At 36.4% G+C, this 144179-nt stretch overlaps 3 protein-coding genes across 7 annotated transcripts in view; 2 read left to right on the forward strand and 1 right to left on the reverse strand.

The window, feature by feature from the left end:
- Window positions 1–15486: 15486 nt before the first annotated feature.
- pde3a (phosphodiesterase 3A, cGMP-inhibited) lies at window positions 15487–107552 on the forward strand. 4 transcript variants are annotated; one of them, XM_052583945.1, is made up of 17 exons: window positions 15487–16830; window positions 64234–64284; window positions 80015–80032; window positions 80466–80729; window positions 88851–89008; window positions 90652–90773; window positions 90917–91079; window positions 93605–93678; window positions 93897–94060; window positions 95146–95283; window positions 95466–95577; window positions 95778–95879; window positions 95992–96191; window positions 97282–97485; window positions 97569–97730; window positions 102662–102923; window positions 103313–107552. In XM_052583945.1, exons 1-17 carry the CDS (start codon window positions 16045–16047, stop codon window positions 103699–103701), a joined length of 3369 nt encoding a protein of 1122 aa, XP_052439905.1. In that variant the 5' UTR covers window positions 15487–16044; the 3' UTR covers window positions 103702–107552. The 4 variants fall into 4 exon arrangements, with proteins under 4 accessions (XP_052439905.1, XP_052439887.1, XP_052439897.1 ...); XM_052583927.1 differs by having other exon boundaries at window positions 15488–16830; window positions 90863–91079; XM_052583937.1 differs by lacking the exon at window positions 80015–80032 and having other exon boundaries at window positions 15488–16830; window positions 90863–91079.
- On the reverse strand, window positions 32650–37978 carry LOC127978941 (uncharacterized). Its single transcript, XM_052583963.1, has 3 exons — window positions 34520–37978; window positions 34098–34301; window positions 32650–33982 (listed from the first exon to the last, which is right to left on the reverse strand). Exons 1-3 carry the CDS (start codon window positions 36254–36256, stop codon window positions 33773–33775), a joined length of 2151 nt encoding a protein of 716 aa, XP_052439923.1. The 5' UTR covers window positions 36257–37978; the 3' UTR covers window positions 32650–33772.
- A 4770-nt stretch (window positions 107553–112322) lies between the features above and the next one.
- Window positions 112323–144179, forward strand: part of LOC127978948 (solute carrier organic anion transporter family member 1C1-like) — a 33693-nt gene continuing 1836 nt past the window's right edge. The window contains exons 1-15 of one of the 2 annotated variants that reach the window (XM_052583982.1): window positions 112323–112631; window positions 120481–120618; window positions 127277–127418; window positions 130451–130583; window positions 131871–131989; window positions 132659–132805; window positions 133010–133108; window positions 134893–135138; window positions 136233–136397; window positions 136797–136992; window positions 138363–138528; window positions 139918–140087; window positions 141602–141666; window positions 141788–141905; window positions 143717–144179. The exon at window positions 143717–144179 is cut by the window's right edge and continues 1836 nt beyond it. In XM_052583982.1, the coding sequence (XP_052439942.1) occupies window positions 120541–120618; window positions 127277–127418; window positions 130451–130583; window positions 131871–131989; window positions 132659–132805; window positions 133010–133108; window positions 134893–135138; window positions 136233–136397; window positions 136797–136992; window positions 138363–138528; window positions 139918–140087; window positions 141602–141666; window positions 141788–141905; window positions 143717–143957 (2085 nt within the window). In that variant the 5' untranslated portion in view covers window positions 112323–112631; window positions 120481–120540 and the 3' untranslated portion in view covers window positions 143958–144179. Of the gene's footprint in view, window positions 112632–116087; window positions 116670–120480; window positions 120619–127276; window positions 127419–130450; window positions 130584–131870; window positions 131990–132658; window positions 132806–133009; window positions 133109–134892; window positions 135139–136232; window positions 136398–136796; window positions 136993–138362; window positions 138529–139917; window positions 140088–141601; window positions 141667–141787; window positions 141906–143716 lie in introns of those variants that run through there. The other variant, XM_052583973.1, reaches the window with a different exon arrangement.

Consider the following 144179-nt stretch of genomic DNA (forward strand, 5'->3'; position numbering starts at 1 on the left):
AAGGCCGATATGTAAAAAAAAAAAAAAAATGATGCATTTAGCAGACGCTTTTATCCAAAGTGACTTACAGTGCATTCAGGCTATCAATTTTTCCTATCATGAGTTCCCGGGGAACACATACATCAGCCGATATTTGGAATTTTTTTAAATATCGTTAAATATCATTGGCCGATAAGTTTTTCTGCTTGGCTGATATGTTTGATGCAGGACTTTTATTTTGACGGCGCTGAGAGTGGCACTTAGTGGTGGGCGATACTGCAAAATTTGGTATCGATCCGATACCGTGTTGATACAGTATTGCCGATACCGATACCAATACAATACTTTTTACTAAAAAAAAAAAAAACTTTTGTGTAGGGGAGAGCAGTAGGTCTGTCATTATTTCTGAGGTGAATGAATGATCAATTATTTAGGCAATATTTTGTTGTTAATGTATTGAAGTTCACAAAATTATTAGTTATTAGGCACTGTTGAGTTCTTTTGCTCAGGATTGTAGACACGAGCAAAGTATAATGAATGTAGATGAGAGATTTTTATTTATATTTACATTTTAAATGATTTTTTTTATATTATATTAAATATTTTTCTTTTTCAAATCATTATGGTTTATCATTGACCTTGCACAGTGAAGGCAGGTCATGATCTGTTACCCTTTTATTGAGTTTTTCAAAAAAAAAATAAGCTTCGTTTGAAGTCTTTAATAAATTGACAGAGGTGGAGTTTATCCATCCTAAAGGGCTTTTCCATGAAGCTTTATAGTCATTTCATTTTGCGAAAAGCCCATCTGACCTCATTGTGTGTTGTCAGTAAGAGCCTGCATGTTTAAACTCTCAGATTTATGTTCTGTTTCATTTGTTTCCACTGCAGTGAACAACCTGAGCCCACGGCTAGATTCAAGTAAAAAGCAAATACTTATCTGAGAGAGTGAGCAGATATTTCACCAGAAAAGGAACGGAAATACATCAACAGTCCTGACCCCATGCGGCTAATCCATTGAGACACACAGGAGATTAGCATGGACGCTAATCAGAGTCTCAGATTCACAATAGCATCTATGTAACTGAATGTACTTATCGCTAAACGACAGCAGTCACTTTTCTAGCCCCGGAGGGAGGATTGTGTTTCATATGCAGAGCCTACTGTTTTTTTAAATGGCGCATCTGTAATGAGCCAACGAGACCCATTTAGCATCTCTGTTATGTTATTTACCTGTAATGGAGCACAGGTTACACGAGCAATGACATCATTTGCCTTGAGCACATGCTTATTGAACCAAATCGGCAAATTTTCTCCCGCGGTTGATGACAAGCACCAAAGGCAGCGAACGGGAGGATATTAGCTCGAATACACCACTGCGTTCAAAAAAGAGCATCCTGCCAAATCCAGCTTCCCGCGTCCACGCTCAACTCTCTTCAATGTGGTAAGCAAAAAAAACTGCTTGACCTCTGGTGACCTTTTGTGCGATCAGCTGATTTTTAGATTTATGACTGCAAATCTATAATTTGTTCTAGTTAATCTAGTCTTATAGGTGCATTTTATTAATATATATCTTAATAGTATATATATATATATATATATATATATATATATATATATATATATCTTAATAGTATATATATATATATATATATATATATATATATTTATATATGTAAAGCATTGTAACAGTGTTATTTTAGTATTATTTTTAGTATATATTCAGTTAACATTAATTTTTATAAAAGTTTCTTTTTTATATTTTAAGTTTCAAGTTCTAGTTATTTTATGTGTTTATCATATTGATTACTTTTTTTTATAAATATTTATATTTAGCTTTTTTATTTACACATTCTGTCATTTTCACTGTCATTTTCATTAAAGTCTTCTTGTTTGTCTAATTTATTAGCTTTTTTATACTTTAAGTTTCATTTTTTATATATATATATATATATATATATATGTTTTCTTTTTTACATTTCTGGACAATAATTTTAAGTGTGTGTCATTTTTCTTAATTTTACATGCTTTCATGTTTATTATGGACGGAATAATAATTGATTTATTTCAGACTGGTAGAAAATGTTTTGCATAATTTATAGATTTACATTTTTTTTTACTTTTTTTATAATTTATAGTAGCGATCTTAAACAGATTTTATTTCAGTTAGTTGCCAAGGCAACATTTGTCATTTTCATTTATATTTATATTTTTATTTCACGCTATTTCAATTAACTAGACCTATTTGTAATAGCTTTAGGGTTTTTTTTTTTATTTATTCATCAAGTTTTATCTTTTATCACTGTAAAAAATGACTGTGATTTTAACGGTAAAAAACTGTAAAAATACTACAGTACTAACCTGTTAAATGGTTAGCGGTAATTTCCTGTAAACTTTCCTGTAAACTTACGTTCCCAGAATTCTCTGCGTTGCGTTTCAAATTTTGTTTGAATTAGATTTTGTTTTCTTTGAAATAACTTATGTTTCTTATTTTTTTTCTTACCTGTTATGTTTACTAGAGTTGTATGTTACATATAATGTTGTTAAATTAATTATAATGTTTATTGCATTTTTAAGTTTAACTAGTCTCACCATGATGGTGTTTAGTGCTTGTGTGAATGACACTCTGCACCTTCTATGTATATTATTATTTAAAAGCTGTTTGTGATGGGCTTTGTTTTATCACGTTACTTTCTCATCACCACCTGCTTTTGGTGGTTACCAGTCTATTACAAAGGTACAAAACAGATTTCAGTACTTCAATAAGTTGGTATATTAATATTATATCAGTTAAATTACGGTATAAAACTGTAAATTTAATGTAAAACTGTTAACTGTTCCTGTATTTTTAACAGTATAAAACTGTTAAACTAAAAACAGTGTTACCGTATTTTTTACGGTATAATTCTGGCAACCACAGCTGCCGTTTTTTTTACCGTATATTTTACGGAATATTTTTTACAGTGTATATAAAAGGAACATTGCCATCTTACTCTAACAAAAGTAGTCTGATTGCACCCGACATTGTAATCATGACTTCCCAACTCGTAAATACAAACTTTGCAGTAGGACTTAAACATGCCTTTAAAGGGATAGTTCACCCCAAAATTAAAAACATATCCTTTGTTCACCCTCAAAGCCAGTTTGGTTACCCCCAAGTTTGGTTACCTACATTCTTCAAAATATCTTCTTTTGTGTCCAGTGGAAAAAAGAAGCTAGAATAATATGAGAGTGAGTAAATGATGACCAATTGTAATTTTTGGGTGTACTGTCACTTTAAGATGACTTTGAAGTCGATTGCAGATGCCATTAATATTAACTGTACTTATTGAAAATGGCGGATTGATTAAAATTTTCACAAGTTCTTGCCAAATTTAATGGTCAGTTAACAGGTGAAGTTGAGACAAGTACTAGTTTGGACTTGCTAGTATGCAGATTGACCCGCTTAGTATTTTCCTGACTGTATTTGCAGCTCATGTCTCAATTGTTTGTTGGGTCGGTTGTGTAGAAACGAAGCAAACACATCCAGAGTTTGAGTTTCAGCCCCCCAAAAAAAACATTCAGGATGGAGTTCGTGCCCAGATACACAGTGTTTGCTCTTCTACGTCCCAGTTCTGCGTAAAACGTCCAGTTCCACCAGCATAAGCATCCCAAGAGTAGAGAACACAACCATCTCTGTTTCCCACAATCCATCACACCTGGGATTTTTTTCTTCTACGCTTATTTTAAAAAGCCTTTTATCATTGGATTCCTGAAGGGTTAGTAGCCGTGCACTTATCACGGCTCTGACGCAAGCATCAGGACTCCTGGAGGAAGGATTGAGGTGCTGTTTGGGTGGAGAAAGAGTAATGACACATTTCGCTTGGATTTCCTGGTGCTGCGGATTAGATTGGGGGAAGAGATTGGGACGTCTGGGTTCGAGCGAGCGAGAGAGCTTGGCCTGTGCTCAAGGGACGCCGCGAAAAGAAAATAGGACCAAATGGGCAAATCGCTGCAAGAAAGATTTGCGACAGGAAATGAGTGAGATCTTAGGAAGTCATTTAGTGGTTCCAGAGCTTCAGTGCGAGCAATTACGCCAGCTTTGTCTAGCACTGGCACTCAGATCGCTTTACTGAAAGGTTTGCGGAGGATTCGCTGGATTTTTATGCTTTCTGTGGAAAATGAGTGGCGCGTGTCTATAAAAACATGATGAATACCCAGTAGGGTAATAGAAAGAGGATTATAAGAGCCTTGCGATACAATTGTTTGTATGTCAGCTTGGCAAAGTCAAAATTGCCCTCCTCTTAGCATAATTGTGATGTTTTAATTACATTTTTACTTCTAGTTTATTTTGAGTCTTTCCAAAATCAATGCACTTAACGATTTCATTTAATGTGTTTAATTTATATTAGTACTAATACAGATGGGTTGTAAAGGTAGAAATTTTCTTAATATACCAGGCATCACAAACTTTTGTAGCAATTTTTTATTTTATTGTAGTGTGTTTTGTAAAAATATACAACAGCTTTAGTGCCACATAAAATAATTGTTATATCAATAAACAAATATCAGATTCATGAGAATAAAGTAATCGAATTTTTAGGGAAAAAAGCCAAAATTATGAGGATAAAGTAATTGCAATACAAGATTAAATAAAAAATTTAAATAAAATCAGAGAATAAATTCAAAACAAAAATCTAAATATTTTGATTTTATTTATTTAATCATTATCTTTGGTGTATTCATTCTTTTATTTGGTGGCACAAACATTTTTATTTCAGTTTTCTGTTTAGTTTTTTTAATATAAGTTATTTAATAAAATTTCATTGTTTTAATTTATTTTTTTGTTTTATTATAGTTTTTGTTTTAGTCTTTTAGTACTTTCACATTTAATAATAATAATGTTACTGATATAATTTTCTAAATATAAAATTTCTAAATATTGCTAATCTAGTGGCATTTCATGAGTAATACAGACAGGTTGTAAACTTTTAAAATAAATCTATAATTAAACCTATTTTGTAGTAAAAACAAACCATTTTTTATTTAAAAAAATGTATTATTTATTTAGTTTGTAAACTAAATTTTAGTTTAATTTCTGAAATTGAAACCTTTTCTGTCATATAGTTATGTTTTAGTTTTCGTTAAATAGTCAAAGTCTTTGATTTGTTTTGCTCTATAGATATTGCTAGTTATGTGACTGATTAATACTAAGTGTCAGGGGTTTGTACAAATCACATCATAAGTTTGAGCAACAGTAATAGAGATGCACATATCACCAGTGTTTTTATTGTGTTTGGGCACTAGCACAGCAAATTCATGGACGGTTTGTCAGAGTTAACCGCTCGGAAAGATTATCAGGAGCCAAGAGGACATAATTTAAGATAATTCAGCATTCATAATAAAAATGTATGACTCTCAGAAGTATTTCTGTACGGTTCTCTAATGGGATTGTTTTTTTTTATCTGTTGATTTATGTACATGTAATCTAGCAATAGAATGGGAGTATGTGAATACAAACAAAGTTTTAGATGTATGAATTTCCTGGAATTCAACCACTATCCACAGGATGTGATGCAAATGTCCAAGTAATGTTTCGTAACACGGGTGCCAGGTTGTGGTCAGAATATTTGAGGTGATGGAACCTGCCGAGTTCGGGTTACTGACGTCCAAAACTGTGTAAAACTTTGGATTTGCTCTAATGTAGAACACATTGAGCCTTAAAGACGACATGAATATAAATACACACACACACACTGTCACCGTGACAGAGAGAGTGCGAGTAAAAGAAGGAAAATCGGCAGAGATTTTCACCTTTTATTCTCCAGCGCTCCTCTGTGGATTCTGGCTTAGAACAGGTGGCCAAATCCACTTCCTTATTAAAGCAAGAGAAAAGAACAGGAAACGGGGCATTTTCCACTCCAGCAAGACACAAACAAGCCCTGTGTCTTCTGGAAACAATTAGGAGGAGCACAGTTGTGCAGCCAGGCGTTTGATAAAAGAGAAGTCGGGACTTTAGAAGTCGGTCCACCTCTCTCTCTCTTTCTCCTAAGAGCAGCATCTGAGCAGCTTCGTCTCCTGAGAAGTCTTTAGTAGATGCATCAGCACTTCTTTTACTATTGTTATTTAGGAGCAGGGATTTAAAAACACTGAGTGTAACTCGTCCTGCAACCTTTGTGCTAAATGAGCTGATTTTGTCTGGTGGATAGTAAAACTATTGAAGCTCGTTTCCTAAAAAAAGGGTAATTGCAAATTAAAAAAATATTTTCTTGCCATTCGAAGTTTATATCTCTTTTTTTTTATCAGATTTGCAAAATGTAAAGGGGAGAAAAGTAGGAGTTGGGTGATATAAATTTGCAATTGCAAGAACAAAAATCTAAATTGTGAGATAAAGTTGCAATTGCTTTTTTTCATGGCAGTAAAAAGTAAACAATTGCAAAATGTAAACTCAGAATTCTGAGGGGAAAAAAAGTGTAAGATATAAACTCTAAATTGTAAGATTTAAACTCAGAATTGTGAGATATTAAGTTGGAATTTCAAGATATCATCTCGGAGTTGCAAGACAAACTCAAATTTGTGAGATATAACTTTAAAATGGTGAGATATACACCCGGAATTGCAAGATATAAACCCGGAATTGCAATATATAAATTTGGAATTTCAAAGATATAATTTGGAATTTCAAGATATAAACAGAATTGCAAGACATAAACTCACAAATGTGAGATATTAACTTGAAATTGTGAGATTTGTGTATAAACATATAAACCTGAAATTCGGAGATAAAAAGTCAGTTACCTTTTTTGTCCCATGGTGAAAACCGAAAATTGCAAAATGTAACTCAGAATTGCAGTTGTATTGTAATGTATTGTTTTGATCGTTAAACTAAGCATTCAGATAATGTCTTACTAAGACATATTTTAATGAGAAATAATTGTATCAGTATAGAAGTATCAGTATAGAAGTATCTGCTATACTGCCATAAAGATCTCATTTATTTACATTACAAAGCATTAGAATTGCATCCTACTTTGTGCAATATAAATATCAGCGTCAGTGTCTCTCCCAAATTGCATAATTTTGCTCAGTTTGGGCCTCTGAATAAAACTGATGTTTTTACTTCATATTATAAGCCTTTAAAGCCTGATGTATCAAATATGATACTCAGAAATAACAAATATGCAAACTTGAGTCAGACTTTACAGGGTTAACCTCACTGTTTCTCGAGGGAGCACCTGGATGTTTTTTCTGCATATTGTGTTTTACTCATTATTGTCCATGTGAAGAATCCTACCTCCGTGGATATTTCTAAAACTTGCACATAATTTGTTTAGGATGCTTTTTTAGGTCGGTATCTTTGTTAGTATGCATTAACTGAGAAATTATACCTGCACGAGCGAGGACAGGCGAGACAGTTACTTGGAAGCGGGGTCTCTATGTGGGAGTTATTTTAGGAGCCAGGCAAATTTTCTCCTACAGTAATTGCGTTACGGGTATTGTCTTCTGAAGAAAGACTGAGAACAGTAAGTGGGTTTGAAAATCCGGGGTATTAAAATGTGCTCTCGGCATAGCGTTTCCATCCATCAGCCGGTGGGACACGCACAATCAGTTTTAGCAAGAAACTCCGTAACCTAATTACAGTGAGTCAGCTCGTTGTGTCCCTGTGAAAACCCAGCGCTCATCAGCTGATGAAAGTCATATTTCAGTATTATGCCGTCGCACAACCTCACAACTATTCAAATGCATTTCTCTCAAGGCTTGTCTCGTGTTTCTGAGTGCTGCACCTATGATACAACATGTGCTTTCATAACTCTGTATGATCATCAAAGACGGTCGCTGACGCTTGTTTTGTGTCCTCAGAGGACGCTGGGAGCTCTTCGCCGACGCTAATCAAAGCCCGGCCTCGGTTTTTAGCATACCATCCAGCTTTTGCACAAATAAAATATGTAAAAAGAAAGAAGATGATTTATTATTCACATCTGTTCTCTTCGGTCATGACTAAATCTTCAAAAGTGATGTCAATTGTGATGTTCCTTCTACTTTGCTGCATGCACGAAGAGAGATGAGCATGCAGCGATGACCGAATGTGTCAAGCTTCTGTGGACGTGAAGGTCTCAGGGTTATGACTTCATCATGACTGAGTCCCAGTTCAAACAGTTCAGCTCCTAATGTGAGATTTCTGCTTCTCATCCCTGTAACTCGTCCTGACAGAACTGAGGCTGCGTTTCTCCTCCAAGTTTCACTGCAATTGAAGCCTATATATTCGATTATTATGATGCTTACTTTTATTGATTTGTTCTTATTATTATTATTGTTATTATATTTTGAGGATGTAGATTTTTTTATATTATATATATGATAGTTTAGCAATTGTTACTACTATAACACATTAAGTTACATTTTATAACAATATTGTATACATGCTAATTGGATTTTTTGGTTAAGAATAACCATGATATTTAATATCATTTTTTTTCCCCCTATTTCATTTAAATGAAAAAAAAAGTACATTTTATACAGTAAAAATATTTTTTTGTAGTAAGGTGAAAATTTTACATTTCATAGTATATATTGTATTATAATAATGATAATTTAAGGAGAATGACCGTATATAAATAAAAAAACATTTCAGATTTATATAAATATATCTTTAAAAGATTTACTATACTTTAAATGCAGCTAAAATGTAAAGTAAAATTTAGAGTAAAATACAGTTTCATGGTAAGGAGAAAATATTGAAATAGTGCATATTGTATTATAATAAGATGAATTTAATGAGATCCACCATATGTAAATTACAAAACAATTTAAATATTCTACTGCATTACAGTAATGAAGGGAAATGTCATGATTATTATTTTTTCTTATTTATTTTCTATTGTGATTTTCAGGTTAAATGTGTCTTGGACGTGTCTTTCATGAGGTTCGCTCTCTCGGCTCGAGTGACAAAATGTTGACTCAGTTTTAGGAGTTGGCGACGCTCAGCGTCATTCCAGACAAACAGGGAGGCTGAATGCACTGAAAGTATAAATCTCCCCAGATGCGTCATGGGTTGAGTTTGAGGCCGTGCAGTTATTCAGCCCAGCTTCATCACTGAGAGAAACTGATGGAAAGATTAACAATGTTTGGAATCCGTCTCATGATTTCACGTCCTCTATTACATTTTTGGTAAATGTAGATGCTTCCCACAATTCCCTCATGCTGCAGTGGTGGATACACTAGCTAACGCTGCAGATTGTGTTTCCATGCCACACTCAGAAGGAGGCGGGGCCTCACTGTGCGCCACATCTGATTGGTGGATGACGGATTGACGCTCGTAAAACAAAAAAAAAAAGAGGAAGGTACTTGGACTGTGCCTTTTTGACGCATTCCTGGTGTTTATAAAAACATGTCTGCAAGGCGGAGGGAAAACCTGAAAGTCCACAGTCATCTCTCGGGCCCCGGGCCCCTCACTTTCCCCAGAGCTCAGCTGTGTGAAAGCACACTTTTGTGCTCCGGTCCCCATTCCCTCTGCTGAGGTGCACTTCCAGTGTTTTTCCTGGCAGCTTTTGGACAAACACACACCAAATTACGTCGCAAGCGAGCACCCTGTGTCAAACACATGACAAATAGTTTCATTTGGCATCATTGGGGAAAGTCAAGGAAGTTAACGAGCATACATAAGTGTTTTAAGAACGTGGGTCAGTCGAGTTATAAGGTGTGGATGATGTGATGGAAGAGCAAACAAGCTGTGAACGACTTTAGTTGTTTAGTTAGACTGCGTGTTTATCCTCCTTTTGTTAAACTGGGTTAGACTGATATGAATTTTACAACAGTAGATATTCCAGATTTTTAATTTTTTTAAGAAAATACGAATAGTGCTACGATGCAATGGTGTTGTGGGTGGTTACTAAATTGTCTGAAAGTGTAATATAGTTGTAAAATCTTAAATTAGGTAGATAGATAGACAACAGACAGACCAGGTTGGACGAACACTTCATTTCCCAGAATGCAAAGTTGGGTGGTGCATCCAAGGCATTCATTTCTGAGTGGTTGGCATGATGTTTTGGATTAAGTTTTTCATTATTAGGAGCACTAATAATGAAATCAAGGGCTGTTTTATTTGAACATGACAGACTGTAACCGTGTTATTTAACCCACATGTATGATTTAGTTTTCCTTCTGTTTGGGGTCTCACATAAGACATGTTTAAGGAATGAATTCTGCCAGACAGATTCCATAGAGACACACAGGCTGTGCTGTTTGAAACACATTTAAAGCGATTCAGCGTGTGTGTGTGTGTGTGTGGAGGGGGAGTGTGTTTGTGAGTTGCCAGGCTGATTAAGGAACGGTCCAGAATGCTGTTTTAATTGAAGCGTTTTTTCTCGCCTGCCTCTAAAAAACAGCGCAGCTACGCATTCCTGTCGCAAGTGCCGTCCTCGACATCAAAGCCCAACCACCATTCACACGGCTATTAGCATACGCTCTGAAATCAACCGCTCACCTGCTTCAGAGCCCAAAACGAGCATGCATTCATCCAGCACTCCAGTCGAGTGTGTACGTATATACTGAGCCTGAGTGTTTGCCATTAGCTCCGATTCTCTTTCAGCTTCATAAATAATTAATTGGAGCACAATGATGAAGAGCTTCATGCTCATATTTGTCCTCAGTTACACTCGTGACGTTCAAGTGGGTTCACATGGAAGCTTGTTTCTGAAACTGAATAAAAAAATAAACAAGCTAGTTGTGACTTTTTATATCGTAATTCTGATGTTTTTTTCTTGCAATTGAGAGTTTACATCTTGCAATTCTGACTTTTGATGCATGGTGTGATTAAAAACTCGCACTTGCATATTTAGATCATGCAAATAGCAAGTTTATATCTCGCAATTCACACTTTTTTCTCTCAAACTCATAAACTCACAGTCAAATGCACGTTTATATATCTTGAAATTCTGACATTATAACTCATGATTATGAGTTTATATCTTTCAGTTCTGAGAAAAGGTCAGAATTTTGAGATATGAAGAAAATAAGGCCCAATCCCAATTCTACCCCTTAGCATTTCCCCTTTCCCCTACCCCTCCATTTCGCACGTTCACGTGAAGGGGTAGGGGTGTCTCAATTCTCTTTTGGTTGGAGGGGTAAGGGGAAGGGGAAAGGCCAGATAGCCCTTCAAACAAAGATTTTTCGGGACCACACTTCAAACGAAGGGGTATGAATTATCTAGGAAACATGGCTGCTACAGCGAACAAAAAGACTCATAAATGTAAGCTTTTTTGGCATAAATAAAGATTTTAACGAAAAAAGGGGAAGGGGTATAAAATAGAATTGGGATTTGGCCTAAATCAGAATTGGGAGATAAAAAGTCCCATACCTTTTTTATTTAGATTTTTTAATCCACATTAATTTTTCTCCACATGTTTCGAGCAGCTGTTGTGTGCCGGGGTCAAAGGTCACCATTACCCTGAGCAGGGGAATATAGTGTTACTTTATTTCTCTTTCTCCTAGAGCTCAGTGATGAGGGCCTGAAAAAAAAATGCTCTATTTACTGACCCACTATTAAACATTGTCTTGATTATGAATCACTGTAACTGGGGAATTGAAAAGCATGCTCTCGTACTGTATTTACAGGAGGCTTTTTTGCTTTTACACTTCAGCAGTTCTCCGGCTGTTCTTCCGAGAAAAAGATTTTTGGCCCAGTGCAAAGTCTCCGAGCACGTGTTTGGGTCAGATAGGATTCTTTTCAGCAAAACATGAGAAGCTCTGGTCTCTATGCAACAGCTGAACTAAACAGATACAGTTTAGCCGAAAGATGTGATGCTAATGAGGTTCCGGAAATATTGGTGAGGTTTGTTTCACCGCAGGCTCATGCTGACAGACTTTTCGTCCACTTTGCATTTAGATTACATAAAACTTAGCCGTTCATCTGGATCTCTTTAGGGTACAAATAATTGCAAAGCAATGTCAGTCTGTGAACCGTTTTGCAGTAAACAAAATGCAGAAATGTATATAGACTTTGTCTAGATTTCTATCTATCCAAAAGTAAAATGTATTTAATTTCTCAGACAGTTTTAGAAAATACAGTTGTGTTTTGGGTTATTTTAATATAATCCATTTACTATCATACTTTTACTTATATTTTAAATTAGTTTTTATTTTTATACTTTGTTTTCATTTTAATTCTATTTACATTGTTAGTAATTTTACATGCTTTTGTCATTTTTATTTATTTTAAATATTACCTTTTAAGTTTTTTATTATTATTATTTTGTTTTGTATTGATATATATTATTTCTAATTCGTAATTTTAATACTTCAGCGTTAGAAATGAAAAATGGTGCCTTAGCCACTAGTTGAAATAAGTTTGTAATACGTTTTTCTTGTTATTTTATTTTATTTTATTTCAATTAATAAAAATTTTTAACAGTTTGACTTTTAGATAACCATGCACTTTGCAGTTTATTTCCCATTTCCTTCCATAATGAGTAAGACACATTATTGAGTAAAAAAGAATATTTAATAAGAAAAAGGAGGGCGGAGCTTGAGTTATCAATTGGGATTTGATTGGACTGTGAGAAGTGACGGGTAATTGGAGGGGAGGGGCTTAATGACATGAAGCCTTGGTGATGTCAGCAAAAATGACAGTCTTTTCAAAGGCGGAGAAAGTTGACTTTTGGCTTTTGGCATGTTTTGCAGTCTCTTTGCAACATCGATACTTATTGAACTGAGTTGAATCAACGCTGAACTGAGCTGAATAATGGCACCATTGTCTTCTGTAGAGCTGCTTCTAGCTTAAATCGATTTCTGAAGCATTTTGCAACATTAACACTAACTGTGAAACTGCTTTGAAACAATCTGTATTGTATAAAGCACTATATATATATGTGCCTTTATGAAAGGCCAGGACTGTGAATTGCTTGTTTTAGCTGAGGTTCATGGCGTCCATGCATTCGATGCTCTTGCTTTTTCAACTAAACATTAAACAAGCACAACTCTTAGAAATAGCAACGTGCTTGACAAACACAATCCATGTTTCAAATGACATTATGTAAATGTTCAGGCAGATCGCTGAAAACCCAGCCCGTGCAGTGACAGTATCCCACAATTCCATCCCAGCGTTCCCGGAGGACGGCTCTCTGCATACAGAACATTCTCCATTCAGATCCTAACCACAGGAGTGTGTCTAGAGAGCAGCGAGGAGCGCGCGGGGTGGAGGTGAAATTATGCTTTTATACTTGGCATCTTGTGCCAAGCCGGGGTTTATGCTAGAGCTGATGTACTAGGAGGGAAAATTGAATCTTCTCCCAGACTTAATCCCCAATCGCTCCACCTGTAATGCATTTTGGACTCACATGTTTAAGTTCCCCCACACAGTTTCATGCTTATATTTCAGCTTTTTCTGCAGCAAGCCCTGAACCCAGAGTGTCTGATTATTTATCACAGGCTGGGCGAGATGTTTCAGACTGGCACTTTGAGACTTGCAAATAGATTTAAGTGTAAACACCTCCAAGCCTGCGTACAATTTTTCTTTTCTCATGTATAACTTTGGCTTGAGCGCATCTTTCCGATGGAAATGACTGTTTGAGCGCGTCGTGAGACACAATCATAACTAAACAGGCTGGAAATAGCCTCACATTAATGCATTTTAGAAATCAATCTGGATTCGTTATTAAGGTGAGCAGAAAACATTTAGACATTTAGAGAGGACAAAAAGTTAAATATTTGGTCATTGCATCTTATCGCGTGGAAAAAGTAGTGCCCCTTAGTGGCAAACCTGGGAATGGCGTCGGCATTTCAAGTAATTATTTTTTAACTAGGAATATGTTGTGATATATTGAAGAAACATAAATATATATATATAGTAAACTAAAAAATAAAAATGACAAAAGCACAATAAAATACTAAAATATTAACTAAAACAGAAAATATAGAAATATTAGCAAAAACTATAATAATACCTCAATGATAATCTTGGCTTTCTGCATTTTAAGACCACTTAAGCTCCTTTATACCATTTATATTATTCCATAGAGCTTTTCCTTTACCATATTTTTAATTTATTGCATTAACCTATAATGACCTAACAGGATTTAGGCATTTGTTTTTACAGGGGCATTTCCTTATCCTTAGAACTGGCTCTGCTGTGTTCCCGCTTAGGATTTTTCCCTGCAATTTATATCCTTATCTTTATTTTGCTGTTTGGAGGACATGACGCAAGGACTTAATATTAGATGGCCCTCGACTGACCCAGGAGCCGAGACCGGAAGACACTGTTGCTTCTGCAGCTTTCCAAACAAGCGCTCCCACATTCCCTCAGCTGCTCCTCATCGGCGGGAGGCCGGGAAACTCAGAGCGTCACCGTGGGATGTGGACATCCATCAGACTCTTAAAATGTCTCAGCTGCAAGTTTCTGTCCAGCCAGCAGAGAGATGGTCCTTAGTTAAGGAACTGTTTTTTTTCCTCCTGGGAATTCTGCGCACACTGCGAGCTCCTGTGTGAATGGCAACCAGATTGGGAATGCCATCATTAATTGTTTTTTTTTGTTTGATCTCACTCATGCAACAATAGGGAGTCGTGTTTACCAGTAAATGTTAAGTAGTCACTAATATATTACAGGAAAATTGCTCCGCTAGAACTAATAGCCAGGAAAACCAAATGATTGATGGTCATATGATTTTTGTTTGATCTTGATGGTGCATTGATATGCAAATGTTAACAACTGTACATTTTTACTGTAAAGTCACCGAGAACTGATACTGAAGAAGGATTGAAGAAAATAAACACATAAAAATATGAAATAATACTACATATCTGGGGCTAATAACATAAGTTTGCGGAAAAGCACACAAAGTCTTAATTAAAACAGCAGAAAAACTAGTGACTTTCATTTGAATTTTGTTTGACGCTGGTAATGAACATGAAATTTAGACTCTGCAGGAACCAATACAGAAGAAAAAACTTTGATCAAATTAATGAAAAATTTATCTTAGAGTCTGGGGCTGATAGATTATTAATTTTATACATTTTTGTTTGATATTGAAAGGAATTGTGGTTATAACTTAATGCAAAAAATATAAAATTAACTGTAAATGAAAAACCAGTCAGCAAAAACTAAACCAAAGTGAGATAAAATCAGATACACACATTTATTTATTTTTTTTATTTTTTTTAAACATTCTTCATAAATGGGGCTAATAAATTATTGTTTGTATATAAATCCTTAATTGAATCTGCTAAAATATTATCATTAAAAAAATTCAGTCATAAAACAAATAATTAACAATTATAGTCAAGAAAGCTGTGATTTTTGGTTAAATGTACTTTAATAGTTTACTGCAGTTGGGAAAAATATATTCAAGCTGTTTTAAGGGTTCACAGTGCCATTTCACCTTTTGCACAGCATGCACATAAAAAATAGTTGTCTATTATTTAGGTTTTAAAAAGTATGTTGTTTCCTTTATTTCAAGTGTGAATCATTTATTTCCCGCCATTTAAACGTACCCCACGTACGGAAAGGATGATGACGTCAATGTAGGTGAGTTATAAAAAAAAAAAAAAAAAAAACGGGAGAAAGCACATGGACGCGAGCAGCTGAAATCAATAAACCAACTGACTGATAATCTGAATCGGGTCTGATCGGCACACGGAGCAGCGCGCGCTCTCTCTGTTTAGGGACCGCCTCGCGAGCCACGGGACACTGGCCAGTACGATCCAAAAGTCACGGAAATCTTTGTGCAGCGAGAGTTTCCACGCGTGAAAATGATCCAAGAGGGGAAATAATCCGAGAGCACGCGAGAGAAACAAACAGAGGGAGCGCGAGGGAGAGAGAGAGAGATCACTGATGAGGTGGAGGAGCAGGATGGTGGTGGCCTAGAAACATCAGGAATTCCTCGTTCCGCTTGACTGGATTGTAAGACGATGGGGGATTTTACGCATTGCAAAGAAAAGGGGCTTGCTTTTCTCCTCCACGCACCCCGACTTCACTTTACTCCGAGGATGCTTTGAAGTCTCCCAGTCCGAGAGTCACTGGCCCACGTGTGAAGGAACAGCGGCTCTGCGCATTAATGCGTGTGTGCGCGAGCGCGTACGCGTGCTCTCCCGTGACCGATGGCACTGGAATCCGTGCGCAACGGCTATGTGCGCACTTGTGTCACTCCCGTGGAGCAGGACTGCTGGCACTCGTGCTTTGCTCTCGTGTGGAGCCGTAGGAGCCTCTCCTCGGCCGTGTGCGTCGCTTCACTGTCCGTGCTGCTCGCGCTGCTCGCTCAGTCCGCGGACTGGGACGCGGAGCGCGCACACGCGCACTCTGGCTCTCACTTGGTGACGCTCGTGGAGCTCGTGTGGCAGCTGCTCTCACCCGTCTTCACGCTCGTGTGTGCCTTCTTCTGGGTGGGTGTGTATCTGCTCCGCTGCGGGGTGCTCATCCGCACGGCCGTGTTCCTGCTCACCGTGTGCCATCTGGGCGAAGCGGCGGCGCAGTCGCTGTTGGATGCGCAGCAGCTGTACTCATTCACGGCCACCGCGCTGGTGCTGCTCGCCTGCCTGGCCAGCGGGGCGCTCATGGTGGTGCGTCTGGGTCAGGGCATCTCCGTGCTCCTCTTCATCAGCATCATCAGGACCGTATCGTTGCTGTCTCTGCAGAAGGTGCGCGCCAGCTGGAGACCCTACCTGGCGTACCTGCTCGGGGTGCTGGGGGTCCTGCTGGCGAGGTATGCGGACAGGCTGCTGCCGGAGCAGGGCGCATCACACCGGGAGGGATCGAGGGGAGATATTCCGGTATTTAAGAGGCGCAGGAGGTCCAGCTCCGTAGTCTCGTCAGACATGGCACAGCACGGCCAGCCCAGGAGCAAATCTCACAGGCGGACATCGCTGCCCTGTTTGCAGAGAGACCAGGTACGTCCTCTTTAATGATAGAGCTGCCATCGATCGCAAACGACACATCGGAACGGTAGCGCGCGTCTGTAGAAGTCCGAACATGATCGTTTACTGTAACTGCTCGTGTATTAGCGGATTTAAACAAGACATTGTTATTATTCCTGGCGCTTTCGATCGCAAGGAGAACAATAATGACGCGCTTTAAACACTGTTTGGCTGTATTGCTCCTGAACTAGAAAATTAAGCAGCTGTTTAAAAACAAGACTGTCTTAATATTGCTTTTGCTGCTATTGATCATATTAATAAAAAATCGGTCACACGTTAGTTTGCATAAATTATAGTAGTGCTACTTATGAACTGCATGCACTTACTGCTGCTGTAAGGAATTGCAAAACCATAAAGCAGGTTAAAGTGTTACCTCTTATTACATGATCATAAATCTATGAAAATGTATTTCTGTTGGTTGTGTTTTTTCAGAGGTTTTCGTTTTTCCTGCCACTTACTTGGATACTTGGAACACTTTCACTTAAGCATGCATTCTTAAATTTCTTGTATGACAATATTGGAAGGAAAAGCTCATGGCTAAAGCAATGAACTTTGACCTCTTGTACTCTGTTTGGTGTGTTTTTGATTTTTCATGCATTGCATTATAGCACAAATATGAAAATCTCACAGAACTAGCATGCATATGGACTACAGTGGAGATTTCTGCACAACTGGGTTGCAGAAGCATGTACAAGTTTATTTGATTTTGAAGTTAATGTGTTGATGTGTCTTAGAGATATTTTACATACACACAGAGGACTGTGTGTAGCACGATTTGGCTTGTCAACAGGATGTCATGGTATTTTGCTACAGTAAAGCTGTACGTTTCTTAAGCTATGTACCTTAAAAGAACGTAACATGATTAGTCACCTTATTTCTATACATTTTTGTTCATCAAAGTATTTTTTTATTTTTTTGCAATTTGAATAAAAAAAATAAGTGTGTGTGTAGAGAAAGAGAGAGATTAAAATTATTACATATAAAATAATATTTTTTTTTTTTCATTTTTTAATTTATAGTGCATTGTTAGGATACAGCCTGCACTATCCACTACTAATGTTTAGATTAGCTGAGTACACAAAATATTAAGCTGAAATTATCTAGTTATTGAAAAATAATGTCCAAATCATTGGCTATCGTTAAGCATGGTGCTGAATAATTGTTAAACAAATTGCAAATATTGTAGTCACATTTGCTCGTCTTTTTGTCCTGTTTACAGGATTTGATTTATGTGACAATAAGATGAACTGGCATTTCAAGTTTTGCATTAAATCATATAGTGATTATAAATGAAGTGTCATATCTTGCACTGTAACTCACTTTAGTCAATGGATGAATTTTGTATGAATTAAATATTTCTTCCTTTGCTATCCTCACTGGACATTTAGTGTTTTCACAGAGTAGTTGGCCTTTTTGCTGGTTTGGTCTCTTGAGTATTTAGTCTGCACCCCCTAGTGGCCACATAATTAATGCATTAGGGACCTTTTTCCTACGGGAACCTTAAAAGGAACAACATTTGTGATGAATCAATGCATTGTTGGTGCAACACTTGTGAAATGGACAAGAACACAGACTCGTGAGTGTGTTTTTTCATGTTCTGTAACACACACACACACCTGGTGCACATGTGTGATGTCTGGAGTGATATTAGCTCCTATAGCGGTTTATGTGCAGTTGTTTTATCTGTGTGGTCTGGGTGTGTAAACATACCAGTGTGTGACCCCTGCGCTGTTCCCGGCGTCCCGGCGTCCCGGCTGTCTGCTCTGACAATAACCTGTGTGTCTTAATGGTCCACACAGAACAGTGTGCACCTCGTGTACAAAGACAAGCTTTCGGTGTCTGTTTGACGTCAGAGTTTAGGTGGTGCGAAAGCTGTTTCTGCGACAGGAACTCTGTTAACTTTGGTTCAGTTTGCAATTGTTATGAAAACATGGAAGTGATCACATATTGGGGAAGTCGATTTGATGTTAATTTGCATGTTTGCATGCTCCTGACATCACGGCACGCTCTTATTTTTAACATAAAAGCGGTGCATTTGTTACTTGACTTTGCAAAGACTTCCGGTGTCATTCACTTCTGTTATGCTGACTGTTATTGCAGACAGGTATTTGTTATCATATTATTTTTTATATATTATCACATTGACTATTGTATGTTAGCATCACACTCTACTGTCAGAGCTACAGAAAAGATGTAATTGTAAAATGTTACTGATGTAAATGTACAACAAATAAGTGAATTCTTATTTGAACCGAGCATCAAACTCGCATTAGTAAATCTTCTCATTTGGGGGGTTGGTTCATAAACAGGAAGTGAGCTCAGAGCGACTGTGGCCATTATCTGTCATCCACTCAGTAGAGCACATGCCCTGGGCGCTTTCAGTGATGGACAGAAAATCATTCCCATTATGAGCATCGCTTTGCGAAGTGAGTTACATAACGTTCTTCAAATGGACTGAGAACGAGGCTGAAACGTCTTCGCCCTCTTGTCTTTGTATAGACTTGAATAACCTTATGTGGAGTTGGGATTTTAATAAACGTGTCCCAGTGTCGAGTTTATGAACAGTGTGGCCTGAGCTTCTCAATCTGATACAGTACAAAGCAGACAGTACTTGCACTTTGGACCTTTAGTTCTCAAGCTAACTAGAGCTCCAGATGATTGAAGGTTATTAAAGAGTGTTTCTGGGTGGTAAACTGAAGCGTTGCTCTCTGCATGTGCCTGCATTTAAGCACAGGTCTCCAGAGGACGGTGTTCATGGAAAACCCCCGTTTAATGGCACGAGGAGCTGTTTCAGCTAAACACCTCACCGCATGGAGTCTTTAGTAGCCTGTAGCGGGTCAGTGAATTGCGATTAGCCCAGGGCTGCCTGGAAGAGCTGTTCGGCATGAGCCAGAGCCTCTGGGCAGAGCCGAGAGTATTTAAATCTGCTCTTAAAGGGGAAGTGAGTCATTTTGTCCTGTCCCAGTTTAATCAGTGATTCTGTGGGTCGTAAAAAAGACTTAATTCCAGAAATGAATGCTTTAGAATTGGAGCAGAAAGTCTGAAATTCATAAAGTCATGGCAAAAAACGAATACCTTTCTGAGGATTTTTGTCTTGTTTTTTGCCATACAAATACCTTAACGTCATTAAATAAAGAAACATTTGCTTGAGATGCGAAATGAAGAAGATATGGAGATATTTTGAGAAATGTAACAAAATGAAGTAAGTTTGTGCTAAAAACAAGAACAAATATGTCAATGGGGTATACAAATTAGGTTTCTATTTGAATTAAGTTGATTGGCCGATATTTGTTCTTTTTAAATCATTAATTCACTTCATAAATTTTGACATTTGCAATGGAAAACGACACAAATAGTGAGGAAAAACATCAGTTTGGTGCCGAAGCTACAGTAAAAGTTATTTACATACTCTAGTTAAGTTTCTTTTTTGTAAAATGAATAAGAAATGACTGGAAATCTGTTCAAAGTTGTATTTTCAAACTTTGAAGTGTTGCTAATCCAGCTGGTTGTGGCATTTGCATTTAGAGAACATACATGAACATGATGGATTGTCTTCCCTCCCATTTATTACTTGAATGTTCTTTACTTGGTCTTAAACAGATTCTTTACTTGACTTGTGCAAAGACAAGTCAAGCACACACTAAGACAAGTTATGTTCATTGAAATATTTAGAATTCTTGTTCATTCAATTTCTCGCGAATTCAAATTTAAAAAAATGTGCCAGTTATTCATTGCTTGTCTCACCAGTGCGCTTGCAAGTCAACTACAATCTAGGATGCTTTCTGGCAGACTTTGAATATGAAAAAGTCTTAAAGTGTGCATAGGGCTCAAGACATTCATACTGTAGATTGACATGCATGAGTGTAAACACTGGCTCTCTAGTGCTTCAGAAACATTGCTCTGTTTGGTTGAGTGACCCAATACATCGCTTTCCGGCATGTCATGTGCAGAAATAATAACATTCAACCCATTTTGCTTCAGTAATGTGACGTATTTTGGAGTCAAACAGGATATTTAAAAAGATAAAAATGTAAAGGATAGACCTTTTTCACAGACTGTTCATTGATGTTTCCACAGCTATTAACATTGAAAATCTAGCAAAGTTACCTATATGGCTAATAGACCAGAAGTGTTGCACGTTCAGTGAAAATAGTTGACTTTGGGCTGCAAAATAAGGTGGATGGAAGTTTGCATCTGCTTCTGAGAACCAAGGAAATGCAATGAATGTATTAACCCTCAGGTGCTCCTCATGTGCCAGTCAGAAATGACACAGGTTTAAATTAAAGTGAAATCAATGTACTATATTTTGGTTGGATGTTTTATTTTATTTAATGTATTTAAAATTGTGACTTTTTTTTATAAAGATTTTGCTATAAAGTTATAGGAGCTTTAATTTATTGTTAAGATAAATGCACAAAAGTACTATTTTCTAATTTTGCATGATATAAATATATAGTTTTACTCTAAAATGCAAGAAGATCAAATGCAAAAGGCTAAACAAGCTGTGTTTCAAATTTAAGGTTGATATCGTAAAAAAGTAAGATTTTGTTTGGGAGTCATACCCAATGTTACCACTAGATTAAATTAATTTCCCATTCATTTTCAGTGTACTCATTTTTGACGGCGACAATTTTTTTTTTTTCAAGACCATTTAACTTTTTCAAATCATTCCCATAATTTGTGTGTGTGTGTTTGCAAGTGCAAGTTAGCACATAGCAAGTTTCATGTCATTCTAATGAACGAAACGTTAAAAAAAAATTTGGTCAGAAAGAGCATTAAGAAACAAAAAGGGTCTACTTTGGTGCCACATTGACTTAAAAGAGAAATGCATTTGTCACTTTTGTCACATCTTTTCTCCGATTGATTAAATGCAGGGTCCTCCGCTGTTCCCCCCTCCTCCGCAGAAGTAGAAAAACAGTGGCATTTTTAGTGGCCTGAGAATTTAAGATGTTCCTGTTTCTTTTGTGATGGAGGAAAGGATAACGTATTGGATTTCTGGAGGAGAAGAAAGGGTGTGCATGAAGCTATTTGAGGGATGACGCAAATGGAGATCCATAGAGACCAGGAGTATGTTTCTGTGCCATGGGCTTTTTTTTTTTTTTTTTAGGGGGTCCGTTTCCCATGCAACCCACTAGAGATACGAGGTTAGTAGATGGGACTTTTCTGTCCGCCATTGTTGATAATAAACCTCTTAAAGCAATGAGATCTGGGAAATGCCAAGCGCTTGAGCTCACTTACAGCAGACGATGTGGCCTGAAGGTAATGGTTTCCTGTCTGAAGTGGACCTTGTGCCGTCCCTTGTGGTTCTGGCCTGACCTGCAGTAGCTGGGCTGAGAGATTTTAAATCTACACTAGAGCACTCGACACGCTGAGGGTTGTTTTTCCTTCCTGCAGGCCTTCGTCTACACTTCTTTGCTCCCTCTCGCTCTAATTGGTCTGGTCTGCGCTGCAGTAGCAGACAGAGGGATCTTTGACGTCGACCGTGCAGTATTTTGCTTGTAAGAGGCCTCGCGTCCAGTCGGACCATGCCAGGACTGGAATGTGTAGCCTCAGCTGTCTTGCCTGTGCAGACGGCTGCCAAAAACCTCATCCATTTTAAAAATGCTAGCAGTTTGACTCTTTCCAAACAAGCTAGAACGAAACTGCACGGTTTCTCCCCGCTTCGATCTGAACCAGGTGCGCGGCTGGCGCAAACGGAGCGAGTGAAAAAACAAAACAAATGACATTAACTGTTCTACATATGTCAATCCAAATAAACTGCAGGACGGACACATGCCAGAAACCCTCAGCTGCTGTAAAAGTGTGTCATGAGAATACAAGCTGTTCAAAGGCTTCTGGAAATGTAGTGTTTTTGACTAAGACGCTTATTACGGCGTATGAGATGCCAAGAAGTGAGGACTATGGTCTGTACTTTGTCTGGGTGATGCACATTGAGTATTCACAATATATTTCTAGTGATGTTGTTGGTGATTATAAACTTAAGCAATATTTAGACGCACAAACATACAAAAATGGCAGTACAGTTTGATTCATTTCTGGGAATCAGCTGAATCAAACACCGTTTCATTGAACTGATTAAATTATTTGTTTGCATCGCTCAATTAAAAAAAAAGAATAATAATTGTATAAGGCAAGGCAAGTTTACTTATATAGCACAGGTAATAAAGACATGAACAAGTTTCTCCAAGTCTTGGTTGAAAAAAAAAAATCTAATTCTTGCAATGTTTTTTAAATGATAGTATGCTGATTTAGTTACTGCTTTGACATGGCTACTGAAACTAAGGTCTGTCTCCAGAATCACACCAAGATTCCTGACTTGATTTTTAGTTGTATGACCCCTAGAGTCAAGGCATGCATTCACCTTGAAAACTTCATCTTTGTTCCCAAATGCAAAAACAAGGACAGTTTTTTCCTTGTTTAACTGCAGAAAGTTCTGGCACATCCAACTATTAATTTCATCAATGCTTTGGCAGAGGGAGTCAATAGGGCTGTAGTCATTTGGAGATAAGGCTAGGTAAACCTTTGTATCATCAGCATAGCACTGATATGCATATTTGGTTCCTTCTCATTATTTGACTTAGTGGGAGCATATAGAGGCTAAACAAGAGCGGTGCAAGAATTGACCCTTGTGGGACTCCGACTATCATATAAACATGATCTCAGAAAATCAAATGTCTAATTATTTACTGCTATTATTTACAATGTATTTTCTGATGATGTGCATGAAAGAAAATGTTTTTTGGTTTAATGGTTATTTTTAGCTACTTTTTTTTTTTTTTTTACTAATTGAACATTAATAATCCAATTTAGCCTAATAATTAAAGATATTACCTCTAATTATGTATTGCTGTTACTAGGTATTATTTTATTCTATCATTTTTTTCACTAATTATACATTACTAATCCAGTTTACTAATGAAAGATTTAACATATTATTATTTATTGTTATTATTTACTGTGCATTATTTTACCGATGTGTATGAATGAAAATTATTCAGTGAAATATTTGACAGTAATTTGTAATTTTTTTTTATTTTCTTTATTTTAATTTAAACATTTCTAATCCAGTTGAGTAATTAAAGATTTTACATCTATTTGACAACTAAAAAATTAACCATTTCAAAGAAAGTGCATAAATATTTGGCGAATTACCCCAAAGGCTGAAAAAAAAAAAGAAACATTTTTTTCCTGCATCTCCCAGCCCTAGTGCACACTCACTGGTGTTCTCTCAGTAGGTGTGTGTTTGTCACATGTTTTTGAGTGTTATTTTAACCTGAGCTGGCTGGGCTCCAGCGCACCTCTCTCCAGGAGCTCCCCACTGCTGCCCAGATGAGCGGCCGGTCCCAGACAAGGCCTGTCTTGTTAACTCACTCAGTGGTGTGTTTTAGTTTCCAAAATATGGACGGCAGATGGTGTAGTGATGGGGGAAGTTACATAGCTGAGCCAGTCGATGACAAAAACGGTGTCTGTCTGTGCATCTGTCTGTTTGTCAGTCCGTCTCTCTCTTGCGTTCTTGCATTCGGGTTTATGGATTTGAGAGATGGTTTACCTTTTTCTAAGTATATTTGAATTAGTGGGAAGCAAAGTTACTCTGGAAAGTTTCTAGAACGTTTGCTCAAAAAGTTACACAGTAGTCAACAAACAAAATAGTGCTGAACAGTATTGATAACTGTAATTTTTCCCAAAGCATCTGGATTCATTGTAATTAGGGCTGCCAATTTAATTTCAATTAGTGCAATTAATTTTAATTAAATAGTTTTTTATTTTTCAACATTTTATTTATATTGTATATTTTATATTAATTTTTTTTATATATAAAATTATTCATACACAAGGTATAATTTTTTATATTTTTTTTACTAGTGGGTAAAATTATTCTCACACTATAGTTAATTTAGATAAGTGAGGATAGCTAAATAAATCAAACTGGGACATATCATACCCATAATTATAATAAATAAATTATTCTTAAAAAAGGAAATTGTCACATTGAATTTAATGCAATTTAATCACTATTTTCATTATTGATTCTTCTTATGTTTCATGAATATGGTCTATACAATAAACAATTCTTTACTAAGAAGCGAGACATTGAATTAAACATGACATTTTGAAGTAGAAAGATTGAAATTTTATTTTCTTTGTAAAACATGCTGCAATAATCTGATTTGATTTACAAAATAATTTTTACAGTGCAGTTTTTACCTAGTTTTAAACAATTTTCCATCTCTTCTTTATAAATAAAATTATGTCTGATGAATGTTTTTCTTCTAAATGTTCAGAAGCGTTAAATAACATGAACCAGATGATAACAATCCTCTCCATGTTTGTGAGTCTCTGAGAAAGCATCTTAAAAACCGTGTGAATTTACCTCATTAATAGTGACTAATCTCTTTATCTCAACACTTGAGTTCCTGTTATCATGGCAAACTCTGCATTCGAACCCCCTACGTATCCTGAGGGGACTCCTGACGCAAAAGCATTTTATGAGGCTTTGATAACAGCTGGAGTTTCATTTTACCACCGGCTTCTCAGAGGAAACAATGAAACGGCAGCTGGAAGATTTTAACTGCAGCCAAGAAACACACAAAGTTGCTTCGTTGACATGTTGCTACAGCTCGCACCTTGGCTGCCATCACCAACTTTGATGGTTCTGTCTGCATTTGCGTTTCACATCAGATAATTGCATACGCAATTGTGACCATTACAGCTGGAAGTGTTTTTTGGACGCTCGTTAGCCGAGTTAAGCGTGTAGCTCGCCTAATAATGTGAAACCGCGCAGTCACAGGTCCACCGTCAGAGCTCGCGTGAGAAACCGGCTCCTGCTGTGCGTCAGAAGTTGACAGATACCGTGAGAACTGCTGCTGACTTATGCCCACCGCTGCTAGATCTGACTCTGATCGCAGTAAAAACACAAAAAGTGCATAGATCTGTTGATCACTTAGGGAAGGTACAGTAGTGGAAGGAATTCGGCATGTAGTCTTATCTAAATACAAGTAATGGAGCTAATTTGAACAATTCATCTGTGGGTTTTGGCACATTTCAAAATGTCTTCGATAATCAAATCTGCTTAAGCCACGCCCCTCTACTTTTGAGTTGCAACACCCACATCTCAGCATCTAATCAACTGTTGCTACGTAGAACCAAGTCCCACTCTACTTAAAAAAAAAAAAAATCGATAATCTGTTCTGTTATACTCCAATCACATTACAGAACGAAAGATGTCTCACTATTTCCGTTTCATTGTGGCATTAAAACTTACCAAGCTACAAGCAAATCCTAAAGTAAAGTACAGACAGCATTGAAGCATTACACATAGAAATAGCATGCATTATAGCATGAAGTAGCTTTTAAACCCCGCCCCTCCATTTGAGAGCCCCGCCCACATTTGAACATACAATCAAAAACCATTACGCAGAGCCAAGTCCCACCCTGTATTTTTTTCCATAATCCACTATCAATAGCATGCAGTAGCATTTAAGCCCCGCCCCTTCACTTTTGAGTGCCACGCCCATATCTCAACATCCAATCAATGACCGCTGCATAGAACGAAGTACCGCCCTATGTTTTTTTTATAATACTGTAAGATGTACTTCACAATATAGAAGAAAAAATCTGTCGCTACTTCCATTTCATTACGACGTTAAAACTTCCTAAGCTAAAGACAAGTAGCTAAATTACAAAAAATAACTAATTGCGTATTTAAGGTGTAATTTGTGGTCGATATATAACTATCAAATGATATAATTGATTTCTGCATTCATAATATTTATCTTGCCTTTTTTCATAATGCATTTTCATGGGAAAATTTAGCGTTTGCTTTTTGTGGCTTCTTTAACCCAGTTTTGCTTATATTAAGTGATGTTTTGGTATGCATTGAAAGACCATTGTACAAATTATTCTGTTTGTTTAATGTTTCTCCCAAGGCTTGTTTCTGCATGACATTTAACAGATAGTAAAGATACATCTATTAAACACTGAAGACATTGTAGCAGAAACAAAGACAACATTGTTTTTATTTTCAACAAGTTCCATGCTTTACAATGTTAAGCACACTTAGCCGTTGTTTATGTGTGTGCGTGTGCAGATATGCACCATTGTAATGCGCAGAATTGTTTCGCAGACTAACATGGATAAAGCAATTTATGTGTTTGCTTAGTTCGCTTTCATGTTGCTTTAACAATTTTATTGGAGGCGATTAAAAACATTATAGGGATTTTTATGCAACATCTCTCCCTGTTCTTCTCACTGCAAGGGAGAAAAGGAAAAGAGAGAGAGAGTGAAGATAGAGGGAAAGATGGCATGCAGGGGATCTGTACTTCCTTCACAGATGTGATCCATCTGTACAGGACCTGAAAGAAACACTCATACATCCCCTTTAGCATTGAGAATTTGTTGTTTCTAGCCAAAACCTGTCCAAAAACGTTCATCTGTCACTGTGAAACCATTGAGAAAACTGGCTTAATGGAAATGTAGATGTTTTCATTCACTGATTAGACCAGCCGATGAAGAAAACATCTTCATCAGTTTGACAACAGTGTTGCAAATCCTCTCAACACATGCAAATTAAGAAACAATTAATGAAGCATTGCAAATTTATTTTCATTAACCTTGAAATTATATTTAGTTGCGGATATTAAAGTTAGACATCTTATATAGTAACGTTTCACAGTTAACCGTGAAATTATTCAATTTATTTAGACTAATGACATCCAAAGGATAAAGGAATCATGCAATCAAACTTTTCATACAGCAAACTACACTAATTCGTATTTCACGCTTTAATCATTTTGTTTGATTTGATCACATCATGACTCTCCTAATTCTACCGTACATAACATCCTCAGTTCACCGTTATGTAACTTTATAGAGCGAGTAAACGGCGTCCCATTCGCGATGCCCACTCATATGACAGCTGGCACCTCGACTGGCAGCAGTGGAAAGGACCTCAGCTGCCGTCCTGCTCTTATGTCTCGCCGTTACGTAACGGGACGCTAAGGTTGACCTATTGGATGAGGGTTAGTGCTGTGAGATTGATTGATTAAAAGCTAATGTCATTCATACCAACAGAAACATTGTCCTCATCTGTCCTGCATCAAACCATCCAAAGACCCACCCTGACCCAAGCCCCCGGTTTAATCATGTGTTTTTATATAACGCTGGCCGTTGCAATGGCTTTCATCATCTTTAATGACATTTCAGATTTTTATATCATCTTCAGAGTTTTATGTGATCACTTTATTGTACAAATGAATATATGATCCATTTGAATCCAAAGGAATTTAAAATCATACAATGCATCGCTAGTTAGAGTGATTGTTTAATATAGTCATAGTTTATCTTCAAATGGAAACAAATACAAGCTTTATTTGATCTTTCCTCTTATCAGACCCCATATATATATATATATAGATATAGATATATCTATATATCTATATATATATATCTATATATATAGATATATATAGATATATAGATATCTATCTATCTATCTATATATATATATATATATATATATATATATATATATATATATATATATATATATATATATATATATATATATATATATATGAAATAATAATAGTATTATTGTTATAATCTTATATTATGTCTATGTCTCAAAACCATGGTAAAAATGCAATGATATGGTTTTTGTGGTATTTGCATGGAAAACAGTAGTCTAGTATAAATGCACAGTTGCTATAGCTTAATCAAAAAATACTCTAATTATATTCAGTTTCTCCTTTAACATGTTTAATGCCTGTCTACGTTAATGATATAATACAATTCAATATGAATATCCCATCCCTTAAGGGGATTATTCAGCGTTAATAACCGGCGAGATGTACATTATCCCTCTTATTACATGGCTACTTGGAACATAAGTAAATAAAGACAAAATATTGATTTGAGTTGAAATATATTTTTAACGCAAAGCTTCCGTGAACACCGTTTTGAGCAAGCGGCAAGTTCAAACCAGATTAACATTTAAGGGATACGGTACAGTTAAAAAAAAAATTCCTGGCAAGAGTATTGTGCCGACTTCAGTTACCTGGATAAGCCTGTGTTATCATCTTTTAACAGTTGTTATCAAGGGATAACATACCATGTCAATGACACGACTGACCAATCAGAATCAAGTATTCCACAGAGCCGTGTAATAAATCCCAATAAACCATAGTTTCAGCACAAAGATTGTTACTGTAGCTATTTTTGTAGCCACCACTGCAATAAAAAAAGATAAATTTAACAAAGTGACTGGATGTTTCTGAAAGCTTCTTTACATCTATTAAGTCAAACATCACTATTAATAATGCTCATACTTTTGGTTTGTATGAAACTTAGTCATGTTACTCGTTGAATTAAACCGTTTGTGCTTCAGACATGAATGATTCTTCAAATCGCTTCCATTCATTTCACACTCAATCGCTCTCCATCTAATTCGTTATGCGTCTCGTGTCGTCCTCGGAGGGCTGTCTCTCGACCCCAACTCGAGAAGCCGCACATCTGACATTTCAAACAAACCAGGCAGGCCGTGCAGCAGACGGCTTTGTCAAATAAACAGAGCAGATCCTGCTCGCGCTGGTTTGCGGGCTGAGCTGGAAAGCTTCTCTCAAGGTTTGTGCTGTTGATGAACAGATGTGTCCAGGTGTTCTCGCTCTCCGGTTCGCGCTAATGGCTGTCACCATAATTTGTGCAACGGTTGTCCCTGATCACAAGGGCTAATGGACTTTCCTCTGGTGTGTGTGCCTGTAAACAGTGCGTGTGAGGAGGAAAGTTCAAAATAGCATACTATTCTTTCTATTTCTCAACTATAAAGTATGTATAATAATTTTCTGTATGCGTTTTATGACCTATATTTATTTAAATCTTACAATACAGAGTGTTCAACTTGACCTTTCGTTTCCATGTGGCTATGACGTGCAATTAATATCAATTATATTTACCTTTGATTTAATTTATTATATTATTGTTTTATGGTTAGGTTTATTTCCTGGTTATTTTGCTGAATTAAGCATGCACGGACTTCCATAAAGTGGACCTTTCTGTAGCGAATATGCCATTAATTATATTGTTCTTTACAGTATTTTATTGGCTTGGCGTGTGTGTGTGTGTGTGTGTGTGGAAAAAAAATGTAAACGTATAATAAACTGTATATATAAAACATCATCACAAACTATGGAGCTTAATTTCGAGGCTCTTTCCAAGTAGTTAGTAAATGAGTCTGAATAAAAATTATAATATTATAATATATGAAAATCCTTATCCAGTAACCACAAACATCTGAAAAGGTCATGGAAAAGTCACGGAAATAAATTGTTCAAATGTGGGAACACTGTATATGGCGTAGTTTTTCTCATATTAGTTTAAAATGTATACAGTTATACGTACACAGAATACAGTAAAAAGTAGTGTTTTTTTTTTTTATTAATTGCAGTTTTAGTTTTATCTATGTTTTTTATAACTAAAAACATGATTCACTTTTTTTTTTTTTTTTTTTTTGAGGGCTGTTGATTTAGATTTATGGAGCGATAAAAGAGATCCAAAATGTATTATGTAAAAACTTTTAATTCTAATATTGCAATAAAACCAAACAAGAATTTTGAATCCGGCTTTATCCAATTTCTGTTCTTGAAACGTATGCAAATTAGGTAAAATGTTAGCCTGAATGAATGCACTGTAAGTCGCTTTGGATAAAAGCGTCTGCTTTATTGCATAAATTATATTTAATGAGAAATGTTTACAACATTTCTTGTAATACGAGACTTAATGCAATCAATCAGCAGGGCAAGTATTGTTATATTTTGTAGTTAAATGTTTTACACTATCATCCACCTAAAATAATATATAGTAAACTGAAATTCAGTTAGTGACACAGTAGTCCATTCTGCAGTTAAAAATATCTTTTTTACATTCCTCCTTCTTTATTTTGATGTTTGTTTTACCTCTTTCTCTCTAATAGAGTAACTATGTATAAACACATACATTGGAAAATGGATTTCTCTGGAAGTGTTCATCTGTGTCAGAGATGAGAGGGTGCAGAGAGTGTATGACGCTGGCTGGAGCCATTAAAGCGATGTAAACACACACACACACACACACACACACACACCTCTAAGAGCCCCAGTGGTTCTGTTTGGCAGTGCTGGGATCGCATCATTAGCCGGGCTCTCAGGGTACATAAGGGCCTGTGTTAATGTCAGAATGGGCCGCTGGGCATGATATCCCCATTCACTCTCAGCACTGTCCATTCAGCACTAAGCACTCTCTCTCTCTCGCTCTTGCTCTCATCCACCCCAAAAATCTCTTATTGGATTAGGTTGTTGTGGTAAAGAAGGCAATGCGTGAGTATTTTACTTAGAAACAATTCCCCTTTGTTCTAAGAAATGCACTTTTTTTTTACCTGTTTGTTGTTCCCACTTTGTGATGCATTTCAATGCAAAAAAAAAGACGATAACGTATTGAAAAATCGAAATTGAAAAATGTGCAAAGGTCAGAGTAACCCAAAAATCGCAAAAACACCCCAGTCGGTTGCAACAGCTGTTACAACCTAGACTAGCAATAGATAAAGATGTATGCATTTAAAAAAAAAAAAATTGGTATCATTATACTTAGTTAAAACATAACTCTGCATATAAACTCAATTTTTATGGAAGCTTTGGACAGATCTGGAGAAATGTAGCATGCCATCTCAGCTATGGATCCTCTGCAGTGAATGGGTGCCGTCAGAATGAGAGTTCAAACAGCTGATAAAAACATCACAGTAATCCACTCCACTCCAGTCCATCAGTTAATGTCTTTAGAAGACAAAAGCTGCATATTTGCAAGAAACAAATACATCATTAAGACCTTTTTAAATAAAATCCATAATAACATTTTCTCCAGTGAAAAAGTTGTCTGTTCTGAATCAGGAGACAACAGGAGATGAACCTGAGGAACAATTATTAGGGATTAGGGATTATGGACTCATATTTAGGGCAGAAGCAAAGGTTTTAAGTTAAAAAGGTCCTAATGATGGATTTGTTTCATACAAACACAGCTTTTTGCTTCTCAAGACATTAACTGATGGACTGGAGTGGAGTGGATTACTTGTGGATTATTGTGATGTTTTTATCAGCTGTTTGGACTCTCATTCTGACGGCACCCATTCACTGCAGAGCATCCATTGGTGAACAAGTGATGGAATCCTACATTTCAATAAATATGATTGAAAAAAAACAGTAAATGTGAGATAAAACCACAACTTTACTGAGAAAATGACATTACCAAAACAAATCAAAATCATGGTTTTGTTTCTTTAGTGATTTTCTTTTCTTTATTATTAACCTTTATTGAACATAATAGATGCTTTTAAGAAATAAACGGTGCCGATTTGGATTTTATTTCACAGACAGTGTGCATGCTGCACTTTTAGCATATTTAATATATTTGTTCCTTCATGCTGTTGTTCTGAAATGTGATTTGTAGGATGTAGGTTAAAGTAGGATTTCTTCCTTCAAATCCCCTGGTCTCAGCGTGTGTGAATGATAAGCCCTGACTCATGGCTTTCGCATGGACATGTTTTATTGTGAATGAATCACCAGTGATCTCTATTGCTACTCTGCAAATGCTTTCATTAACTTTTTTACCATTGAATTAAAAAAAAACATATATCCTGTGATCATCTCAATCAGTTTCAGTACATGGTATTCTCCGATTCATATGGATTTAGATGATTGTCTTAGACTGTATACTCATGTTGTGCCTCATTTTTCCTCCTTTCCTGAAAGCACATGCGGAGTACAGATGGGTGATTCTCATGAAATCCAGATATAGCAGGTGTCTAGCATCAGAATTTTTAAAATGCCCTTGAAGCCAATTTTCTTTTTGCACATATAAGATTGAGGTCTGAACTTACTATAACCATTATTTTTAGAAGATTTAAAAAAATATTTCCTATATAATTTTTTAATTTTTTAGATGAAGTCCATAAAAAATTATCATTACCGCAACATGAAATTACATTAAATATATGGTTAAAAATGTGTATTTTTGGCTAATGTTAAAGTAGACCCTTATTACTCATGCTCAAAGCTATGTTAAACTCTGGAGATATTACTTTTTCATATTTATTATTTTTTGTAATTTCCTTATTTTCTCTCATTACCGAAACATGCGCGATGACTTACAATTTCTTTTATTTAATTATTTTACTAAAAGATACCATACACATTTGTCATGTAGCAGACTTTAAATAAGCAGTGTTGTATAATATGTATATGCATTTTAAAACAAATTATGATGATCTAATTATTGCTTAATTTGTAAAAAATATACATGTTGCGGTAATGAAAATGTCATTTCGGTAATGAGGATCAATGTTTCGGAAATGATATTTAGCTCAAACATTGACTGTTGACAAAGGGGTTTGATGCCTAACCCTATATTACATATTTAAAACTCATACAATTTTTAAAAGAACATTTATTTCATAAACAGTGTTTCATTTTCTCATTTATTGTAATCATCACAATACCATGACTTGTGTTAACAAGTTACAATCTTGTGCTCTTCTTAAGAATCATGTCATGTAGCCTACACTGTAGTACTAACAATTATACAACCATTAGTATACATTTTATCATTCTAGTTAAACATACAACCATGTGATGAGAACTATTTCAATGTAACATATCATCATGTGGTCCTGAGAAACATTTAAATTTAACAGCATCATGTGCTCTTGTAAAAAGAATTTAGTTTAGCTAAAACAATTTGGTCCTGACATTGAACCACACAAACTTTTTCTGAGAATAATTTAATGTGAAGAACTTGAATAGCAGCAACTCGATTTGAGTTGGTCAAACAACTAGAACAAACAACTGGAATGACTGCTCTGTACCAATCACGTTTTCCCTAAACTGTAACTCATTCATGAGCATTTCTTGTGTTTTGCCCATATGTCAGGTAAAATGCAGAAATGTCTAGCAGAGGAGGTGACAGGAAGTGGTTCTGGGATTATGTCCCGTATGTCCTGACGATAGTACCAGACCCTTTCTCCTGGAAATCTGATGCTTGGTACATAGAAGCGGTTCTCCCCTGCACAATTCATGGTGTCGACTTCGTACTGCCCTTCAGCAATCTGTTTTAAAAACATTTATATAGCCTCTACAAATTTTGGCAGGACAGCATGTACTATAATGTAATGTAACTGAGAAATATTCACACATTAACAGAAATTTTGAAATTAAATTCACCTGTGTGACTGTACCAGGGAACAAGTCACCATCGTATTCAACCAGGACCCACTGTCCAACCTCTATGGTGGCCTCTGTTCTGTCAGGGTCCTCATCTCTTTCCTCAGAGAACATGTGGCAATTTGTAGAAAAGCACTGGCAATTTTTTCCACAAAAGCATGACACCTCCCGTGTATTTATGACTCCTGGTTTTGTGGATGTCAGCTGTTAGGGTGGAATTCAAAAAGACACATTGACTCAGTTACATACAATATTTTATGAGATTATTTCAGATACTGGTGTGGTCTGCTTTCCATGTTAATTACATGGATAATTTAACTTATTTATTTAACTTCTGTAACTACATACTACTTAACTACATTTACTTATTAAACTACATTTCTTCATATTTAATCATATAATTAACATAAATGTTGACTCACTTGGTGTATTTTCAGTGTCCCAGGAACTGCTTTCAGGTTGGGGGGAACCAATTCGCGGCTGGCCTTTATTTTCTCCTCTGATACTTTGTACAGAGTCACTGATGAATTGTTCTTCAGCTGCTCATACAGAGAGTCTGCATCAGGAATACTGGTCCCATAAGAAACAATTCTGTCCGCAAGATTCTTCAAGGCCCCACCAACTCCATCTGGTGCACCTTTGCCATGTGATGCCTCAGTATAGTTCCAGGTCACCCATTCAAATCCATGCATAAAGGGCACAGTGGAGGCTAGATAGAAAGATGTTTTGTTTCTATACTGGGAAGTTGGGCCATCTGAAATGAAATGTAGGTTGTGGACTTCAGGATACTTTCCTCGTATGTATCTCAGCACTGGGTCAAGATGAGCCCAGGTTGCCACTGCATCGTGCTGTAGAGATGATGAGAGGGATGCAAAGGCTTCCACTCTGCCCCTACTGAGATAGAGTACCCCGGTGTGGAGGGTTACCTGATCATTCCCAGTTCCAAAATGGGTGTCCTTGATTTCTTTGGCATATTTGCAGCTGTAATTTTCGCTGTAATCTACATGCACAGCAACAGCATCATCTGTCAGGGTATCTTTCATTGCTTTCAATGACAAATATTGGTTCTTGACATTAAACATGTGAATGGCAAAACCTGGAAGGTGTTCTGTTGTTAGGGCCAGCAACCGCTCAATGGATGAGGTACGTTTTTCGAGGACCGTTTTCTTTGTCTGCCTTTCTTCTGTAGATCCATCCTTGAGGGTCTTTGTTACAGTGACAGACCTTGTGACCCACTCTTGCCAGATGACCGTGTTCCCCTGAGTGAGAGGATCTAAGGATGTGGGAAAGGTCTTTTCAATGCATTTTTGACATCTGCCGTACATGCAGGACATGTTGCCAGTGTCACACACACTGGACTGCACAAGATCCTCTGGGCTTGATGTTTCAATGATACCCAGTTGTTGCATTCTTTTTAATTTAAAGCCAATGTTCTCGTGCATTTTACATGCACACGTCTCTCTGTCTTTAACTTTAGGCCTAATAATCCAAAATGGCCTCAATCTAAAGAACTGAGCTTTGGACACTGTTTGCTCAGGATGTTCAACAAGGAAGCGTTGATGGAGTTTTGCCATGGTGTCTGTGAGTGCTCTTTTTCTATAAATTTGTCCCTTGCGACGAATCTCTCCAGACTTGCCATTTATGATAGTTGAGACATCATCCCGATGTAGGAACATGCTCACAATCTTGTCAAGTTGTTTGCGCCTGCTATTGATCATCAGTCCCTTTTTAGCCTCTCTGATACTGACCCTCTGTGAAATATTTGCTGGTAGCATTGCACTTTTTGTTCTATTAGCCGCCAGCCTTCTAATTTTTCTGTTTAGTGTCAGCAGTTGTGTTTTCTTTGCCCTAAGTTTCTCTTCAACATACCTTAGTTTTGCTCTTAATTTGGCCACAGTCCTTGATGCCCGCTCTCTTTTTTTAATGACTGGCCGTGTTCTCTGTGGGGTTGATGCCTCAATTGGCCCTTTCAGGTCTAAACTTTCTTTTGCTGGTGTTCTGTTCAGACTTTCATTATTTGTGTCTTGTTCCTGTCTGTTATTTTCTTCATTTCCAAAGGAATTTTCTGTCTCAGAAAATGAAGATGTTGGGGTTAGATCTAGAAGTGCTTGCTCTTGCTTTTTTTTTCTGTAATATTTTGCAGAATTTTTCTTCCACATTTTTTTTTTTCTCTCATGCTGTCTACTTGTGAGGTCTTGAGTAGTCTTAATTTTACCATTTTCTTTACGTTTCCGATACCTTAAAAAGAAAAAAATAATGAAAGGTGAAATGCAGTAAGCACTGACATAAATACAAATGCACACAATTTTTCATTTATGAATGGTAGGCGTGTGTGTGTTTGTGTGTGTGTGTGTGCATGCTTGTGTGAGTGTAAGCACGCACACACATGTCTGTGTGTGATGTGTGTGAAAGAGAGTGTGTATATCTACAATATAGCGTATACTGTACAATTATGTCAGCCTTCACATTTGCATGTCAGCAACTGTGTGTTTGTGTGTGTGTGTGTGTGTGTGTGTGTACTTATGTTTCTGTGTGCATACATGTGTCTGTGTGGGAATGAGTGCAAGTGTTGGTCAAAACAATTAATCCAAGTTATATATGCTCCCTATTATCGCCCTGTTCCCTGACCTTTCTCTCTCCTTTCTTCTGTACTCCTCAAGTAACACTGGATTACTATATATTTTTTCCCTATGCTTTGCAAGCCTTTCTTTCGCTGATGCCCTTTTCTTTTCAACTGATGCTTGCCTGTAACAAAATATACAATATCCATCTTGATTGAATGTAACATTTCATAAAAAAAGACATAGAAATACATTGTTTTACAGTAAAAAATTTAATAATAAAATTTAATAATATTACATTTATAGTAGGTGGCCTATACTGCATTCACAGTCCTTTTTGTGGATGCACTTCATAAAAATGAAAAATTTGTGAGCCCTGCTGGGGGGGTTGTAATAGCTATTTTGTTTGTGCAATCTGTTCAAGAAGTTAAGGCAAATATCAAGTTATATTGAAATTAGCTTATTAGCTTAGAGTTATAGTGCACATTCCTCCTTCATAAGTCTTTTTCTCATTACTGAAACATTGAGTATCTCTACCGCAACAGGCCTTCAATTGTTGCGGTGAATGATAATGGTGTTGCGGAGGATGAGCGACCTTAAACATTTTTGCTTACTGTTGAAGCTTAATGAGGGTTAGCTAAACTTTCCCTCTCTTTTTATACTTAGACCATAATGGGGTATATAGCAATCAAAAAATTAAAACGGCAACATTTTTTAAAACTTCACAAACTCATGTTTCGGTAATGAGAACTAAAAAGTTGTGTAGGTACTTTGACAAGCAACATTTTAACTTTTATCTGGAGAAAAAAAATAAGAACTGCTTACCTGGTAGCCATCTTGAGTGTCACAGTCAATTATGTCCCTTCCAGCAAAACTCCTTGAAAATGTTAGTTCCTTGAGGACTTAAACAATGATTGAAAATTGTTGCGGAGGATGAGAAAATTGGTCTTGGACACATTTATATTCCTTATTATTTTTATTACATTTACCAATGATCACAAAATACCACATGTTTATTTACTGTAAATGTTTATAGTACAACATGCACTGAAGCTTTTTATTTTTTATATTTTTTAATTATAAAATATTCCACCTCAAAGAACCCAAATCCAGTCATGGACACGTTGCGGTAATGAGAAATTTTCCCTTAAATGTGAAAAAAATTAATAAATTGGTATTTATTATGTAATTTGAAATCATGTGCAAAATAGTAGATGAAGAGATGTTTATAACTGTATCCTTCTTATTTTGATAGCATTTACTTTTATTATCAAAATGTTTCATGACACCTCATAAGTCTAATTTCGCGAGAATCACCCAGATGTGTGTACATTGTCAGAGTGATGGCTACAAGAGCGCCAGTCGCTCAGAACAAGCCTCACGTGGATCACGCTGCAGTTACGTGGGTTTGTTTTTCCCCGTGAGAGCCGCACAGAAGCTGAAATCGGGGTTGTGTACAGTAACGGACAGGGAAACATGCTGCTCGTAGCAGCTCCGGCCCAAAAAACAACACACAACCTCCATTGACCTCCATCGGGTCCGTCCCACCCGCGGTCTGTGGTTCTGCCCGCCTCGAGTCTTGGAAAGCCCCCTGCTTTCTAGCATCCGCTGGGTTTAGCTGATTTGTTTGCTGGCTTCGATATGGACGGACCAAACTGTTCTGCTCCATCTGACTCCAAATGCATGCTTAAAACATACCGTAATGTAAGTGTAACTCGGTTAAGGCGATTGTTGGGGCAATTCAACACTGTGGTCAGGAACTGACTGCACTGACCAAAAGAAAACATTGGCGTTAACCTTATAGTCACACTGAAGTGAGATCCGATCATATAGAGTGCGATATGAATGCCAACATATCTAGTCATTGAATGCTGGGGAAACTGTAAGAGCCACAGCTGGCTCTCATCATAAGCGCGTCTCTGCGTTTGCGTCACGAGTCGATGAGATACTCCCTGCAAAGTCATCTGGAGATCAACTTGAAGGGCATCTGTTGTGCCTTTCCTTTTGTGTGTTTGCATGTAAACCATCTGCAGTTACGAAGCAAGTCAAAGGGAGTTCATCTCTCCACCAGAAAACACTGTTTGTTTGTAGTCCTGACATTATTTCTGTGATTTAGCTACAACACAATGTTACATATTTACATAATGCCTGCATTCTGTCTCGCTCTCAAATAATATTAGTTTTACAGTTTTTAGTGTTTTTTTTTTTCATGTATTACATAATATGAAGCTGTTTCTCCTTTCTTTCTTCTGTTTTTCCAGTAATTTGATTTGGTTTGTCTGTGTCCCTCAAGAAAGTAATATACAGTAGATATATTTTTTCGTTTCTTCTGCTCACAGAGGCTGCCTTTATTTGATAAAACAAATATAGTAAAAACAGTAAAATCGTGATATTTATTAGAATTTAAAAGAACTGCTCTCTATTTTAGTGTATTTTAAAATGCAGTTTATTTCTGGGATCAAAGCTGTATTTTTAGCATCATTCCTCCAGTCTTCAGTGTCACATGATCTTCAGAAATCAGAATAATATACTGATCTGCTGCTCAAGAAACATTTCTGATTATTATCAATGTTGAAAACAGTTGTGCTGCTTCATACAGTATGTTTGTATGATACTTCTGTGGTACATTCTTATTTTCAAGATTCTTTGATGAATGAAATGTTCAAAAGAATAGCATTTATTAGAAATTGAAATCATGTGGATTATAGATTGTGAAAACTGGTGTTTTTTTTTTTTCCATGAATTATAAATCATTCATATCTCACAGCAAGCAAGCGTACATTACTTAGACTTGTCACATGCATCTTAAATAATCAATATCATTCCGTGAAATTCAATTTCTGTGTCAAGGTACCGTGTGTGGCGTCTGTTCGCATCCTGCTAATACACGCCGACTACACGAGCTCTGACGCTCACATGTGATTCACTCTGACGTTAATGGAAGCGAGAGCCACGTGTTTAACTTAACAGCAGCATGCCGTTAGTGCAGGGAGAAATGCTCCACTTAGCAAATTGGCTGAGAAGAGAGAGAGAGCGGGAATACAGGAGCTTGATCCCATCTAACAAAAATATGATTTAAGAATGTTTTTCTAACATTCCTGTTAAATTATGAAAACTCTATTTCGGAATGTTTTCTAAGCTTCTACACTTTTTCAACTTTAGAAAGTGTGTGATGTTGCTGTTTGACCATAAAATATAAAACAATCTGGTAATAAAAAAAAAAAAATGCATAAAAAATTCCGATTGTGCAGAAGAATCATCTGTTTCCTGTGGTCTTGTCCCGGTGGTCGTCTGAGACAAGGTCTTTACAGGGGATCTGTATCTGGGCTCTAGTTGTCCTGGTCTCCGCTGTCTTTCAGGGATATAGAGGTCCTTTCTAGGTGCTGATTCACCATCTGGTCTGGATACAAACTGGATCCGGGTGACTGCAGTGACCCTCTGATCTGGACACAGACTGGATATGGTGGCCACGGTGACCTCGGAATAAGAGAGAAACAGACAAATATTAGCGTAGATGCCATTCTTCTAATGATGTAGCAAGTACATAGGGTGTTACAGGAAGTATTCCCGGTTCCGGTTTACCTAATTAATGCAGCCTAAAAATCCTTTAACGGATTTGGATATTAAAAGCATATTAGTATGTTATGTGTATGCCAGGTTAAAGTGATGGGTCTTTAATCTAGATTTAAACTGCAAGAGTGTGTCTGCCTCCCGAACAATGTTAGGTAGGTTATTCCAGAGTTTAGGCGCCAAATAGGAAAAGGATCTGCCACCCGCAGTTGATTTTGATATTCTAGGTATTATCAAATTGCCTGAGTTTTGAGAACGTAGCGGACATAGAGGATTATAATGTAAAAGGAGCTCATTCAAATACTGAGGTGCTAAACCATTCAGGGCTTTATAAGTAATAAGCAATATTTTAAAATCTATACGATGTTTGATAGGGAGCCAGTGCAGTGTGGACAGGACCGGGCTAATATGGTCATACTTCCTGGTTCTAGTAAGAACTCTTGCTGCTGCATTTTGGACTAGCTGTAGTTTGTTTACTAAGCGTGCAGAACAACCACCCAATAAAGCATTACAATAATCTAACCTTGAGGTCATAAATGCATGGATTAACATTTCTGCATTTGACATTGAGAGGATAGGCCGTAATTTAGATATATTTTTGAGATTAAAAAATGCAGTTTTACAAATGCTAGAAACGTGGCTTTCTAAGGAAAGATTGCGATCGAATAGCACACCTAGGTTCTTAACTGATGACGAAGAATTGACAGAGCAGCCATCAAGTCTTAGACAGTGTTTTAGGTTATTACAAGCAGAGTTTTTAGGTCCTATAATTAACACCTCTGTTTTTCAGAATTTAGCAGTAAGAAATTACTCGTCATCCAGTTTTTTATATTGACTATGCATTCCATTACGTTCCAGTAATGTGTGCTACGTGATAAAATACATTCCCTTCATTTTTTTCTGTTTGCATAACTAAGAAAAACTACTTTTAAATATTTGAAAAACGTTTTGAGCATTAAGAGAACATTCAGAAATATTTTTTAATATAACTTAACTGGAATGTTAGCAAAACATTCGTAGAACATGTTTATCTTAATAAGAACATTAGTTGAACTTTATATGCATTAAGTTGAACAATTCTAATACATCGCTCAAGGTTATTTTTCTGAAATGTTTTAGTTGGATTTTTGCCTTTGTTTTTGGATTGTTTTGTTAAAAAAGTTCCATGAACGATGAATCTAACCCAATATTGTTCTAACATTTTCAGAACATTATTAAAGACCAGATCAATTTGAATGAATGTTCTATTAACATTATTAACAATCTCTCAAAAATATGTCTTAAAAGTAACGAATGCTATATTCAAAGTCTTAATGTTACACAAAGTTGTAACAAAGTTACTTGCAAAGCAAAGGTTATTGGAGTACATTTCACAAGTCTTCAGAATTTCCAAGTTTAATTCATTGAGTTTTGTGTTTTCTTTGTAATTGTGAAGTTTACTAGCAATTTCTAAGTTAAAATTGTTTCTACGCCAATTTGTTTTCTTTTTTTCTCAGTTTAGATTTTTTTGCAAATAACAGACTAAAATGTAATTTGTTATTTACTAGAAATTGTCACCCTGCACTTTCAAATATTCACATTTGCTGCATTCCAGTTGGTCACATGAGATGCAATACTTAACTATGAAACCTGACATGTTGCATACAATGGCACCATGTTTGAATGGATGCTGGTGGATGGAAAGTTTTATTCTGTGAATTATAGCTTATATTTCTATCTGTCTGACACACAAGTTTTTCATTTCCATATAGTCACACAAGTTTTATGATGGTAATTTTTTAGGGTTACAATCTGTATCGTTGTTCTTTCAGAATCATATAGAAAAGAGCTTCTTCTTTTCTGTTTCCTAGAATATAGTCTGCAGCTGCCGAAAAAACACAAGGTTTGACAATTTTTTAAGGATGACATGTTTTATGTTTGGCTGAGATTTTAAATTAAATTACTGAGTCGCAACTACGTTCAGGAACAGTCTGCTTCTAATCTCGTTCAAAAGTTTTTGAGATCTAAAAGCATGAGAAAGTGATTGAAAGATCCACCCTGTCCCAGTTTCCCCAATTATCTCTTGTCTCATGGCGGATATGAGCCAAAAAAAAAGTGGTGCATCTTCGTCAGGCACTTAACGCTTCCGTTTTGTTTGAGATCTTTGGTGTGAAAAGGAAAAGCAAGCACTGGCATGCTTGTTTGTTTGGTATCAGGACAGAGAACGGACTCTCACAGAGGGATTCCTGCTCCACGAAAAGGGCAAATATGAGGGGAAAATCTTTTTGGAATTTAGACTGAGGTTTAAGAAGAAATAACAAAGACGTTAAGTCTGGGGATTTGTATTTTTTTTTAAATTAGTAATCCATTTTTATTTCGTTTATGGTATTTGCTTAGCTTTATTGTGTTTTTTTTTACGCATATACAGTCAAAATTTGACTACATTGGTCTATTATAGTTTCTGTTATTATTACTATTTAGATTATATTTTTGTTGATGTAAATGCATTCTAATGTAAATTTTGCTGTGGATCCAATCAAGTTTTAATGTGACTTTCAAATTTAGTTATTAGCAGGGGTGCACATACTGTAATTTCTTCAGCCCTCACTCGGCACATAGTGTGACCCATCAAAAATAATTATAAAAATAAATTAATAAACGTGACAATATTATTACAATTTATTTATTTATTTTTAATATAAAATAATAAACTAAATAATAAAGTCTAATACAAAATAATAGTAAACTTAAATAAAATGCTAATATTTGTATTATTTTTATAGCGTCACAGTTTTGCATCATGCTTTGATAACAGTAGCGAGTAGCCTAGATTTATGCTTTCCGTTTGAATAGAAATCTTATACACTACAGTTTGTCGATCTAAAATGGTAATTGTGCGTTAACAGCTGTCAATGATGTGGTTACGCAAATGCATGCTCTAAACTTATTAATAAAGCGCATTTCAAATTATTGGTCGTGCATGCAGACCTGCGGACCACTTATGTACACCCCTGGTTATTAGTATTATTTATGACATCACTGTCTTCTAAACTTTTGATGTGCTATTTATTTTATTTTATTTGAGAAGAGTCAAAAATGGAGTTACTAATCAGGATAAATATCCATGTGTGTTTAACGATCGTCTCCTGCTAAACGAAATTAGGAATGTAATTCTTCTGAAATGAACTCTAGTCTAACTCTTCTCTGTTGTGTGTCCCCTGATGACTTTGGTAGGAAAGTAAATGCTGGACATCAGCTGTTTTATAATCATACAGGTAAAAGTGTTCCCACTGTATGTGCATTATTAAAATCTTTTAATAAAAAAGTATTTGAAGTGATGCTTACTTTTGCAAAACTCAGTGCTAGAGTGTTTTAGCTGGATGCAATGCAGTTGCTAGGGTGATGATAGGTGGTTGCTAGGTTGATTCTTACCGGCCCGTGGATTGTGCTTGTAGTTTTGATTTGTTTCTGAAGTTGCTTCCTCAGTCCTCCCATCTCAGTTCATGCTGAGTCAGACATCTAAGAGGATGTTGATTTTATTGCTCTCGCTGTGTGTAGAAGAGTCTCTCCCTCGCACACGTCACCTGCCGCTCTCGTCACTATGGTTACAGCAGACTGGCATAAGTGTCTCCACACACAAAGATGCGCTCCTGTACTTTCAAGGTCCCTGTGCACTCTGAATGATGCTGACTCAAGCACTACTCTTATTTCATTAGCTGCTTCTCTGGGATTAGGATCTGGATCTGGTCTAAGGATACAGTTTAAGGTTATGGCATACTACATACAGTATTTGTTTGAAAGACAAGTCTTGTTTGGAGTCGTCTTTTTGCCTATAAAATGGTCCTGTTGTTTTAAAGGACACATAATGGGTCTCATTGATAAAACATGAGCAGAACGAATTTTTGTGTAAATCGTGTGTAAAGTGGTTCTGGCGTATATTTTTGGATTCATTAAAATGTTCGTATTTTCCAAATGTTAGTACGAAATAAATCTACACCTGCTCCCAGCCACGCGTAAATAGTGCGTTTAACATCTGAACGTTTTCCTCATTAATACGGCTGCATTTTAATTCACCTTAATCGGGTAAATATTTACACAGCATTTAGAAATAAATATTATATATAGTAATTGAATACGGTTTTTCTTTTCACTTCTGGGACTGTTTGATTAACAGATGAAACTCCATTAACAGCATCTGTAATATGCTGCCAAACTTCCCTTTTTTTTAGGACCTGATACGCCACTATGTATGCTTGAAAATAAAACGTGGCGTTTTGAATGAACTTCTGATAATAAAACTTCAATTTCTGCAGCTGAGAAATTTTTATTTTTCATTCGCTTTTGAGAAGACATGTTGAAATCCTTTGTTTGGTGTCATAATATGATGCCCATATATAGTTATCAGTCGGATTTAATGCGCGGGATTTATGAAAATTGAGAATGAGCGTGCATGTGCATACTAAATGGGATTCATCAACAACACAGACTCTCACACTACACAGTACACCCTGGACTACATTTCCCATGCTCCATTGCACCAATCACAGTCACATGATAACAATCACACATGCACCTGAGACCAATTACACACACACACACACACACAGCACAATCAATCAGACACGCGTTATAAGCATTAGACTTCCTTTCACACACTACCGAGTATTGTTCTGCACATATCCCTCCCATAGCAATACCTGCGATATGTAAGTCTTTCCGTGTTAGTTTCTAGTCTTCATAGTCTTGTTTCAGTTCCTTGTTTTCATAGTCTTGTCCATGTTTCTAGTTTTTACAGTCTTGTCTCTTGTATATGTTTCTATTTTTCATAGTTTAGCCTTTTTCTTGCCTTGCCGTGTTTTGAGAGCAACACATCTAATTTATCCAAAAAGTTACCTAGTGGTTTATTATTATTAATAGCAGCACTACATATATTAAAATATGTGTTAAATTAAATACAGTATTATATATTAATTATATTATTGTGTGTATTATTATTGTGTAATTGTTTAATATTTATTATTATTATTAGACAGATTGCTATTTATTAGTATAAGTTCACATATTAAACTATGTATTACATTAAATACAGCATTATTATTATTATTACTGTTTGTAAAGCACACTTCGTTGCATACTGTATCCCACAATGCAGTGCTGTTGGCTTCACCTTTGATAGGACCAAAAGTGCTAGTTTTAATATCACTTTCATTTTTTGACACATTGTGACGTGCAAATATTGGGATGCTAAACAGCATACTTCTGTTATATTGTAGCATAAGGCATGCCTGTTCATTTTCCATACTGTGCAGTTAGCTGTATACAAGTGTTTTGTTCCAAAGTGTTAGTCCATAACCAGCAGCAGTTGTATAAACATCGCTGACGTATATGAGGACATTTCCCGTATTCAGCATCACAGAGTCCTGCAGATGGTCATTGGCGTGTGGATGATGTGAATGACGGTGTCTGTTCAATCATGCACGGCTCCATTGAGCTCCATGCCTTCTCTGACTCATTAAACACCAGCTTCAGTAAGATGCTCCTGGAACAGAGAAAACTGCTGACTGTAAACGCAACAACAGCTCTGGACCTTCTGAACAATGAAGCTTACAGTATGTCTTGAACGCTCCGAAATTCTCAGAGAAGAGAGTTTATGTTTTTGTCATGTAGGCTTTTTAAAGGCCTGGAAAACAGGTTGTTCTTACTGTCATTTGTGAGCTTTGTCATCCTTTGAAGTAAATTATTGATTTTCTGAGAAGAATTCAACCTTGTATCTTTATGATTTATTACTGTTTAACTTTCTGGAATACTAGATCTTTTAAAAATGCCTTAGCTGGGAGGTTTTTAATGTTAAACTAAAACAACTAAAACCAAACAATATAACCCATATCTGGAAAGTCAGTTGTGCTTTAACAAACCAGGTGCAGCACGTACAGTTTACACAGCAAAAAAATATAATTTTTTTTCTTGCTCATTATGTACCGCACAATATAGAATAATTCTTAAATCAAGATAAATTTACTTGAGAAGCGTAATTTCAAATATTGCATGAAGTCTCAATAAATATGTGGTCATAAAACATGCTTAATAATAATAATATTAGTAGTAGTGCATATATTAACAATGATCTTCTATTTAATATTTAATATTATTATTTAATACAAATGGATTAATATTTAATATAGTATTTAATATTATTAATAGTAGTAGTACATAAAATATTTACCATATTTTTCATAGTATTTGTCATGTTGTTATTTTATACAAATAAAATTTGATATTTAATATATTTATTATTATTATTAGCAAAACTCTTTTACTATTATTTTTAATAGTAGAAGTATCACATATATTAAATTCTTAGCACTTTTATTGTATTTTTCATAGTATTTAGCATACTATTATTTAGTTTTGGCAATTTGCTGTTTATTTTTATTAGTAGTATTTAATATATTATTTTTATTCAATCTTGTTTTGGAAAAACAGTTTATACACTTTATACATGAAAAAAATGATGGTGACGTTAGAATAATGAACTCATTTCAAATGAAAATTGTCCGATATTTGTTATTGTTTTAGAAATAAAGTCCCTCAATTATGTTGAATTTTTTTAGAAGACAAGACATGAAATTTTGCTTCTCAAGTAAATTTATCATGACTTAAGACATTTTTGCATATCCTACTGAAAAATTAAACAAAACTACTTCATTTTTTGCAGAGATTTTCAGAGATATTGTTCTCATCTGTACCAGCTGGATCGTGTTATGGATAGAGAGTGTGTGTTTTTGCACACATCTCTCTCTCTCTCTCTCTTTCTCGGGTTTCTGTTAGGCTCTGTTACTCTGATTTGGGACACCAGACACGTTCTCATTAGTATTATGAATGTAATCAGTTGTGTGGCTGTGTGTGAGGTTAATGTAGTCCCTCTACAGACTCGGCCATTAGAGTCGACTAACCCAATCACAGGCCGTCCAGAGCCCCTCGCTGCCCTGCGCTGATGTCACCCGTGCTAAAACCAGTGGAAAATGCAACACATCACCTGATTGGCAAGCTCAGAAAGGCTTCAAAAGACAGATGAGATGTCAAATTTCCACCTTGATCACAGTTCCGACTCATCCTAGTTTAATTTGTGCATCATTTCTGGTCTATTTTGGTGCATCCCTCAGTCCCACGAGAGAGATCCGTGACGGCAGTGAGCAATTATTTTGGGTCGAGGCTCATGTAATCTTCTATAAATGTTCCTGATTGTGATTCACTGATACGCTAATGGTTGAATCAAGGTAAATCGAGGCAAAAGCTGTGAAAAATGCAGACTTGGCTGCCCTACAGTGACTTTTCCGAGCAGAAAGACCCTTTCAGATGTGCTTGGCTCTGGGTTGGCATTTCGGGGAGGTGTAGTCTGTGTCTTGTCTGGTTCTTATTAGACTAATGCTCAATTTGTAATAAAAAGTGCAAATTTCCCATATGGAGTAAAATCAGTCTTGACTAGGGGCCCAGATTTGTGTGCTTCGGGGTGGCTTCAGACTTTACAGTGCAAATGTGGCCCAATTTTCTGTTTTCATTTTAGATGGCATGTTTCAACTTGCTTTTACACTAACTAGTGCTGAGCATGCGCTTCTCAATCTGTCCTGACTGCTTTATAGTGAGCACCTCTTTCTGTGGTATGTTGAAAACAAAAAAATATGTATTTTAATGATACTAGTGCTGACCCACATTATAGATTTGCATGCATCCTGGTGTCTTCATGTGTTTTGTACGACTATATAAATTCCGAATTTTGTCCGACCCTTGTGCATACATTCAGAAAGTTCTGCATTAAGCCTCATGAATAATCAGTGGTGGCTGTTCCACAAGGCAAATCCCCGCTAATGAGCTAAGAGACGTCTGTATTAGCTGGCAGTTTAGTAGTGAGCCAATCTTCTAATGAACTTCTATATGATCCTCCTCACCTGTCCCTTTGAATCTCCACTGGTCTGCGGGGGCCGTCGTGACGCAAGAGGCAAATCGAATCAATAAGCAATTGGGGAGCGAGTGCTGCGCAGATCGACAGACCTCCTGCCCGGCCCATTTGGGCCTAATTAGCATTGATGAGCATCTCTGATGGGATTTACGCCATTGATGAGCAGCATGATTCATCGCTCGCATGGGCAGTAAGTCTAACCTGCTTAGTATAGGGGGCTCGTCCGGGATGAGGGGGATTCCTCGGAGGCCAGGCAGGTGTGGAGATTTGCGCTAAGATGAGAGGCAGGAACCCACCAGGAAGAGTTAAGCACATTTCTAAAGGAGGGAAATCAAATCTGAGTGGGATTAACAGACAGTAAAGGTGGATTTATAGTGCTGTGTGATGGTTAGCATCTGCATACTACACTTCACAAAATAAAGCTTTCAGACGGGGGGTTTCACATCAGTGCCATAGAACATCCATTTTAGTTTCACCAAAGAACCTTTCAGTGAACAGTTCTTAAAAGAAACTGTGTTTTTTTGTGTGTGTTTGTGTGTGTGAAGAACATTTTTCCGATATAAAGAACCTTTTGTGCAATGTTAAGGTTCCATTGATTTTTCATGTAACCATCAATGCCAATAAATAATCTTTATTTTAAAAACAAACGTTTTGGCACAACAACAACAACAACAACAGCATCTAATTTAAACAACAGTTAGCATCAATCTTTTTGAGTTATAGCAACTTCTAATGAAATTGTGTTCAAACAACACTGGATTAATATTTTTTATCTGAAACAATCATTTTCAAGTAATTTTCAAAATGTTGTTCTAATTTGAACATGGCCCTGGAACTAATTCAGTTCAAATTAACCACTAGCAGCAGAACAAAATTGACCCACAACATAAATCTCACAATAGAGCAAAAACCCACCGATATTTAAATATACAATTTAAAAAATGAATTTTCCCCAAATTCCAGAAAATTATAAAATCTATATCATTAAGCTATGTCTACTTTTTGTAAAAGTTAAAATTCAGTTAAAATTACACATAATATTAAGTTAATATAATGGTCAACATTAAGTCGGCTTAATAATGTTTGAAACAATAAATAATTTATTTTCTATTTTTTTTTATTGCGACCATGCATATATTTATAAATAGTTGTGGTTCATCCATTCAGTGCATACAAAATAAGAAATACGCTCTTCTTTCACTGTTTGCTGTGCACTAATGCATTTTCCTGGTGCTCTTGAGGGTTCTGCCTTCAATGCCCGAGCAAAGCCCACTGTAATCTTATCTTATATTGACGTAAGTGCCTCTGTATCACACTTGACATTTAGAGCTGCAGTGACTCGCCGTGTGTTTGCTTTTTATTCGAGAGATGCATGAAGGGAAAATCAGCATGCTATCTCCATGCACTCTTAAAAATAAAGGTGCTTTAAACGTTTCTTCACAGCAGTGCCATAGAAGAATCATTTTTGGTTCCACAAAGGTTCTTTAAAGAACCATCTCTTTCTTAACTTTTTATTATCTGAATAACCTTCTTTCGCCACAAAGAACCTTTTGTGAAACAGAAAGATTCTTCAGATGTTTAAGGTTCTTTATGGAATCATTTAGATAAAAAGGTTTTTCTATGGCATCATGAAGCACCTTTATTTTTAAGAGTGTGTGCAGACCGCTGGCAGCGAGTTCAGCTGGTCTTTGTGAGGAGCTGCCAGTGCCTGTCTCTCCCCACAGGAACACGGAGAATTCCCTCAGTGCCACTTACTCAGGCCAGGCCCCGCTGACCCTGCCAAGACAAATATTTACCCTCTAGTCAAAAGAATAGGTACACATGCGCACAAGACCAGATAATGCATCTGAGGAGAAATGTTCACACTCTCTCTCTCCCCAAGAAGAGCACAGAGAACTTCTTTTGGTGCAGTAGACGCTCCAGCCAGAATTTTCAATTCTCACTTAAAACAAAACCAACCATTGGCTAAATCCCTTAATTACTCTCTAACAGTGTGCAAAAGTATCAGGCTCTTAACCTGAGACCTCTGTCTTAATAGAAAAAACCAACCAATATTTAAATCTCTTTATAGAACAAAACTGGCCGATATCGAAATACCTTAATGGAACAAAACCATCCAATATTTAAATATCTTGATAGAACAAAAATACCACTATTTAAATCTATTGTTAGAACCAAACCGGTCTATATTTCAACCCCTTAATAGAACAAAACTGACCGATATTTAAATCTCTAAGTAAAACAAAACCAACCGATATTAAAATCGTTTAATAGAACAAAACAGAGATATTTAAATCTTTTTAGAACAAAACCAGAATTAAACCAACCAACCGAAATGTACATCTCTTAATAGAACAAAATCTACCAATATTGACATTTCTTAATAGAACAATATCGACTGATATTTAAATATCAACTACCGATATTTAAATAACTTATACACAAGAAAACCGGATGATATTTAAATATCTTACTAGAACAAAACCAAACAATATTTAAGTCTCCCAATTAAACAAAATGGGCAAATATTTAAAACTCCGACCGATATTTAAATCAATAGCAATATTGACCGATATTTACATTTCGTAATAGAGCAAAACTGTCTGATCTCTTATGCTGCATTCACACCAAACGCGAATAATTCACATTTAGCATCTAGTTTGCTGCTTGAACATTTTGAATGCATTCGTGCATCTAGATCGAAATAGACGCACGTAGAAAGCAAGAGTTTGAAGCGAAATTGATGCACGTCCGAGGCGAAATTCGCTTCTTGTGGGAGGGGCAAGTGCTAGGTAGTTGTCTGGGTCGATAAACGTGTACGTGACTCAAAAGTTAAATGTGTATTTACAACACATTCTTCCAAGCGGGGTCCTTTTTATTTCTGAAATAAGAACTTGTGTATGATTCTTGTGTCATAAAGCTCCAGTTGACTGCTCACTGACAACATCATTCGTTCCTCCATGTTGAATGAGTGACTCCTGAGCAGGCTCCTGATTGGTTAACGTGGCGCAAATTGACGCCAAAGTAAAAAATTTTCAACTCGGGTGTCAGACGTGAATTTGCGTCATTCGCGCAAGCTAGATGCGCGAATGAGGTGAATTGGAGTCTACTGCGCCACGCTAAACACCTCATTCGCGCCGCGAGACCTCCAGACACGCGTAAACGCGTCTTTACATAGACTTAACATTGAAATCATTCACACCAGACGCTCTATTCGCATTTGGTGTGAACACAGCATTAGTAGTCTCTTGAATGCTTATATGTGTGTTTGATTCACTCCGACACTGATACGTGTCTTACACAACACTAAATACAGCTAGATTAAAAAATCTGAAAGATAACTCCTATTGTTGTTATACATCCCTAAATCCCGCTCTGTTGTAAAGTACTAAGGCATTATAAACGTAACAGAATAAACTAAAAAAGTTATTTGACTTGAGAAAATGTTTGCTGCGAAGCACTTGAGGCCTGTTGACAGTCTAAATGCCGCTTTGTAAATGCAATACGTCTGGGCGAAGGTGCATGGTGGACTCGACAGATGCTTCGATGAGCCTCATTGTGCATCTCTAGTTACTCTAATGAGGTCAAGACCTTCAGCGCTGTGCCTGTGCTGTGCTCTCGTTTTCTGGCTCTTCTTCCTAGGCCATTGTGTGACTGGCAGTCTTCTTTCCAGTGCTTTTATTCCATACAAGGCCCTGCCAGAAGCAACGTGCACACAGCATGTGAACTCAGGCCTACGTCACTCTCACTCACTACCCCAAAGCGACCTGGAAAGCAGCAGTCAGCGGTGATAGAGGAGGCTTTTAATTGGCCAGCAGCACTTTGAGTGACACAATGTTCTCTGGGACTGTCATACGAACAAAGAACAGCTTCGACACTTGCTTTTTGCTGCCCTGTTGTAACATGTGCCCACAGGCGAAACGTGAAGGTTACATGTGATGTTGACGGTTTTACAGAGAGCAGAGTTTGTTTAGATGAAGCAGTCGGAGACAGTGAGAATCAAGGCGCCGACTGTCACCTCTTGAAGAGCGGCCGGCCGGTTTGTCGCTGACGTCGGATGCCATATTTATGTGCTGTAACTCACAGCGGTGAGCATATACAGTGCTGGGTGGTCCAGCTTGAGTTTGTTGGAGCCGACACCATCTTGAACAGGATTCTTTATGAGTGTGTGTGTGTTTATAAGTGAACCAACCTGAACGTGTGTCAATAAATGGGGCTGCTTTTGCTGTTTGCTTGTCCTCACCTACACAAATTTAACAGTAAACTTTACAGCATGTCTCTTTTCAGATGGCCTGTTTTAATGGATGCTCTTTGAAATAGATTAAAGAAATAGTTCAAGTTCTGAGGGTTTGGGGAGCAAGAGATATCTTCTGTTGGTAGTTTATTGTTTTCCGTTTTCCTTTTTATTTGATTGATTGATGGATTGATCAATTGATTGATTTTATACAGTATTATATGTATTTATGTACACACACACACATATATATACATATATACATATATATATATATATATATATATATATATATATATATATATATATATTATAAATGTAATAAATGTTTAAATAATACACTCCAAAAATATTCCCTTGTGCTGCAGATGTCGAATCTTATTAAATTGCATAATCTCAATATTATATATAAGTTAAACATTTGAAATTTAATTAAATGTAAAAACTAAAAAAGCAAGGTGTGAACTTTTAGCTTGTAAAAGCCTTATTTTAAAAGCCTTAGTTTTGTTAATATTTTTCTTTAAAAAAAATATTTAGTCATAACTTTCATCGTATTTAATAAATCAATCATTTATTTAATATTATATAATTATGTTAAATACATGTATTTATTTGTAATTTATTTATTTATTTGTCAACATTTGGTGACTATGGTGGTATAATACTCTCCAATCCAAAAATGTTGAATTTCTTTTAACTACATTTCAGTAAATCTCTGTCACATGATTGCATCTTGGTTCAGTTTCTTTGTAACTTTTATCTGTCTTACCCATTCAGCTCAGCGTTTGGCATTTAACGAAGCAGTGACACATGAACAAAAAGAAGAATAGCAATTTACAGTGTCTATTCTCCTCTATTGGCTCACTAACCAGCGCTAATAATGATGTCGACACATTCAGTCTGTCTGTCTTTTTCTCTGTTACACACACATAGATCCGTCACAAGATGCATCTCTGAGTGACCGTCAGTCAAATCTGAGCATGCAAAAAGTCCATCAAGCTCATTTCAGGCATCCCTGTCTAGAATCGCCAATGCATTTCAGCCATTACAAACCTGACATTTCCAAAATGTGGCCCAAATCAGCTTGACAATGAGCAGCCGCCATAAGCAGATCTGAACTACTGCACACAATCCCATCATCCCTAATACAGTCAATTACACCTCAGCGAGAGAGAATATTTCGTCTGGTCACTGCGAGTGGCCTCTAATAGCCTTTACTTGACAGCTCTCACAGCCTGAGAATATATTAGGAGCGGAGAGTAAACTTAATCATGCTCTGTCAGTGCCGCGTGTCGTACTACCGCATGGTGGAGTTTGAACCGAATGGCTTTGTTTTGCAAATGGCCCTGCTTTGCCAAACGCCACTGCTGCGTGTGTCTTTTCCGAGGTTTTATGGCTTAGTGCATGTGGTCCCGTTAGCTCAGGCCATTCCATTGCTCATGCTGTGTAACATGTAATGATACAGTGTTAACGCTGTTGTGGCTCCGCGCAGCTAAAAAAATGAAAATGGGAGTCCTGGGGAGCAATTTGTTCCTCTGGCCGCTTTGACTGGAGCACAGAGGGTTACAGTGTGGAGCCGTTCAGCGGGTTTAAACAGCGGCTCTTGTGGTACTGAAGGATACCTTTTAGCAGTCAGATTCTTGGCGTCATTAAAAGTTGTGCAGAACAGCCAGGGGGTTTTGTGCAAAGCTGCACGCAAACTGCAAACGGCTAGGAATGTGTCGACTTTTACAATGTAGTTTAGCTCTGCGAGTCCACAGTCAACATTTAAAGACATTGTGCCGAAGTGAAGTCAGCCCTTCTTTCAAAAAAAGAAGCCTTTGCTAGGCAGTAGGCTAATTCCTGATGCGTATGGATATGAACTGTAAATCTGGCTTTCCTGCAGAGTGACGCAAGTGTGAAAGAGAGGTTTGGCCGGAGTTGAGGCCAAGATGAGATGATTTATTGCTGTAAGGTGTTTCAGCCAGAAAAACTCACTATGATTAGCATGTGGACTTAATGACAAGAGAGGTTCAGCGTGAATGTGAAGATTTTTATTTTATTCTATAGAAATATATTATGAATTAAATATTAATAATAAGAGATTTTTTTATGTAGTACTGAAATGAAGACATAGGAAAACAGATATTCACATACATTTATTAATACATTGATATATAGTTATTTATATAGATATTGTACATTTGGTTTATTTATTCTGTTAATCTGTCTGTCCTTCCCTCTATCTATCTATCTATCTATCCGTCTATCATTCATTCCATCCATCGTTCGTTCAGATTGTCTGTCTCTCTATCTATCAATCCATTGTTCATTTGTTGTTTCATTTTTTTAGTCTATTGCTTTGTCATGTAATATATCTATCTATCGATTGTTCTTTCCATCCTTTCATCATTATTCATTCATTTGTCCGTTCAGTCTCTCTATCCATCCATCATTCTATCTATTGTTCTGTCGTTCGTTCATTCCATCCATCTATCCATCCATCCATCATTCTGTCTATCTACTGATCTATAGTTCATTCCATCCATTCAACTTTTATTTATTTGTTTGTTCGTTCGTCTGTCTCTCTATCCATTCATTCATCTATCATTCTATCTATTGTTCTATTGTTCGTTCGTTCCATCCATCCACCATTCTGTCTATCTGTTGTTCTATTGTTCGTTCCATTAGTCCATCCATCAATCCATCCATTCTGTCTATCTGTTGTTCTATTGTTCGTTCCATTAATCCATCCATCCATCCACCATTCTGTCTATCTGTTGTTCTATTGTTCGTTCCATTAGTCCATCCATCCATCCATCCATCCATTCTGTCTATCTGTTGTTCTATTGTTCGTTCCATCCATCCATCCACCATTCTGTCTATCTGTTGTTCTATTGTTCGTTCCATCCATCCATCCACCATTCTGTCTATATGTTGTTCTATTGTTCGTTCCATCAATCCATCCATCAATCCATCCATTCTGTCTATCTGTTGTTCTATTGTTCGTTCCATTAGTCCATCCATCAATCCATCCATTCTGTCTATCTGTTGTTCTATTGTTCGTTCCATTAGTCCATCCATCCATCCATCCATCCATTCTGTCTATCTGTTGTTCTATTGTTCGTTCCATTAATCCATCCATCCATCCATCCATTCTGTCTATCTGTCGTTCTATTGTTCGTTCCATCCATCCATCCATCCATTCTGTCTATCTGTTGTTCTATTGTTCGTTCCATTAGTCCATCCATCCATCCATCCATCCATTCTGTCTATCTGTTGTTCTATTGTTCGTTCCATTAGTCCATCCATCCATCCATCCATCCATTCTGTCTATCTGTTGTTCTATTGTTCGTTCCATTAGTCCATCCATCCATCCACCATTCTGTCTATCTGTTGTTCTATTGTTCGTTCCATCCATCCATCCATTCTGTCTATCTGTTGTTCTATTGTTCGTTCCATTAGTCCATCCATCCATCCACCATTCTGTCTATCTGTTGTTCTATTGTTCGTTCCATCAATCCATCCATTCTGTCTATCTGTTGTTCTATTGTTCGTTCCATCCATCCATCCACCATTCTGTCTATCTGTTGTTCTATTGTTCGTTCCATTAATCCATCCATCCATCCATCCATTCTGTCTATCTGTCGTTCTATTGTTCGTTCCATCCATCCATCCATCCATTCTGTCTATCTGTTGTTCTATTGTTCGTTCCATTAGTCCATCCATCCATCCATCCATCCATTCTGTCTATCTGTTGTTCTATTGTTCGTTCCATTAGTCCATCCATCCATCCATCCATCCATTCTGTCTATCTGTTGTTCTATTGTTCGTTCCATTAGTCCATCCATCCATCCACCATTCTGTCTATCTGTTGTTCTATTGTTCGTTCCATCAATCCATCCATCCATTCTGTCTATCTGTTGTTCTATTGTTCGTTCCATCCATCCATCCATTCTGTCTATCTGTTGTTCTATTGTTCGTTCCATTAGTCCATCCATCCATCCACCATTCTGTCTATCTGTTGTTCTATTGTTCGTTCCATCAATCCATCCATCAATCCATCCATTCTGTCTATCTGTTGTTCTATTGTTCGTTCCATTAGTCCATCCATCAATCCATCCATTCTGTCTATCTGTTGTTCTATTGTTCGTTCCATTAGTCCATCCATCAATCCATCCATTCTGTCTATCTGTTGTTCTATTGTTCGTTCCATTAGTCCATCCATCCATCCATCCATTCTGTCTATCTGTTGTTCTATTGTTTCGTTCCATTAGTCCATCCATCCATCCACCATTCTGTCTATCTGTTGTTCTATTGTTCGTTCCATCAATCCATCCATCCATCCATCCATCCATTCTGTCTATCTGTTGTTCTATTGTTCGTTCCATCCATCCATCCATTCTGTCTATCTGTTGTTCTATTGTTCGTTCCATTAGTCCATCCATCCATCCATCCATTCTGTCTATCTGTTGTTCTATTGTTCGTTCCATCCATCCATCCATTCTGTCTATCTGTTGTTCTATTGTTCGTTCCATCCATCCACCATTCTGTCTATCTGTTGTTCGTTCCATTAGTCCATCCATCCATCCATTCTGTCTATCTGTTGTTCTATTGTTCGTTCCATTAGTCCATCCATCCATCCACCATTCTGTCTATCTGTTGTTCTATTGTTCGTTCCATCAATCCATCCATCCATCCATCCATCCATCCATCCATTCTGTCTATCTGTTGTTCTATTGTTCGTTCCATCCATCCATCCATTCTGTCTATCTGTTGTTCTATTGTTCGTTCCATTAGTCCATCCATCCATCCATCCATTCTGTCTATCTGTTGTTCTATTGTTCGTTCCATCCATCCATCCATTCTGTCTATCTGTTGTTCTATTGTTCGTTCCATCCATCCACCATTCTGTCTATCTGTTGTTCGTTCCATTAGTCCATCCATCCATCCATTCTGTCTATCTGTTGTTCTATTGTTCGTTCCATTAGTCCATCCATCCATCCATCCATCCATTCTGTCTATCTGTTGTTCTATCGTTCCTTCCATCCATCTATCAATCTATCATTCCGTCTATCACTCTATCATTCTGTCTGTCGCTCGATTGTTCTATCTATCCTTCTTTCTCTTGATTTAGCTCAGACTTCAAACCTTCTGCCAGTTTAAAGGTTTGTCTGGCCAGCGCTTTTGTCTTTCTTCCCTGGAAACCTAAAACTCCTTCTCCAGGGTCTTTTACCCAACACCCACACGGCCGAACCTCTGGGACTGGTTTTGAGTCAGGTCAGAGGTCGAGGTCTCAGGGGAGGTCAAGCATTTCCTGTCCAGCTCTCTTGTTTTTGTCTTTAGGCCGGATATATGTGTGATCTGAATCTCTGGTGTGCGGAGCAGCAGACGGAGCGGACCGTAGCTGACAGAGATACGTTTCACAGGCGCTTAGGGATGTCCACCACCAGTCAGGCCCAGTGACCTCGAACAGACACTTAAAAGTCATTATCGCACCGTATGACCGCATCCATATCACTCTTACTGACTTTCGTTAGTTGCTGTCATCTTGAAGTAAATATTTAGGCTGTTTTTTAACAGAGCAGAAAATGATTGTTGTGACTAATGCCAGTGTCATTGATCATTGTGTTGCTCAATTTCAAGCTGTGATTTGAAATATTTCTATGAAATTCTTCATTATTTATCAACTGAACTGCATTGTAAGTCACTGGTTAAAAGCATCTGCCAAATGCATAAATGTTAAGTCTGAATGCAACGCCTCAATTGCAGTTATGGTTATGAAAGTCAACATAAAAATAAAAAAAAACGACTGACTTACTTTCTTAATGCATGTTTCTTGTAGATTATATAGTATACAGTCTATATTTATATTTTAAAATGCAATTTTCATTATATTAAGCAAATTAAATGATAAATACAGGTATGTCTGTCTGTCTAAAAAAATGGTCCAATTCATATTTTTAATGCATGTTCCTTACATATTTTTTTTCTTGTTGTTTTCTTTACAATATGTTAATTATCCAACATTATATCCTAAACCCCTTATTGACTGTTTTACGACACATTTCTTACATATTTGGTTTATTCTCTAAAATATGCGATATTATGGCAGTAAAACGGTGTCTTTCTTTTTGATATGCATATTATCAGTAACATTAAACTGAGATCTTTCCAAATTATTGTCAATGCAAACGTTTAATTATTGTGATTTGGAATTTATTCAGATGCATATTGTTTTCCTTACTAAAATGCATTTCTTTTTAATAAAATATTGTCAATGCAAATATTTAATTATTATGATCTAGAATATATTAAAATGCATCTTTGTGAGAGCAATCTACATGTATATATTGCTTTCCTTATTTCTGATAACAAATGTTTAAAAATTACCCAACTTACTTTCTCAATTCACATTCCTTGCATATTTTCTTGTTGAATATCCTGCTTTATTCCCTAAAATATGTCCGATTATGACAGTCTCTGATATGAATATAAGTAGTATAAACTCTAACCCTAACAATAACTAAACTGAGATCTTTCCAAAATAGTCTGTATGCAGATGTTTAATTATTAGGATTTGGACTATATTAAGATGCATCTGTGTAAGAGTGGTCAACATGTATACAAAGTCATTCACTGCGCCACCTGCAGGACACCAAAAACAGCATCAGCAAACAAAATCAATGAAGCAAGCACGTCAAGAGACAGAAAGTGCCAGATATAGTTCAGCTTTAATTAAAGGTGAGTATAATTTGTGCTGAATCCAGCCAGAGCTGACATGCGGAGAGCCTGGAATGGTTGGAGGCTATTATTCATTTTTCATCACAAAAAAACTAGGCTTTTCACTTTACGGCCTGTGCGTATAGACATTTCATAGCATGCAGATTCACAAATAAAGAGTGTATTTGCAGCTTTTTACGCTCTTAACAATTGAACGCAGGGATTAAATTAATGGCATATTTAAATGATGCGATGGACAGCATGTTTGTGCGTGTGGAGTAGCTCGTGAACGCGCGGGATATGAATGAATCATTGTGAAAAAAGCGAGCGGTAGGCTAATCTAGCTCTGGGCTGCATCAGTCCTGTGGGATTTCCAGCTCACCCGCAGTCCCTACATTATTAAAAGCGCATTAGCGACGTAATGACTGAGAGATGCATCTCAAGTCCTGATTTCGGCTGAGGGAGGTCACGTGATCCTGACAGATTTAAAAAAACATCCTTAATGGAAGACTAGTGTAATGCTTACTGCAAACTATGCTACACACCGCTTGCTGTTTTATAAACAAAGAATCTGAAAATGTGTCACTGGCCTATGCATTTTTTAATTATAATTTTAGAAATAATTTTATTTTGTGCTTGTTTATTTTGGGTTATTTTTATATTTATTTATGGTTATTTTGATCAAATGTACAATTGTAAAACTTCCAATAAAAATATACTTTTAAGTCCCAAAATATTATAATACAATATTTTATAATGTACTTTTTTTTTTATCCAGTGTGGAAAAAAATGCCAATAAAAGCACGAGTCTCGTGATTTATTTAATTAGATATAGGTCCCTATTTTTGCATTTTTATTCCTATTAAAAATAAATAAAAAAACAGTAATATTAATGATTATTATTATTATTATATTAGGTGTTTTAAATATTAAATAATAATATAAAGTGTCAATAAAAAGATCCTTTAGAGCTCTATTAATTACATTTAATTAGAAGAAGAAATAATTTATATAATTTTTATTTTATTTTTCATAAAATTGGGGCTGTATATTATCTGTATTTATGGATGTTTTTTAAATCCAGTGTAGAATTAAAAAAAAAAAATTCCATAAAAAAAATAGTTTAGATCTAGTGCATGCTACATGCCAGGTACTCACTCCATTCATAGAGAAAATTCACACACTGTGCACAGCGTGCAGGAAGAACAGTGGAGGGGTAGGATGTCATTCTGAACACTACTGGAGAGATGGAGAAATAGTTTGCGAGTCTTTCTTTGCTGCCTGCTGGAGCTCGTTCATGCAATATTAAAGCGCTGCTGCATCATGCACCTTATTATGAGGATTGCTTCATCTGTCACTTAGTCCTCTGAGAGCTGCGCCACTCTGTCACGACTAGTTCTCCTCCATCCAACCCCTTTCACTTAGAAAAAGGAGAGCTCGGTTATTAATGGCAGATTATTTTCTGTCCTCGCTACAATGACGTCTGAAAAAAGAGAAATCTCATTAACACGGTCCGTTAGTGTCGGTCCCCTGAGAAATCCTCTCTAGTGAGCGTCGCTTTCGTAGCGGGGGAAGATTAATATTTGTGAAGATGCTGTTAAATCCAATTTTCAGTGCCGTTTTGTGTTTGCAAATATTTAAAACGGAGGGCGAGTAAAGTAATGGTTCAGTTATCTGTAAATAAAGGCTGATTTGAGTGAGTGACAGCGCTGGCCTCGGCCAGCAGGAAAGCCTTTGAAATGCCTTGGAAAACCTCTCCTCTGCCCGTTCTCCTGTGTTTTATGAATAGTTTAATGATTTTAACAGCGGTAGATGAGGGTGGATCGACGTCAGGCTCTGTTATTAATATAGCAGCTAAATGCCACACTGCCGTTTCAGTGAAATAAACCCCAGACCGGAAAAACCTGGAGGCTTTGCCTGTGCCGTGTTGAGTTTTCAAAGAAGTGTTTCTCTCGGGAAGTCGTCTGAAAATGTGTTTCGTGTAGTGGAAGGATCGCCTGCTGACGGTGTTTTGTTGTGACTGCAGATACACCTGTCCCGAAGCTTGATCTTAACTAAAATGTCTTGCCTATTCAGCTTTAGTGATGTATGTATTATTTTCTGATTCAGTAATGATCACAATTGAAGGACAACAGCAGGTGTCGATCTATATGTTTGTTGCCGTTAAATAACTTGACTTTTTAAAGGAATAGTTCATCTAAAAATGAAAATCTGCTGAAAATATTCACCCTAGATGTTGATGTTTGAGTTTTTCTTCATCGTAGCAGATTTGGAGAAATGTAGCATTGCATCAATTTCACACTATTGGATGCTGTGCAGTGAATGGGTGCCGTCAGAATGAGAGTCCAAACAGCTGATAAAAACATCACAATAATCCACAAGTCTTATGAAGCCAAAATTTGTGTGTTTGGAAGAAATCGCGGATCATTTAGATGTTTTTAACTTCAAACATCAAATCTTTCAATGACGAAACAAACTCATCTACATCTTGTACGACCTATGGGGTGAGTACATTTTCTGCAAATGTCAAGTTTGGGTGAACTATTCCTTTAAGCTACACTTAACACCTTCTGTGAAATCTGATTCATTTTAGATAATCGGGCTTGTTCAAATGATTCGTTTAACGAAAAGATTAATAAACTGATTTGTTTTTGCTTTTAATATAAAGTTCCTGTTTCTTAATGACATTTTGAATGTGTTTTTTGCATGCATAATTATTCATGCATTGCTGTAACGTATAACCTTGTAGTTTTATTGCCAAACCAGTCTAAAAGAACAAATGGTTTGTGATCATCCTCATGTATGAATAAAAACTGCATTGTGTTGTAGGCCTCTTTAGAAAAGGCTTTAATGAATGAATGCATGATGGCAATGTCATGACTGACAGTCTTTGGTTTCCCGAAGCCGCAGTCGAGGACACGGCTTGACCCTCGGCCAGAGAGCGTTTACGTAACATTATGTAACCCGGCCGAGATTCCTCCGATTGACACCGAGTTAACGACAGAACCATTTCCAGCCTGTCAAAATATCATGCTGCTGTGTGACAGACTGAAAGAAAACTTTCAGAAAAGTACAGTGCTGGTATCATGATGCCATATTCATGTTTTTACTTCAGATGTGCACAGAAAAACTTATTTTAAGACGTCAAATATTTTCCATTTGAGAGGAACAAGTCATCTTTTAATCACTTATTTAAATCAGGGGTTTCTGTTACATCTTATGTTGTTAAATTCAAGTTTTTTTATGTATAATCTTTAATATTAGTATATATTCCTGAGCTTGTGAAAAATCTACTTTGAATAATGACATGATTTTGTTGTAGTTGTTTTTTTTTTTTGATGGTAGTCTGTGATATAAAGGTACAAATTATATTTTAGTACTTCAATTGTTTAATGTAGTTTAAGATATTTTTTTATAATAATATATTATAATATCATTATTATATTTAATCTATTAAATCAAAATTATTCATATGATTATTATGGAACTCTAAAATATATTTTTATTTAATACTATTTTTTTATTTTGTTATATTTGATTACAAATATACATAAATAGATATAAATAAATATATAGAAATATTTTTAGTGTAAATTTACTGTAAAGTTCAATAACCTCAATACAGTTTTTAATACATGTTTAATATTATTATACAATATTCATATTAATATTCATTATACAATTATTTATTATAATAACATTAAATGTAAATAATAATAACATTAACTATTATTGTTTATGTTACTATTGTTGTCGTTTTACATTGGATTTATTGTGTATATATATACACTGTTTTGGATCTTTAAACTTGAACAGACATTATCACCTAAATGTTATCTGGGCCTGATGTATGCACTAGTATGTATGTACCGGATATGTTTATATGTATATGTAAATAAAGGGGTGTTTATTTTTTATTTTTTGGGAAGTTGATGATGTACCTACTGTGGGTTGTTATTAATCAATGGACCTTTACAGCGATTGGTCATGAATCTGTTTTTAAATGGGGTGTACTTTCTGATGTCATGTTTAAAAACATTCCTGAGGAAGGTCATGCAACCGAAACATTGTCCAAAAATATATTTTTTTATATTTTGTGTTTTTTGCTTTGTTGTTTTTGACCTGTTTGGTCTTTGTCTCCAATGCACATATCTATTGCCATCAGCTGTGCGGAGTTCAATTGTAAATTTATATTATTATATATGACCAGAAATATCCACTGATAGATCTAAAATTACTCCAAAATGCAAATTTTGTTAGAGGTAAAGTTAAAAATGCTAAATGTCAGTACCATATTTTTCATGGTTATGTTTTGGCAAGCACACTTTTCATAATGCAAATTACAAATATTGCTTTTGTCTTTTGATAGTTTCCCTCAACTTGGGAGAATGTATATAAAGTAAATGAGATATTCTCCAGCTGTGAATTCTCCTGTAGTCCTGTTGTGTCCGTGGTGTTTCCATGCAGTGCCAGGTCACATCGTGTCCCGGGAGAGTGTCCGATTTACAGCCTGTCCCGCTGTATACAATAAACCCATTCCAGAATGCCATTTGTTTGGCTTCCTCTCCCTTCAAACCAAAGGAAAATATTCTGCATTTTATTTATAATAGTCCAGTTTCCCAGGCTCGAGTCCTAAGGCTATTTCAGTGGGGTTGAAAGGGCGTCCCGCGCTCCCCGGCATCACGTCCTCTGGTGTTTCTCTGACAGGGTGCTATTTACTCGCATCCGACATGTTTTTAGGTGCAAATCTCGTGCCAACGAGGCCTGTTTTGCGCCGCCTGCGGGAACCTCCTACTGTCTGTTAATTAGAGTGTGTAAAGTTTACAACCTTTGAGAAGCTGTTAAGTGAAGAGCGGCGAGTAAAGGCAGCCTGACTGTGAAATTAAATTATGAGCGTGTGTCACTGAACAAAATGGAAAGTGTGTGTGTGAAAGAGAGAGAGAGAGGAATCCCTGGAGTCCTGATCTCTCTCTCTCTCTCTCTCTCTCTCTCTCTCTATCGCTCTGTGCTGTATTTTTAGTAAGCGAGGTAGTGCATGTATCCTCACTAGATGCTGAATGCTGAATGCTGAATGGAATATGCGCTGCACCGCTGTGTGTGTGTGACTCTAACATCCCGTCTGTCTGTCCACAGATGCTCCCACAGCAAGAATGGGAACACAAAAGAGGAGCCCGGGGATCTCAGGTCAGTGTCTGGATGATTGAGAAAGAGCTGATGGATGTCTGAGAGCGAAAGAACATATCTGGGTCATATTTCACCATATATAAAAAAATACAAATAAAATAATAGAACATTTTAAAAAGATCTACCTAGGTGAAAAGCAGTATTGGAAACAGGAAAAACATATGTGTGTGTGTGTGTGTGTATATATATATATATATATATATATATATATATATATATATATATATATATATATATATGTGTGTGTGTGTGTGTGTGTGTGTGTGTGTGTGTGTGCGTCCTGTCTTAGGATCTTTTTAAATTTTTCTATTATTTTATTTGTATTTTTTATAAATTGTGAAATATGACCCAGATATGTTTATATTATTATATTAATAATAATTAATCCATGCAAATAAACATATTAATAAAAATAATAATTAAAGAAAATGAAGCCTGTTTTGCATTTATTAAGGTTTTATTTGCCTTGTGACATTTTCAAAACAATTACTCATATAACTGTCTTTTTTCTAAGTCTCTTACTGTAATGTTATAATAAATAAATAGTTTATTCATCATGGTTATATTTGTCAAAATTGCTTTTAGTTATGCTTATTCAAGTTTATTATTATTATTAATATTAATTGTTGATGAAGAATCATTGAAAAAAAATACACACTATAAAACTTTGGTGAAATCATTTTCACTCTAGCATATTTGCTAGTACAGCATTGCAGATGATTATTGCTTAATTGTCCAAAAAATTATGTCTGACGCTAGCAAGTATTAATCGTGCAAAAGTGTTTTTTATGCAAAATATAATTTGTAATATATATTTTTTTGATTTTGGGGTGAAAGTGGGGCCTGTGTGTTGTTTGTTTTGTTGCTAGATATCTCTTATTAATCATTATGACTACAATGTAAATGAGTCTGTGAGTCGGTGACCTGTGTGTGACCCCCATGCTTGATCTGAAGTCTAGTGACATCATCGCCTTTGAACTTTAGAACTTAAAAAAAGTGATATGCTTGTGGAATTTAAGAACGTGCATCAGAAACATTCTTTCATGCTCAAATTCAAATTCAAATATGTTTTCCCACCAAAATGATGTCACTTTCTGGAGGATGATCTTGGTAAAGAACTGCCATGATATAATGTCTGTCTGTTGTAAAGTATTATGAATCTGTGTTTGGGATGTTGTGAAAGTTTGTTCCAAGGTAAATCCTTTCTATGACTTTAGGGACTTTTTACTGTTCTTGAATAAAAAATAAAAATAAAGTAGTACAATTTTTTAAAAAGAACTACCGAAATAGAATCAGGAAAAACCTATTTATTTTAATATATTAGATACATTTGATGACATACGATCCAGAATGAAAGAAGGAATTATTAATTTGATATATATATAAAAGGTGCATCTATGGTAAAGTACTATAAATCTGTATTTGGTCTCTTGTGAAATGTATTGATTTATTTTTTTTAAACCCATCTTTGGATTTAACGACTTGTGTGTACTTTTTAATGTAATATTATTACTAGGTTCTGTAATAATAATAATAATAATAATAATCTACCTAGATAAAAAATTATATTGGAAACAAGAAAAATGAAATTAGTATCAGTTAAAATAATATTTGTAAGAAAATGCAATAATAATAATGTACCCGGATTAAAAAGTATATCGGAAACAAGAAAACTCAGAAAGCATAATATAGATTTATGGTAGCTGTACGTTTCCATTTGTTAAAGTTAATTAACTACGTTATTTAACCTGATGAAATAACAATGAAAAGTTATGTTATTTTTTAACATTTACTAATGGATAATTAAAAGTTAGAAGAGTCATTTCTGTTAGCATTATTCAATAGACCTGAGTTAACAATCAACTAACTAATGTATTGTCATTGTTAGTTAATCGTAGATGGGATCTTATCATAAAATATTATCAGTTTTATAATTAATGGATGATTTATTACTCTGTCGATCATGACGGCATGACATGACCCAGAATGACAGGAGGAATGCTTATTTTGTGTGTGTTTTATTCTGATACTCCCCAGCATGTGAGTGTGTGTATGTGTGTGCACATATGCTAATGTGTTTGCACTTTTATCTAGTCCTCTTCACGGCTGGGTGAGAGCAGGGAGCAGCGTGACGTCTGTACTGACGTGTTTCTGTTCTCCATTCCCTCGGTCCTTCATTCATTCCCAGAAGTTTAACCTCCACCTATTTCTGCCTTTGCCTGCGACAGAGAGGAAACTCTCGAGTGCTTTTCTTTCCGTTGAGTCTCTCTGCGCCGTGGCATCGCGAGGCCATAAGAAAGATGGCGCTTCCATCCGTAGCGTTTTCATGAAGGTATTTGATAGAAAAGCCACTGAGGTAAAACTAGACTGCAGGAGAGCAGTTAAGACACGCGTTCACGTCAGGCCTTACATGAGGATGAACATGACCTTAGAAATCAGCTGTCAGTCAGCGTGTCTCACAGTAGAGCTGCCAGAGCACGCTTCCCATAATGCACTGGGCCTTGGGAGCAGTGCGAGGCCATGAACTGATAGTGCAAACAGTGCATAGGAGGAAAGAGCACTTGTGTGTGTGGAATACACATTCTTAGTGTGTTTCTGTATGCAAACGCAGTGTTTGGTTCTGTTGTACATGCAGCAGTAACAAAAGGTGACGATACCGAGCTTTAAACGAATACACTACTTCACTTATGCATTCTCCATCGACAGTGAGTCTGGGTTATTATAGTTAACTCAAACTAAAACCAATGAAAATATATATATTTTTAAATAAACTGTAGCAAAAAAATAAATGTGAACTGATAAAAAAAAATTTATGTAAATGATTTCAGCTAGTTACCAAGGGTGCATTTCTCAATTTATTTATTTATTTATTTTTTGGTGTACTAAAATAATTAAAACTAAAAAAAAAAAAAAATAGAATAAAGATTTTGCCCTCAAAAAATGTTTGTGAGCAACATATAAATTGGAATTATTTCACAGTCTAAATAAAACAATGTAGATATTTAGATAAATATTATTATATTATTTTCTTTCTTACAGTAGTCTTATGAAAGCATGATTTTAACTAGCGTGCTCAACAAGATTCAAGTTGACCATAAAGTGAAAACTAACTTTATGAAAACAATAATATTAATAATTTAGATTATACTCACGTATATGAAAGTTTCTATATATATATACACACAAACACACATATTATTATATATATCAATACATATATTCAATTATTATATTCAATGTAATTCATATTTTATTTATATCATTAGATGTTTTATGGGGCTCCTGTCTAACTTTAACTAACAACCTTAATACGCTTTTGTTCAAACTGATTTCTGTGAAACTGGGAAGTGAAAACTGACTATAGAAGGTGATGGTTTACGCTAATGTGGTCGCTAGCATCTAGCATCACATGTAGCACACAGTGATCAAGCTTGCATAACTAGAAGTGTCTGGATTTCGGGAAAATGAATAGTGAGAGGCGTGTGTGTGTGTGTGTGTGTGTGTGTGTTCAGTGTCTAAGCCTTCTTATCAAAAGGATATCCTCCCACTGAAGATCGATGGTGCTCTTTCTGCTTCACAGCCATATTCAGACACACATGCGTGTGTGTGTGTGTGTGTGTGTGTGTGTGTTTGAGAGCTAACAGAGCTTGCTCTCTTTTCTAATCACCCAGTTGTTTTATCATTAGTCAATTAAGGGACTTGGTTGTCTCTTGTCTCTGGATCGTATTTGCTGCATGAAACACAGATTAGCATTTCAAAGTTCTCGTTCACCCACAAGCTTTCAAAGTGCAGCCAATCGTGTGCTTGATTTCTGCCTGCTTTCCTCTCATTGATCGTGGAAAGCAGCCATCTCCAGGATCCAGTGCCTGATAAAGGTGTGCAGTAGTGCAAACACACCTCTGACGTGAAGAGAGAGTGAGTGTGCGGGACTCAGGAGACCCTTCCCAGGGTGCACTGCTTCTCCCATGTGGCTGTATTGTTGGTGTTTGTGTTCAGTTGCCTTCACTCTCATTAGCAGCCGCCACGTTACGTCACTGCTCTTATACGTAAACAAAAGTTCACATTATATTTTTCCCATATAGAAAAAAAAATGAATATGATATATCACATTTAAACCACAAAAGTCAAATTACTGTATTGCATGTAAACATTTTAATTTTAGTTAAATCAAAATTAGTGAATTAGCAAGTTTAGCTATTTTTTTTATTAGTTTCCTATTAATGTACAATAAATGATGACTGCTAATTAAAATCAGCATAAATCTGAGGGTGAAAAATGGTACCATATATATTTTGTTAGTTTTTGAATTGTACTGTTTTTGTGCATTATGGTAACACATTCATAAAATTAATAGCAAAATATAAAATGAATCATACTGAATGTGAAAAGAATTGTGAAATTATATATTTGCATGGACATGTATTACATTAAACATATTAAAAATAAAAAAAGTTATATATTGTATAATATATTGTGATATATTTCACCCACAAAATTCTATTAAAAGTTATATTAAAACGGTACCATAATGTATAAATACTATTATATAAATATTATTATATAAATATAAATAAATATATATGTGTTATTATTGTTTATTATTGAGAAAAATATGATTGATACAGGTTTCAGACAGGTTTCGTGGCTTTTTAGTGACGTCTTAGTGACGTATTGCGTCGCTGCTCATTTGCATAAACAAACTTTTTCTCAGCTTCATCACATCCAGAGCTGGACCTGTTCATCGTCACATAGTCACTGTCAGTCATGTTCCTGGACATCCCTAACTCTCATTAAAACTAAATGACCAAACATCTCAAGGTGCTGCAAATGCACTGTCAGCTTGAAAGTCCCTTCAGAGAAACTATCAAGTGCCTTTATTTCATAAAAAAGTGTGAAGGAGTGGAAAGGTATTTTTGTTGACCAATTTTGCCCAAACAACTGTTTATTGTGTGGGCCCTGATGTAATGCTCTTTGCCCGGCTGTCACTTAGCAACAGGCTATTTTCAATCTAAATGCTTCCTGTGGTGTGTGGAGCACTTGCAGTATCTGACAGCAGCAGTGCAGCTGAGACTCATGTGTGAGCAGTGGACTTCACACACACACACACACACACACACTCACTGTCCGCTAAAGCCAGTACAGCAGCCAGACAGACTGATCAGTGAGTTTGCCCAACACTGGCATCATGAGGAAGAGGCGTGCCACCGCCGGGCCGCTCTGCCCATATCATGGCCACCAGGTGGGAGATACACCCTATTCTTTTTATCGTTGCTAATATTCATCTGTTTCCTATATGTGAAAAGTCTGGATGCACTTTACTGATACGTTTTTTCTGTATCTTGATGCTTGAAATGTGTTGCAAGTATACATTGTGCCTACAAATGTTTGTTTACAAATGTAATATTTATTTTATTTGATTAATAATTTAACAGTAATTTTAACTGTGTTAGTAGTTGAACATAAAAGTGGAAATTTGTGCATCAGATGCAGTGTTATTTTAGTATCATTGATGTAGTATTATAGTTTTAATCAGTATTTTAAATTAGATTTTATTTTTATATTATCTGTTTTTAGTTTTTGTATTTTTGTTGTGTTTTTGTTATTTTTGTGCATTTAAAAAAATGTCTATATAGGTTTTTTTTTTTTTTTTTTGGTAAGTTTTAGTTATGAAAAACACAACCTTGGCAAGTAGTTGAAGTAAATTTACATTTTTTTATATTGTATTTTATCTAATTTTTATATTTTTATTTTTATTTTAAAGTTTTAGTATTTTTTTGTGTTTTGGTCTTTTTTTTTTTATTTCTTTAGTTTTTAAGTTTTAGTTTTAAGTTATTTTAGTATTTTAACTTGAGCTGTACTTCAGCTGAAATAATTAAATGTTTTTTTTTTCAGTATTAAAAATAATAATAATAATAATAATAATTAGTTAATGATAATAATCCTGCTCAGATGTCACTCAAATAAAATCCATTAAGCAAAGGCATCCACAGTAGCTCTTGGTTTACCGAAGCATTAAGTGGAAGGATTTCTCTGTCCTACAGTATTTCCTGTGAATCACGCCGTGAGTTTTTGTGGAGAAGGAGATTTGTGGTACATCAGAGAAGCTCAGAGGTGCTGTAAATCACTAGTCCATTTACGGATTCATCCATGTCTCGATCACCAGGCAACTCACCTCACGAAACAGCCTGTGTGTGTTACGGTTACAAAAATTATGTTTTTAACTTTTGAATGGAGAAATAATGGAACAAGAGCAAGGATAATATTTAGATTTGAAGTTGGAAGCTCATTGGATTCAGATCATTAGCTTCAGTAACGTTTGAGTCAGGAATAAAGATGTCTGCAGATGCCAGCATCACCGCAGTCAGACGTCACTGAATTTGTGGGACGCCACAAAATCTGAAGTAATCGGCCTATAAAAAACACCTTCATTTTTTAACAGTGCACATTATTGACAGGGTTTGTAGTTTTGATAGAGGTTTAAAAACAGCTGGCTCTTGCTTAAGTCTCAAAGCGATATGACAAACTAATTACAGACCCCTATCCCCACTTCAGTAATTATGAAGTGAAGTAAAGAAGCCTTTAAAGCTCTGCATAATCTGCAAACAGCCATTAACATTCTTGTGTTGTGAGGACCTCAGGCAGCTCGCTTCATTCACAATTTAGTCCTGCTGTAATTTTTATGATGCCTTTGTGACACATTGGGCGCTGTCATGGGGCGCAAAACGACAGTGATACACAATCAGAGCAGCACTGAAGTGTTACAAAAGTTTGTCACGCTTGTTTTGAGTTGTTTCGCATGCTGAAAAACACATTCTCATGCAAAAACATGAATACATTCTGTAGGAATATAATACTTATAATAATTTTTTGCATTTTTTTGTTATTTCTATGTGTTATCTAAGTTGACCCCATCTAGTGGCCAAGTTGAAGATGCAAGGACTCTGAGATAAAAGACCTGTGAACTTCACTTGAGGGTGTGGTTGAAACAGAAAGTGACTGTCTTTGATCTCTCTGTCTGACTCCTGCTCTAATCCACTTTGACTTTGCAATCCTTTACTTTACTGAGATCTTGTTTTTTTCATTTTGTATTTGTATTTTTAATTGTAATAAATGTTACTTCAAGTTGGGACAGTCAACAATGTAAGCGTCAAGGCTTTTATTTATTATTATTATTTTTTATTTTTTTTTTGTCCAGGCACCAAAGTGGACAACTAGCCACTACACATTCCAAAGTGCACAAGGCCTGTTTTGTGTTTTTGTGCATGTGTCCTATGTTGTGTATGTGTTTATTTCTATATGGGTGGTAATAGGTCTGAGATTAGTTCTGTCTCAACTGGTGTCCCTCAGGGGTCGAGTTTAGGTCCTTTACTTTTTTATATTTATTTGTCACCTTTAGGCCACCTTTTGAGATCACGGCCTTCATTACCATTTGAATGGCGATGACGCAGACTTATATACATTCAAAACCTCATGAGCGTCTTGACTTTGCTTATTTGTCGGACTGCATTACTGAGATTAAAATATGGTTGGATAATAATTTATTGTGCTTGAACGGTGGTAAAACTGAAGTTGTGCTCATTTGTTCCCATTATTAAATTTCTAAAGCTTGTTGTCTGTTCCTGACTCTTGATGTCTCTGCTTTTGGAAATCCAGAGTTCAGTGAAAAACCTTGGAGCTATTTTTGATGCAAACCTGTCTTTTGATTCTTTTGTCCACAGCACTGTTAAAACCTATTTTTCAGAAATATCGCAAGATTGCGTCCTATGTTAAATTTTACAGTTGCGTAAATGCTAATAAATTCCTTTGTTGTCTCGCAGTTAGACTATTGTAATGCTCTTTTAGCTGTAGCTTCTAAATCTACACTTAATAAGTTGCAATATGTACAAAATTCAGCCGCTAGGATTTTAACTGGGACTTGGATTGGCAGTCATATTATTCCAGTGTTAGAATCTTTGAACTGGCTCCCGGTCAGGTTTAGAGTGGATTTCAAAATCATGATGCTAACTTTTAAAGCGTTACATGTACTGGCAACACATTTGCTTACAGAGTTGTTACATCATACACTCCTAGTCGTAGACTGCGTTACTCTCAGTCAAACTTCTTGGTTGTTCCTCAATCACATCTAAGATCTATTTGTGATAAGGATTTCTCTTTCTTTGCTCCTGTCTTTTGGAATTCTCTGCCTCTTGAACTTAGCGATGCTCAGAGTTTTTAAGGTTCAATATCAATAAACTAATCTCATTAGCATCACAACAACTTAAAAACACACATGCATCATAGAAACAGTATAATACAATTCAGGTCATAAAAAAGCCTTGGTAAAAAGATAGGTCTTAAGACAGGATTTGAAAGCATTATGATAGGGAGAGAGCGCCATAGGGGCCATGTGGCTAAAAGTTCTTGCTCCCATGGTAGTTTAGCTTTTAAGTGGTGACACCAGGGAGAGTGAGTGTGAAGATCTCGGTGCATGGAGGGGTATAAACATGAAGAAAATCAGTAAGGTATGGAGGAGTGAGATTGTGAAGTGCCTTGAATGTGAGAAGCAGAATTTTTCAATCAATGCGATACTTCACTGGAAGCCAGTGTAGTCGCTGGAGGGCTGGTGAAATGTGCAGAGAAGAACAATTTCTAGTAAGAACACAAGCCGCAGAGTTCTGAACCAATTGAAGTTTATGGAAAAGTTTAGAAGGAAGACCAGTAAGCAGAGCCTTGCAATAATCAATAGGTGAAGTAACCAGTGCATGGATGAGAGTTGCAGTGTTGTTCATTGTGAGGAAAGGGTGAAGATGAATAGTATGACGCAGATGAAAGTATGCAGTACACGTAATATTACCAAAATGGGCTTCAAACGAAAGTGTGCTATCTAGAATAAAACCTAGACTCTTAACCTGTGGACAAGAACAAATGGCATATTTATTAATATCCAAAGAAAAATAGTCAGATTTGGTAAGAGTCGATCTTGTGCCTACAAGAAAGTCCTCAGTTTTATTACTATTAAGTCTTTGATTTCAGCTAAACTACTGGACAAATAAGGTGGAGGAAAAGTGTCAGGGGGTTTAGAAGACAGGTAGAGCTGGGTGTCATCAGCATAGCAGTGAAAGTGAATACCATATGTACTAAACATTTGACCAAGCAAGATTAAGTAGTTAATGAATAGAAGCTGGCCCAAAACAGAGCCCTGAGGAACACCAGATTTAACTCTAGATGATCTCGATCATAAGTGTCTTAAGTTGGACAAACTGAGGGCGACCAGGGGTTACCAACGATCCCTATAAAAACTAATCTGTCAAGGAGTATTTTATGTGAGATAGTATCAAAATGCACATTTTCTTCTAGAAGGACAAGTATGGTAAATAAACCATAGTTTAGTCAGTTGCCAACAACAGATCATTAGTGATTTTAACAAGAGCAGTCTCTGTACTGTGGTGGGGTCGGAAGACAGATTGAAAATGCTCAAATTAATTTTGTTATCAGAGAGATGATCATGGACCTGTGTTGCAACACACTTTTCCAGGATTTTAGTGATGAATGGCAAACCAGAAATCAGACGGTAATTATCTAGGTTAGATGGATCAGCCCCTGGTTTCTTAGGGATAGGATAAATAATAGTAGATTTAAGAGAGGATGGTACAGAGCCAGAAATGAGAAGAGCGAATAATTGTGGTAATTAATGAAGATAAAGTTGGTAGACAGGATTTAACATTTAAGTGAGTTGGTAAAGGGTCAAGCCAACAGGTAGTACACTTAGATTCCCGGGTAAGACACAGTATCTCCACAGCATAATGATGCTGGAAATTCATCTTTGATCACAGGAATAAATTAAATTTAAGGAAAAATCTCAGCTGGTGTGGCGTAAAGGGTTCTTCCTCTTTCACGCCTCACTGCACCTCGGCATCTGCGCAGCAACTCCGTGTGATGCCGTTGTGTGTGCGTGTTTCTCTGATGAGCCGAGTGTAGAAACGTGCCTACAAATGCAATGAATCAAAGCCCTCGCTTTTGCTTTCATGCACATTTGCATCCCATTGGGCAGAGTGTTTTGAATGCATATGCATGGAAAATAACATGACTCAGCATAAGCCCTGCGATCAATGAGACGCTATTAGAGGACTTTCCCTCCCGGCTGTCCTGTACCACTGTTCACAATGGCCCTAATCAACCTGGACGGATCAATACCGTTTCTACCAGCAACCCCCGTTTTGTTCCCTGGATGTGTTGTTGATATCACCTATGCACACACACACACTCACATTCTCGTGGGCACACACAATCACACTAATCCGAGGACATTAGCTGTGGAGAGAGTCCATTTCAGGCAGGTAATGGGCAGATTTGGCTATCACAGGATGTCGTAAAGGTTGCGCTGAAGAGCGAGATAATGTGTGTTTTTTAAGGCCGGGCTCTCTGGTATCTGTCAGCCACTCTCCAAGCCAAAGTGCTTGAGCAACTTTCCCATAAACACCTCTCTTGTTTTAGCTGTCGATAAAACACACAAACACACACATGCTAAAGTTTAAGAGAGCCCAAGTTTGGTTTTACGGCCTATTGTTTGCACAGAACATCCTCTTGTTTGACAAGCTCGCCGGTGACTCACGGCTCTTGATGTTGAATGCTGTGGACACTGTTTTGATAACGGACAGAGACAGGAGGAGAGAGAGAGCAAGAGAGAAAAAATGTAATGAAACGAAGGAGCTGAAAGACTCCCACACAAGGAGCAATGTTGCCTCAGTCCACTTAACCTCGCTCTCCATGACTTCTAAATTTAATCTCCCTTTTTCACTTCCCGGCAGTTCACGTCTGACCCTAGTGGAAGACCTGAGTAACACAGAGAGCAGAGGAAGTGTTTCTCATTCTCTCCACAGCTGGAGAGACAGATTTCTGTCTCCAGACATTTCTCAAAATCTGTTAAGAATTTGCACGGGTCACATTTCACCCCACAATTAATGGATTTTTTTGTTTGTTTGTTTGTTTTTTCACATTACATTTTCAAGACAATTTAAGCATATGTATTATAACAAATATGACTATAAAACTCTAATATAGATGGATAGATATATAGTATTAATTAAAATTTTATAGTAGATATATTCACATTATCTTGACAAATTAGTATAATTAAGCATATGTCACAGTAATACTTTAAATACTGTATGTGTGTGTATTTACATTATTATAATAAAATACTTATGTATTTTTTATTAAATGCATATATATATATATATATATATATATATATTAGGGGTGTAACGGTTCACAAAATTCACGGTTCGGTTCGATACGATACACTGATGTCACGGTTCGGTTCGGTTTGGTTCGATACGTTTTAGATACAGCAAAATGTAAAAACATCTCAACTTTTCAGAATGCCGCAAGCGCACCGCGGGTCATGTGACAAGAACTAACCAATCAGCTTCATCCTTTCCCGTAACAACGTTGAGAGTTCAGCCAAGATGAAGGATCAGCTGATCATAGTTGTATATGGATTGCAATTTTGAAATAAATTTAGTAGCAGAGCTACTGCAAGCGATTTTTAGAGCTGCAAATCCATTTATCATTCGCTGAAATTTCCGCGTCTCATGGAGAGAGCACGTCATTGTTGCTTAGCAAAGACAGACGCCTCATGAGCGCTTCTGCCCAAGCGCTTTGGAAAGGAGGAGAAAGACGCGCTTAGCGTTTTCCATGCGTTTTTAGGCACGATATGTGAACGGCCCCTAAGGCGCTCGCTCACTCAGCACGGGCTGAAGGCTCGTTGCAAAATGTCTAATGCATTTAACAGACCAGAAATATAAGATCCTAAAATAACCAACAGGTCTGGTGTTTGGGTTGGATTCCCTGTAAGCTATAGTTTCTAAATGCTGCAGGGATAGTTTGCTGCGTGCATGTTTCTCCTTTTTTTCGTCTTTTCCCAGATAGTACTGACGCATATATCCCAGATATTCCCGCTGGTGTTTTTTTTTTTTTTTTTTTTATTCCCGCTGGTGTACCCTGTCATGTTGCAGATGCGACATACCGTTGTTTTTTTATCCACCACTCTCTTGCCATCACCATTATAGCTTAAAGGGAATCCAAAGTGCACCCAAACACCAGACCTGTTGGTTATTGGAGGATCTTCTCATTTCTAGTCTGTTAAACGCATTGGCTATTTTGCAACGAGCCTTCAGCGTGTACTGAGTGAGCGAGCGCCTGCTGAGTAGCCTAACATAAACATATAAGATGGTGTTTTTTTCTTCTTCGGGAGTGTCAGGGGCGTTGCCTGTTACGTTGTTTGGGTTATTGGGCTACCTTGTTGAACGCATATCATTATATTTCTATCTCTCTCTCTTTTTTTTTTTTTTTTCAAATATAATTAATTACTCCAACGAACCGTTCGGTATACATAATGCGTACCGCGTACCGAACCGAAAGCGTCGTACCGAACGGTTCAATACGAATACGCGTATCGTTACACCCCTAATATATATATATATATACCATATGCATTATATATACACACAAACAAACTATTGCACAAAATAATTAAATATTTTTAATAAATGCATTTTTATTATCTGTGTGTATATAGAATGTTATAATAATATATAATGTATGGGTGTGATATAAATTCAATATAATTTGTATTTATTAAATTTGTATATACGGATAGATAGATAGATAGATAGATAGATAGATAGATAGATAGATAGATAGATAGATAGATAGATAGATAGATAGATATAGATTTTTTTTTTATTTTTTTTATTTACTATCTATACAATATTTAATTGTAATTTATTAATGTATTATTATAACTGTGTTATTATTGCAAGGTTCACCTACACAAACAACAAATGAATCTGAGAAATGATTTCTGTTTTGCCACAAGGGTCACTTGCAGGCCCCCTGCCGTGGGTCGTGAGGTTGTGAGAGGTCACAGGTCACATGCTGCTCTCATTAATACTTCACCATGCTTATAACTCCTGACCTGTGCCGACTGTTCAAGCTAATGAAATGATGAGCCAGCCCGTTTCAGAGAGTTAAAACTAAACCCAGCAGATATTCATTATCCAAATATGCGCAATGGCGGACAGTTTCTGTGTTTACGTAGTTTTTACATCTCAAACATTTCTCAGAAGCTCTCAATCAAAGCGGCTAAATCTGAGATATGAAGCGTGAAGCTGTGCATACATCCTCCTTGTGTTCTCTCTGTAGTAACTCAAGGCAAAATGACGGATGTCAGAGGAGTCCTGGAAAGCTTTTTTTTTGTAACTCTTCCACTCTCCTCGTGTTTGAGTTTTTCATTCCAGCTGTGCTCTTACTGTGCCCTGAGTGCAGTGGCTAATTATCGCACCTCACTGCAGGCTTATTTAATCACAGCGCCGCTGTGATATGAACTTACATGAGTGATGAGGAGACCCGAATGCCACACTCCAAACTTTCATTTTAAAGAAATAGTTCATGCAAAGTGGTAAATTTGCTGAAAATGTATTCACTTTCAGGCCACCCAAGATGTAGATGAGTTTGTTTCTTTATCAGATATGGAAAAATGTAGGATTGCATCACTGTCCCACCAGTGGATCATCTGCATTGAATGGGTGCCGTCAGAATGAGAGTCTAAACAGCTGATAAAAACATCACAATAATCCACAGCACTCCAGTCCATCAGTTAACATCTTGTGAAGCCAAAAGTTGCATGTTTGTAAGAAACAAATCCATCCAGGCGCTTTAACTTCTAACCATTGCTTCCTGCTAAAACATGAGTCAATAATCCATAATAACACTTCCTCCAGTGAAAAAGTTGTCTGAATCAGGAGAGAAATCTGCACAGATCTAGCGGTGTTTACAAGCCAAAACAGCTCTAAACAAATATGTGGGTGGATTTTGATGTGAGACACAACAGGAGACAGACTTTTTCACTGAATTAAGTGTTATTATGGATTATGGACTTGAATTTTAGCTGGAAGCAACTGTGTGAAATTACGAACATCTTAATGATGGATTTGGACTCTCATTCTGACGGCACCCATTCACTGCAGAGGATCCACTGGTGAGCAAGTGAAGCTAAATTTCTCCAAATCTGATGTAGAAACAAACTCATCTAAATCTAGGATAGACTGAGGATAAGTGCATTTTCAGCTCATTTTAATTTTTGTTTGAACTGTTCCTTTAAATGCAAACAAATTGCACACTAATCGACTGATTATTGCCAATAATTTCTCAGAATTATTTATTATATAAAATTCAATAGCCATGTTTTCTTCTGCTGTTTTCACTGACCTGCCTCAAATTCAAAACCTACTTCAAATGTGAAATAAATTGCAAAATAGTTCCTGAGCTCACTAGAAATATTGTTTTCTGTACGTGCACAGTTTTCAAACCCCATGCATTTGCATAATGCATCATCTGTCTATGGCACAAACATGTGCGTGGACATTAAAATGTATACAGAAAACTGCAGTACGCAACATATTTTAGCATGATTATGGTTGCTGCATAAACATAATCACAAAATTCTGTTAACACAAGCTTCAAATTAATCTCAGTACTGCTTTAATCGCATTATGTGTTTGAGCATATTTGTGTTCCACTGCAGTGTTTTTCTTATGCTGCTTTGTGTTTTATAGAATATAATAACTAGATGTCTCAGGCCTTTAGATATGGTAACTGTAAAGGTAATATGCCAAACACCAATAAAATAATAAAAGTGAGGGATTTTGCATGATTCACCAAGGGTCTATGGCCGAGAAAATCCCTTACAGTAAGATCAGGCCAAGCACTTAATACATGTGTGTGTGTGTGTGTGTTTTATACACAAACAGAGAATGAGGCTGACGCAAACTCGTTCCCATAGCCACCACTCATCTGTCAGCCTCACGTGCGCAGGACTGTCAACGGCACATGAGCCGGCAGAATAAATCAAGGAGATTTTGATGAAGGGAAAAATGTAAACAAGCAAATGATTGTACTGTCAATATCTTGCGTCTCCGTTTCCTGTGAGTTTGGTTCATGCATGTCTTGTACAAGCTTTATGAGATTTCACAGAAGATGCCGATGAGTACAGAGCAGATCCCCATTCAGACCAAGTGAGAAAAATAAACCATTAACAAAAATGATAAGCCAATACTTGTGTTCATTCTTGTTGAGTGGCGTTTGCTTGCAATACCTTGAATAAAATACATTTTATTATATATATATATATATATATATATATAGCTTAGTACTCAGTCGGCATTAAAGTGTAAATGTGGATGGTCATATGTTAATGTATTTGTGTGATGATCATTTCTGAATAAGCCATTTTTTCAGCTTAGTTTCAAGCATTTGTTTTTGTATATGTTCATAGCATATCAAACAAGAGGCATAGGAACAAACCGTAGCGACTTTGCTCATGAATATTAATTTACCTGACATTCGCCCAGTAGTCCTGGCTGATTGGCTTAAATCCAGAGGTTCTGGTTTTTTTGTGTGTGTGTGTGTGTGCGTATGTGTGTGCGAATGTGTCTAGCTACTTTGGCAAAGACAAATGAACCTCTAACTCTTAAATAAATCAGTTTGATGAATTTAAGGGTCCAGAAATGACACACTTTGTTGATGAGAGCTTTTTGGGGATCTTTGAAATGATGTCTGTTGGCATCTGAACATACGCCCCGGCAGATGCCGCCTGTCTTGAAGATCTTCTGAGTTTTTAAGATCTCTCTCTCTCTCTCACTCTCTCTCTTTCTCGAACAATGACGTCCACGCGGCCCGATACGAGCAGCCATCAGGCCTAATGCAAGTCAGTTTTTCCTTCCTCCATTAGTTATTCTCTGTATGTGTCAGTCCTTCATCTGCTTTTGATGTCTCTCTCTCTTTCTCCCTCGTGCGTGTGTGTGAACACTGTATCCCGTGGCCGTTTTTGAGGAAAGATAGAGTGTGAGACGTGTTATAACTCTGTCCTCTTTCTGTACTTCTCGTGACCTCCTTCTCTCTTGCCCTCGAAATCTCTCCCTCTCTCGTTCTCTGTGTGTCTCTCGTTCCCCTGTGTGTAGCAGTACGGCGTCACTCTCTGCGTCAGTGTGCCATTACGTCAGCCCTGCATCGCGTCACCACTGAGGTGCAGATGAACTAACGCTGCTTTTTCTCTCTCCCCCTTTGTCTGTTTCTCTCGCGCTACCTGTGCTTTTAACTCTATCTCTCCCTTACGCCAACTTCTTATCTCTCTCGTTCAGTCTTCGGGCACCAGTGTGACGGTGGACATCGCGGTGATGGGCGAGGCCCACGGACTGATCTCAGATCTGCTGGCTGACCCCTCCCTCCCGCCGAACACCTGCAGCACCCTGCGGGCCGTCAGTAACCTGCTCAGCACCCAGTTCACCTTCCAGCCGCTGCACCACCGGCCGCGCTTGAGCCCCCTGCTGGCCTTCAGCGATGGACACGCCTGCTCCGACTCAGAGGAAATGCCGGAGAAAGGAGAGAGGCTGGCCATCTCAAAGGTAAAGCCACACCCACCCAGGCCCTATGCTAAGCCCCGCCTTAAAAATACAACTGATCTTTGCAGCTGTTGTGGTCCCACCCACTTTTTTCCATTTCCATACATTTCGTTAATTTCTTTTTTTTAATAGTGCGAAATATGTATTGTGTGACGTTCGATTTTACCAAATTATCTTGAAAGAAAATAAAATAGGCTCGACTTGATTCTATTCTTCAGTCATTGATTGGATGTTCCTAAGCCCCGGCTTAAAAAATTATTGACCAATCTAAGATTCGCAGCTGTCGTGACATCAGCCACTTTTTACATTTCTGTTCTTTTAGTAGCGAAAGATTATTTTTTTCCATATTGTGACATATATTTGAATTAACAACATAGGAATCGTTGGGCGGGACTTGGTTACAGTTAGTTGTTGATTGGATGTTGAGATGTGAGAGGAGGTGCCAGAGAAAGGAGAGAGGCTGGTCATCCCGTAGGTAAGGCCAACTCTTTAAGGTGCTGGAATTTAATTGGTTATTGGCCCTTTGCAAAGCCCCTCCTTTACAACATGATTTACCAATCTGTCCTTTGCATCTATTGTGGCTCCACCCAGTTTTAAAAAAAAAAAATTTTTTTAAGATTTTTAAAGTAGTCACAGTTTCTTTCTTCCATATTGTGATGTACATCTGTGTTTATTGACATTAAATTATTAATTGGATTATTGAAAAAGAACAGGTGGGCAGGACTTGGTTCTATGCAGTGGTTGTTGATTGGATGTTGAAGTGTGATAGAAGCACCAGAGAAAGTACAGAGCCTGACCATCTCAATGTTTAATGCCACACCCTCTCAGGAGCAGAACTTTGCTAAGCCATGCCTTAAAATATAACTGACCTTTGCAGCATTTGCCATTTCCATTCCATTTCCAGAATTTTTGAAAACAGCAAATAGTGGAGGGAATTGGTTCTATGCATTGGTTGTTGATTGGATTTTTAGAGTGGCAAATAAAGATGCAAGAAATCTGTTTTTAGCCAATTCTTGAAGACTGCTAAGGACTCAGCTGCTCGGATTGATTTGGGCAGATCATTCCACAAAGGGGGAACATTTAATTTAAAAGTCTGTGAAAGTGATTTTGTGCCTCTTTGGGATGGCACAATAAAGCAATGTTCCATGTGCAGAACACAGGTCTCTAGAGGGCACATAACTCTGAAGTATTGAATTTAGGTTAAGGGGTGCAGAGCCAGTGGTGGTTTTGTAGGCAAATATTAATGCCTTGGAGTTTATGCAAGCAGCTATTGGTGGCCAATGCAAATTTATAAACAGAGGTGTGACGCACATTCTTTTTTTGGCTCATTAAAAATTTATCTTGCTGCTGCATTCTGGATTAATTGTAAAGGTTTGATAGAAGTGTCTGGAAGACCTGCCAAGAGAGCATTGCAGTAGTCCAGCCTGGACAGAACAAGAGCTTGAACAAGGAGTTGTGCAGCACGTTCCGAAAGAAATGACATGATCTTCTTGATGTTGAAAACATCAAATCTGCCGAACTGGTCAGCTGATCATCAATCATAACTCCAAGGTTTCTGGTTGTTTTTGAAGGAGTTAGGGTTTATGTGCCTAACTGGATGGTGAAATTTTAATGAAACGATGGGTTTAATGGAACCACAAACAATTCTGTCTTGGCAAGGTTGAGTTGAAGGTGATGGTCCTTCATCCAGCAAGAAATGTCTATTAGACAAGCTGAGATGGATCTGCTGTCGTTGTATCATCAGGATTGAATTGAGAGGTATGGTTGAGTGTCATCAGCATAGCAATGATATGAAAAGCCATGTTCCTGAATGACAGAACCTAGTGATGCCATGTAGACAGAGAAGAGAAGTGGTCCAAGAACCGAGCCCTGAGGCACCCCAGTAGTTAGATGTTGTGACTTGGACACCTCACCTCTTCAAGATACCTTGAAGGATCTATCTGAGAGGTAAGACTCAAACCACTGTAATGCGGTTCCTGATATGCCCTTTGCCTATAGAGTTGACAGGAGGATCTGGTGGTTAAACAAGTCAAAAGCAGTGGACAGATGTAGCAAGATAAGTATTGAAGATTTGGAATCTGCTCTTGCCAGTCTTTTAATTTTCAGTAAAATTAAACATTTATGCAAAAGAAGTGTTAACAATAAGATCTATAAACTTGCATTTTTTTCAATAGATAGGGTGAACTTTCATTTAATGCTGACTCAATAAAATATTTTAGCCATGAACCTATTCTAGAAACTCTGAGATGAATGTTAGATTTGAGGCATAGTGCTCCTAACAGTGTAGTTTTTTATTTTAAATGAAAAAATTAACTACAGATCCCATGAATTATTGCAAATTATGTAACTGAATCATAAATAATTGTACAACACGAGTCTATTGAACTGAATTTACAATACATTTTGAGTTTATTGCAAAAAGTAATCATACTGGAGGCTGATTTTGATTACATAATTTGAATTTTTTTTTCTCTATGGATAAAGTTAATGAAATCGTGTATTCATTTTTGCACTGAAAAAATATTATAGGAATGGTTTTCACTCATAAATAAGAAATTGTATAATTAATTACAAATAAGTATCAAGTAACACTTTAAATAAATTATGAAATTCTGAAGCAGAAAGACTGAAATAGTATTTTCTTGTGAAACATACTCCAGTAATCTTTGTTTTATTTACACCTTTGAAAATTAATTTTTGCAATGTATTATTAGACAAGCTTTTGCACTTTAATAATAGAGTTGCATGGAAGTCTGTGGGCCCAATCATACACCCGGCGCAATGCGACGCAAGGCGCAGTGCAAGTGTGTTTGCTAGTTTCAGTCCGGCGCCGTTCACATTTTCCCATACAGCGCCACGTCGTTTAATTAGCAAATGCATTTGCGCCCATTTGTGCCCATGGGCATGCTAGTCTAAAAAAAAAGGTGTGTTCAGGCGCCTTGATATTTTAAGGAGCTGAAAATAGACTGCGCCTTAGACCAACTCAAACCTGGTCTAAAGTCTGGCGCAATGTTTTTTCTTTGTTACTTAAAGAGCGTGTTAGTATAGGCGGGACACACAATGCACATCCACGATGCATATTAAACACAGAGACGCACAGCAGCACACAAACATGCCAAATATAAAAAATTAAAGGATTGCAATGCATTTTTGAAGGCTAATTAAATATAAAAATGCCTACGCGTCATAATGGATAGTCATCGCATGTATCAGAATTAGAATCTATTTGATCGCACACGAGCAGCTCCGTTTCATCTCAGAGATGCGTTCTGTCTTTGCACTTGCCAAATTCCGCCGTGTAAATAGCAAATCCATCATGGCACGAGCGCAACTTGCTCTTAAAGGGAATGGAAGCTGAGACTCTGATTGATTTATTGCATGTTACGCCTAAAAAACACCCATTGGTCATTAAGAGAATAGGGACAACCCGTTTAGACCATGTGCCCGGGCGCGCCAACCGTTTTTCCGTCGGTAAAATACTGTACTGTACAGTAATCTATATATTTCTTTTAATATAAACTTCATATAAAATGCTTTGATGTGCCACAGTTAATTCTACCCCAATTAAGAATAATATCTAGTCACTGAAAATCATGCTGTTTATACCTATGGGACGTCCTGTGAAGAACAGAGCTCAGCGACAGGTCAATTAGGCTTTTCTTTGTGAAAATGGATGTTTTTTCACCGGCTTTGGTGTTTTTACATTATTTTTTAGCATTGCTGCAGCCATTCATGAATGGCTTGCATAATCTTGGTGGAACCAGTGAAGATTTTGAGACAAAAGAAAAAAGACTTCATTGTGTTTAATGGTTTACTTCCAGAGCCAATACTCTGTGTTTTTCATCACACACACACACACGCTCCTTCCTCATTCACGCCAACATGGCAGGTCTCTAATGTAGCAGACAATGACGCACATTCTCACAGAAGCCTTTTAATGTTTCACCAGCACTGCAGTTAAAAATGCATGCCGGCACTTAAAGAGTAGGTGAGGCAAAAGTCACTATCCGTCTCTCCAGCGCCTTTCCCGTGCTGCAGTGCTCAGCGAACAACATAAGAGATGTTTATTAAAGCTCATTCATTACACCTGGTCCATATGTAGGTCACACCCGCACTACGCTCTGATAACAGAATTCAGAGCTCCAGCCTTCTGATTTTTCCAAAGCGTACATAATGTGATATTTTGGCAGTGTGAAGAAAAACAGGAGTGAGTCTGGTTCTTTAAGCAGCGTTTTATCTGTCAGAGCTGCAGCTGTGTCAATATCGTGCAGAATTAAAAACGGCATGAAATGCAACTGATGGTGACACGATCTCCTAGAAGGTCAAATAGTTGTGGTCTGTCTGGGTGTCCAGTTTGGCAGTGAAACATTTAGCTTCGGCCTTGGCAGGAAACAGGACTTCTCCACATAAATCCCAAATCACTTTTCCTGTATATTTTAACTCGACAAAGAAAAACACTTTTCCGAAGGTGTTACATTTCTGCAGTGCTGCTGATCGGACGTCCATTTCTAGAGCCGGTAAACATGCATCACAGTTACCGTAGGTCAGAAACCTTTAACGCATTATACATGCATGAGCTCTCTGCCTTAGAAAGTACTATTAAGATTTAAAGGCCGATTCCTCTAGTATTTTCCTACTTCAGGATTTTGAGCGAGAGCATACCTTTGGAGCAGATGTTTAAAATGCTAATCTATTCAAGAACTAATAGGAAAGGAAAGTTGTTGAACTGACCGGTTCACTGCACTCTCAGGGTGTGTGTGTGTGTGTGTGTATAAACTAATTGGGACAAAGCATACTTTTTACAATTTGTTAAATAAACTAATAAATATAGTTATGTATTATAGCATATTATAGCATTATGTGCACCGATATAAAATATTTTACCTACAATACATAAAAGTAAAGCATGGAGAAGTAAAGTCATAAAATGTTTCTTTTTTTAATATTGAAGAAGATTGCAGTTTCACATCTTTTGAGGGTTGTTTTATACCTGTAATCACTGGTGTTTTGCTGCAAAATGACAAAATGATTATGATTGAGAAGACTGATGCTGTGAGCCTGTGCTGAGGGTGTGATTTGAGTTCCCTGCAGGAGGCTAGTTTGTGCAAAAATGCTTAAGTGGTTGCTGGAAAATGTGCTCATGCCATTTTAATGAAGGGTTGTGAGGCTCTGTGGGTGATGTGTGTATTGCTTTGCTTTTTGTGTGTGTTGGTAGCATGAACTATTATTAGATAATACATTTTAAACCATATAGGTTTGGGACATGCATGTAAATGTAAAAAGCGTTGATGAAGATATTTGGCAAATCATGAGAAACCTGTCAAGGGTCGTATCACAATATTATATATTTTGCATAAAGAAAAAATTATGACTCTTTTAGTATTATTTATTTTATTTTATATTTTATTTTTTATATATTTAATAATTGTATTTATTTAGAATATTGAATGACAACCAAGCACATTAATGCAGTAATAGTATTTTTTATTGAATAAAAATAATTTTTGTAATAATAATAATAATAATAATAGGTTAATAATCTCTCTAAACCAGTATAAAGGCAACACAAAAAATACTGCCATGATGTAGAATTGTTTTTTTAAATATATATATATTTATTTATTTATTTGTTTGTTTGTTTGTTTGTTTGTTTGTTTGTTTGTTTATTTATTTATTTTTGTTTTGCATTCCAGTAAATAAAACAAAACAATTAGACGTGTTAATGTCACATGTTGGTTGACAATTAAGCACATAAATGCAAAAGTGATTGCATTTTTAAAAATAATAATAACTATAAAAAAAAAAAAACTGAACAAAAAATATAAAAATATACTAATAAAATAATTAATAAATGAAACTAATAAAAATATATAAATAGTACTTAATGTATAATTGCTTTATCATTTAAATAATATATCCTATTATGTTATCTGCATACCAATTGAGACCATACCGTTTTTAAATCGTGATGATTTTGCAGTATACTGTAGTAAAGAATTTGGGGGTTTGATATCCTTAATCTTGAAATTGCAGCATAATGCACCTTAAATATCGATTTTTAATTCAATTGAATATCCAGACATGTTCTTGACGGGTCTGGTGAGATTCCCTTGTATAGATTAGTTTAGACTGTGATAGGAAACAAATCTCTAAGCTGTCACACCGGCTGGAGAAGAGTCAAGGTTCAGTCGGACACTGCAGAACCCTGATCGGACGAGACTCGGCTCACAGACGCCTGCAACACTGACAGCCTGTCTGCATTAGAGAGAGACTCCACGGCAGGAGAGGAGACGCACGTCCCGAGCACCTTCCCAGACACGAGGCCTGATACATCCACTCAAGCATGTTCCTCCCAACTCCAGCTGACAGTCGCTCCGGCTGAATTAATATCAGGCGCTCGTATTGCGCAGATGTTTTCATGTTTGTGGCTACAGATTGTTTGCATGAGAATTTTCCTGAGCTAAAAATACGCATGCGATTTGTGACTTCTGACCCCGGCGCTCACCCCATCTGTCTGTAATAGGACAGTGCTGGTCTCCCAGATTGCCTAGGGCATGCACTCGGGGCGTTTGGGAGATTAGGTTTGGGGCGTGTGGATGTGCCCTCTGCTTCTCGACGTGGGCCGGAGCCCTGCACTGCATCTGAAATATTCATGCTGCTCTCAGGAGAGTTTCTTCCCTGCTCTGACTGTTCTCAAACTTTCTGTGCACCAGTGCAAACATACTTAACTTTGATACGCAAATGCAGATAAAAGCATTAACCAATGCAGTTCAAGTGATGTGTTAGCGTTCTGGAGTTTCTTTGAAATATATTAAATGTGTCATTAAACCAGATGCAAAACACTCTCTCCAAACTATGACGCTAGTTGGCCTGCTATAAGACAGTTACTTAAATTTTTGCTGTACTGTAACTTGCATTGCATTACATTGAATTTAAAGGGATGATCCACTCAAAATTGAAAATAGTCATCATTTACAGTTATTTTAGTGTAATTGGGATGCTATTATTATTATTACTGATTCTATTTTTATAGTTTAAATATATTAATATAGATTTTAATTGTATAATAATTTATATTTAATTAGTTATGTCGATGTGTTTTATCTTTTTTATGTTTGTTATTTTTTAATAGTTTTTATTATTTATTTATGTACGTTTTAGTTTTTTTTTTTAGTTTTTTTTTTTTTACATTGCATTGAAATAAAATATAAGATAATGAAATGAAACTCTTCTTTAACTCCAGTGCTATGTTATAGTTTTATGAATATTTTAATTGGGTTTTATTTTTATATTTTAGTTATATTAATGTATATCTCAATTTTTATTATTTCAATTTTTATTTTTAAATTGTTTTATATTTTTAGTTATACTGCTGTGTGGTTTTTTTACTTCATTTTTTAAATATGCATATGTATTTTTTATTAATATTTTGAATTAGTTTTATTTCTGAATTATATATATATACTTTTTTTTTAATATTTATTTATATTTTAATTTTAATATTTCATTTAGATATGCCTACAGTATATAGTTTTATTCATTTTTGTGTAAGTTTCAAACATCAATGCATTTCTTTTATCTGAGGATGAGTAAATATTTCCAGAATGGTGTTTTTTGAGTGTTCTGTCCCTTTAAGTGCATTCATCTATTCCATTTTATACCCCACATCAGCCAAGCCTTTTGATTGGTTCACAGCTTGTGATGTAAATAAGAAATGCGATGATGCATTTCTCCAGGGTCTTCCATCTGTTCTGTTCCCCTTTTTCCAGTAGGGGGAAGGTCTCAGTATTCCCCGACGGACCGCTGTCATCTGCCGCCCTCAGATGTTCTCGCTTTTGAAATACACACTCGCTAAGATTTACATCATTTACGTAAAATGCAATCCAACTTTAATCCAAACAAGCACTTTGTTTAACGACCGCACTGCCAAAAAGTGTTAATTTGGCTCAGGGTTGTCAAACACATGTGGCTTGATTCTGTCTGGGTCAGTGTTAATTGATTATAATTGGTGATGTGACTTTTGACAAGCTTCAAAACTGACCTTAGCGGAGAATTTTGAGTGTTTTGCTGCGCTGTCAACATTGTTTTAGTCTGAACTTGATGTATGTTCTCTTTAAATAACAGCGTTTGAAGCGGAGTTTGCATCCGGGGCTTTTGAGACGGATTTCTTCCCCGTGGACCACCACCACCTCAGCCACCGGTCTGCCCACCCTCGAACCCGGGCCGGTCAGATGGGACCGCAGTGCCAGCATTAAAGCACCCCATGATGGCCCTTCCAGCAGGTAACAAACACCCTGTTCTTATCCAGATGCAATCCTAACTTACACAACTTGAAGCCAAGATGTAGATGAGTTTCTTCATCAGATTTCTCCATAAGCAGCTGATTCACTGCAGAGGTTTGATATGGTGATAGCATCGAGCTTTAAGTGCTTCATCATGCTTTTGGTGACCAGCCCAGATCACTTAGAAATGACTGAATGTCATTGCAAAATATTTCTGTATCTCAAATAAATTAATGCATTTAGCAGACACTTTTTTTCCAAAGCGACTTACAGTGCATTCAGGCTATACATTTTTACCTATCACGTGTTCCCAGGGAATCAAACCCTCAACCTTGCGCTTGATATCGCAATGCTCTACCACTTGAGCTACAGGAACACAGCAAATGCTGCAGAATCACAATATTTATCATCTTGCTTCGTTTTCGTTCAGTGTCTTCTATATTCTATACTAAGATCTATATTAGTCCTATAGTGTTCCTGTAGCTCAAGTGGTAGAGCATTGCATTATCAAGCGCAATGTTGGGGGTTCGAATCCCGGGGGATCACATGTTAGGAAAAATTGTTAGTCTGAATGCAATGCAAGTCGCTTTAAATAAAAGCGTCTGCTAAATGCATTCATTTAATTTAGTCGTAGCAGAGAAACGCTTCACAAACACAAAAGTGTCCAGTTACTTCATTTTAAGAGTTGGTTTATTATTTCAAACCTGACACACACCTTATTCATGAATTGTTTTGTTTGAGAAGTACGCTTGTGCAGTCTAACCTGATGTGATATTTTATTTTATTTGTCCAAATACTTCCCGGGCCGCTGTACTGTATGTGACTCCTGAAGTGTTTTGAAGCAATAATACATACTCTCTGAAAATATGAGTCCACGGAGAGTTCCTCAGGATTTATCTGAAAGCCCTTTTATCCGTTTGCCCTCATTTAGTTTCGTTTGTCATCATTGTCTCGTACGTTAGTGTTTCGCACAGCTGTTGCGGATCGCTGTCAAGCGCTTGAACTTTCCAGAGCTCCTCCACGCTGCCTTACTCACTCCGTCTGAATGTTTCATTCGAATTGTATAATGTCCTTCTTTGGGCATTTCTCCACCTTTCTACCTCTTATTTCAGCTTGAGTTATACAGACCAGCTAAAGTTCAGCCCATTAATACTGATATCCAGATAGCCATCTGCTCTGTGCAGACAGGGAGTTTAAAGCGGCTTCCTGGAGACCCGAGAGCCCGGGTCCTGTTTAGATTCAGGCCCTTTTGAAATAAAAGCCCCGGTGAATAATGGAGGGTCACACGGTTGCCTGCATGACCATGTCGAGGCTGGTTTTAAAGTGGCGGGTCTCCTTGCGCAGCTTCTTAATGGATATCTGAAGAGTGTTCCCACAGCAGGAGGCCTGTTCGCTCCCATTTCTTTTATGTTTGCAGGAAAATTCAAGTTTAAACCCCTCTCCAGAAATAAGCCACTTGGACCGTTTTAGATCCAGAAAAAGTGCATTGTGAACTTTCTCATTCACAAGTTTTAAGAGGAAGAAGGTTATGCTGTGTGTGTGTGTATGTATGCACACTAAAATACCACTACACGGGACTCTAAACAACATAACCAACATTAAAACCATGAACCATCAATCATGCGTTTTCTCCTCTCCTTCAGTTTGGTGAACAGTGATTCATGGAGCAATTCGGTTATGCTCGGGCTTTCCAAGAGCAGGTCCATGTCTGCTTCATACGCTGCCTCCTCCGCCGCCAACCACATCTATAGCAAGAGCCGAAGAGGTAGAGCATTGTGTGTGTGTGTGTGTGTTGAGTGAAAGGAGGTAAATGGGCTCTGGAAGTGCCAGTGTGATTCCTCTGCTCTCTGACAGGTTGCCCTTCTTCCAACATCTCACCTCTGGCTTCACCCTGCACCTCTCCTCCAGTCCAGGGCTCTCCGCTCACCAGCCCCACCAACAAAAGCCCCTCAGTGGAGCTGCCGGACCCAGAGCTTCCTCCGCCACAGAGCCCCCACAAAGCCTTAACCCACAGTCAGAGCGTCCCCAGCTCCAGCACTGCACAATGGGTGCCGCCGTCACTTTGTAGCAGGTAAAACCCCACCGTTCTGTTGAGCCTCACACGTTTGTGCACTGATTTTTTTTGAGGGAAATTCATTTAATCTTTAAAGCAGAGCTTTGGGTTCCAAAAGCATTGTAAAATTATCCAAAAATATGTAATAAATTAACATGGAGTTGTCGCGTCATCTCATTATTATTTCATATTCATTCTTGCTGTAAGGTATTACATTATATTTTATTATATTTTGCAAAATATTTAATAAACAAATATTCAGCTAAACCATTATTTCATTTTATTGTCCACAGACTTAAATATGAATTTCATATTTGCAAACGTTAATTCTCATACATGAGATATTTATTTTAATATCTGTGTTTTTAAAAATGTTGCTGCAGTTTTTTAAGTGTTTTTTTTTTTACTTTACCCAAAATATTTAATAAACAAATATTTATCTAGATCATCCTCAAAACTATGATTTCATTTTTTTAATATATATAAATACTTTAATTCTCATTATTGAAATATTCATTTAAATTTTTATGTTGGTTAAAAACATTCATTGCATTTTTTCTTAAATTAATTATTATAATTTACAAAATATTAAATAAGCATGCAGATGTAGTGTCCACAGACTAAATATGTAATTTCATATTTGCAAACGTTAATTCTCATACATGAGATATTTATTTTAATATCTGTGTTTGTTTTTTTTTTTTAAATCTGCAGTTTTTTTAAGTATTATTTTTATCACATTACCCAAGATATTTAATACTCATTGCATTTTTTCTTAAATGAATTATTATAATTTACAAAATATTAAATAAACATGCAGATGTAGAGTCCACAGACTTAAATATGTAATTTCATACTTGCATACATTAATTCTCTTACATGAGATATTTATTTTTACATTTCTGTGTTTGTTTTTAACAATTTTCTTGCAGTTTTTAAAGCATTATTTTTTATTACATGACCCAAAATATTCAATAAACAAATGCAGGTATATTTGCATATTAATAACTTTCTTATATTTAATTGTAAATATCTGTTTTTAATAACAACTCTTGAAAAATCGATGCAAGTCATTTTAAGTTTACTGGGAAATGTGTAGATTTTTTTTATTATTTTTAGGAATTGTACTTGTTTGGATTCCTTGGAGGACTACTAATGAGTAATTTTGAGAACAGACAGCTAGTTAATATTCATTTCGAGCCCAATTCATCACTCAAAGATCTGAGCATATCCTGTGGCCCTGGATGTTGTACAAGAGCCGACTGCAGCTTCAGGCCATTATGTGGTTACTGAACAACCACTGATCATTAACTGTGAAAAATACCCAACATTGTGTCTAAATATTAACAGATGGACGTACACGGTCAGATCTGCCTCCCCTCTCTCTCTCTCTCTCTCTCTCTCTCTCTATCGGGTTTAGTCACAGTGATCACTAATGTCCTGGCGATGGGACAAGGTCACCTTCCCCTTGGCCTGTAATGAATGCTGGGCACAGAGGAACAGCTTGATTAGGTTCTGTCTGGCCCGTTAATTCAGAGAGCTCAACTAAACAACAGTGACAACGGCTGGTGCTGCACACACACACACACACACACACGTGTACAGCACACATCATCAGGGGTTAGTCACCCGGAGAGGACGCCTCTCAATTTCAATGCCAAATATAAAAATATGCAATCATGAAATATATACAGTATGCACGCTTCAGCCGTTTCCTAACTCATGAAGCATAAAAACATGAAGCGTAATGAACAGCTTCCAGTGCCTGCGATGATAGATCGTGTCTTTTTCTTGTTCTTAAAGGAATGTTCCCGAAGTCAGCATGAAATGGCATTCGCAAAGCATTTTTCTTTCATAATGTGACTTATTTCCGAGTGAAAGGGGGAGATCAGGAATTGATTCAGTTCCCAGCGATTAAAACGTAATTGATTGTGAAAATGATGAAACTTGATGAAAGCAACCAGCTGTTTTTATTGTTATTGTTATTATTATTAATAGTTGTAGTTGCAACCCAAAAGTTAATAAAGTCTAAATGATAAATTAACTGATAAATCATGCACTTTAAGACCAGGAATGTACTGAAAGAGTAAATTATTATTATTATTATTAGTTGTTGTTGTTAAAATACATCACAAAAGAAAATAACAGCAAAAAACTTTAATAAAACATATAAATATATAAGTGAAATTCATGGAATTTGCGATGTTCATTTATTTATTTATTCTTTTTTTATTTTATTTTTTATAAAATTAACTGATCAATCATGCACAGTAAAACCAGGATGATGTACTGAGAAAGTAATCTGTTGTTTTTATTATTGATGTTGAAGTTGTTTTTAAACTGCAAAAAAAAAAAACACTACGACACAAACGCAAATAAATGCAAACACCTTTAATTAAACGTGGAATAAATAAGACATAAAGAAAGAAAGAGAGAATGTGATTTGATTTTATGCATTGAAGAAAATGATTTTAGAATTGGATTAATCTATGATTACTGTATGTTTGATTGATTTGATGTGAATGGATTGTCATGTGTTGTAGCTGTGGAAGACCGTACGGTAAGCTGAGACACGTGGACGGATCCATAGACGCAGGAGATCGAACCCAACAGTCAGGTATCGCCACCGTCATGTGCGTTTCTGAATTAGCATTTAGATGCATTTCACTTATTATCCTTTTAGCTGTTGCGATCTGTGATATCACAGCTCGCTCCTGGATTGAATCTCTGAGTTCATATGTAATTGGTGTCTTTACGAGTCTTTCAGAGCTGTCAGTCTGCTCAAACGTGAAATACGACGTGAGGCGTAATCAGGTGTTTTTAATATTCTTGCAGACGAGCCGCTGATAATGTCGTCAGACTATGACAGCACCTATGAGACCAACCACAGTGACAGCAGCGACTTTGCACAGAACGAGGAAGACAGAGAGGGTCACACGAAAGCCTGCGGGACGTTCCCGTCTCCGGCGCTCGCACTGGCCGCCCTCATCCCAGCAGAGGTAAACACCGCTTCTGCAGGAGAAATTGATTTTTTAGCACTGCAATTTAGTTTAGGCAGGTAGATGTTTTTTTGCTTGTTTGTTTTTTGCCTTCAAGCTGTAAAATTACACAATATAAAGAGTTGCATAAAATGTATAATGCACAAAAATACATCAGTTGCATAGTAAATATTTTACATGCACTACTTTTTTTTTGATCCAGTAAAACTACATCAGAACTAATCTTTGTGAAACGATTGTTTTAATTATTTATTTTCTTTAAATATTTGTATGCGTAAATTTTGTTTTCATGTCTAAAGAGCCAGGATGAGGATGTATTTTATTAAACAATAAATATCAATGCATAAATCACATTTTCTCTTTTTTTAATTATATATATTTTCATATTTTTTAATTATATAATTAAGGTTTTTAGTAAATATTTTTTAAATATTTTAAATATTTTTGCTAAATATTAATGTTTATTTAAATTTAGCAAATGTGTGAATATTTTATTTGCTGATGTTTTATTACTATTAGATACCATATAATGTTTTGTATTATTATGTTTGTTTGTTTGTTTGTTTTTGACCTTTATATGTCTAAATGTTGAGGTCAGGATAATTAAACGGCTGAAATGTGACCATTATAATTAAAAAATAAATTTAGTTAAATATAAAAAATGAATGTTTGGTGTATAGTGCATATTTACTTTTTACTGTATTGTATCTTTCATCTCTTTTTTTTCTGGTCAGTGTTAGAGGACCAGCAAACAGTAAAAATACACTGTGTAAAGTGTATGCACGCAGTCTGCATAATGCACAAAAATTCGGCAATGGCTTAGTAAATAAATAAGCGTTACGTGCAGTTCTCAGGGTTTGTTTGTTCCTGTAGATCTAAACTACCATCAAATTGTCATCAAAACCAATCACTGAGCGTTTGATTTGTTTTCGCTGTGGTTTTTTTGTGTTCTATGCTGTTTAAACTACTCTCTGTAGTAGTTTCATATGTGCCGCTTGATATTTTTTAGTAATTCCAGTTATGTCTAGTGGGTTTTTTTGTTGTAAGATGGCACAGTCCATGATCTGAAATCATTTCCTCTGCAGGATAAGCCCATCTTGGCCCCGGAGCCGCTGGTGATGGAGGGCCTGGAGCCCCTCATGAGTCAGATCAACAACTGGAACTTCCCCATCTTCAGTCTGGTGGAGAAAACCAACGGCAGATGCGGCTGCATCCTCAGCCAGGTGACACACTGACATCTAGTGGAGACTGACACAACCACAATGAACACATGAACAAACATGAAGAATTCAAACTGTTTGTATATAGTCAAATGCAATGTCCTTTTGAGAACCCATTGCATTCCTTTTGTTTAATTCCAGACGTGGTTTAGGGATTTTAAACTCTCTTTCTCTTTTTGGTTTAGGTGTCTTACCGGTTGTTTGTGGATACGGGACTCTTCGAGGCGTTCAAGATTCCAGTGAGGGAGTTCATGAACTATTTCCACGCTCTGGAGAACGGATACAGGGACATCCCATGTGAGTCTTTGCGCCGCAGGAGACATGTGTACAGAAATATGTTAACAATGAAATGACTGATGATGTACAACAGATGCTGTGTGCAGACAGCTTCACCTCTAGAGGAATAACTTGCCCTAAATCATCAGTTTTGCTTCTTTGTGGTGCGTACACTCCCTCTAGTGGTAGTTTAGCGTGTTAAACCTGCTCTTCCTTCACAGATCACAACAGGATTCATGCAACAGACGTCCTCCATGCGGTGTGGTACCTCACTACCCAGCCTGTGCCTGGTTTACCTTCACTGGCATCACTGAGTGACTCGGGTAACAATCACACTTCATTACAGTTTACACCACGGGTTATTAATAAGGACATACAATAGGACATAAAAACAAGCCTAGCTGACTTTCAAACAAATCACTCTCTCGGCTTTAGACTCTGACGGTGGACTCGCTCACAGTCACTCAAAGTACCTGATGTCCAGGACGTATCCTGTAGAGGACGAGGGCTACGGCTGTCTGTCCGGCCTCATCCCCGCTCTGGAGCTGATGGCGCTCTACGTAGCAGCCGCTATGCATGATTACGACCATCCCGGCAGGACCAACGCGTTCCTGGTGGCCACCAGCGCTCCTCAGGTGACACACCACACCATCATCACACCACATCAGGAAACAGATGTTCAGCTTTCATTGCAAGGCATGCTTTTTCTTCAAGTGTTTACAAGGGAGCGCTTATTTCCTCGTATTGTAATACATAAACCGATATGGTACTGTAAAGTTTGTAGGACATACTGCTGCTGCACAAATAGCATATAAAATAACCCGTAGCAGATCTATACAGGTGGAGCTGGGGAAGGTGGAGGATTTCAGAGGAGCTCTGAAAGCGTGCTGCAATGCTCAAGTGAATGCTAATCAACTGTTTTATTGTAAAGCAGCAAGCTCACTGGTTGCGTATGCAAAATGAACCAATGAGCTTCTGACAAGTCATTTAATGCTAACAATTTAATCAGCCTGCGCCATCTAGAGTTTCATGACAGAACTTGGTATATGTGTGTGTGTGTGTATATATATATATATATACATATATACATATATATGTATACATATATATATATATATATATATATATATATATATAGTACATGTAGTATTTATTTTATAAAAAAAATACAGTAAAAACAGTAAAATTGTGAAATATTATTACAATTCAGTTTTCTATGTGATGTTAAAATTGTATTTATTTCTGTGATCAAATCTGAATTTTACTCCAGTCTTCAGTGTCACATGATCCTTCAGAAATCATTCTAATATACTGATTTGGTGCTCAGTTTTTAATAATATTTCTTATTATTATCAATGTTAAAAAAATGTTTTTGCTCCTTCATATTTTTCAGGAAAAAAAAATCATAATTTGTTGATGAATAAACAGTTCAAAAGAACAGCATTTATTTGAAATGGAATCTTCTGTAATATTATAAATGCTTTACTGTCACATTTGATTAATGCATTTTGATGAATAAAAGCATTCATTTCTATAAAAAAATTTGAATGGAACTATATAATGGTTTCTGCATAAATATTAAGGACCATAAATGTTTTTTTTTATTTATCATAACAATCATGTTTCTTGAGCAGCAATTAGAATGACACTACTGGAGTAATGATGCTGAAAAACAGCTCTTGAAACATCTGAATCCCCATAAAAGTCTTGTGTGTGTCTCTGAAGGCCGTGCTTTATAATGACCGTTCGGTGCTGGAGAACCATCACGCAGCGTCTGCCTGGAATCTCTTCATGTCGCGGCCTGAGTACAATTTTTTGGCCAGTCTAGACAACATGGACTTCAAACGCTTTCGCTTCCTGGTCATCGAGGCCATCCTGGCCACCGACCTCAAGAAACACTTCGACTTCCTGGCTGAATTCAATGCCAAAGTGAGCACCTCTGATATTAGATATACATATATAGAGCAACTAATGCCGTGCATTTTATTCGTTTATGTATTTTGTGTTTGCAGGTGGGAGATGATGGATGCTCGAGCATCGATTGGACTAATGAGAACGATCGTCTGCTAGTCTGTCAGATGTGTATTAAGTTAGCCGATATAAACGGTCCGTTGAAAAGCAAGGAGCTTCATTTGCAGTGGACGGAAGGCATCGTCAATGAGTTTTATGAACAGGTCAGTGTCTACTCTTTGATGCATGTTTACGCCTAAGTCATTTTCGAGCTGTTCAGTCACAGCAGAGACAAACAGGAAGCTCTCACGATGACTAAGTGCCTGGCAACCGCACCTTGCGCTCATAGTAAGAGGCTGTGGCAATGTACCTCACAGCAACTACAGCATCTCGGTGTCATTCACATCGAGTGGATGAGAGGATGGCAAGGATACACTGTTGCCTGGCAACCGTCCACATCATCCTCGAGCGGTGCTGAAGGAACACAACTGTACTGAGAACGCAGGGCAATAAAGTAAGCAAAGTTTCACAGTGGTCTGGTCTGCTGGAAATGATGTTTTCAGTGGAGAGCACTACCAAGCTAAACAAGCCATTCAGTGATGAGAAACCAAATGAATCGGATGATATTTGGCCAATTAAAGTTATCATGAAATCAATTGGCTGTGTTTACTTTATTGGAGCACATTATTGGAAAGAATTAAATGTTCATAATAATTAATTAAAACATTTTTTTCAGCTGACACCAGCAATTCCTTTTCAACCTCTCATCTTGTCCATATAAAAACAAAATCTTGTCCTTTATCACCCAGAATTATGTCACATTAGATAAGTCAAATACAAACGCCTCTCATTTATTGATACTTTATTATTACAGTGCAAAAAAATAAAAATAATCTAGTATTTTTGTCATGTTAATATCTCAACATTTTAACATTTCTCAACATTTATAAAATATGATACATTTACTTGAGCACCTACTGTAGATGACAGAAGATATTTCAAGTGTTGTTTTCTGAAAAAATGTGGGGAGATTATAATTCAAATTAAATAATCATAATTTTTGAATAAAAATGAGGTAAAAATGAAAAAAAAATGAGAAAAAAATATTATTTTTTTTATTTTTCTGAGCACATTGATGGATTTTTTTTATTATTATAATTATTATTTATTTTTAATATTTACTCACTTCATTTTTCAGATAAGTTAAGATTCTCGGTTCTGTTTTATATCTCACACTTCTGAATTGATTTTATGCAGAAAAAAATATACTTCAGTGGGATTAGAAAAATAAACTTGAATCAAAGGAAAAACAAAACATTTTCTTACCCTTTTGACCGATTTTGTTTTTTTTTACTGATTTTAAACGCAATTCACCCTGATCAAATTTTCAGATATTTGTAATGGAAAACAATACAACAATGCTAAGAAATAAAGTAATGCTAACACTTTCGTATAGGGTCCAATTCACACTAATAAGTAGTTGCTTATTAGCATGTCTATTATTAACATATTAGCTGTTTATTAGTGCTTGTAAAGTTCATATAATGCATGACATCCATAATCCTACCCAATACCCTAAACTTAACAACTCTCTTATAAACTATTAATAAGCAGAAAATACGGAGTTAATTGAGGCAAAAGTCATAGTTAATGGATAGTTAATAGTGAGAATTGGACCCTAAAATAAAGTGTGACCAAAGTGCACTCGACAAAATGCTAAATGTTGTGTAAGATGCATGTTAAAACATCAGCATAATATTGTCGATTGAGCGCTACGGTACGTCATAATAATAATAATAATAATAATATATTTATTTTGTATAGCGCCTTTAAAAGTAGCTTTCTCAAAGCACTTTACATACAAGCATAACTCCAAATGAATAAACACAATGTAAGTACAAGAAAATAAACGCATAAAATCAAGTTCATGTAAAAGCAATCCTAAAATAAAATGTTTTAAGAAGAGATTTAAAAGTCACTAATGAATGTGCTTCCCTGATGTCGGCCGGGAGAGAATTCCAGAGCTTAGGAGCATAGACAGAGAATGCTCGGTCACCCCACGTATGAAGCCGTGTCTTCGGAACAACCAATAGACCACTCTGAGAGGAGCGCAGATTGCGACGTGGTGTGTAGGGGATTAATAAGTCAGTCAAATACTCAGGTGCCAGATTGTGCAGAGATTTATAGGCCAGCATAAGGATTTTAAAATCAATACGGTACCTAACAGGTAGCCAGTGCAGGGACTCCAAGACTGGAGTTATATGGTCCCTGGTCTTGACCCCAGATAGTACTCTAGCAGCTGAATTTTGAAGATATTGCAATTTATCCAGTGATGATTTAGATACCCCAGCTAGAAGACCATTGCAGTAGTCAATGCGCGAAAAGACAAAAGAGTTAATCAACTTCTCAGCTACCGAAAAGGATAACATAGGACGTAGCCGGGCTATATTTCTGAGGTGATAAAACGATGTCTTAACTGTATTCTGGACAAAAGGCTCAAATGACAGTGTGGCGTCAAATATGACACCCAAATTCTTTAATTTGGACTTAAACTCCAGTGCAACGCCATCAACAGACAGAGTAGGAGACCCAACCTTTCGCAGTTGATGTGGAGATCCAAGGAGCATGACTTCTGTTTTTGAGCCGTTTAGAGACAGAAAATTATTGGACATCCAAATCTTTATCTCAGCAATACAGTTAGAAAGATGCCCAACGTTCACTTGCTGACCCGGTCTAGTATGGATATAAATCTGTGTATCATCAGCATAAAAGTGATAGTTAAGGTTTAGAGATTGTAGTAATTGACCAAGTGGAAAGATGTACATACTAAAGAGTAGAGGACCCAAGACTGAACCTTGTGGAACACCCGTATGAACAGAACCAACCTTGGACCTATAACCACCCATAAAAACAAATTGGCTACGGTCAGTGAAATAGGACTTGAACCAGTCAAGAACAGTCTCTGACAAGCCAAATACATGTTCGAGGCGATTAAGTAGTAGGGCATGGTCAATAGTGTCGAAGGCTGAACTGAGATCCAAGAGAATGAGAATGGACGTGGAGTCATGAGTGCTCGTTCAACCAGTCATGATCTCCTTTCCTCCGTTAGCGTTTCTCAAAGAGTTAAGGGCTTGTTTGGATGCAAGTGATGAGTAATAAAACACTGCGTCTATTATTGTGAGGATGACCCAGTTATGTCTCTGAACTACAAAGCGTCACATGACCACCCCTGGCCATATTTCAGAGCATTACAAAAGCACCAGAAATGAAATGCTTCAGAGGAGCCTGTTTTTCCCTTCCCCTTTTCCGTTTCTTGAATGATTCATTTCTCCAGCACTTCTGAGCAGCACCTGACAGAACACAGCGCACATACATCACTGCCCTCTGATGACATCATCACGCTGTTGCCATGGCAACTTGAGACCTTGCCTGTTTGTAATGCTGCTGTCATTGTTAATGTCCAGGTCCTGCGAAGCATATGTTTTCATGCGGACTGTATGATGTTCTTTCAATCTCCGATTACTTACGGTAATATCTAATAAATGATCTCCATGTTTGGGAGTATTTCCCCCGTCCGTGGGAAGGCTGACCTAGTTTTATAGCAGTCGAATGTCTGTGAAGTGTGTTTCGCTCCTGAACTGGAAAAATCCAATCAAGTGTGCTTGAATATACTGAGCATACTGTTCCCTGCCTGGTAATATCGTCATTTGTTTAACGTAATAGATGAGTATAAAATAGCTGCTGCATAAACAAAAAAGTAAAAAAAAATGTGAACAAAAATGCTTCAAATCAGGCATTAATCAGATCAGATTAATCTGCATTATATAGAGCATTTCTGAATTGAAATGAAGCGCATATTTGCAAAACCACTGAATGCATTTCTTTTCTCAGGATGAATTTTTTCAGGAGATTTTTTTTCATATGCTTGCTGTCTGGTGACATCAGTCAGTTCCCATGATGCTCTTCATCCAAATAAAACTGGAAAAGGGAGTGCAGATGAAGGACAGCGTTAGTTTCAGTTGATTTAATTTGGATTCAGAAGATTGTTTACACCACAGGATTAAAAAATTATAATAATTAAATTTGCATGTCGCTTTGAATAAAAAGCATCCACTAGTGACAATATCAGGACTATACACAAACAGATATAGACGTATATGGAGGGCACTGAGATATTGAGTGACTTCAGTGACCATAGACAACACAATAAACACAGACAGAGCATTCGATACAATAAAGATAGACAATGTTAAGAGTTATAAGTAGTGGTACTGATATAAGAATATCAGGGTAGAGAAGTGCCAAAATGTCATTGTAGAGTATCGCATGTAAATGTAATTGCAACTTTTTTCATCTAATTTGGATTTTGTTTCAGCAATTCTTAATTTTTTTTCTGCCACTGAATAAAATTCAATAAGGTTATTGGTTAAGTTTTATCTCATAATTCTGAATTTTTTTCTCGCCATTGCATCTTTGAGGGTTTATGTCTCATAATTCAGACTTTTCCTCTCAGAATTACAAGTTTATATCTCACAACCCTTCATTTATTTCCCAGTTCTGCGTTTACATCTCACAATTCTGAATTCTGAAAAAAGTTACAATGAAATTGTAAGAAATAGGTTTCCATGTTACAGCAACAAAAAATGATTTTAAATATTATTCCACTTAGAGTCAATATGAAACAACATTATAACGCATTTTATTTCTATAATGTAGGCAGAATTCGATTTTTCTATTAGAAATGATCATTGGGAATTGATTGGATCATAAAAATGGGGTTTCATTCCAGTGCTTGAAGCCTAAAACAGTGTTCACATCAAAGACGATAACTATAACGTTTTAATAATTGTTCTACATATTGCAGAATAGGTGAGTCCACACACCATAACCATAATATCAATTATCATCTTTCAGATGGATTTCTTCCATGACAGCCAATCAGAATCCATCCTGCTTTAAAGAGCTTGAGCATTTAAAACAGCAGGTGAAAAAACTGCAGCGTGCGATTATAATAAACAGAATGATATTGTGCATTGGTCTGGATGCTAATATAGACATCTTTATAGTTAGTTCTTGGTGTGAATGGGCCTTTAAACATTATTCTTTATTTCTTCTATATGTTTATATGCATTTTCTCTTCATTCTGGTGTTGCAGGGTGATGAAGAGTCCAGTTTGGGCCTTCCCATCAGCCCCTTCATGGACCGCACAGCACCACAGCTGGCCAAACTGCAGGAGTCCTTCATCACACACATCGTCGGGCCTCTCTGCAGCTCTTACGATTCAGCCGCCCTCATGCCCGGCCACTGGGTCGACCCTCTGCCCAAAGAGTGCGAAAACGCTGAGGAAGAGACGGATGAAGAGGAGGAGGAGGAAGACACACCAGAGGAAGACACCTCCACCAGCTCCGAACTTTCCCGTGAGTTCACGTTTTTACTCAAACTTTGCAGATCAAGTTCAAAATCTGGTTACTGTAAGATACAAGATGTTATAAGATAATAAATAGGATTAAATGTCTTTGGATTCATTGAAGCAATCAACCTGTGATAAAAAACTAATATTAAATATAATGTAAAAACTCAGATTTCTGTAAAGCTGCTTTGCAACGCTTTGCATCATGAAAAGTGCTATGCAAATAAACTGGAATTGAATTATATATGTGGATCAATGTGCATGTAAGAAATGAAGACGCATTGCATGTCTGATTTGTTTGTTGTTTTTTATTTTTATGTACAACATTTCTCAGATTCATTGCTCAAATTCTGAAGAACATATTAGCACTCTCTTTATTCACTGGGTTTATTGTAGAGAAACCAGCACCCAAGAAACGACGGAAAGTGTTCTGCCAGATCACCCATCACCTGCTGGAGAACCACGAGATGTGGAAGAAGGTGATCGCAGAAGAGTCCCAAAGTCAGACAGAAGAGGAGGAGTCCACATGCCTCACTAACACCCCTGAGCCAATCCTAGCCATCGATGAGGAGGAGGAGGAGCCGGGGAGCAAGGAGGAGCCTGCAGACGACCAGGAGGAGGAGACAACGGAGGAGGAGGAGAGTCCTGTACCTGACGAGACACACGAAACAGAGGAAACAGATGGTGAGACTGTAGAGGAAGCGGACGAGACTGTGGGGACTGTAGAAGACGATGCAGAGCTAACGGGAAAACGAGAGGAAGACGAGACAGAGGATCCGGAATGAATGACTTGCCTTTTTTTAGACGTTGTCTAAAAGCTTTTTATCGGCAAGCGAGACTTCTAAGAAATGGTTGCCAGCACATCACTTAGACACAACACTGTAGATGCTTGGGGAACATGTGCCTAAAGGAAACAGGGTGGGACGGGGTGGTTCGGGATGAAGTAACAATGAGCAGGCGGTGAACTATTGAGGTTAGATGCTAAAATTGGCCAGGACATAGAGTTCTCCAGGGGGTTTCCTATATTTTCTAGACTTACGTTGGTCAGTTTTGCAAATCCGTCTGGCGAAACCCTCTCCAGCTGCACCTTAACCCCCAAAACTACGACAGGGGTCCCAATGTTCTGCGGCGACATGTTTTGCAGGCTCAACAAGCATTTCCAAGGAGCCTAGTGTCAAAGTCAGGAACGAGAAACCAATCCACCGTGACTCTGGCCGGTTTGCGTATCCCATCATCGGCAGCATTCGAAAGCAGATGCTCCAGAAATAGCATGCATTTGTGAAAAGGCTACGAAAAGATACGATATGTGTCTGCATGTCTGTCCTGCCATTGCTCTTTCTTTTTCCCTTCCAGAACATCACTATAGCAAACGCTTGCGCCACTGTCTCATTTCTGAAGGCTTGTCATTCCCTTCCCTCACCTTTTTCCCTCGGCATTCCATGAACTGAGATTTTAAGTTTCTCAGGATCAGACTGTTTTCGGATAATTGTATTTAAAGAGTCATTGGTTTTTACAGACTTTCTTGCAACTTTCTAATCTTTTCTGATCTTGACTCGTGGACAAAGGCAACCTTTAGTTGTGTTTTAAACTGTAACTTCTTCAAAACGCCAATGGCCTTTTTGCCCAATCGTTGTTTAACCAGGTGATTTGATATATATATACACATGCATACGGCGTGCAATAGTACATCACGTCATCCCTAGTCATCGGTGTACCATCCAAAGCTACAGATGCTCTTATTCTCCCCTCTTCTGTTCTTGCATTTAATTGAGCCAATTACAACGCCTCATCTTTGAAACGTCCCCTTCGATCGCAATGCAATGTAACCCTTACTATTATCAGGCAATGTGGTGCGATGATGTCCGTCCGGCGAATTATTAAAGCAATACCGACCCTATGTGTACAGCAGATTGGTAGCATTTCCAGTTGCACTTTCTTTTGGTTGCTGTGTAGATCTGAGACAGCTCAAGTGTGTGTGTGCCAAATATGACTTCAAATCCATTCTCCCCAAATTATGAAACACCATCAGGAGCATGCAAAGGCCGTGTGTGCTTGTGCGTACGTGTGGCGAGACAGTATGAGTGCTTTTTATTTGTATATGGCCCCGATTTTAGAGGGTATATTATATTTCTGCATTAGGCCGTAGATTTGTAACCCCAGGCCAGAGATATTAACCCTTTGGTGCATGAGTTATTAAATCACAAATTAAAATAGTCTTCATGTTTTTATTACTTTTTTTAAAACAAAAAAAAATATTAGTTCCCAGTCTTATGACGTATTGTGAGAGCATTACAGTACACTGCAATAAGAGATAGTAGTTGTTATGTGGTGCATCACTTTTGTTTGCCATTTTTAATTTAGGTTGCCATAAAGCAGAAAATATAAAAAGGATTGTCACAATGAATTATGGATAAGGGTTAAGATTCAACACCTTAAAAATGACTGACTAGTGTAGTGGACATCTTGCATTTTGTTAAATTATACAGGCGTCTTCACTGTGTATTTCCCAAAATAAAATTATCGTAATAATAAAATGCCCTAAATAACCCATCATACCCCAAACCAGATATATTAACCCTTTGGTGCATGAATTATTAAATCACAAATAAAACTATAATGTTTTAATTACTTGTTAAAACAAAAATATAATAATTCCTAGTCTCTTTTATTTATCAATATAATGCATTTAAAGTGTTACGGAGCATTGCAATAAAAGATTATGATTGTTAAGTGGTGGATCTTTTTTAGTTTGCCATTTTAAATTAATGTTGCCATAATAAAACATAAAAAAATGGATTGTCACAATGAATTATGGGTAAGGGTTATCGCCTTGAAAATAACTGTAGCAGGGATGCAAGATAATATCGGCACAACATCGGTATCGGCCAATAAAAGCTTAAAATGACCATCATCGGTATCGGCCGATATGAATATTTCTGCCGATGAGCCAAACCGATATTCTCCAAGTGAAATAATTGACCTGTTTTTCAGATGTGAATGTCTGTCTACATTTGTAAAATAATACATTTATGGTAGAATCAGTATAGAAGAGATACATGGATTTCTCTTCAGTAAAATTAAAGTTTAAATATATCAGGCGAAAAATTTGTATATAAATCAATATCGGTATCGGCCAAAATTATTTTGAAAATATCGTCATATCGAATATCGGCCAAAATCCAATATCGTGCATCCCTAAACTGTAGTGGACATCATGCATCAAAGTGTTAAATTATACTGATGTTTTTGCTGTATATTTCCCAACTTAATATCATAACCTATAATCAAATCCTGAGGAATATAATACATTATTTCCCAATTTCACGAAGAAATATGTGACATTATGGAACAATCCATTATGCAATATAGCTCCGCCCCTTTTCATTCTTACTTTTGCTCTGTTTTGGGAATTACATTACTGTGAGTCTTTGATGATCAAAGGTCATTGATATTGATGTCTCAAAGTGTTTCAAACCCAGAATCATCAAAGATGCCCAGATTTGCTTGTACCCAGACAGTATTCAGAGAGACTCAACAACAGCTGGAATTATCCAGCGAATCCTACACGTTTGATGCGCGCGCGCGCTCGCTCGTGCATGCACTGCATGATTGCGTGTGTTGGCATAGTAGCTCTGTGCTCCACTGTGCCTCCCATCCGTGGGTTTTCAGCTCTCATCTGCGTTCGGTGACTCTGATTCCAGATTCTCAAGTCAGAATGGGCAGCACAAGTCTTCAAAAACCGGTGTGGATGGGTTTATAATTTTCATTTTCACCCATTTCATTTTTTTTACACGTAGTAGATGCCCTAAGAGGTGAGATAAATAACAGTCTGTACAGTTCGGCTAAAAAAACCTGTGCAGGTATTTCAGAAATGCACGATAACTTGCTAGTTTGTTTGTAAAGCGTAGCGTAGCTGGGTTCATCATTCCAGATCCTTTAGTTCGACTTGCATGTCAGGTTTACCGGATGTCGACACAAGAGACAAAAAGAGGCTGATCTTTTGATATATTTCTTTGCATCTCCTGTTCAACCCTCGTTCCTTCATCTTCAGCTGCATTCGTCTGATAACCGTGTCCACTCGTTTCATTCACCTCGAGAACCAAACAAGCTTTACACCTCTCTGAGAAAGAGAAGTGGTACTTGTACTTTTTTATATATATATATATATATAGTCGGCACTTCACTGACAAAATAATTATTTTTCTTCTCACTTGTATCTTGCACTTAACACATGTAGCAATACCTATAGAAAGGGGAACTGTGTAAATCACCAGTATTCGTAAAGTGAAATATTCATTTTATCGCTGATTGTTTGTTCCATTTTGTACAAAAATTATATTGTGTACAGGTTAAAAATGAAAAGACAAAAACAAAGCCAAAAAAAAAGGGACAAAAAGATGAAGACGACAACCGAAGTCTTTTAGATAAACATTATTTATTTTTACTGTTTTGTAATTTAGACACTATACTGTAGCTCCTCTATTGCCAGACTTACTGGAAGTGCCTCTTGGTATAATGTAACATACAGAAAATATATATTGAGATTATTAGAACCTGTCACAAGCTGAACATTGTGGATGTTGTAATGTGAATACAGTTTAATAATACGAGTGAAATACCTGTGGTATTGAATGTCTCTTGTGTTCTTAATTGTTTCTTTCTTCCTTGATTGATTTTCACCCCTCATTCGAGACAAAATAATCTGAAGGTTTTCTACTGAAGCTAAATACAATGGGTAAAATGTCAAATATTCATACAGTTGTGTAGGTGTTTTTGTCTTGAAAATGGCTCCTGTCTCAATCGAAGTCAAGGTAAGATCCCACACGTTATGCCAGGTCTTCACTCAAAAATTAAATGCACTCACCCTTGGGCTGTACAAGACAAGTTTGTTTCTATATCAAAACAAATTTGGAGAAATGTATCATTTCTTGCTCAGCAATGGATGCTCTGCAGTGAATGGGTGCCGTCAGAATGAGAGTCTAAAAAGCTGATAAAAACATCACAATAATCCACACCACTCCAGTCCATCAGTTAATGTCCTGTGAAGAGAAAAGCTGTGCATTTGTAAAATAATAATAATAATAATAATAATTTTCACTTCAAACGTCGCTTCATGACAAAATGCAAGTCCATAATCCATTATAATGCTTCCTCCAGTGAAAAACTCGATCCCCTGTTGTATTTTGCTTCAAAATATGTTTTGTGCAGATTTCTCTCCTGATTCAGGTGAGCTTTATTTTTCACTGCAGAAAGACTCTACTAAATTTGGGCTGGAAGAAATGTTTATAGTTTAAAAGTCCCATTCTCAGAATTAAATTCTCAAGACATTAACTGATGGACTGGAGTGGAGTGGATTATTGTGATGTTTTTATCAGCTGTTTGGACTCTCATTCTGACGGCACCCATTCACTACAGAGCATCCATAGCTGAAGTAATGTGAAGTTCAATATCTCCAAATCTGTTCTAAAAAGTTCATGTTTAAAGGGTTGATTCAGGACATTGTGGTTGTAAGCATAAAAAAAAGTCTATGGTTTTAGACAAATCCACTAATAATGAGTTCAAAGCAACACGTCCCTCAAGCCCTGCTCATAATCCACTTATATAAGTGTCCTTTCTCTGCATTCTTTGAGAACACAAGGAAACAATGTGCCAAACGGCTATAATTTATCAAACTCTTTTTATTAGTTGAAATGTTTTAACATCAAGTTGGCAAACACTCTTAACATAAATCAACACTTAAGCCAAGTACCGAACTTTAAGTGAGCTTTAAATTGATGAGTGTACAGTAAAGAAATACACAAGATTGTAATATTTAACCCTTTAGGCGCCAGAGGTTTTTTCCTAAAGCGTTCGATTTTGACATCTTAATTTCAAAAGGCTATATCTTAAAATGTATAAAAGATAGAGACTTTATGTCAATTATAAAAAATATTAAGGATGACCCAATGTTTATGTAGGGATTACATTTTCCCATCTAATTTGCATATTATGACGTCATATGGGGGTGGCCATCTTGAATTATAGAATTTTCATGAAAAGTCACATGTTTGATGTTTCTAAATGTTTAGTTTGTTCCCTATAAGGATTGCAATAACATGATTCGTCAATTTTCTTCTTGAATTACAGGTAAGACTGTTCATATATTACATTACCGGAAGATCATACTGAGCTGTTTAAAATTGGTATAAATAATGACGATTATTTAAGCATTCCAGACATGTCTAATGTTTATTAGGAAGTCATGTTTCCTTCCAGTTCACCTTCAGCAGTCTCTCTGGCATTTCTGTGATTGTGAACGGCTAACGAAAGCGTTTCTGACAGACACGCCGTGCATGAATTATCCAGCAACAGCTAACTTAATTGAAATTAGTTCAAGATGCAAAATCTGAATTCAGGGATGAATAACATGATCTGAACTTCGGTTACAGGAAACAAAGCATTTAGCAAACCAAACACTTTGTTAAAGACAAGGGATGAGTGGTTGTTTTGAAGCTCTTGAGACTGGAAGAGGTTTCAGAGAGGATTCTCTAAAGCCGTAGGCCTCCATTACTCCATAGTCATGCAGATTTACAAATTAAACGCACAAATTCAGCAGTGTTGCCATTCTCCCTAGGAGCGCTTCTCTTACATGATCAGACGCCTTAAACCGTTTGCTATAAATGTCATGCTAAACCGTGTATGTAGATCAAAAGTGAAGGTTCTTCAGTGGTTCTTTGCAGCATAGTTATTTTGTTTTCTGTATATGTTTGTGTAAAAAAATTGATCAGCGAATTGATCATATGGGTTCTTTAAGATCCGTAAAAATGTATAAGATTCTAACTTTTATTATTAAGAGTGGTATGGGTTAAAAAAAAAAAGGGTGATATGGGTAGTTTACAGAATAATTTTTTTTTTTTTTTTTTTTTTAACGATTTAGATTAAAAATTATACTTGTTAAAGGACAAGTAATGTTATTTATTTATTTATTTTTACTTTTTAATCACATATTTCTTTACTTGTTCTTTTAAATATATTTAATTTAGTATTGACAAGGTTGCACTTACTATAATATTTAATTTCATGACCAGTCATTTTTTTTTTATTAATTAGATTATTCATACAAACTTTCATATGTCAGATTTCCTTTTCATGTTTTTGTTAAACAGTTCTAGCTGAATTGAGTCACAATACGGGACAATTTTCCCATGGGTAAACATTTTTGGATTGATCATAGGCGATGAAGGTCAAAAATGATCCACAAATAATGCTGAGATGAGCTTCATAACCTCAGTTCAATGAGGCCTATGACCAAAAAGAAATGCAAAACCTGTGCTTATTGAAAGAACTGACAGCCTAACACCAAAATAGATGCATGATATTTCAGTGAGCGAATGTACATGAATATTAATACTGATGTATGATATGCAAACAACTTCCATCCGCCATTTTTCTTTAAAAAAAATGTGTACATTGTGTTTTGGGATCATTTCCACAACTCTCAGTCAAAACACATTAGACTTACATTAGGAAAAAAGCAAAGCTTGCTTTAATGTAGCAACAGCTGCTATGATTGGTCAGTAATGTTATAAGGCGGGATTTAGCAAAGGGTCAGCAGAGGATCTCATTCTGCAATACTTCGCTTAATCATGAGTCCTTTTCACAATCCCAGATTAGGAACGTATACCATGCACTCAGCTGACCGCAGCGCTCACACAAGCTCTTTACACAAAATATAGGTTTTCCAATCTCTCGTCTGGGGAAGTGAGAAGGGCTTGGGCTAATTACAAATAATGAGTCATATACAGTATTGTTCAAAATAATAGCAGTACAATGTGACTAACCAGAATAATCAAGGTTTTTCGTATATTTTTTTATTGCTACGTGGCAAACAAGTTACCAGTAGGTTCAGTAGATTCTCAGAAAACAAATGAGACCCAGCATTCATGAAATGCACGCTCTTAAGGCTGTGCAATTGGGCAATTAGTTGAATTAGTTGAAAGGGGTGTGTTCAAAAAAATAGCAGTGTGGCATTCAATCACTGAGGTCATCAATTTTGTGAAGGAACAGGTGTGAATCAGGTGGCCCCTATTTAAGGATGAAGCCAACACTTGTTGAACATGCATTTGAAAGCTGAGGAAAATGGGTCATTCAAGACATTGTTCAGAAGAACAGCGTACTTTGATTAAAAAGTTGATTAGAGAGGGGAAAACCTATAAAGAGGTGCAAAAAATGATAGGCTGTTCAGCTAAAATGATCTCCAATGCCTTAAAATGGAGAGCAAAACCAGAGAGACGTGGAAGAAAACGGAAGACAACCATCAAAATGGATAGAAGAATAACCAGAATGGCAAAGGCTCAGCCAATGATCACCTCCAGGATGATCAAAGACAGTCTGGAGTTACCTGTAAGTACTGTGACAGTTAGAAGACGTCTGTGTGAAGCTAATCTATTTTCAAGAATCCCCCGCAAAGTCCCTCTGTTAAAAAAAAGGCATGTGCAGAAGAGGTTACAATTTGCCAAAGAACACATCAACTGGCCTAAAGAGAAATGGAGGAACATTTTGTGGACTGATGAGAGTAAAATTGTTCTTTTTGGGTCCAAGGGCCACAGGCAGTTTGTGAGACGACCCCCAAACTCTGAATTCAAGCCACAGTACACAGTGAAGACAGTGAAGCATGGAGGTGCAAGCATCATGATATGGGCATGTTTCTCCTACTATGGTGTTGGGCCTATTTATCGCATACCAGGGATCATGGATCAGTTTGCATATGTTAAAATACTTGAAGAGGTCATGTTGCACTATGCTGAAGAGGACATGCCCTTGAAATGGTTGTTTCAACAAGACAATGACCCAAAACACACTAGTAAACGGGCAAAGTCTTGGTTCCAAACCAACAAAATTAATGTTATGGAGTGGCCAGCCCAATCTCCAGACCTTAATCCAATTGCGAACTTGTGGGGTGATATCAAAAATGCTGTTTCTGAAGCAAAACCAAGAAATGTGGAATGTTGTTAAAGAATCATGGAGTGGAATAACAGCTGAGAGGTGCCACAAGTTGGTTGACTCCATGCCACACAGATGTCAAGCAGTTTTAAAAAACTGTGGTCATACAACTAAATATTAGTTTAGTGATTCACAGGATTGCTAAATCCCAGAAAAAAAAAATGTTTGTACAAAATAGTTTTGAGTTTGTACAGTCAAAGGTAGACACTGCTATTTTTTTGAACACACCCCTTTCAACTAATTGCCCAATTGCACAGCCTTAAGAGCGTGCATATCATGAATGCTGGGTCTTGTTTGTTTTCTGACAATCTACTGAACCTACTGGTAACTTGTTTGCCACGTAGCAATAAAAAATATACTAAAAACCTTGATTATTCTGGTTAGTCACATTGTACTGCTATTATTTTGAACAATACTGTAAATAATGAGGCCTGGAGCGCTACACCTTCTCCAACAAGGTCATTAGGAGCGTAAGTGATGCATAAAGCAGCCTCCGGAGCACACGCTGCAGGTGACATGGGAGGAGCGGGGACTTCCTCAAATTAGTCACACATTATTTTTAGTGCTTGACAGGGGCGTTCCTTGTATCAGTAGTGATACTGTACTTCTTAAAATACTTTTTTTGGATATAAACAGATGCTGTATAGAGTTGTTCACAGGCTGGATGCTCAATATCGAGCTGCTTCGCCATTTGCCAACGATAGCAGACACAGTTTGGGTTTCTGTGGATTAGGTAAATATCCACCTCATCAAGTGCACCTTTTGTTTTCCATCTTATAAAATGTCCTGTTAGTGTTATGGTGTGAGAATCAGTGTTATTTTAGTTTTAGTTTTTATTTATCAGTGTGTGTTATCTTAGCACATCAAGTTAAAGGGGTCGTATGATGTTGCTAAAAAGAACATTAGCCTATTTTGTGTATTTGGTGTAATGAAATGTGTTTATGCGGTTTAAGGTAAAAAAAAAAAACAACAACATTATTTTTCACATACTGTACATTATCGTTTCTCCTCTATGCCTCGTCTTCTGAAACACAGTTTTTTTTTACAAAGCTCTTCGATCAAGGTGTGCTCTGATTGGCCAGTGAAACAGTGCGTTGTGATTGGCCGAATATCTCAAGCGTGTGATGTAAATGTTACGCCCCTCTCCATACTGTGATGCTTGTCAGGACACTAGCGCCACAAGAAAAAAAGAAGTAAAACCCATTACGAATGAGCTGTATGTTGCATCCAGTGGGGACATCAATGCGGGTTATAATGACTTTATAAAATGACTTGTTATTAAATGTTAAAAAAATAATAATAAATCGGGTTATTATTCATCAATCATTGACACATAAGGATTTATCAGTAATATGAGCCACAGCACAGAGAATGAATAAACAGTCTGATTTTATGTGCATATCTTCTGTGCACAAAAATACTTGTATCTGGATAAGACGTCACACATGGCCCTCAAATGCAAATGCCGGTACACTGCGTCTCTATGGTATGCACACAATCAGGTCAAGGACTTGAGGATTTGTTGTGTTGTGCATGAAGTCAAGTCATATTTACAGCTAAAGCAATCATTATCTTCTCTTAAGTTGAGATTTCACAAATGTTACTGTTGAAACCCTTTGAGTTTCCTGTGATGCAAGAATTAAACTCTGAGTCAGTACAGTTGGCACATTATTCATATTCTCAGTTGTAATTTTTATTATAACATAATAGGTTATACTATGCATGCTAATGTAAACGGGTTAACCCAGTTATAAAGCACCATGGCAAGAATATGGAGTTGAAGTCGCCATTTGTTCAACAGGCTAGAATGGATTAATGAAATCATGTTAGAAATACCAGGCCAAGAATTATGCCATGCCCTCGAAAACCGTCTGAAACTACCATAAACCACAAACAGATTACTAACGCCCCAAATCCGGAAAAGCTAAGCGCCAAAAAACTGTGAAGCAATTGCAGATTGTGTGAAGAGCATCCTGAATCAGGTGCTGACGTGGAAGGGGAAAGTCTACAAGTATATATAATTACATTAAAAAATATATATTTTATTTTATACTGGGGAAAAAATCATGGATTTTAACTTGATTTTTTACTTAGAAATTCAATAGTAAACCACAAAAAATTACAAAGAAATGTGGAATTTAGAGAAGAAACACTGAAATAGTGTTGCTATTTGCTTGTAAAACATAAACCAATAAACTAAACATTTTTTTTTTGACTAATATAATTTCTTTTACAGTGTAATCACCTGAATTACTACTTTTTAATACCTAAATGACTGCTGTGTAATGATCCTTTTTATTTCAATAGCAAATTATTTGTGTTAAAAAGTTCAGTCATGTGAAGCATTATGCTACGATAATAATAATGTACTTTCATGTATTCATAATTCATATTTTCATATATTCATAATGTGTTATTTTAATGCTGTAAATACACATTTTTAAATGCATTGCATATTCAAACTTTTTAAAACAGATCATTAATGATTGATTTATGTTAAAAAAATCTAGGATTTATATATATATATATATATATATATATATATATATATATATATATATATATATATATATATGAATATTCTATTTAATATATATTATTATTATTATTATTATTATTATTTTATTTTTATTTTTTTTACTTATTGAGGCTTTATGCATTTTTGTTCCCCAATCACCATTTCTCCCATTTCTTGACGATTTAAATATGCAATGTATTTTCATTTTCTATTTACAGTGGGTATCAATTATGAACATAGGCAGACAGTCCATTTAATACCATAATGCGCCACGTGAATGCATTCATCATTATCTCATATTTTTAATCAGAAATGCAAAGACATTCGGCCCATTAATGGCTTTATGCTTTGGGTGTTTTTAAGTCTACATGGACAAGTCACGAATCAGCAAGAGTAGGATGTGTGTAATCCACAGTCAGAAGGTTATAACAACTGTCATATTATGGTTTGGTCATCTCCATGGAAACAAGGCAATGTGTATTGTCTCTCCTATATCCACCTTTTCCTGAATATGTTATATAAGGATTCCATATTGACTGAATTGTATTGTTTTTTTAAATATATAAGAAGTGTGGCTGTAGATATTATGTGGCGGGAACAAAATCATCTGGCTGTGGATAAATATGATGTGTATGAGTACACACATCTGTTCCTTTCAGAAATATTTATCTTTGGATGCCCAGGCTTGGTATAATTGATCTGGATGAGGGGATGGATGGATGAATGCTGGTTGAACGGCCTTGATGAATGACTGACTTTGCTCCCATAGTTTGATATTTTGCTTTGGCATTGAAAAAATCCGTCTGTCTCTCACATTGATTTCACTTTTGATTCACAGGCATGCTATCCCTGAAAAGCACTTGGAAACTCAAACCAAGCAAATTATCTCTTTGACAACAATCCCTTAAAAATAATGACGTTCATTTAATATTCATGTTATTCAAACCTAAGACTGAGCTTACAAACAAGGATCTTATCTAAGAAAGTTTATTTCGGCAACCCTTTAGGATTAGTGTTAACATTTTGCATCGGCACACAGATGAGATTTTAATGAATGACTGCACATCAATCATGTTATTTTAAAATAGACTCAGGATCTCAGAGATCTTGTGATAAAATAATACTTGAAAAAAATATTTAATATGTTAATATTTTGTATATTAAATTTTTTAATATGATAACAAATGTATTAACTATTAATAAATATAAATAAATGAATAATAAAATTGCTTATTTAAATGTTTCCATGTTTTTGATGTTCCTCTGACATAATGAAAACGTATTTTTAAAATATTATTAAAGATTAATCATGTTGTATTAAAATGGACTTCATGATCAGGATCTCAGAGACCTTGTGATAAAATAATTCCAAATTAATATGCAATTTAATACATTAATATAATAATATTTAATACGTAAAAAAAATGAATAATAATGGTAAGTATGTTTCAGGCTTTTTGAAAGAGCCGTGAGATCCCAAAAATATGTTATAAAATAATAATAATTTAAAAATTAATATAGATAATGATAATAATAGGTTATTAATAAAATAATTGTTTTTAATGTTTTAATGTTTCAGGCTTTTTAAAGAGCCGTGTCAGACCCGTAAACAAAGGGTTAATTACACAGTTTGTGTTTTTCAGCATGACTTTAATGTAAATCATGACCGAGTTTTTTCATATATAGCCTAACTTTCATTCACAGACAACATGAAATTACATAAGGCTAAACATAGCCTAGTGTCACAGCATGTATTTTATGAATTCGCAATGAATCATATAGTGTTTGTCAGACATATATTAATGTAAGTTATGATAAAGTGCGACCATTGTACTGGAACAGTGATGAAACGCTCCGCGCGCATTTCACGCGTCTGGTGTGATGCGCGCTCATCACGTGCTTCAGCTCGAGCCATCCAGCCGCTTCGAGCAGAACAAACTATCTCACCTCTCAGGAAAAACCTTCAAGATTGACGTCAAAAAGATTAAGCTATTCGGACACATCGAGCTGAACGCGGAGGAATCGGATGTGAGTGGAAGTGTTGGGAAACCTCCAGGTCAGGACCAAGTGCCTTTCCTCGTCTCCGGCAGCCCGTGGGAAGTTTCTTTCCATGTGAAACCCATCTGACACACATGATCTGCTCCATACGCACTCATTCTGGACCAGCGGGGACACTTCCATATCCATAGATTGTATAACAACCAACATAAGACGAGACTGGATTGTATATTCCTATACGAACTGTGAGATTTGGTGAGTATATCGCAGCTGTTCCTCTGTATACCAAGACGTTTGACCTAATTCATCTCTTGCTTACAAATTATGGATATGTATTGCGCACTTGACATGATGAGATGGTTTAAAACGGGTCTGGCGGTGAGCAAAGCTGCGTGCGTTTGTGTAAGAAGACGAGAAAGACAATATCTGCTCGTTAAAAGTAGGTCTGCTGTGTGTTTGTGCCCATTTGTTTAATTAAACGATTGAGAGTTATTGTGCATCATAATTACCGCGCCATTGACTGTTAATTATAGCTACTAATAATCATGTTATAGCATGCTTTAATTATGCATGCTCCTCCGGGTTCAAGATTATTATTGCTATATTCAATTTGTGCAATGGATATTATACATTCAACAGTATGTGAGGTGTTTTTTCTTTTTCTCTGGTCACTCTTGGGTTCGGTGTGGATTCGCATCAGCTGCTGGTTAATTAGACGCACCTGCACACTGGTTGTCATGACCACTCATCCACATCAACTCACCAGACTAAAGACTGTTTACATTCACGCGTCTGATGTATATGTGAGCTGGTGGTTTCCAGATAAATGCAAAGCATTAATTAAAGAAAGTTCCACTGTGGTTAAAGATCTGGCTGGTACACTATTAAAAATAAGGTTTTGATACTATTTGCAATCATACATTTCTATTAAATGTTATAAATAATTACCAAAAAAAGGTAAACACATTGAATTTAGAAGTAGAAAGACTGGAATACACTGCAAATTAGTTGTTCTGCTTCAAAATTTTGTTTTATTCAATGTTAAGTAATGTTTCTTTGAAATTGATTGTAAAATAGCAAATTCTGAGTGAAAATTGTTTGTGTGTGTGTGTGTTGTGTGTAATTTCTTGTAAAATGCACTCTAGTGACCTTAAGTTGTATTTCAACTTCAAAGAATCATTTTTATAGTGCAACTGAAAGGTTTTTAGTTCAAAGCCAATATGTTTACTTATTATTTTTATGATTAAATGTTTTAGTTCTGCGTTTTGACGTAATAACTAAATAATCATAATACAACTCTATGGGCCCTATTTTAACGATCTGAAACGCAAGTGTCAAAGCGCGAAGCGCAAGTAAGTTTGTGGGCGGGTCTCGGCGCTGTTGCTATTTTCCCGGCGGGATAAATGGCTCTTGCGCCCGGCGCAAATCTAAAATGGGTTGGTCTGAAGTAGCTTCATTATTCATAGGTGTGGTTTGGGCGTAACGTGAAATAAACCAATCAGAGCGTCATCCAACATTCCCTTTAAAAGCAGGTGCGCAAGTTCCATTATGGATTGCTATTATTATGGCGTATTTACCAGGCGCACGCCAGGAGCGGTTCACAGCCGAGGAGACTGATGTTCTTGTAAGAGCAGTGAAAGACAGAGAAGTTGTGTTGTATGGGGATGGGAGAATAATTAGCCTGAATAATTTGTGAGCTAGTTTTATGCCTATTTTTTTCACATCTTCGTGGCACACCACAATGATTTCCGTCATCTCATGTGTTAATATTTTTTTAGTGTAACAATTTATGATTTGCAAAAATAACTGTTGCATCTGTGTAGATTACATGAGCAAAGTGTATGCGCGTTGTGCACGCTATACATTATGGTCAAGCATGCGCCCTTAAAATAGCATAATGAACAACGCGCAACGCGCCACTGACTTTAGACTAGGTTTTTTCTGGTCAGTGGCGCAATTGTTTAATGGAACAACAAAATAGCACCAGGGATCGTTTGCGCCGGAACACGCCTCCTTTTTTGCGCTGAACCGCTCAGGGAGCGCAAGTTCATTCACTAGTTTAGCGACGTGCTTCGGTGGAGGGAAAAGCGCGCTTTGCGCGGGTGCAAAATAGGAATGACACATGCGTCGGTGTACAAAGTCAATTGCGCTGGGTGCAAGATAGGGCCCTATGTAGTCATTAATATGAAGTTATGTATAAATGTTTCTGATTTCTTTAGAAACACACTAAACAGTGCCATTTAGACATGATAAGACAGACTTAAGTAGAAAAGAGCAAATATTGTTTAAAATCAGTCAAACCCATTATCTGTCTGTTTCTACAAAGAAGCTGGTTCATGAACCACTGTGTCCTTGTGTAAGACACATAACCTCAGATTACTCTAGAGGGCCTGTCCCTCTCATAAGTGCTATTAAATAAGTGTAAATAAGTGGAATAGAAAAGAAAATAGAAAAAGCATCAGTTAAATGACTAATGTAAACATCTCGGCTTGTGAAGAAGGCTGCAATATTTGTAAATTGCATGTTTTATGTGTCCAATGATTCATGAATTCAAAGCAGCCTCTGAAAGTAATAGTTCAGTTGATGTTTCATGTACTGCACTCAAGGACTTATCAAGTTCAATCAGAATGTACAATGAGAGCTTGAATAGCTAAATTACCAGCCCATAAGGTCCAGGAGACCTTGGAGATTCGTATAGAAGTTGCTTTTATTAGGTTTTTGTTTATGTGAGTTATCAAGGACCTGAAGTTGTTGATAGTTTTATTACCAATAAACAATAACACAAGTTGCAACTTTAGCTGGGGCTTTAGTTGATAGTTTGGTCAAAACACAAATGTTTTATTCAACGTGTTATTCCACCACACATTCACAGCCATGTTTTGTAACCAATGCATCTTTCATATTTTATGTCACCAGGCATGAAACTAAAGAAAGTCAAGTAAAACTAAACCATAAAGAACTAGAAATACTTAGAATTATTTTCTCAATTTCTCATTTTCATTTACTTTACTAAAATATACTAAAATAACTAAAAATGTATATAGACATATTTTAATAGAAACCTCCAAAATTTCAAAATCTTAACTAAAATTAAAAATCATAAAAATATAAACCAATTCATAATATATATTTTTTTAATTATAAAAGAATCTCAGTGATACACAAGTTCATTGGTTTCGTTTGAAATTGCTCTTTAAACCACCAAGAACGATAACTATAAAGATAACGATATTAGCGTCCACACCAGCGAACGATATCGTCTGTTTATTCTGAGCGCACGTGCGTCTGCCGCTTTAAATCCTCGAGCTCATTATAGCAGGATGGATTCTGATTGGATGTCAATGTTATATCGTTCATCAGCTGGAAAAAAAAATCGTTCTGGAAAATGATTCCAACGATATCGTTTCTCTATGCCTTTATCGTTATAGTTGCAGTGTGGACTCTGCTATTCTTTAATATTGAGAACGATCTTTAGAACTATAGCTTTATCGTTATCTTTATAGTTATCGTGCTTGGTGTGAACGGGCCTTAATCTCAAAGTGGTTGTTGAGATTAAGATTCCCGAAGCGACGTATAAGGTACATAAGTAAAAAATGAAAGTCTACGGTATTAGATTAGACGAGCGTACAGTATATAAAGCATGCATTTGTTTACATGCTTGCAAAGAAAAGTTTGCACAATATACTTAATTAGATTTCATCATATCTATTATTCTAAATGCAACAACATTGTAATATTTTCCAAAGATTTCCTCAATTCAAACCTGCTTTTTGCTTTGAAACTCATGCCAGGATATTATTGGAGAAAATGCGCTCCGTAGAACGTTGCACGTTTCTCCTGGGAGCTGGTCTTTCTGCTGCTATTCTTAGAGTTGTCACTTCAATCAGTCTATAAGAACGAGAATTGCATTGCACGAACACAATGCAGAACTTTTGTTTAGCACCATGTGCCAAATTTGTGTGGCTTCCTCAAATTCTATTTAAACCTGTGACAAGAACAACATAATCTTGCTAAAAGCAGTTTTTATGGCAGGATCACACACATATGCGAACTGTCTCTCTTTCAGGGGTGCATGCATAAATACCAAGAAGCTGCATTAGAGAGTCATTGACCAAAGAGAACGAAAATGGACCCGCCGAATAAGGAGATACGGTCACCGGAGAACGGCCCCAGCTCGGCTCGGCCCTGTTGCTCAAGCCTCAAGGTAAATCTTCTGACTTTAACACCTATAGGAGCTTTATTCTCAATTGTCATGTTGTGTTGATGCCTGAAGGAGAAGCGCTGGTATGTCTGCGAGCTTGTAGGTCCATTGCTTTCCATGTAACAGGCTTTATAGGCCTCTGGCGCTGTAACATCATTGGGTCCAAACAAGATTTATCCTCAGTTTGTGGTGGAGTCTTCTTCTGAAGAGCTGAGCACTGGGAACAGTGGGGGTTTTGAGCCAGTGACATAGGCGGAAATCCCAGGCGGGGGAATAACAATGAATTTAATCACAACTGTTAATAACAATGTTTTATACTTTATATAACTTTGTAAGTACTAAAACAGTGCAAACAGGGCAAAAATGTGTTTTAGGTTTAGAAACATTTTGAGTCTCCCCCTCACTTGTCTCACAGTCTTTGGTCCGAATGCCTGCTTTCCTCTTTTACATCACCTCAATTGCAGAGTTTTTTTTTTTTACAAGATCGGGCTAGTTTTGGGGTAATTTTGAGTAGCTATCGGGCAAGTTTTGTTTGGAAAACCCGGCAACCCTGCATCATGTGACCACAACAGCTTTAATTCTATTTAAAGGTTCTTTAATTTAGCACGGTCTCCCTGCAACACTAATAGTAGAAAGGATGTGTATACTTGTCCTTACATGTACAATTTTAGCTGTATTATTTGTGTGCCCTTCAAAAATTGCTCTTGAGAAATGTTATGTATAGTGCTCCCCCCAACTGTTAGAGGAAATGTATGCCCCCGGCCAGTGCTTCTGATGAGATGATTGTGGCTAACAATGTAAATAATGAGAGAGTCATGCACCACAGTCCCTCTGTCATAAACACATGAGCACGGCCATCCATTCAGTGTCTCTATAAGACATGCAGTCATGAGCTCTATTTTAAAACACAGTGTGTATGTATATATATATATATATATATATATATATATATATATACTCAACAGCCACTCTATAGGGTACACCTGTTCAGTAGCCAATCACATGGAAGCAACTCAATGCATTTAGGCATCTAGACGACTTAGTTTTAACCGAGCATCAGAATGGGGAAGAAGAGGATTTAAGTGACGTTTAATGTGGTATGTTTGTTGGTGCAAGACGGGCTGGTCTGAGTATTTCAAAAGCTGCTGATCTACTGGGATTTTCACGCACAACCATCTCTAGGGTTTACAGAGAATGGTCCAAAAAAGAGAAGATATCAAGTGAGTGGTCAGTTGTGTGGATGGAAATGCCTTGTTGATGTCAGAGGTCAGAGGAGAATTGTCAGACTGGTTCGAGATGATAGAAAGGCTACAGTAACTCAAATAACCAAGGTATGCAGAATACCATCTCTGAACGCACAACATGTTGAACCCTGAAGCAGCAGAAGACCACACCGGGTGCCGCTGCTGTCAGATAAGAACAGGAAACAGAGGCAACAATTCACACAGACTCAACAAAGCTGGACAATAGAAGAGTGGAAAAGTGTTGCCTGGTCTGAACATGGAAAAGAACATGAAAGCATTGATTCATCGTGTCTTGTCTCAATGGTTCCTCCTGCTGGTGGTGGTGTAATGGTGTGGGGGATGTTTTCTTGGCACACTCTGGGCCCAAATGAGCATCGTTTAAATGCCACAGTCTTCCTGAGTATTGTTTCTGACCATGTCCATCCCTTTATGACTACAGTGAACACATCTTCAGATGGCTACTTCCAGCAGGACAATGCACATGTCACAAATCATCTCAGACTGGTTTCTTGAACATGACAATGATTTAACTTTACTCAAACGCCCTCCACAGTCACCAGATCTGAATCCAGTAGAGCAGCTCTGGGATGTGGAAGAACGGGAGATTCACATCATGGATGTGCCGCCAACAAATCTGCAGCAACTGCGTGATGTTATCATCTCAATATGCACCTTAATCTCTGAGGAATGTTTCCAACACCTTGCTGAATCAATGCCACGAAGAATTAAGGCAGTTCTAAAGGCAAAAGGGGGTCAAACCCGCTACTAGCAAGGTGTACCTAATAAAGTGGCCAGTGAGTGTATATCAGAGAATACATATTTACATACTACCTTTCAAAAGCCCCAGTACCTTAATTAAAGTGGTAATGAACTGGCTTTTTCATTATTTTATACTGTTGTCTGAGATCCACTTATGACGTCCGTGTGGTTTTTACATTCAAAAACATCAAAATCAGTTTTCTGCCCTGGTATAGAGACCGGCCCGAGAGAAGCAGTCAAAATTATTTCCAGATCAACCTTGTTAACTTTAATAATACACCGTCTTTATTGTGAATAATTCATGTTATGAATGTTATTCCACGGAAGAAGAAGAACATTTTGGTCTTTATATTTATATATGTATCATTTAAATATAATCTCTTGCTCCACTTCTGGAACAACTTTCTTTTTCTATTTTCTATAAATTCTCAATGGATGTATTTGTTTGCCTTCTCTTTAACTATCTAGTGGACTCAAATGTTGACTTGAACTACCCCATGTAGTGGCTAAGAAACACTTTTTTTTAGGGTTCCTCAAATCTGCATCCAGAAAGAGCTCTTGTTGAGTTCTCAGACAAACCATATGATGGACTAATAAATATTCAGCGCTTAATTAGTAACAATTTTTTTTTTTCTGCACATTGAGATGAGATCTGAATTTAGAGCTTGTTTTTGTTTGGGATTAAATTTGCATAAGACAACAGTGTAAAAGCTGCTTAAAATGAGATTATTTCGCACAGCTAACAAAAGACGCAAGCACAATGAAAAGGCCATTTCTATGAAAGAGTCCATGCAAAGGTGCAGTAAATTTCACCTAAGATGTGTCCTGATCATAATCCTCTGATAAACCTTGACGGAGGCCTATTCTGATTTCCAAATTCTTGGCTTTAGCTCGAGGTCTGATCTTAGAAATGATCTGCATGCTTCAGGAGCACAGGCTAATCTGATGAATGAAGGTATTGTAATTGCACTCATACAGACTCTTAAGGTAAAGCTGATTAGTGGTGTTCTAGCTCTACAAGCTTTGCTTCCAATAACACAAACATAAGAAATTGTTACATCCAGTAAAAAAAACTTGGACCACATTCAAAGTTTTGGGGTTTAGTTCATTTAGTTGTGGTTCATTTATGATCCCTATATATATGATCCCAAATATTTGTGAATTATGGTATTGCTTGGACTAAAAAGTTTTATCTGTATCTGGAAGTCGTCACAGTCAGTTAAAAAATAGAAATATCAAAATATACTGACAAGAAAAAGTCATGCAAATGAGTTTAATCTGTTAAAAATATACATTGAATTGCCTTTTTTCTATGTAAAATATTTCAATGGCTTTAAATAAAAAAGTAGTAAAAAAAAATAGTGCCATTGATCTAATATTATATCTTTCTCATTATTTTGAATGAGATTTTATTGCTATATTTTAATTAGAATTTTCGTTAAAGTTTTAGTCATTTTCTTGTATTATTTTTATCTCTTATTTTTAAATGCCTATGTAGTTAAAACATTTTTTTTGTTTATTTAGTTATTGCAGTAAATTTAATATAAATGAGAGAATATAAATTTCATTTTATTTATTTATTAATTTTATATAGGTGTAGGTGTTTAATTGTATTTTTATTTTTAGTAATTTATTTTTAATTTTTAAGTATTTATTTATCTACTGTCTATAATTTCTGGTGTTTAGTTTAAGTTTATTTAGTTTTAGTTATTTTATAATTATTTAAACTTTATTTAAATGAAAATAAGAAATGACGCCTTGGCAAAAAGCTAAAATAATACAAATATGAGTTTAATGACAATCTGTTACATCATGGAAAATGTCAATGGACCAAAAGTGAGGAAATGCTAAAGTACAAAGTTTTTCTATAATGTTATCGTCAAAGTACGAAGGCATTCGGTTCTGCACTGTTCCAGAGCTATGGAGCGTAACCTGCAGACATCAGTGCATGACATGCTTGGGAAATCCATAAGTGCGTGAAGGGACCTATGTGCTCTTGAGTGAGGAAATCTCTGGACTGTTGTTAAAGCCGAAAATTAGCCCAGAGGCCATGGCCAGCATGTGTTGCTGTTGGCTGCCGGTCATATTTCTGCGCACATGTGTAATGTGATCTAAGTTGTGATGAAGGACAATAAATCTATGATGATTTGAGGTTACCGTCCGATATATATATATATATATATATATATATATATATATATAAATAAATCACATTTTAAAATAGAAAATGTTAATAATATTTCACAATTTTACTGTATTTTTAATCAAATAAATGCAGTCTTAGTGAGCATCATAATGTTTATATATTGCATCCCATAACTTTTAAAAATAGCATTATAATATTATCATTATAATATTAGATAACTAAAAATTTTATTTTTATAGTAGAATGAATATATATATATATATATATATATATATATATATATATATATATATATATATATATATATATATACTATAAAAAGTATCTATTGATATTGTAATGATCATTTTATAAAGTTCAGGGATGCAAGAAATGTCAATTTAATTTAATAAACATGTAGCGCCTCTCTAGCGTGCTGAACTATAATGAGAGGTGGCTATCCTGAGTTCTTTAAATATCTTTTAAATCAAATAAGTGAGGTTTCACAAATAAATGTAAGTGTATCTAACTTGTGTGTGTGTTGTTACTATCTTTTTAAGTAAAACACTATTCCCCTTTAAATCACAATTTAAACAGTAATACTAACACTTTAACAGGAAATTAAAGGTCTTGAAATTACTCTTCTCCTATAAACAATTTCCAATTTAACCCAAATTGTACTCTTTTTCTTAATTAACTGAAATATCAAAAGAGTCAGTAACCACAAAGGTTTTTTAAAAAAATATATAAAACAGATTTACTTAGAAAAAAACGTCAGAAATTAAATATGTCTGGTACAACTCACTTTTCACATCACAGCTGCATTTAAATCACATTAAACAAATAAGGGCCCAAGAAAATAAAATAGCCGGCAAAAATCTTAAAATTAAATACCCTTCAAGTGTTCAAATGATGCAGGCCTGAATGTAGCTCGGGTACGTTGTAGCCTTAAACTCAATGGCTGTTTCACCACAAAGGCCAAACAAACAAATGGTAACTTTTTTCAAGGTGCATGTAATCTCACGTGCTTCGGAACAACGGCGTCAGCAGCAGAAGACAGGTGGAGAGGATTCGTGATGATGAGAAGATTGATCAAGAGAAGATTCACACGGTTGAACGATCTCAGCCCAGTCCATCACTCGACAACGCTATCCGGCTCCAGGAAAGTCTTTGATCATCGTCCGTTTCATATTTTCACACAGGCTTAACTAATTAAGGTCGCTGGCCGCTAGCTTATCAGCAAAGTCCATGTAAAACAATAACCACTAAATCAGCGGCTGACTGAAACATATGTCTGTTGTAACGGATGAGTTTTTCACTCAAACAAACACAACTATCACCACTAATTACTGGTATAAGTATAAGTGTTCGTGTTGAACACTTTAATTTTCAGGTGCATTACAATTAACAGCAACCGTCTTTTTTTCTCCGCACCAACTCACTCACGTTCGTCTCACTCACGTCTGTCTCTACTTCCTTCTTACCCTTGACCTCTCCAGTGATTGGATCATACACAAAACTTTCAGAAATAAAATAAATTCACAAAACATTTGTGTAACTCTTTCTTATTATTTTCACAGGCATCTTTTAAACATTTTAACATATATCATTACCCAACAAATATTTAACATTTTAAATGCTGTATACCATAAATGAATATTACACCATATGTATTTCTCTCATTGAGCAAAATCAACATTTCTTTGCCAGTCAATGAATTTTTACCTTTTTTAACCTTAAACTATTTTATTAAACTATGAAATTAATTATTCAAACTAGTACATGTTATACTAAAGAAAATTATTTCAACCGGGTTACAAACAGTTTATAAAAAGATAGTTTTAATCAAAAGTTTTATGCCGATGAGCTTCAAAAATGATTCAGCTCTTTTTTCCTTCTTTGTACATGAAAAATTCAAGTGTGGGTTGAAAGAGGAGTGTAAAGCTGATGATTTGATCATCAAAGGCTTCTCGTCTCGTCTCTTCTGGCTTCGTCTTTTTTTTGCCTCTTCTCTCTTCGCTTCTTCGCCCTTCTGTTGTCCACCTTTCTGTTGATTATTAATTTGGATGCAGCGAGTGTGCACATGTGCGCAAGACCCCACAAGAGTGAAGATGCACCACCGTGCCGAGGTAAAACCTCAGCGAATGCTGATGATTTTGACCCAGAAACCCCAACAACAGATGATAAAAGTGTCAGTGTTTCATCATCAAAAGCAGCGACTCATTTTGCCTTTGTTTTGCTCATGTTGAGGTTTACGTCACTGTGGTTGAGTGCAGTAGCATCGCTCAAGAGCATGACATAAGATCTCCTAATCCGCTTTTTGTCGCCACTACCCATAATGCAATGCAGTTTGAGAAATGCACCCACCTCCATCTCTCCATCTCTACTCTGGTTCCCTACAATTTTAAATGCATATTAATGAAGAGTTGCTTCCATGTCCAAAAATAGGTTAATGAGGGAGAGCGAGATGTGCATGCAGCATCTGACGAAGCGCTGGTGAATAAAACCTCTCTCTTTCTGTGTCTCATTACAGATGTTCCTTGTGGCCTTGTCCTTTGCCTACTTCGCCAAGGCATTATCTGGGAGCTATATGAAAAGCACAATAACTCAGCTGGAAAGACGCTTCGACATCCCCAGTTACTTAATAGGTGTCATTGATGGCAGCTTTGAAATAGGTAAGAACCGGATCTTCATGCGTCAGCAGACCTTTTGCTAGGTTTCGATCCCGTCATGTCTCCCAACCAGCTGCCAAGGTTCTTGTCAAGCCTTTCTCAGCATCTGCAACGCTCGTTGCACTGGTGCAAAATAATACTGAGATGCATCGCGTGTGCTGCAATTCACACTGCAGTGCAGTCATCCAACAAATCCGACAGTGTGAAGAGCTCTCATCTTCACAAATGCAAATTGCATTTTTTAGTTTCCACATGTATAAATCATTACATAACATTAAAATGCTTTACTTTTCTAAATAGCAGTGTCCCAAAGAAAATATGTTATTACCATGAAACTTGTTTGCATCATTTGTTTGCATTCTTTGATGAATAAAAAGTTCAAAGGAACCACATTTATTTGAATTGGAAATCTTTATAAATTATAAATGTCTTTACTGTTACTTTGATTCATTTAATGCATCCTTGCTGAAAAAAGTACAAATATTTATATAATAAATATAAATATAATATTTAGTAAATAAATATTAAATACATAAATTAAAATATTAATCTGTTTAATGCATTCTGAAGGAATAAAATGTAATAGTAATATAATTTAAATATAGTATTTACAAAAATAAGATATTAAAATTTATATATTTATTATATTTAGAAAATAAATAAAAATATAATATTTAAAAAACAAATATTAATCTATTCAACGTATTCAATATTTAGAAAATAAATGTAAAATATACAAAATAAAATCTTAATATGAATCTATTTAATGCATTCTTGTTGAATAAAAGTGCAAATATTTATATAAAAATAAATATAATATTTACAAAATAAAATATTTATATTAATGTATTATTTAATCATATTACATAATTATAGTTGTGTTTACTATTATTATTATTATTAACATATTATATTATTAATTTATAATGCTTATCCCAAAATCTTAATCAGTTAATTTTTCGACCTTTGCAGGTGTGCATGGATGCCAGTACTAAAATAAAAAAAGTATGCCACAGAAACACCATTTAAATGTTTATAATCAAAGTTTTATTCCGATGAGCTTCAAAAGTGACTCAGCTCTTTATTTATCTTTGTGCATGTAAAATCATAGTCTAGAGTGGAAGCGAGGCTAAACCCTGCTCACACTTTTGCAGCCGCCGCTAACGTGGCCCTAGCAACCAGTGTTTCCATAGGAGTGTTGTTATGGCAATGGGAAACGGCGTGCAGCCTCGCAGAGATCATGTGTCAGAGTTAGCATCACTGTCTTGCTGTCTTACGTCCCTGTTATCAACAAGTGCCCGGAAAACCTGCCGAACAAAGGCTGCTGTGTGTTATTAAATCTTACCTCTCAGGTCGTTCATAATTTGTCTACCTGGGTTCAAACAGATCTCAGACTGTTTCTCTGTGTCAGGGTGTCCCTCAGGGGTGAGTCTTGGGACCTACTTTATTTAGTATTTAAATGTTCAGAAATATGGTCTGAGCTATCACTGCTATGCAGACGACACCTAAATTTATATCAGCTCTCAGTCTGGTCTTAATTTTTCCTCTTCAAACCTGTCTGACTGTTTGATGGAAATTAAAGGGTGGATGAAACGCAACTTTCCTAAACTAAACTGCTCCAAAACTGAAGTCTTATTAATTGGCACCCCTTTGAATGTCAGTAAATGTACGGATTTTAGAATCTCAGTAGACAACACCCAGTTGTCCCCTTCTGGCCAGGCTCGTAATTTCTGGGTTATTTGTGATGCCCAGCTAACTTTTAATTCTCATTTTAATAACATAACGAAGGTTGCTTTTTTCCATCTGAGAAACATTGCATGCACAATGCATTGCTTCTGTGGATTGTTTTAAGAGACTTCTTAAGACACATCTTTTTACTCAAGCTTTTAATTTATAAATTGTGTTTTTTTTTATACTTATTTTTTTTACTGCAATGTTTGTTTGATTGTTTGACTATTTTGTGCGTATGTTGTAGCGCTTTGAGCATGTGAAAGGCGCATTATAAATAAAATGTATTGTTGTGTGTTTTATAAATGTTTGGGTGAGTTGTTTCTTTTTGCTTAAGCTGACCTCCTTTCAAACTGAGCCGTGGTGTAAACGTCTGAGAATTCCTGTTCCCATTAAGGCCATGAAATTTCCTGACCGCCACACCGGGTTCAGAGCTGTGCTATAATCGTCCTCACAAAGACCTCCGTTCATGGAGCTGTGAAGCTCAGAAACCAAATAAATCGGCCAATAAATGCCCCTCACAGACAAAGAGGTCAATCATGTAGAAATCAGTTGGGAAGCATCATGTTCAGAGACTTTGTGGAGCACATACGTGCACTCATGGGTTATCATTTTATTTTACAATTGTTTACTTTAAAGGAATAGTTCATGCAAAAAAAAGAAGATTGGCTGAGAATTCATTTGATGATTCACTAGATGAGTTTGTTTCTTCAGCAGATGTTGAGAAATGAAGCATTGCATCAGTTGCTCACCAATGGGTCTCTGCAGTGAATGGGTACCGTCAGAATGAGAGTCCAAACAGCTGATAAAAACATCACAATAATCAAAAAGTAATCCACACCACTCCAGTCAGTCAGTTAAAATCTTGAGAAGAGAAAACCTGTGTGTTCAAAAAAACGTTGTAAAGGTGCTTGATTTGTGCAGATTTCTCTCCTGATTCAGAGCAGATTCGTTTTTCACTGCAAAAAGCAATATCATGGAGGAAGCAGTAGTTTGACGCTAAAAACATCTTGATGGATTGGTTTCTTTTGTCTTCACAAGACATTAATTGATGGACTGGAGTGGTGTGAATTACTTGTGGATTATTGTGAGAGCTGTTTGGACTCTCATTCTGACGGCACCCATTCACTTGCAGAGCATCAACTGCTGAGCAAGTGATGGAATGCTAGATTCATCTTAATCGGTTCTGATAAAGAAACAAAATCATTTACATCTTGGATGGACTAAGGGGAAGTACACTTTCAGCACATCTCAATCTCATTCACAATTTCCACATCACAAATGTTTGTCTGATTCTCTGCTTCTAGGTAACTTGTTAGTGATCGCCTTCGTGAGTTACTTTGGTGCCAAACTTCACCGTCCGAAGATCATCGCCATCGGCTGCCTGTTGATGTCACTTGGGACTTTTTTAATTGCCTTGCCGCATTTTATAATCGGACGGTAAGCCAAGTTGAAAATGTGTGTGATGTGAGGATGGTGAGCTGTTTTAAAGGGTCACATCAATCCAGTGTATTCCCCTGCCCACAAACGCCATGGAGTTTTATTTAGTGTGTGTTTGTTCCCTGTCTTTATCAGATGTGTTTTTTGCCATCGTAAAGCTGCTGTATCAAGGAAACATTTTTAGTTTATATACAGAACAAACAGAATTTTGCATGACCTCACTCTGCTCATTCAAATTCGACTTCATCCTTGTACATCGACTTGCAATCTCAACCTTGAAAGTGTGCCAGGTTTTCAGTTTTACATGCGGCTCTTCAAAGGCACCACAGCTTGGGTATATTTAAAGTGACTCGAGTGAAATATCCGTGATGGATTGACATGCTGAATTTTAATGTTAATGTTCCTATCTAGGCCATGTTTTTGAAGCACTTTATTTATAGAAATGATGCATTCTGTATTGCATCCCGTTTTTTACAGCAACAGCATGTTGACAATGTGAACTGCTCCGTCTGACTAGAGTGTGATTGATTTGAGGTTCACCTGTGCATTTTATTCACTGTCTGTGCAGATATAGGTTGTAATATACAGATGATTCATCTATACAAATTAGTTTAGTTTATAAATGTATGGCTTGGTCTCAAAATACTAGATGATTTTTTCTTATATGCTTGTTAACAGTATAACTTTAATTATTATTATTTAAGATTTTGTATTTATGTTTAACTTTTTTATTTATTGAATTATCATTAAGACGCATTATTTTTATTTAATTACTGGCAAAATAAAACAAATATTTTTAACTAATTTTATTTAATTATCATTATATATCATATATCTTGTTCATCTGTATTATTGACAAAATAAAAGCTCTTTTTTTAATTATAATTATCATTTTGATAAATATTTTCTGTTCTCATTGTTGACAAAATAAAAAAACTATATATATAATTATTATTAACTATCATTATGATATTTTTAGCTTTTCATTATTGTTGACAGTACTGTAACATATTTAATTGTTTTATTAGTTAATTGTCAATATTATGTTTTTTCGGTCCTTATTGTTGACAAAATAAAAATAATTAAACATACTTTTTAATTTTATTTTTTTTTTTACTTTTTTTATGATGCATCTTTCGCGTCTACCTTATTGTTGACAAAATAAAAAATAAAAAACTGTATTCTGATCCAAATATGTTTGTTTGTTTCATCAATCTGTGTAACTTTTGCTGTCATGTGACATGATTTCTGATTTCTTCTGCTGACTTGTTGATGATTTCTACGCAGCTACAAGTTTGAAACATCGATTCGATCATCAGTGAACTCCACCAGTAACCTCTCTCCATGTCCAGTGAGGTCAAGCGTCCCGGCCGTGGGTCCCAGCGCTTCTTCAGCGCCGAGCTCAGGTACAGATCCACCTACGGCTTGTGTTAGAGTTTAAACTAGTTTTAAAGCCTGGTTTAATATAGTCTTTCTAGGGCATCATATTTGCTGAATGAAATCCACTACTTATTTCTGACTAAGTGTGTGTGCTGATTCCCAAACCGCTCAAGCATGACACACTTTCTCTCACAAAATCTATGCGGTTTGTTGTATTGTTCTTTTTACAGCCATTTGAAAGATGAGGAGTCTTGAATTATCCTTTAATTACCAGAAAAACTGTGACAAAGACATGATCCCAGTCTTCATCTGAGCCAGTTTACATCCAAATAGTGAAGAAAAATGACAGATTTTGTGAAAAAAGCTTAGTTTGTAAAGTTTGTTGACATTAAATGAAGTATTTGAACATATTTTTTCACTCCACTCGAAACCTTTGACATTTGACATGTGCACTTAAGCTGATACATACTTATGCAGTTAGAAAAGATATTTAATCTTATTTTGCAAAAAAAAAGTTTTATCAACAATTTTTAATTCAGCATCATCAAATTAACTAATATTAGGCCTTTTTTTTAGATGCATGGCTGTGCAGTAATCTGTCATCGCCTGTTTGTCCGGTCTCATTATAAAAGTATTGATTTCTCGAAATGCCTTTCATTTGCAGACCTTCTCACCCTCTCTTCCCTCTTTCTCAGGTTGCGAACACGAGTCCGTGTTGTCCATGTGGATCTATGTTTTCCTTGGGAATATCTTGCGAGGAATCGGTGAGACCCCAGTGCAACCTTTGGGAATCTCCTACATCGATGATTACGCTCTGGAGGAGAACGCAGCCTTCTACATCGGTACATCTACAAGTTTGTTCATGCATTTATGATTAGAGAGAATAGGACACATGCATTTGCTGCTTCATCGGTTGCCACAAATTCAATGAAAGTCACAGACAGTTTTTCCCTTTGACGGTTTCCTGGTATTAACTGTTTTTCCTAGAGAGCACTGTCTTTCTTGGTGAACAGCCCGAATTAATCGATTCTTGCCGTCTGCATTAGGATGCGTCCAGACGATATCAGTCATCGGTCCGGTGTTCGGCTACCTGCTGGGGTCCGTCTGTGCCAAGATATACGTGGACATTGGATTTGTCAACATGGGTGAGTGAAACGGTGCTGTTGTATGATTCACTCTTTCCTAAAGGAGTCACTGAATTCAGTTGCATCTGTATGCCATATGTCTCTGGAAATGTACAAGTCAAGTCTGTTCTGTATGTTTTCATTAGTTTTTCCCTCATCTTGACTAGACTAGTGAATCAAAAACACACAAAATCGAGGATTTGCTCCTCACATCTGGAGGAAATCCAGTTTATTCATATTAGTCTCATTTTGTTAGTGTTTCAAACAAAAGCAGGAGGAAATAGGAGACTTTGTTGTTTCTTGTTTGAAAGCCACGGAGGCTGTTTATGTTGGATCTGAGTGTGATTCTGGCGTCCGAATGCACTCTTTATTTGATTAGGGACGATGTAAAGGGTCATACATGTTAAGCTGCGATTTATCCAGCAGTTATTTTGCCTGTGAAATGAGACTGGGAGGTTAAACGGGGCATGAGATGAAACATGCAATATCCTTAAACTGCATGATATTAACAGAAATCAGTGATGAGTCCATCATGTTGTGCAAAGCTAATTCCTTCCAGAATTTTTTTTGGCTTTGGCAATGTTTATGTATGTGAAATAATGCGTGTCATAGACACAGGCCATTTCTTCATGGAGAATATAGCGTTACACCCTGAAGTCAAGACATTTGGCAGTAAAGTTAAGCTGTAAGATATTGTATAGTAAATATTCAGCCAATAAAAACTATATCACATGTTTTGGCATTCATTTTATTTAGTGGACATTAAAACCACACAGACAATACATAACTATACATAAATCCTTTCTGGAGTATTGTTTCTGTATAGATTTATACACTTATACATGATGCAATACTAAAGACTTCATAATAATAAGGAGTTTTAAGTTTCTCATGCTCAGAAAGGCTGCATTTATTTGATAAAAAAAATATGACAAATTAAAATAGCTATTTATTTTTTGAATATACTTTCAAATGTAATTTATTCCTGTGATGAAAGCTGTATTTTCAGCATCATTTCTCCAGTCGTCAGTGTCACATGATCTTCAGAAATCAGATTAATATGCTGATCTGCTGCTCAAGAAACATTTCTGATTATTATCAATGTTTTTATATATTTTTATAGAAACTGTAATACCTTGGATGTATTAAATTAATCAAATGTGACAGTTTTTTTTTTGTTGTTGTTTTTTTATATATATATATATATATATATATATATATATATATATTTATTTTTTTCTCTTCTGTCAAACACAAAAGTCTGACAGGTTTTTGTTTGTTTGTTTGTTTGTTTTTTAAATACAACAAATGTGTAAATGCATTTTTTCTTCCAAGCTCCAAAAGACTAATTCACACTTGGATTGAATTAGAAATCTAGGTTTGAGGCTCATGACATTTTTAACACGTTACAGAGTGACTTGGAAAAGACTTGAAATGTACAGTGCAGCAGTCATAAAGATCACTTTGATGCTGCTTTTTCAATCTTGACAGTACAAATCACCATCTTTTTGTATGGAAAAGAGCAGTTTGAACATTCTGCTCAATATCTCGTTTCGTGTTTCGGAATTTAATGTGGCAAAAAAATGTGTTTGGTTGCTCCATTACATGTTTACATGAAATGCTACGAAGGTTTTGATCTACAGATCTATCATCTGAGACTGTCTGTGGATCACAGTCTGTGTCTGCCTCGGCTGTCTGCATGCCCCAAATATTCTGAACATGTGATGAGCTGCAGTGAGACTCATAGCGTCTGTGTTCTCTCTGTTGACATATGTGTGTGTGTGTGTGTGACTGTCTTCTCACAGAGAGCATTAGCATCACCCCGGGAGATGCACGCTGGGTGGGCGCATGGTGGCTGGGATACCTTATTGCAGGATTCATCACCCTGCTCTCGGCGGCGCCGTTTTGGTTCTTGCCCAAGTCTTTGCCCCTGCCAGAGAAACGGCTTGCCAAATATTCTCCAGAGCGGACCCAATTCATCAAAGACTCGCCCCTGCTGGAGCACAAGTACCACGCAGACCAGCCAGCCAACTTCCTAGAAATGGCCAAAGGTAAATCAGCTAGAATTCACAGAAATATCAGATATCTGCACTGGTCTAGGCTACATACAAAGCCTATTTGGACATCGATGACCCATTTAAAGTGTTGGAATGTCATTGCATTCATTGAGAAAATATCAAACCATTTGGCGTTTATTGCAACCCTAGAAAATATCTGTATCGTAGTCGATAGACACATTTCTAAACGCTTCACTTTCACTGTAGGTCTTCCCAAGCCTCCAAAACATCTCACATCTTTGAGGAACGTTTATTTGTTCATCTCTCAATCATCATTGAGTTTCATTGCATTATATGTTTGGATCATTTTAATCTTATCTTAATAAGACATATTATTGGAGATATAGAGTGATGACTGATTATGTATTGCATGCTATGTAATTATTTGCTAAGTGCTGTTATAAAAGATCTCATTGATTTACATTACATGCATCAGAATTTCATACTTTTTGTCCATAATAATATCAGCATCTGCACCAAATTTCATATTTTTGTTTAGTTTGGGTCTCTGAATAGAAGCATTTCTTTTTTTTCCTCCATATTCTCGCTATGTCAGACTATATGAGCCATAAAAGCCTAATGGATCTAATATGATACTCAACAAAAATGCTTTTTTTAAAATTAAATATATTTAATTTGGCCTTTGTTTTTTTTTTTGTTTTTTTTTGTCTAAAGGTTTAATAAACTGTTTAACCAATTTTTTTTTTCTGTCTATTATTCCATATGTCAGGCTTTACAGGCTTAAAGAAAGCATTGGCATCCTTTTCAGTCAAAACTTTTGCTTGCAGAACCTTGCATGAATTAAAATAGCGAAAAAATAGATACATTTTTGTAAATGAAGAAAAATGTGTCATTTAGAAAACCAGACTAATATTAATTCCGCCATATCTATACATCACTAAAGCTTAAATACTTGAATGCTATGCATCCAATAAACTCAAGTGAAGTTAGTTCTTAGAAAGGTTTGTCAATCATCTTGTATCAAACGCATTCATTCGTATTAGCTGTGGTGCATTTATGCGGCGGATTGACAAATAAAATTCAGCTATTTGCATCATTCCTAAACATTTTGTATCCATGTTTTCCAGACTTTTTGCCAACGCTCAGATCCCTTTTGGGGAACCCAGTCTACTTCTTGTATCTGTGCATCACCATCATCCAGTTCAACTCTTTGATCGGTATGGTGACGTACAAGCCGAAATACATCGAGCAACATTACGGACAGTCAGCGTCCAAAGCCAACTTCTTAATGGGTACGACGTCTTCCTCTAATCGCACAAATATGTTACAGTTCACGGTGCAGCTGTGACCTTACAGCTTGATGTTTTGATTGGATTTTATTCATGTGCATTAAATATTAATCAATGGTTCTGATATCAAATCTAAAGGTTTTTATAGCTCGGTTAAATCACAGTGAGAAATGGCCCGTTACACCTTATGAAAGAGAACGAAATCCAAAAATAATATCAACACACAACGTATGCAGACACCGGAGACTTTGGTGCATTTTGGGAAACGGCATTAGCGTTTGAAAATCAGACGGAGGGAAAACAAATAGGCCTACTCTGTATCCCTTAACCCTTAAATTTTGTTTCAAACCTGTGACACTGCTCCTTTGATCCAGGTTTTCCTGATGCCGTCTGTTTTTTCAGGAGCGATCAACATCCCAGCCGTAGCTTTGGGAATGTTCTCCGGGGGAGTGATTATGAAGAAGTTCAAGCTGAGCATCATGGGAGCAGCCAAGTTTGCGCTGGGAACGTCTCTCCTGGGCTACTTCCTGTCGCTTTTCTTCTTCGCCATGGGATGTGAGAATGCCAGCGTGGCCGGCATCACCAGGTCATACACTGGGTATGATGAGACTTTCAGTTTGGACTAGGGTCAGTGGTGCTTCTGCTCAAATCTGGGCCAGATGCATAAACACAGCCACTAGTCTGGGGTGCTAACCTGTTAGCAACTTACTTGGTTGGCAATGGGAAATTGCATTGCAACCCACAAAGTAACTAACTTAGCTAGCAACTATGGTTTTGAGAAACGCACCCCTGAACAACTCGCAGTTAGCCATAGGGTAATCGGTCGTACTTTACGGACTCAAATTAGCCCATCCTAGATTTTTATGAAAATGGTTTGAAAGAAATGTCTTAGTGAAAATGATTTAGTTGTAAGGCTAGTCTGAGCAGATTATGCAGCCGGCCTAATGAGGTCAAGCAAACTATGCTAAATGCAAATAATAAAATGCAACTATATCATCATGAATAAACTGAATCGCAGAATAATTAGGATAATCATTGAGAGGAGAGGAAAACACTTTGCAACTCTTTTTTTTATATGAATATTTTTTTTTTACTTTTACAACAATTGTATATTTTACATTTGCCTGTGAACTTCATCAAAATATATTAAGGCTGGAAAAAATATATATATGTTTATTACATTCGTAAATGTATGCTTATACAAAGATAATCTGACAAAAAAAAAGTGGCACCATCAATGCAAATCAAATCAAAGTGATTGAGAGATTTTTATATTTTTATTAATAGTTGTAATTATTTTTTAGTTATGTTTTCATAGTTTTATTGTGTTTGTGTATATATAGTTTTATAATATATAATATAGTTGTTTTTCAGTTTAAGTTTATTTTAGTACGTCAAGTTAAAAATTAGAAATGTAAGTAGCAGAAATAAAATGAGTTAAAAGTTTTTCGTTACACTTTACACGTTAAAATGAACTAACAATGAATAAAACTACTGCATTTATTAATCTTATTAATGTTAATATCATCATTTAGTTAATGTACTGTGAACTAAAATGAATATTTTCATTAACTTAACAATAACAAAGGTTCATAAATGCTGTAAAATTATATTGTTCATTGTTAATTAATGTTAATGCATTCACTGATGAGACCTTTTTGTAAAATGTTGCCATTTTTTTTACATTATTTTATTTCAATTAATGTTTCTTTTATTTAAAGTAACAAGATGCTTTTATTTTCAGTAATGATTTTGATTTCGGTTCTAGTTAACGATAGAAAAGGAGGAAATAGAAAAAGGAGGAAAAAAACTAAAATTGCATATAAAAATTTGTTTTTTATGCCTAGTTTTGAACATGCTGAAGAGTAGTAAAGATTTGTTCATAAATGCACCATAATAATTATGAATTATATGATGTGCTTCATCTGCATGATAAGTAACAGTATGCTTGTTATGTCTAACTAACAGGGAGGAAAGTCTGTACAAAGTGGACAGTTCTCTCTTAGCGTCCTGCAACACAGACTGTCAGTGTCCCGAAACAAACTGGGACCCCGTGTGCGGTGAGAACGGCCTCACCTACTTCTCCCCCTGCCTGGCTGGATGCCGGACGTCCCACGGCTCTGGACTGGACACGGTAAGCGTGGCCTCTGAACCAGGAGCGTGATTCTGGAACAATGGCGTGTGTTTGTTGTCCTGTTCCCTTCAAAGAATGCGAGCCACATTGTGTTGTGTTTCATTTGCCTTGAACTGGGGTTTTCCCAGCACTCTGTGAAGGGTGTGCACAACCTGTTTGTTTTCAGCTCAAAGCCTTCTCCAACCTTCTCTGAGACGGTTCCTTCCCCATCTCTCTTTGAGAGCGCAAACCTCGTCACTTGTGTCTTCCATTCCATCTAAACGGCTGCGATACTCTGTGACTTTAATCTGCAGACTGTGTTACCTCCCTCCCTCCCATCCTGTGTGTCCATTTCTCATCTCAAGCACTTGTTATACACACTGTCTTTTGCACCTTCCTTTCAGACTGTTGCTAAACAAAGAAATGGTGTAATTTCAGACTTCTGATGAGTGAAGTCAACCAAAGAGCACATTGTGACTCTTATTTTTTCAGCATGTGGAAAGTATATTTATCAGATGCTGTTGAGCTTTTTTGTCACCTTTTTATGACTAATTGCATATATATATGTGTGTGTGTGTGTGTGTGTGTGTGTGTAAACCTACCTTTGATTTTATTATTTGTTATATGATTCTGTTGACGTTAGACTTCAGTGTGATTTTATATATAAAAACTACAATATCATTTAAAATAACACTTCTGTGCATTTAACATTTACAACAGTTTTACATTTTTACGTTACTTTTGCATGTAAAATTCATAGGAAAATATGAAAAATAATGCATTCATATTATTATGCCTAATTTAAAATTAAAATATTACAACAAAATTGGTCAATAAATAACTTGAGCAATACACTTCATCTAAATTGCTTTAATTTTACTATTTCTATTTTTTTTAATCAACAATTCCAATAATTTATAAATACCAATTTTTCATAGTTTTTTCTTGCATTTAGAACAATTGTATAGTTTTACATTTACCTGTTAAGTGCATCAATGCAGTGCACTCCACAATAGAAAAAGCAGAAAATAAAAAAATAATTACAATAAATATTATTGGTAAATATATAACTCGAACAGTACTCTTCATCAAAATGTATTTCATTAGATATATATATATTTTTTTTTTAGGGACTCATTAGTCATAGGATTTGTGCATCATGTTGTCATTTCTGATAAACCATAGGATGAGTAACTCATTTCCACTTAAAGAATTTGTCTTTATTTCTTTGTTGCTTAAAGGAATGAACTGCATGAATAAAAATTGTAATTACATTTTTAGATGAAATGCCCTATTACCTATACTTCATCAGACAAAAAAAAAAAAAATCCAAAATGGACAAAGATGTTTTGCTGCATGAGATGTGCTTTAATTGTTGTCTGACGTGCTGTGTGTGTGTGTGTGTTTCAGGTGTTCGAGCAGTGCAGCTGTGTAGCAGTCGGGAATCACACGGCCAGTGCAGGCCAGTGCAACAACAGAGACAGCTGCCATCGAGTCTTCCCCTACTTCCTGGCTCTGTCTGTCATCACTTCCTTTATCATCTCGCTGGGAGGAACACCAGGATACATGCTGCTCATCAGGTGAATATCTGACCGTGATTTACTGATCAGGAACTGCTGGTGGACCAGAGAGTTTCAAGGGAAACACACTCACCCTCAGGTCCTCCAGGATGTAGACGAGTTTGTTTCTTCACCATATTTGGAGAAATGTAGCATTCCATTTATGAAATAAATATTGCATATATGAAGTCTTGTTAAGGTGAATGTTTCGTTTACATGCTGAATTGTTATCATTTCAGATAATAGAAAGGTTTTTATGTGGGTTTTTTTCTCTCTTTCAGTTCAAGCAGATAATAGATGAAAACCTCCAGCATGTGTTGGTGACACTAATGTGATTTTCCCCTCATTATTCCTCGTCTTAGTCTTAGTCAAAGCTGTCGTGTTAAGTTCCTGATCGTTCAGTAATCAGACTTGTGTCTTGAAAGGAAAAGCTTTAGCACCAGGGCTTTAGCAGCAGCTTTGTTTGGTGAAATAAAAATTCATGAGAATGAGCTTTTGAGAGAATACGTGATTAGTTTGGATGAAGTCATCTGCATATTGCTGTTGTGAAATTGTCTTTTGACTTGATTCTACAGAAATCGATCTGTTCACTTTTGTTCAACATGTTAGAAATTAAAAGCAATTTATTTGTATTTTTATTTATTTTCTGTTCTTATGCACAATTCATCAACACTTTGTTGAAGATTTTATTTTAACAAACTAGAATGCTTTTTGCAGCTTTTTTCTTGTTTAATAGTATAAATTACCAACAGTATTTTACATTTCTTTATTCAAATACAGTGGATCAAGAAAACCACATATTGCTGATGTGAGGTTGTCTAGTGTTAGCAATTTTTGGTAGTTTCATAAAAGAGGTTAGGTTAATATGCAAAACAAAACAAAAATCATAATAAATGTTTCTGGTCTTGTGTACAATTCATCAATGCATATTATTTTATAAAAAAAAATAAGATTAAAAAAAGATTAAAATTGTTTTTTCCAACAAAATATAATAATACCTGCTTTTTTCTTGCTGGCATGTAAAAATACAAAATAACATAGTATTGTAGTCTAACTTTTTGCAGTATTTTATGAATGATTTGCAAATGCCTTCATATGAAAAATCAAAAATCAGCCCTATTTTTCTATTTATTTTCATAAATACAGTAATCATTGCACTTTATTTAATGCATAAAAAGTATTATATATATATATATATATATATATATATACACTTTTTTTTGCCACATATGAAAATTTAAATAAGCATAGTATCATTGCCTAATTTTTCACAATACATCACTTTATGCAATTATTTAATCAATGGTCAATATGCAATTTATGCAATTATTTAATCTATCATTATTATTAATTACAATGAAAATATTATATAAATAAATAAAAACAATTAATTATATATACATAAAATTTTTGCTACATGGAATCTTAAACTACTGGTATGTCCTATTTCTTGTAATCGGTACATCTGTCAAACATGTTTTCTTATTATTATTCTAAAAGGAAATAATCCGCTCTTTCTCTGGTTTCATCCACAGATGCATCAGACCTCAGCTGAAGTCTTTAGCTTTGGGTTTTCACACACTGACGACACGCACTCTAGGTGAGAGACGCTCTGGTGTTTTCTGCGGTTGACGTCTCTGCTCAATCATTTTGGAGTCAGTGGTAATGCTGATTAGTTTTAAAGCAGTAGTGGATGGTGTGGTGTTTTTTGCCTTCCTCAGCTGGAATCCCAGCTCCTATATACTTCGGAGCCATCATAGACACCACTTGTCTGAAATGGGGTCAGAAGAAATGTGGAGGGAGAGGAGCCTGTCGAATCTACAACACCACTGCCTACAGGTACTCAGCTCTTCAACACACTTGACTTACAGATTTGCAGTGCACTGTAAAAAAAAATACAACTCACTTATTTTAGCTTATGCAAAAATACAGGTTTTCAAAATAAATAAAAATGCATGTCTCAATCAGACTGAAAATCCATCATGTAATCATCTCCATCGATTCAAATGAGCTTGATTTGAAATAAATCTCTGATGTAGACCTGAAAAAATCTGTTCAGTGGAAAAATTAAACATGTAAACACCGGAATTCAATCATTTTCACAACTGGATTCAGAAATACTTTGCACGTGATGTGTACGTTTACATGCATTTTACATCTTGGACTGAATGTTAACTAAATATTTGATAAAAAAAAAACACTCTTGACATATGTTAGCTTTCTCCTTTGTGCACAATACATGTAATGCATGTATAAAGGAATATGCAAATTGCATTGCAACATTTCCTTCATCGGGTTGGATTAATTCAGAAAGATGTTTGCATGTAAACATCTTGTATAGTGTAATGCTGTAATATGAAAATCAGTTACAATGTCCTTTTTAAAGTGCATTTGCACATTTAAGTACAGAATAAAAATGTATTTAAAGTACTTACTGTAGGGTTAGCATTATGGTTTGGTTTAGGGTTATTGCACGCAGCTATGCATCATTTATTGTTATTACTAAAGTCATTTGTAACAAGGACAATGTTACAAACTGAAATTCTCCCGTACGTTAGATTCTGTTTATCAGTGTTTCTGCAGATTTGATCAAAGTAAAAATAACCCCTTTTTTAGAATAAGTAAAGAAAATGAAAGGAATAAATGGAAGGGAATGCAATTATGTCAATATGTTCTCTAAATGTAAATGTCTAGGGAGCACAAAATACAACTTTCCACAGCTCTCCATTACTTTTTTAATTCACTGTAAGAAACAAGAAGTGGCTTGAAGCTTGAATAGATGTGCTAGAATATGGGGGGGGTTATGTACCTTCTTATCACATTGCAAAAAGAGTGATATTTTTTTTTTTCTCAGTATTTTTATCGGTTTTCATTGCAAATGTCTAATGATTCTTACATTAGGATTCCTTGAGAAGCAAAGTGATTTAAAGCTGCAGTAGGTTACTTTGTAAAAATATATTTTTTACATATTTGTTAAACTTGTCATTATGTCCTGACAGTAGAATATGAGACAGATAATCTGTGAAAAAATCAAGCTCCTCTGGCTTTGTCACTAGAATCGCTAGGGTGCACCTATAATAAGTGTTTATATTCGGACTATTTTAGAGTGCTTCGGGGAGTAACCCAGTACCTTTGTGATTCTTCATAGACATAAACAGAGAGAAGTAGTTCCGGCTACGATGTTCTTCCGCAAGACGCAAGCAGTTCTGTTTATTAACCGCTAGAGCGTCACAAGTTACCGACTGCAGCTTTAAGATAATAAATCTTTTAAGAAATTAATCAAAGTGAAGTAGGTTTAGATTAAAAAAAGAACAAAACTGGACTACAAAAAAAATTAAAATCAACCCAATACAAAGGGATGTTTTCATATTCCACTGACAGATATTTGTTCTTGTATTAAGCATTAACTCACTTAATTGGTTACAATTCCTGAAGACATTATTTTATATGCATCTCAAGTTAACATCTTGATTTAATTACATTTGGTATTGGAATGCATAAATACTGAGATGATTTAATTTTCTGCAATGCATGCAACATGCCATGAGTTTATGAATTAAAGACATTCTGCTCCAATTTAAGAACTTTCAGAAGACCTGTGTAATATATAGTCTTATAATTATGTTCAGTTGATTATCCTGTATTTTCAGGATAGCATATCTGGGCCTGACGCTGGGTTTACGGACCGCTTCCTTCTTGCTGTGCATCCTGGGTCTGGTGGTGTTACGACGGCACGTTCGGAGGCAAGAGCACATGACGCTCACAAACGGAGGCACAGGGGCCACGGCCGGCGAACTGCAGGCCCTCAGGAAAGAAGAAAACAACAGCTGTAACTCGGATCAATGCCCGCGGACTTCAGATTACGACCCGGAACGGGAGACGCGTTTGTGACGTTTGTGCACATGCATGCACGCCTGCACAGGGAGCAACAGGGCCGTGATGTTTCACCTTCAATCGGACTCATGTAAATGATGTCAAATAAGTTGTTTTTGATAAAGTAGAAGTATTTATTGAATGTACATGATGTTTTGGGGAACAAAAGAAGAAGAAGAATGTCTTTCAAACTCCCTAACTTGTTGGGATTTAACGTAAAGATGCTTTTAGAAGCATCTG

Source organism: Carassius gibelio, chromosome A4 (genome assembly GCF_023724105.1).
Source record: "Carassius gibelio isolate Cgi1373 ecotype wild population from Czech Republic chromosome A4, carGib1.2-hapl.c, whole genome shotgun sequence".
NCBI classification, from domain to species: Eukaryota; Metazoa; Chordata; class Actinopteri; order Cypriniformes; family Cyprinidae; genus Carassius; species Carassius gibelio.

Excerpts from the sequence above, each read along its gene's own strand:
- LOC127978941 (XM_052583963.1), bottom strand. The coding sequence starts at position 36,256 with ATGTGGAAGAAAAATTCTGCAAAATATTACAGAAAAAAAAAGCAAGAG. Across the intron at positions 34,302-34,519 it reads GGACACTGAAAATACACCAA|CTGACATCCACAAAACCAGG; the intron begins GTGAGTCAACAT and ends CCACCCTAACAG. Across the intron at positions 33,983-34,097 it reads TCCCTGGTACAGTCACACAG|ATTGCTGAAGGGCAGTACGA; the intron begins GTGAATTTAATT and ends TTTTTAAAACAG.
- pde3a (XM_052583927.1), top strand. The coding sequence starts at position 16,045 with ATGGCACTGGAATCCGTGCGCAACGGCTATGTGCGCACTTGTGTCACT. Across the intron at positions 91,080-93,604 it reads CCGCCGTCACTTTGTAGCAG|CTGTGGAAGACCGTACGGTA; the intron begins GTAAAACCCCAC and ends CATGTGTTGTAG. Across the intron at positions 94,061-95,145 it reads CCGCCCTCATCCCAGCAGAG|GATAAGCCCATCTTGGCCCC; the intron begins GTAAACACCGCT and ends TTTCCTCTGCAG.